The following is a 131,757-nucleotide window of genomic DNA, read 5'->3' as shown; positions in this document are numbered from 1 at the left end:
AGCTAAATAAATAAATACAGTAATAAAGGCAACGTTGTACATGTTACCGATAAATGGCTCATACTCACTTCCATAATACTGCTCCATCTGAGAATTGTGTACTTAATGCAACAAATGGGAACTGATTCAGGGTAATGCTGAGAAAACTTTGGGAAATGTTTCCCTGAAGTCCCCTGATGGGATCCAATTCTATTTCGGGCGCTAAGTATACATTATCTCACACAAATCCGTGAGTAAAGTCAAAGGCATAATACACTGGATAGACACTAATGCAGATTAGAAATGGAGTGTTAAGATAATTTGTCGTGTGTGAAATAACATGCCCTGTAAAGGTGAACAAATATTTGTAAAAAAAATATTGTCCAGACATTTTACTAACTGCTGTATCATCCTGGATTGCAAAACTGTGCAAGCTGTATATGAGATCACAGGGGCTTCACTGTTCCTTAAAGTTTTTATTACCATTTATATACTCCTACAATATGGGCACCAAGAGTGGAATACATCAGCATTAATATACATGAAGATAGTAAGTGAAATAGCAGGACATTTCTATTATCCATCACTCTCCCGCATATACTCTACATATATGTCTACTGTCTGTAGTGAGGTAATGGATGACTCTGGACTGTATAAAACTACACAGAGCTTGTTTGTTGTCTATTGCTGTAGAAGAACATAAGTCTGCATAGAAGTTGTAGACAAAATAAATGTTTACATTTTTTTCACATCAGGAATATTTTCTTGATTTTTTTTTATTTGAAGAAATAAAAAAAAATGTTTGTAAAAATTAACATAGCCTTCCAGCTCCACACACAGTGCAGGACACAGCTAATTGTGAGGGTGCTGGATGTAAGACCCCCAGCAATCCCATATTGATGACCATATGAAGTCTTGGAGAAGTCTGGTAAAGAGGAACTGTCACCAAGCACAACATACTAAATGCCATACATCATTTGATTCTTGTTGATTTATTTGGCATTTTTATTTATAAAATCCATACACTCAATCAAAAGATGTGGCCCATGGAAGGTTAGATTTAAATGAGTGCTTATTAACCAAGTGGGCGGAACCCCTTTATGATCTATGAGAAACACAAAAGGTTCCTGTCCATTTGGTGAATAAGAGCTAGTTTACATATGACCTTCCAGGGAACATATCTTTTGCATAGGTGGACACGTAAAAATGCCAAACCAATCCGGAGGACAGACAACATGAAAGGGGTTTTCTGAGCAGGAAATGCTTGTCATATGAATGAATAAGCATAATGGAGTACCTTTATGTGTGTCTGGGACATTTTTACCATTCCACATATTTTCAGGCTATATATATAGTGGGGAAGGTAGCTCGGTAGCGGCAATAGTGGACCCAACCAGTCAGAAGATAAAGTTCTTGTAGCCCCCCAAAGATTTGGAATATGAACTGGGACATGCTCTGTGAGCAAACAGAGGGCGTCAACATAGTCATGGAGGTAGTCTCCAACTACATAAACTTATGTAGCAACAACATAGTCCCAAACAAGAAGATAAAATTCTTGGAGCCCCCCAAGGAACTGTGCTGTCCCCATTCTTGTTCACAATCTACACGTACAACTCAAAGCTCTGCTACCTTGAAGAATTCTCAGATTACTTGGTAATGTTTGGATGCATAAGAAATAACACCAATGAGGAAAACAGGGGAGTCTTATCAAAATTTGCTAACTTGAGCAAGAAAAATGGCCTCCTACTGAACAAAACAAAGGAGATGATTATAATGTTCAGCAGGAATCCCCTAACGGCAATACCAATGACAACTGATGGTCATGAGATTAAAGAGGACCTTTCATCAGATTGGGCACAGGCAGTTCTATATATGAATTCAGCGCACTATCGGCTTTCCCAATCTGTGCCCCGGGTAAAGCGCTATCGGTCCTGGTACCGTAGCGCTTTACAGTCAGAAGGGCGTTTCTGACAGTCAGTCAGGAACGTCCTTCTCCACAGCAGCGCCTATCGCGTTGTACAGTGTGAGCGGGGAGGAACACCCCCTCCCTCTGCTCACAGTGTTCGTGAGCCGGCACACATTGAAATGAATGGCATCTGTTTTGAGCACTCACACTCTAATACGTGTATACGTGTCTGAATGCACAGCGCGTTACTCCGTGGGAATGGAGCCTTTTCAGACTCCTGTTAAATTTTCTTTATAGACTTCTGATTAACACATAATCAAGGAGCAGAATATTCACCTGAATGAACTTGTCAGTGTCTGATAAGACCTTTTATAAGCTGCAATGGTCCTACTACCCCCTGGAGCTGTATCAGGTCCAGGAATTGGAAATATGTTCTGGAAAAGAGGCCAGACTAGAGGACATCACTGGCACCCATTCGTACAAGTTCAATTCACCTGGTTTTGATGGACTAGCTGTCTGTTGGGAAATCACTGCAACGCAGAAAGTATGTTCTGTCAATTAACGATCACTTTGCCAAATTGAGAGCGGGTGTCCCACACCTTGTGGAAACATTAGATACTTCTCTATGGTTGAACCAAACAGTTCCATTCAGCTTAGAGAGCCTGCTTCAATGGACAGGTGATAGATTGAACCAGATATAGAAGACATATACCACCCTGTATCATCACCAGTGGATCAGTTCCTTCAAGAGGATCAAACAAACTCTATTGTAGCTTCTGTATACACTAGAAGAACAAATGATAGAAGGTTGTGCCAATTACACCACTTAGCTTGTATGAGTGTACAACAACACTATTTATGTGACTATTAAGTAGTCCCTATTATGCTGATGTTTGGGTTCAATAGAAGACACCCATTGGACAATTAGAATGTCAATGTCTAGGCAACCAGAGACCTGGCCTCCGCATACCTGGATGGGACAGTGCAAGACCCTTCTCTGTTACCGACACCACTGCTAGTGGCCCAGATGCACAAGGACAGAGTTGTTGAGTTATGCTAATCATGCCTTAATTACTGGAGGAAGCTAATGCCAAAAGGATCCTGGAGAAAATGCTATAAGGAGCAATAGAGGGAAAAGAACCAGGTAATGAGATACCACCATTGGGATGAGATTAACAAGGAATAAAGATTTCATCAAAATGCTGGCCACTAGGATGGTAACCTAAATCTGGAGGAGATTGAGCTGACTGTTAGTCTGTTAGATGGCATTGGCTATATCAATACTAGAGGAGGAGAGGACTTGCAAAGTCACGACATGCATGTTTCCCCTCCAGTTTGCCTATCGCCCCTGGCATTTGGGTGCATGATGCCATCACCCACCTTCTTCACAGAGCTCTCTCTCACCTGTAGAAATCAGGGAAAACTGTGAGAATAATGCTCTTTGATTTCTCCAGTGCTTTTAACACCATTCAGCCAGGGCTACTGAGGGAGAAGCTGGACCTTGTTGGAGTGGACCATCACCTGTAAAACTGGATCCTAGACTACCTCACAAACCAACCTCAGTATGTGAGAGCCCGGGACCGTGTGTCTGACACTGTGATCTGTAGCACAGGAGCACCACAATGGTACAGTTTTTCCCCCTTTCCTCTTCATATCGTACACTGCTGTTTTTAGGTGCAGCTCATCTAGCTGCTACTTACAGAAGTACTCCGATGACTCTGCAATAGTAGTCCTTATCACTGATGGTGACGACAGGGAATACAGAGACTTAAACTGTAATTATGTGGACTGGTGCCAGCAGAACTACCTCAAGATTAATGCTGAGAAGACCAAGGAGATGGTAGTAAACTTCAGCAAGCAGAGAAGTATTCTGATTCCAGTGGACATCCAAGGAATGGGCACTGAGCTAGTTAAGATGTATAAGCACCTGGGTGTGCTCCTCAATAATAATCTGAACTGGGCTTATCACCCGGATGTGCTGCACAGATAGGGTCACAGCAGACTGTACCTGCTCAGGAGCAGTGGCGTAACTAGGAATGGTGGGGTCCTGTAGCGAACTTTTGACATGCCCCCCCCCCCCCGACTGACACCGACACCGAAGACCTTGTCTGACCCCCTCCTCCGCATTTCTGCGTGCTCTATTGTGCCCCTAGTGGCCCCTGCACACAGTATTATGTCTGCAAAGACCCCCAAGTATAATGATAGTCTTTGTGGGGCCTGCGGTGTCACTTACAGATCTAGGCCCAGCCAGGATCAGTAAATAAATAGGGCCCGTTACTGGCTGGAGAAAAAAGAAAAAAACTGCAGTGGTAGCGGCTGACACTGGGCCCCCTAATGTCCCGGGCACTGCTACCACAGTAGTTACGCCCCTGCTCAGGAGACTGAGGGCCTTTGGAGTCCAGGGGGAACTTCTCAAGGCCTTTTTCAACTCTGTGGTAGCATCAGCCAAGTTCTTTGGTGCTGAGGGAGTAGCATAAAAGCCAGGGACAAAAATAGACTTGACAGGTTGATTAGAAGGGCCAGCTCTGTCCTGTGGAGCCCCCTGGACCCAGTACAGGTGGTGGGTGACAGAAGGATACTGTCTGTGGTGAGCTCCATGCTGGAGAATAAATCCCACCCCATGTATGAGACTGTGACAGCACTGGGCAATGCTGTCAGTGACCGACTGCTTCACCCCAAGTGTGAAAAGGAGCGCTATCGGAGATCCTTCCTCCCAACCATGGTTAGGCTGTATAATCTACATCAGGCTAGAGAACTAAAGAGAACTAAATGATCCTGAAGTCTCCTTTTTCTTGAGACCTGTTCGAGATACACTTACATATTACTTTGTGTATTGTGGGAAGGTCTGCTGTGTGAGTCGAGCGCTGTATTGCTACAGTCCACAGCTAGTGGCGGCCTGCCAGTGCCTATTATAGTCCCATTTATCCTTTGATTATTTCTGACTGAAGGCTTACATGAAATCACTATTTACTCACAGTAAAAATCTACAAAACACCTGATAAATGCTGGCTTCTCTACAATGTCCAGACACACAGCATCCGGGTACTGGATTGAAATATAGATACTGTAATTAATAATACTCAGTATTTCCTATCAGATCAAACTCTTTCCAAACACTTCTGGTGTATCTTGAAAAGCAAGTGTAATCATCACCCGTGAATGATGGTCTAATGAAATCATCAAGGGTCTAAATCTGAGCCAAAGACTGGCCGCAAAGTCACCCACCCATTTTTTACACTCATTGGGATTTTCTCTTCATATATCTTCCTTTCATCTCCATAAATAAATAATTTTCTGCTGACATTGAACAGATTTTAAAGGAGATCTCCCTTCCAAATGCTCTTTTAGAGCGCAACGGCTTAGCAGGTTATGGTCCAGAGAAGTGTGGAAGAAGTCCTGGTTAAGTAATAAGAAAATCTGAAATAGATATGAATCTCTAACTAAAACCATAAGAGATAATAGCTGACCTCCTAGAAGACATGGATGAAAGGAAAAATTATGCTAAAGGAGTATGCTGAGATTATCTATCCACAGAATTGAACTGCTGATAAGATAATCCTTTAATAGTCCCACATTGGGGAAATTTCAGCGTGTTACAGCAGCATAGTAATACAGGATAATACAGAGTAATATATTACAGACGTAGACACAGATAAGCTGAGAAGAGAAGATATACTAGGAGTCCATGGCAGCTAAGGAAAAAAACAGAAGAGAAAGAGGAAGACCTCATGGTCATCCTCATAATCATTAGTTCTCTGTGCGGAGTGCTCTTCGTTTGGTCTGATGTAGATTATACAGCCTGGTCGCGGTTGGAAGGAAGGACCTGCGATAGCGCTCCTTCTCACACTTGGGGTGAAGCAGACGGTCGCTTACAGTGCTGCCAAGTCCCATCAGGGTCCCATACATGGGGTGGGATTTGTTCTCCCGCATGGAGGTCACCACAGACAGTATCCTTCTGTCACCCACCACCTGTACTGGGTCCAAGGGGCTCCCCAGGACAGAGCTGGCCCTCCTGATCAGCCTGTCAAGTCTATTTCTGTCCCTGGTTGATATACTGCTTCCCCAGCAGGCCACACCGAAAAAGATGGCTGAGGCAACCACAGAGTTGAAGAAGGCCCTAAGAAGTGTCCCCCGGACTCCGAAGGCCCTCAGCCTCCTGAGCAGGTAGAGTCTGCTGTGGCCCTTTTTGTGCAGTGCCTCCAGGTGATCAGCCCAGTCTAGTTTATTATTGAGGAGCACGCCCAGGTACTTATAGGTCCTGACTATCTCAATACATGTTCCTTGGATCTCCACCGGGGTCGGAGCACCTCTCCGTTTACTAAAGTCCACCACCATCTCCTTGGTCTTCCCAGCATTAATCCTGAGCTGGTTCTGCTGGCACCATTCAACAAAATCCCATTTTAAGTCTCTGTACTCCCTATCGTCGCCATCAGTGATAAGGCCGACTATAGCAGAGTCATCGGAGTACTTCTGTAAGTAACAGCTGGATGAGTTGTGCCTGAAGTCAGCAGTGTACAGTGTGAAGAGGAATGGGGCAAGAACTGTACCTTGTGGTGCCCCCGTACTACAGATCACAGTGTCATACACACAGTCCTGGGCTCTCACATACTGAGGGCGGTTTGTCAGGTAGTCTAGGATCCAGTTGGACAGGTGATGGTCCACACCACCAAGGTTCAGCTTCTCCCTCAGTAGCCCTGGCTGAATGGTGTTGAACGCACTGGAGAAATCAAAGAACATTATTCTCACAGTGTTCCCGGGTTTCTCCAGGTGAGAGAGAGCTCTATGAAGAAGGTGGATGATGGCATCATCTACCCCAATGCCTGGCCGGTAGGCAAACTGGAGGGGGTCCAGAGCGGAGCTCACTAGGGGGCGTAGGTGTGTCAGGACCAGTCTCTCTAGGACCTTCATCAGGTGTGATGTCAGTGCTACAGGTCGGTAGTCATTGTAGCCCATCGGGTTGGGTTTCTTTGGGACTGGTACCACGCAAGATGTTTTCCACAGTTGAGGTACTACTCCCAGCTTCAGGCTCATATTGTACATGTGCGTTATAATACCACACAGCTGGTCACTGCACATTTTAAGAACTCTTGCGCTTATACCAACAGGTCCCCCCGCTTTGTTCGCTCTAATATTCTTCATTTCCTTACACACCTGAGACTCCTGCAGGATCAGATAGTCAGATTGCAGTTGACCGCAGTTCGGTGGGGGTTGGGTCTTGGTGTGTGAGGGGAGGGCGGTTAGCTGACATGCTGGTGGAGGGAGCATTTGCTTGGAGTCGAATCTATTGAAGAATAGATTAAGCTCGTTAAGCCACTTCCTGTCCCCTACTGTTCGGTGCCCCGTCTTTTCCTTGTGTCCTGAAATTGCCTTAAGGCTGTCCCACACCTCAGAGATTCTACCCTCCCCCATCTGTAGTTCCATCTTCCGCCTGTAGTTGGCTTTCCCTTCTCTGATCAATTGTCTTAGCTGTTTCTGAACCGCCCCCAGGCCATTTTTGTCCCCAGACCTAAAAATTCTCTTTTTTTCCTTGAGGAGAGTTTTAATCTCAGAGTTAATCCATGGTTTGTTATTGGAGAAACACTTCACCTTCCTAGTTGGTACCGTGCTGTCCACACAGAAATTAATGTAGTCCGTTATGCAATGTGTGAGTCCCTCAATGTCCTCTGGAAATGAGTCTTGAAACACTTCCCATAAAGTTATATCAAAGCAGTCCCTTAGAGACTCGACACTTCCCTCTGACCAAATCTTCACGGTACGGGTAACCGCCGGTTCTCTGCGCACCAGTGGAATGTATGTGGGTCGCAGATGTACCAGGTTGTGATCTGATCTGCCTAGGGGTGGTAGGGCAGATGAGTTATATGCATCCCTTACATTGGCAAAGAGCAAGTCCAGCGTCTTGTTGTCTCTTGTATGGCAGGTTACATACTGTGTGAAGCCTGGTAGAGTGGATGCTGAGACATGGTTGAAGTCTCCAGACACTAGGAGCAGGGCATGGGGGTGAGATGATTGCAGCTCACTCACAACAGCATGGAGGACTTCACAGGCAGCGTCAGCTTTAGCAGAGGGGGGGACATATGCAGCTAGTACGATAACATGTGATAGTTCCCTTGGCAGGTAAAAAGGTCTCATGCTCACGGCTAGCAGTTCAATATCCTTTCCACACAATTGTTTCTTAACCACAATATGTCCTGGATTACACCATCTCTCATTGACAAATATTGCAATCCCTCCGCCTATTCGCTTACCGCTCTCCAGTGTTCTGTCCGCCCGAAGAAGTTTGAAGCCCTCCACGGAGGCAAGTATGTCCGGAGTGATTTCAGTAAGCCAAGTCTCTGTAAACAGCATCATACTGCACTCACAAAACTCCTGTTGATGTCTGGTCAGTGCTGTCAGTTCATCCATCTTATTCACAATTGATCTCACATTCCCCATAATGATGGACGGGATCACATGCTTTTTGCGTTTTTTTCCTTCGCGTCTCAGTATGCCGGTTCGTTTTCCGCGTTTTCTAAGTTTCCTTATTAGTTCGTGGGGGATGGTAAGAGCATGCTTGTCCTGTAGTTTGTCCTGCAGCTTGCTTCTGAGGTGTAATAGTGTCTCCTTAGTGTAAACCAGTCTTCCTTGTTTGTGTGGAGGCATGCTTCAGACAAAAAGGCTCAAAAAGGATTTCTTTATAAGAGTTTCTGCATCAAATTCCAGCCCATGGTAAGTTCTTATACTAATACTCCTTATAGTAATAGAAAAAGTGAAGAAAAAAGGACGGGATAGAGAAAGATCAGTTTAGTTTTCAGCAGCTGTAAACACATGCAGCCACACACTAGGCAGGCACAGGAGGATAGAAAGAGGTGGCAAGACTCACCAGTCATTAAGGTTATTAATGGGTTAGTCCTGGCAAAAAATGGACAACTCCTTTAACTTTAAAATTAGCCATACTCGCCTATCTCCAATGCTCCAGTGCCCTCCCAGCGTTTCAGGCCTTCTGCTCAATGGGTCTCTTCCGGAGTTCCGCTGAAGCCGTTGATTGGCCTCAGCTTTCACGTGACCCCTGAAGCCAATCAGGAAAGGGCATGCAATGTCACTACTTGTAACATCACAGGTCTCTGTGAGGCCTTCTGAACGGAACGCAGGAAAAGACCTAGGAGAAACCACTGAAGCAGAAGAACCAGGGCGTGCCAGGAGCAGTGGCGGATCCAGGGTTTGCGGGGCCCTGGGCAACGGTCTCGAACTTCTAACCTGTACTTCCCAACTGTTGAAGACTAGAAAGAGAGAATAAAACGTGCGGCGCGCGCCCCGCCCACTTTTATGTGGACTCCGCCCATTCTCATTCATTTTTCATGTGATTCCACACAGTATAATCCTCCTACAGTCACCCGTAAATTATATGTCCCCCCTCCGTCTCTCCCACATTTTAATATACACCCTTCATCTACCCCTAGTTTCATGTCCCCCCCTCTATCTCTGTCCCCAGTTTCATGCCGTTCTCCCCCTTTATCTGCCCACAGTTTCATGTCCCCCCGTCTCTGCCCCAGTGTCATGCCGTTCTCCCCCCTTCATCTGCCCCAGTGTCATGCTGTTCTCCCCCCTTCATCTGCCCCAATGTCATGCCATTCTCCCCCCTTCATCTGCCCCAGTGTCATGCCATTCCCCCCCTTCATCTGCCCCAGTATCATGCCATTCTCCCCCCTTCAGCTGCCTCAGTGTCATGCCGTTCTCCCCCCCCTTCATTTGCCCCAGTGTATTGCCGTTCTCTCCCCCTTCATTTGCCCCAGTGTCATGCCGTTCTCTCCCCCTTCATTTGCCCCAGTGTCATGCCGTTCTCCCCCCCTTCATCTGCCCCAGTGTCATGCCGTTCTCCCCCCTACATCTGCCCCAGTGTCATGCCGTTCTCCCCCCCTCCATCTTCCCCAGTGTCATGCCGTTCTCCCCCCTCCATCTGCCCCAGTGTCATGCCGTTCTCCCCCCTCCATCTGCCCCAGTGTTATGCCGTTCTCCCCCCTCCATCTGCCCCAGTGTCATGCCGTTCTCCCCCCTCCATCTGCCCCAGTGTCATGCCTTTCTCCCCCCTTCATCTGTCCAAGTGTCATGCTGTTCTCCCCCCCTTCATCTGCCCCAGTGTCATGCCGTTCTCCCCCCTCCATCTGCCCCGGTGTTATGCCGTTCTCCCCCCTCCATCTGCCCCAGTGTCATGCCTTTCTCCCCCATTCATCTGTCCCGGTGTCATGCTGTTCTCCCCCCCTTCATCTGTCCCGGTGTCATGCTGTTCTCCCCCCCTTCATCTGCCCCAATGTCATGCCATTCTCCCCCCTTCATCTGCCCCAGTGCCATGCCGTTCTCCCCCCTTCATCTTCCCCAGTGTCATGCTGTTCTCCCCCCCTCCATCTGCCCCAGTGTCATGCTGTCTCTCCCCCTCTATCTGCCCCAGTGTCATGCCGTTCTCCCCCCTCCATCTGCCCTAGTGTCATGCTGTCTCTCCCCCTCTATCTGCCCCAGTGTCATGCCGTTCTCCCCCCCTTCATCTGCCCCAGTGTCATGCTGTTCTCCCCCCCTATCTGCCCCAGTGTCATGCTGTTCTCCCCCCCTCTATCTGCCCCAGTGTCATGCCGTTCTCCCCCCTTCATCTTCCCCAGTGTCATGCTGTTCTCCCCCCCTCCATCTGCCCCAGTGTCATGCTGTCTCTCCCCCTCTATCTGCCCCAGTGTCATGCCGTTCTCCCCCCTCCATCTGCCCTAGTGTCATGCTGTCTCTCCCCCTCTATCTGCCCCAGTGTCATGCTGTCTCTCCCCCTCTATCTGCCCCAGTGTCATGCCGTTCTCCCCCCCTTCATCTGCCCCAGTGTCATGCTGTTCTCCCCCCCTATCTGCCCCAGTGTCATGCTGTTCTCCCCCCTTCATCTGCCCCAGTGTCATGCCGTTCTCACACATACTGTTCTCACACACACACTCACCTTTCCTCGTTCCCTCGCAGCTCTCTCCCTCATACACATATTGTAGGCGCGATGTGATGTCATCACATCGCGGCTACAAATGCCGGAGCAGTGTTGAAATCGGGACATGCCGACCGGGACCATTTTGTTAGGTCCTGGCCGCGCTGCGGGGCCCCGCTAAGCGCGGGGCCCCGGGCGGTTGCCCGGCCCTGGATCCGCCCCTGGCCAGGAGGACACTGGAGCATATTTTTTTTCACTGCCCTCAGACAGTTGCGGGACAACCCCTTTAAATGTCTTTAAATATTTTCTTTTTTTTTTTTTTTTTTTTTTTTTTTTATGTAGATTGTGAGCCCCACATAGAGCTCACGATGTACATTTTTCTCTATCAGTATGTCTTTTTTGGAATATGGGATGGAAATCCATGCAAACACGGGGAGAACATACAAACTCCTTGCAGATGGTTTATTGCCCATGGTGGGATTTGAACACCAGGGCCCAACGCTGCAAGGCTGCAGTGCTAACCACTGAGCCACCGTGTGGCCCCTAAATGTCTTTAAATATTTTCTATGTGTTTATTTGATTGCTTGAGGTTATATGCCCAAGGCTTATATAGGAGTTGTCCCCTCACTTGATATGTCTGCTTTAGAAAAAAAAAAAAAAAAAAATTAGGAGAGTGTAGGTGGAAGCCCCACATTGCAAAAATGCAGTGTTTTTGCTGTAAAAGTACCAGCAAAGTGAATGAGATTTTGGCTACTTTCACATTTTGCAGAAAAAATGTGGCGCTTGTCAATCATATCTGTGGCAATGCTGGCATTTTCTGTATAGGTATAATAAGGGCAGAAAGTCTGCAGAAGAAAATGCTGCGATGAAAACTGCTGGGAAAAAAAGTGCAATGCGTTTCCGCCATGTTTTGCTACGTGGGGCATTAGCCTTAAAAACAATTTTTTAAAATATCCATATAAGTGTAAATAAAAAGGGCAGAAAAAACACGTCTTTCATATTTTTTTCCGTTTTTTCTAAAAACAGAATAACAGAACATACGAAAGATGCTTCCACTAACGCTAATTATATGTATGTACAGATAAAACCAGAATTTTACATACATTATATAGAAATACACATATTCATGTTTTTCTCACTATTTGACATGAAATCAGAATACACCTTTCCCCTTTAGGTCAATTAGGATTACCAAAATTATTTATATTTGTCAAATACCAGAATAATGAGAGAAAGATAATTTTTTTTAAGGCACTTTTATTGCTTTTTGCAAAGTCAAAAGTTTGTATAGTATACACTTCATTGGTACCATTGCCCTTATACTGTATGACTTGGGTCAAATGTTTGGGATATCTTTACACAAGCTTCTCCCAATGGTTGGTAGGAATTTGGGCCCCTTCCTCCTGATAGAACTGCTGTAACTGAGCCATGTTTGTAGGCCATCTTGCTTGGAGCTGCTTTTTCCGTTTTGCCCATAAATTTCCAATAGGATTGAGATCAGGGCTTTTGTAATGGCCACCCAAAACATTGACTTTGTTATCCTATAAGCCACTTTGTAATCAGTTTAGCAGTATGCTTCGGGTCATTGTCTATTTGGAAGATCCATTTGCGCCCAATTTTTTTTTACTTTCTGGCTGATGTCTTGAGATGTTGCTTCTGTATTACCAAATAATAGAGATGAGCGAACACTAAAATGTTCGAGGTTCGAAATTTGAATCGAACAGCCGCTCACTGTTCGTGTGTTCGAACGGGTTTCGAACCCCATTATAGTCTATGGGGAACATATACTCGTTAAGGGGGAAACCCAAATCCGTGTCTGGAGGGTCACCAAGTCCACTATGACACCCCAGGAAATGATGCCAACACCTCTGGAATGACACTGAGACAGCAGGGGAAGCATGTCTGGGGGCATCTAACACACCAAAGACCCTCTATTACCCCAACATCACAGCCTAACAACTACACACTTTACACATTCAAAAAAACCTCTATCAAAGTGGGAAAATACCTGGAAACCTTCTTTACTCCCCAAATGGATGGACACAAACCCCAATTTAAGCTCAACAAACAGTAACAACCACCCCTTTAAATCACGTTCCCCATGACAACCACGGATGGAATAGACAATGGGAAATCCAAAAGCCCTCACCCTTAACTGTCATTTTGAGTGTGTGTGTGTGATGTGGTAAGACCTTCCAAAATTCACTTTTATAGCCCTTAACATGAGCCCTTCCAAACAAAGTTACAGGACGTTAAGCTGAGCTACCAGCAGAGATTGAGGCCCTTGGCATGAGTAGAGCCTTGCACCAGCAGTGTTTTTGGCACTTAGGGTGAGTTGAGCCTTGTATCAGCGTGTGTCCCTTATCAGGCGAGCCCTAAGTTCTGCACTTTGCACAAAAGTTCAACATTAACCTTAGTAGCCTTAGTAGGCCCGAGAACCAGGAACAGGTCTTGCAATGGCTGTCGGATAACGCTTAAAGCACATTGTCCACCAGCCAGTCAGCCTCTACCTCCTCTTACCCAACAGTCTTGTCCTCCTTCCACCCAAAATTCCCAATCTTCCCAGAACAATAACCCCAACTGTCCCTGCTCCCCAGAGCTGTTCTCCCTTCCTTTGACTGTACCGCAACCTGCCCCTCCATTTCGCGATTCCACGGACCTAACAGACGAGTATCTGTGTCCAGATGCTCAAACACTAGAGTCTCCTCCATTCCATCTCCGGTCGATTTGGTGGCGGATGACCAGCAACCCACCCTCATCGACGACGATGAGACGCAGTTGCTGTCAGGGCAGCCAGTTGACATGCGCATTGTGCAGGAGGAGGAGGCGAGACAGGAGTTGGAAGAGGAGGTGGTGGATGACGAGGACACCGACCCCACCTGGACAAGGCGATGTCAAGCTGGGAAAGTAGTGTGGATGTTGAGACAGGTGCAGCACCAAAAAGTGTAGCTAGAGGCAGAGACATGTCCAGAGGCAGAGGTCAGCTGCTTTGCCGAAGCCAGGCCAGACCCGGAATGTCCGAAGATGTTCCCTTTTGTACCCAGCCCAGAAAAACTCCCCCATCGAGGGCACGTTTCTCGAAGGTGTAGAGTTTTTTCAAGGAATGCGCCGAGGACAGATATAGTGTCGTCTACACAATTTGCCTCTCGAAATCGAGTAGGGGCCCTGAGAAGAGCAACCTGTCCACCACTTCAATGCACCGTCATTTGGAATCCAAGCACTGGAATCAGTGGCAGGCAGCAACGGCAGGACAAACGTCGCCCGCCGTTCATGCCACTGCCTCTGCTCACAGTGCTGGCGATGCACTCCAGAGGACGAGCCAGGACATCACTTCATTTGCCTCCGCCACTTTGTTGACTTCTCCTTCATCCTCTCCTGTTTCTGTCTTATCTCCTTCTCCTGCACCATCAAAGGCACCATCAGGCGCTTCTTTACAACAACCCACCATCTCTCAGACATTGGAGCGCCGGCAGAAATACACCGCTAACCACCCACCCACGCAAGCCTAGAACGCCAACATCGCTAAACTGCTGGCCCAGGAGATGTTGGCGTTCCGGCTTGTTGAAACTCCCGCCTTCCCGGAACTGATGGCAACTGTGGCACCTCACTATGCCGTCCCTAGCCGTCACAACTTCTCCCGGTGTGGCGTCCCCGCCTTGCACCAGCACGTGTCACTCAACATCAGGTAGGCCCTTAGTTCTGCGCTTTGCTGCAAGGTCCACTTGACCACCGACACTTGGACAAGCGCCTGTGGTCAGGGATGCTGCAGTGCTTATCTTTAATGACAGGCAGGGTGAATGTGGTGGAGTCTGTTCCCCGGGTGCAAACTGGGGTGGCCTATCTCCTCTCCCAGGCCAAAATTCATGGCAGGAGTAGACTGAAACCCTACGACGCTGCAACCTCCACCCCAGCTACTAGCGGCAAACGCTAAAACACTGGTGTGGGGAGACGTCAGCAGGCAGTGCTGAAGCTCATCAGCTTGGGGGACAGACAGCACAGTGCCTCCGAGGTCAGGGTTGCCATCCTGGCTGAGATGGCATTTTTTTTCCCCTGCTACACCTGGGGCCTGGCATTTTTACGCCTGTGATAATGGCTGGAACCTGGTAGCGGCTCTGGAGCTTGCCAGCCTCCAACACGTTCCATGTTTGGCCCACGTCTAACCTAGTGGTGCAACGTTTTTTGAAAACATACCCATATGTACCGAAGCTACTGTTGAAAATGTGGCGCTTGTGCGCCCACTTTTGCAAGTGTACAGGAGTCGCTGCTAGCCTAAAAACTAGCAAGGCCTACATCTGTCCAAACACAGGCTGTTGTCCATCATTCACACACGCTGAAACCCTACAATACCATATCTTGAGCAGGGTGTGTGAGCTGCACAGACCTTTGATGGAGTTCCATCTACAAAACCCAAGGGTTCCTCAAAGTCAGCTCCCAAAGTTTCTGCACCATGAGTTTCCAGGGGTGGCAGAGTTATGGCTAGGGGAAGAGGCATGGATAGGGATGATGTCTAGGGGCAAAAGCAGTGTGGATGTAGAGGCAAGCTAAGCAGCAAAAACTGGGGGTACAAGCTAAGGCATGGACTGGGGTGATGTCTAGGGGCAAAAGCAGTGTGGATGTGGAGGCAAGCTAAGCAGCAAAAACTGGGGGTACAAGCTAAGGCATGGACTGGGGTGATGTCTAGGGGCAAAAGCAGTGTGGATGTGGAGGCAAGCTAAGCAGGGAAAAAGGTGGCTAGAGGCAAAGGGATGTCCAGAGGCAGAAGACAGCTGCATGACAGAAGCTAGACCTGAGCCAGCAAGGCCCAAGATGCCCTCTTTTCTAGCTTCCTTAGAAAAATTCCCCCATCGAGGCCACGTTCCTCGCTGGGGGAGATAATTTCTAAATGTATAGGTCGAGGACAAACTGAGTGTGGTTTACACACTTTGCAATGCGACTCCCCATCTCCCAGGCCTTTCATTCCAGGCTAAAGTACAGTACAACCCACCCACATGCCCAAGGCTTCAACGGCCTCATCTCAAAAATTCTGGCCCAGGAGATGTTGGGGTCCCAGCTTGTGGACACTCTGCCCTTTTTGGGCCTGCTGGCTACTGCACCACCTCACTGTGCCGTCCACACCAGCACTTTTCCCCAAACATGAGGCGGTCCCTAAGTTTAGCGCTTTGCCCAAAAGTTCCACGTGACCAGCTATGAATGGACAAGTGCATGCGGACAGGGACGCTAACTTTTAATCTTGGCACAGTGGTTGAATGTACTTGAGGCATGGACCGGGTCGCAAAATGTGGTAGACTGACTTGTCTCCCCACACAACATTCCTGGGAGGAGGGCTGAAACACCACCCTCCTCCTCCGCTGTTAGATTGACCCCAGCTACGAGCTGGAAACGCAGCAACACTGGTGTGGGGAGACGTCAGCAGGCCGGGCTGAAGCTCATCAGCTTGGGGGACGGACAGCACACTGCCTCTGAGGTCAGGGATGCCATCCTGGATGAGATGGCAATTTGTTTATCCCCGCTGCCCCTGGGGCCAGGCTTTTTTGTCTTGTTGGAGGGCTCTGGAGCTTGCCAGCCTCCAACACGTTCCATGCCTGGCCCACGTGTTCAATCTAGTGGTGCAACGATTTTTAAAAACATACCCCAAATTAGCAGAGATAAGGGTGAAAGTAGGGCACTTGGACACCCACTTTCCCAAGTCTACAGTACCTGGAGCTAGCCGCAATACACTCCAGCAAGGCCTACATCTGCCTGAAGCACCTACTGTTGTGCGAGGTCACCACACGCTCAAACCCTAGATACCGTATGTTGAGCAGGGTGTGTGAGCAGCAGAGACCTTTGATGGAGTACCAGCTACAAAACCCAAGGGTTCCTCAGAGTCAGCTCCCTCACTTTCTGCACCATGAGTTTCCATGGGTGGCAGAGTTATGGCTAGAGGCACAGGCATGGATAGGGGTAATGTGTAGGGGCAAAAGCAGTGTGGATGTGGAGGCAAGCTAAGCATAAAAAACTGGGGGTAAAAGCAGAGGCATGGACTGGGGTGATGTCTAGGGGCAAAAGCAGTGTGGATGTGGAGGCAAGCAAAGCAGGGAAAATGGTGGCTAGAGGCAAAGGGATGTCCATAGGCAGCAAGGGCAAAGATGCAAAACTCTCCCCTGTTTCAAGAATTTTCCTGACTTGTCTCCACACAAAACATTCCTGGGAGGAGGGCTGAAACACCACCCTCCTCCTCCTCCGCTGTTAGATTGACCCCAGCTACGAGCTGGAAACGCTGCAACACTGGTGTGGGGAGACGTCAGCGGGCCGTGCTGAAGCTCATCAGCTTGGGGGCCAGACAGCACACTGCCTACAAAGTGAGTCATGCCATCCTCGATGAGACGGCAATGTGGTTTTTGCCACTGCACCTGGGCCCAGGCATGTTGTCATGTGTGATAATGGCCGTAACCTGGGATCGGCTCTGTAGCTTGGCAGCCTGCAACATATTCCATGCCTGGGCCACGTTTTTAACTCATTGCTGCTAATCTTTTTAAAAAGGTACCCCAATGTTCCTGAGCTACTGGTGAAAGTGTGGCGCTTGTGCGGATAGTTTTTAAAGTCTATAGTTGCCCCTGCTAGCCTCTATGCACTCCTACAACGCCTGTACCTGCTGGAACAACGGCTGTTGTGCGACGTCTCCACACTGCTGGCACTAAACATATCATGTGTTGAGCAGAGTGTGTGAGCAGCACAGACCTTTGATGTAGTTCCAACTCCAAAACCCTCGGGTTCGTCAAAGTCAACTCCCTCAGTTGCTCAACCATGAGTGGCCATGGGTGGCAGACTTATGTGAAATCCCATCCCATCCATTGCACTGGACACGAAACATTAGCATGCGCTCAGCACAACTCCGGATATGGCAGCTGCGTTAAGCAGGGTGCAGGGTACAACACAGACCAGGCCCGAGCACCAGGAACAGGTGTTAGAAATACTGCAGCATCCGCCATTTCCTTCCAATTTTGGGGTTTTGGACCCGCCACCGACTTGTCTGGACCTCAGTGGGGATCATGAGACACAGTTGCCATCAGGGCAAGCTGTGGTCATGTGCGGTTTGCAGTAAGGGGGCAGTGCGCAATTGGAAGAGGAGTTGGTGGATGACGAGGCCACCGACCCCACATGGACAGGGGTGATGTCTAGGGGCTAAAGCAGTGTAGATGTGGAGGGAAGCTAATTCAACAAAAAAACAGGGTAGAAGCAAAGGCATAAACTGGGGTGATGTTTAGGGGCTAAAGCAGTGTAGATGTGGAGGGAAGCTAATTCAACAAAAAAACAGGGTAGAAGCAAAGGCATAAACTGGGGTGATGTTTAGGGGCTAAAGCAGTGTAGATGTGGAGGGAAGCTAAGCAGCAAAAACAGTGGGTAGAAGCAAAGGCATGCAAAACTCTACCCTGTTGGAAGACTTATTCCTAGGTCTGGAACACGTTAATGGCCCGCCCCTGGACAAATTACTGCCACTCAGGGGCCTAGTGTCACCAGGAGGGACAAGTATAGGCGCATGTTGTGGGAATACCTGGCCGACACCAGCTCTGTCCTCTCCGATCCCTCTGTGCTCTACTGCCTACACTTATTTTTTCATCTTTTTTTCTGCACTGCACATCTCTTGCCTACTTCCTTTGGGATCTTAGAAGTGGTGGTCCACTTCCAAAGGTGGTAATTTCAGGGCTGGATTTGTCAATAGACAGTGTAACGGGAGTAGCTGAGGTATCGCTGTCTTAACCACTTTTTGGCACAAAATTAACTTCCAAAGCCAAGTATGGTGCAAGTATATGATGCAAGGACACCTACACACCTATCTCTGACACATTGGGGAGTTCACCCTCATGCGACCTTTTGGCCTGCACCATCATGCGCCTCTTCCCAGCCACTCCACATCTCCCAAGCTTTTCATTGCAGGCAGAAGTACAACACAACCCACCCCCATGCCCAAGCCTTTAACAGCCTCATCGATAAACTGCTGGCCCTGGAGATGTTGGTGTTTGTTTATGCTTCTGGATACCCAGGCCTTCCGTCAGCAGATGGCAGCTGGGGCACCTCCCTATGCTGGGCCTAGCCGTTACTACTTCACTTGATGTGCTGTCCCTGCCTTGCGCCTGCATGTGTCCCATAACATCAGTCGGGCCCAGAGCTCTGCGCTTTGCTGCAAGGTCCACTTGACCACCGACACATGGACAAGCGCCTGTGGTCAGGGATGCTGCAGTGCTTATCTTTAATGACAGGCAGGGTGAATGTGGTGGAGTCTGGTCCCCGGGTGCAAACTGGGGTGGCCTATCTCCTCTCCCAGGCCAAAATTCATAGCAGGAGTAGACTGAAACCCTACGATGCTGCAACCTCCACCCCAGCTACTAGCGGCAAACACTGTAACACTGGCGTGGGGAGATGTCAGCAGGCCGTGCTGAAACTGATCAGCTTGGGGGACAGACAGCACAGTGCCTCCGAGGTCAGGGATGCCATCCTGGCTGACATGGCATTTTTTTTTCCCTGCTACACCTGGGGCCTGGCATTTTTGCGCCTGTGATAATGGCTGGAACCTGGTAGCAGATCTGGAGCTTGCCAGACTCAAACACGGTCCACGCATGGCCCACGTTTTTCAACTTGTTGGTGCCATGTTTCTTTGAAACCTACACCATTGTGCCTGATATACAGGTCAAAGTGGGGCCATTTTCGTAAGTGAGAACTAGCTTCTGCTAGGCAGAAAACATTCAGAGCACACTCCTCTCATCTTCGCACCGTTGGCTGGCGGAGGAAGATGAGGGGGTTGGAGTGGCATCTGATGTCCCTGTCCCACACGAGGCTAGAGGGTGCACTTCAGTGCATCCCATTGCTTCACCACAAATGGTGTGAAGGGGAGTGGAAAATGGAGGAAATGGAGAGTGACCCTTACAGTTGGGGCCAGCAAAGGCATGCCAAGTAACACACTGGCACACATGACTGACTTCATCTTGGGTTGCTTTTCAACACATATTTCACATCATGAAGAACAAATAATACTGGATTTTTACAAGCCTCGAACCCCGGTCTAGGTCTAATGTCTGTTCCTTTCTTATATTAGGGGAGAGGGAAAAAAAATTACTTCAGTGATACGTTTAGCGTACATAGACTGACTATTAATGTGTATCCCACTTAGTGTTGTTAGGGTTACACACCGTCACAACCTGGCTAAAGCTTCTATAGCTGTTAATAAAATCAACATAACTTTACGGTATCCAAAAAGACAGCTGGTACCGACAGAGAGCAAGACAAACGTCAACCTAAGCTATGAGCTCTGAACACCCACAGTGACTTTGGCGTCATCATCATTATAAGGGAGCGGGTGGTAATAAATAACTTGGCAGTGCCTAAAACCCAAAAAGCTTATACAACTATATTTACATTAAGATACACAAATGACACTTTTTAGTAGCATGTCATGAGACAAGCTGATAAGATCTTCCTTTGTGCAGTGCTATTTCAAAGTTAAATGCTGCCTTTATTTTAATTCTGGAGAAGGTGCAGACATTGGATTTAGAACATGTTGTCTTCATTGTCCAAATCTTCTATATAGGTAATGTGTTTTTCGGGCTGAGCTGTCTGGGAACGAGCTGGTGCAGCACTGACAACCTGGGTGAATATGGCAAGAGCCTGAGGTGTAGGGTGAATGAATCCCCAAATTATTTGGGGAATTTCCACTCAGAAACTGGCACTATATACCAGTAGCAAAAATTGTGGGTGCACATAACCCCAATATATTCTTTGAATTTCCAGTCAGACAATGGCACTATATACCAGTAGCAAAAAATGTGGGTGCACGTAACCCCAATATATTCTTTGAATTCCCAGTCAGACAATGGCACTATATACCAGTAGCAAAAATTGTGGGTGCGCGTAACCCCAATATATTCTTTGAATTCCCAGTCAGACAATGGCACTATACACCAGTAGCAAAAATTGTGGGTGCACGTAACCCCAATATATTCTTTGAATTCCCAGTCAGACAATGGCACTATATACCAGTAGCAAAAATTGTGGGTGCACATAACCCCAATATATTCTTTGAATTCCCAGTCAGACAATAGCACTATATAGCAGTAGCAAAAATTGTGGGTGCACGTAACCCCAATATATTCTTTGAATTCCCAGTCAGAAACTGGCACTATATACCAGTAGCAAAAATTGTGGGTGCACGTAACCCCAATATATTCTTTGAATTCCCAGTCAGACAATGGCACTATATACCAGTAGCAAAAATTGTGGGTGCACATAACCCCAATATATTCTTTGAATTCCCAGTCAGACAATGGCACTATATACCAGTAGCAAAAATTGTGGGTGCACGTAACCCTAATATATTCTTTGAATTCCCAGTCAGACAATGGCACTATATACCAGTAGCAAAAATTGTGGATGCACGTAACCCCAATATATTCTTTGAATTCCCAGTCAGACAATGGCACTATATACCAGTAGCAAAAATTGTGGGTGCACGTAACCCCAATATATTCTTTGAATTCCCAGTCAGACAATGGCACTATATACCAGTAGCAAAAATTGTGGGTGCACGTAACCCCAATATATTCTTTGAATTCCCAGTCAGACAATGGCACTATATAGCAGTAGCAAAAATTGTGGGTGCACGTAACCCCAATATATTCTTTGAATTCCCAGTCAGACAATGGCACTATATAGCAGTAGCAAAAGTTGTGGGTGCTTGTAACCCCAATATATTCTTTGAATTCCCAGTCAGACAATGGCACTATATACCAGTAGCAAAAATTGTGGGTGCACGTAACCCCAATATATTCTTTGAATTCCCAGTCAGACAATGGCACTATATACCAGTAGCAAAAATTGTGGGTGCACGTAACCCCAATATATTCTTTGAATTCCCAGTCAGACAATGGCACTATATACCAGTAGCAAAAATTGTGGGTGCATGTAACCCCAATATATTCTTTGAATTCCCAGTCAGACAATGGCACTATATACCAGTAGCAAAAATTGTGGGTGTATATAGCCCCAATTCTATTGCTAGGGGACTTGCAGGGTATTTCTGAGGTGAAGGTGGGGGGGGCGGTAGACAGAGATGAGGGAGGAACTGTAGGGAGGTGCGGCATTATGGAGAGCCTTGTGGATGAGTGTGATAACTTTATATTTTATTCTATAATGAATAGGCAGCCAATGTAGCAACTGGCACAGACCAGAGGCATCGCTGTAGCGTCTAGACTGATAGATGAACCTGGCCGCTGCATTCTGAATAAGTGTTTTTAGTGTATCTCTGGTAAGGAAAGGGAGTATTCTGGAGATGTTTTTGAGGTGGAGGTGACATGAACGTGCGAGTGATTCGATATGAGGGGTGAAGGAAAGGTCTGCGTCAAACATGACCCCGAGGCAGCGGGCATACTGCCTAGGAGTTATAGTAAGGCCTGAGACTGCAATGGATATATCAGGGACAGATCTATTAGTTGGTGGAAACAGTAGTAGTTCAGTCTTAGGCTTTATTCACACAGAGTAACGCCAGGCATTTTTTGTGTGTTTTTTGCACATAGCGCCGCGTTAACGCCGCGTATGACGCGGCGCTATGTGCAAAAAACACACAAAAAACGCCTGGCGTTACTCTGTGTGAATACAGCCTTAGAGAGATTTAATTTCAGATAGAGCGAGGACATGATATTAGAGACAGCAGAGAGACAGTCACTGGTGTTCTGTATGAGTGCAGGAGTGATGTCACGGGAAGATGTGTATAATTAGGTGTCATCAGCATAGAGATGGTACCTGAAGCCAAATCTTGCAATGGTTTGTCCAATGGGGGCATTTGCAAACATGAATCTGGCCTTTTTATGTTTCGTTTGGCGTAATGGCTGGCAGAGCGGCCTTTCAGCCCATGTTGATACAGTACTTGTTTCACTGTGAATAGTGACATACTCCTCCCAGCTTCAGAAGGTCTTTTTGCTTTTGTTCTTGGATTACCAAAGCATATTCATCTCTGGAACACAGAACCCGTTTCGTTCCTGAGGGGTATGATGGCTGGACATTCCCATCTTGTTTGTACTTGCGTATAATTATATTAATAGTTGAACGAGGCACCTTCAGGTATCTGGAAAGGGCACCCAAGGATGAACCAGACTTGTGCAAGTCCACAATTCTCTTCCTGAAATCTTGGCTGATTTCTTTAGATATTTAACATATTTCCCATTCCTTTTGTATCCATTCTTGGTTTTGGCTCAAAAAACTGCAGCAACGAAATCTGCAACGAAAAAAGTTGCTTTTCCGCAACGTGGGGCCTCAGCCTCAAGCTTTTATAATGTGACTTTTGCTAGCAGTGAGAATGTGGTATTTCACATATACTTTATCTCTCCGGGGTGTCTGATGAAATGAGCCATTGCCTGGGTTGGCAAAAATAACTTGACATTTAACCCTCCACCCCCACCACTTTCCATTTTTACACTTACTTTTAAAGGGATTCTACCATTAAAACCATTTTACTGCGCATGCCTGAAGCCATAGTTCCGACGCCGCAATTGCGCACATGCGCATTCGGCTCTACTAATGTCTCACTGGCAGAGCGAAGTGTGCAGGCGTCGGAGGTGACGCCGAAGAAAGACAAAGAAAGAAGGGTAGGATCCAGCAGAAGATAGAGGCGTCGCTGGAACCTGTTCTCGAGCAGCAGTGGGGACGCCCCCCATCGCATTTCGAGTGCTGGGGCCCGCCCCCATCGCGAGAGAACTAATTTGCATACCGGTAAAAAACGGTATTTCTAAGGAACGGCGCGGCGGAGATCACATCTAAAGGTAAGAGATGAATAGCCTTTCTAAAGGCTATTCCGATGTCTTATCTACAAAAAAAAAGGGTTTTAATGGTAGAATCCTTTTAAGTTCACATAGCCATTTTAGGGATTATTTCTTGTTGCACAAGATGTACGGGGAAGCTGAAAAAATATTAATGGAGTGAAATTAGAAAAAAAACACAGGTGCTTCAATGTTTCACAGGTTTTGTAGTTTTTACAGTGGATTCAGCAGGAAGGCGACGTATAAGTCATTCCTTTATATTTCCCATTCCATTGGAATCCACTCCCGGCTTTGGCTCAAAGTAAAAGCAGCAAAATCTGGAAAAAAAAAAAAAAAACTCACTGTGTGTTTTAAGCCCAAGGGCTCTTTTTGTTTAAAGAGCAAATTGTTTTTATTTGTACAAATATATGACGTTTTCATCACTTTTTATTAAACTTTTTTATTTTATTAGTAGAGCGTTTCATCTATGTATGTATGTACGTTATGGAAGTATTTGACAAATGCCTCTATTAAGCCTTGGAACTTTATAATGTCAGGCCTATGATACCCTGTGAAAAGCAATATAGTATAGTATAGTATAGTATAGTATAGTATAGTATAGTATAGTATAGTGGCCTGGAATTACTGTCACTTTAAAATAAATAGTAATTTCATGGTCCCCTAGGTAATAAATTAAATAAATTATCCCTTTAAGAATATTAATGATTTCACTGTCAGGTGATCTTATCATATAGCCTGCACCAGGAAGATGAGCAAATATTTTCATATGTGGACTCCAGACTTTACTCATTCCCATGTTATGCAGGAGTGAAGAAATACCAAGCTTCGTAAGAAACCATTTTGGCTAGACAAAGAGACATTGACTAGACCGAAGGAACATGATCTTCCCTAATAGGATTTTTATTAAAAACATTAGTAAGTGAGTATTGCACATCAGTAATGCACTTACTTCATGCTGCCAAAAAATGACACTATAAAAAAAACATTAGTACTATGAAAAATGATAGATGTAAATATGTATATACAGTAGTATACAGTATGTACAGTAGGTATAGCTACACAATATATATGAAAAGGAATGCTTGGTATAATTTGGCCTTTTAATTCTCACCTTAATTATTGCAATATTTTCTCATTCTGAAACAAATCAACGACTGTATATGAAATATAAAAAAAAAAAAAAAAAAAAAAAAAAAAGCTCAGGGAGAAATAAAAGTATTTCTGTGTATTTATGCTCCCTCTAAAGCTGAATTCACACAAATGACATTTATGTCATATCGCTGCATGAAAAACAATTTAGGTGAATGAGATATTGACATGAGCGATATTTTCATAGTTTGTTTTAGGCCAGGGCCCCACGTGGCGTAAACACTGTGGTGCGGCTGCCGGAAACAAAGCAGTGCTTTACAGTCCCTACAAAGTGGACTAGCAAATTTTAGTGAATCCCATCTACACATTGTGAAAAAATATGTGCAGTGGAAATGCTACGATATCCAAAACCGTTGCAATTTTGGAAATCGCTGTATGTCAATTATACCTACAGAAATTACAGGCTCCCTAGTGAACTAGGGCAGAGAAGGGGTTAATGGCAGGATCCTTGGTGTTCTACAGCAGTCAGAATCTGTGGAGGTCTAAGGCAGTGAAGTGGTTAATTTTAGGGTCCCTGATGTCTATGGCTTTGAAAGGGCTAACTTTAGTCTACCTGCAGGACTTCAGTGAAGAGGTGATTATTTTATACCTGTATCCAGTGGTTATTCTAGGTGCCTGTATTTCCCAGGATGTAGAATGACTGAGAGAAACATCAGCACAAGAAAATAGCAAAGGGGGATGCTCACTAAAACAAGCTCTAAGATAATTCTAAGCTTTCAGATACTGCCCTAGCTATAATACAGATGGAAATGGAAATAAAAATCATTTGGTAAAAACACAGTCGGGAATGTGATTTTTACATGCAGTATGAACTGCTGAATATATTGGTCCAATTCCCAACTGTGTTTATAACTAGTGATATCTCAGGATATTTTATAGCTAATATTACAGCATCAGAATCTCAGCTTCCATGTGATACCAGAACTATTGTTCTAGCTGATACAAAACCAGAAATACAGTGATATGAAGTCACCATTCCCCTTTTGGCTACAGCTCTACATACTGGCAATACAAATGTGTACAGATTTCTCTGAGTTTTCTTTTACTACATCTACTGTGTGTTAGAAATGATAGGTTACCTTTATTCTGAGGATCACTATACCAAGTTTAGGTAGGCTAGGTTCACATCTGCTATGAGCTCACCATTATTTGGGTCCGCCAAGGATATAATAACCAAAAAACAGAAAAAGACAGGGGTACTGTATTCATGAAAAGCCCATCAAATCCGGCAGGGAACCTGAATGATCGAGAGCCTATTGATTATAATGGGGTTCACCAGGTATCTGCCAGTTTTGACTAAAAAAAAAAAACACTTCCACATTGTTTTTTTTGCTGCTATTGTATGTACTACCGTATATGGGATATACACTTTTATATATTTGTAAGGAACCCATGTACACACATATATATATATATATATATATATATATATATATATATATATACTGTATATATATATTAGAGATGAGCGAACAGTGTTCTATCGAACACATGTTCGATCGGATATCAGGGTGTTCGCCATGTTCGAATCGAATCGAACACCGCGTGGTAAAGTGCGCCAAAATTCGATTCCCCTCCCACCTTCCCTGGCGCCTTTTTTGCACCAATAACAGCGCAGGGGAGGTGGGACAGGAACTACGACACCGGGGGCATTGAAAAAAATTGGAAAAAGTCATTGGCTGCCGAAATCAGGTGACCTCCATTTTAGACGAATAGTGGATTTCAAATCCGGGTCATATGAGAATGTGAACTTTGTGACTATGAGACAGGGATAGCTGTACAGGCAGGGATAGCTAGGGATAACCTTTATTTAGGGGGGAATGTTATTAAAAATAACTTTTTGGGGCTCTATCGGGTGTGTAATTATGATTTTTGTGAGATAAACTTTTTCCCATAGGGATGCATTGGCCAGCGCTGATTGGCCGAATTCCGTACTCTGGCCAATCAGCGCTGGCCAATGCACTCTATTAGCTTGATGAAGCAGAGTGTGCACAAGGGTTCAAGCGCACCCTCGGCTCTGATGTAGCAGAGCCGAGGGTGCACAAGGGTTCAAGCGCACCCTCGGCTCTGATGTAGGAGAGCCGAGGGTGCACTTGAACCCTTGTGCACCCTCGGCTCTGCTACATCAGAGCCGAGGGTGCGCTTGAACCCTTGTGCACACTCTGCTTCATCAAGCTAATAGAATGCATTGGCCAGCGCTGATTGGCCAATGCATTCTATTAGCCTGATGAAGTAGAGCTGAATGTGTGTGCTAAGCACACACATTCAGCTCTACTTCATCGGGCTAATAGAATGCATTGGCCAGCGCTGATTGGCCAGAGTACGGAATTCGGCCAATCAGCGCTGGCTCTGCTGGAGGAGGCGGAGTCTAAGATCGCTCCACACCAGTCTCCATTCAGGTCCGACCTTAGACTCCGCCTCCTCCAGCAGAACCAGCGCTGATTGGCTGAATTCCGTACTCTGGCCAATCAGCACTGGCTAATGCATTGTATTGGCATGATGAAGCAGTGCTGAATGTGTGTGCTTAGCACACACATTCAGCTCTACTTCATCGGGCTAATAGAATGCATTGGCCAATCAGCGCTGGCCAATGCATTCTATTAGCGTGAACTGAGATTGCACAGGGGTTCTAGTGCACCCTCGGCTCTGCTACATCAGATTGCTACATCTGATGTAGCAGTGCCGAGTGTGCATCAGATGTGTAGTTGAGCAAAACTGACTCAGCACTGCTAAGTCTCTGCATTCGCATAGGAATGCATAGGCCAGCCTTCGGCCAATCAGCGCTGGCTCTGCGGGAGGAGGCGGAGTCTAAGGTCGGACCTGAATGGAGACTGGTGTGGAGCGATCTTAGACTCCGCCTCCTCCAGCAGAGCCAGCGCTGATTGGTCGAGTTCCGTACTCTGGCCAATCAGCACTGGCCAATGCATTTCTATGGGGAAAAGTTAGCTTGCGAAAATCGCAAACTGACAGGGATTTCCATGAAATAAAGTGACTTTTATGCCCCCAGACATGCTTCCCCTGCTGTCCCAGTGTCATTCCAGGGTGTTGGTATCATTTCCTGGGGTGTCATAGTGGACTTGGTGACCCTCCAGACACGAATTTGGGTTTCCCCCTTAACGAGTTTATGTTCCCCATAGACTATAATGGGGTTCGAAACCCATTCGAACACTCGAACAGTGAGCGGCTGTTCGAATCGAATTTCGAACCTCGAACATTTTAGTGTTCGCTCATCTCTAATATATATATATTATTACAGCAGATATCCGGTATTTAAATGTGTGCTATGCAGTGGAGATCCGGAGCTAATGCCTACAATCAGTGCCTGCAGTGATCATGGGTATTATGGCCCCGGCACCTCATTCAAAGCTGATGAGGTATCATTTTCATTATGGCAAAAGGAGGTCACCATTTTGGGTAGGCTCGTCATCCCCTGAAACAAGATCCAAGACCAGAGATCCGTTGCCATGACAGCTGGGAGACAATCGAAAGCTCCAAGGCTTGTCTGGCACTAACTTCTATTACAGGCTGCACCATGTGGCTTCTAATAGATGTGATGGCAGTTTGCAATGCATTGCATTAATGATCAGACCTCAAGGGGTTCAAGACCCTTGTGGGGGATCTAATAATTAAGGTAAAAAAAAATATTTTAAAAAAGTATTAAAAATTGTATTGAAGACCGCCTCCTTAAAACATATATAAAAGTAAGAAAATAAAGTGAAACATGTACTCCTGTGTCCAAAAACACCTGTCCTACAAAAACAATAGGCCTACATTACACTAAAGATGTGCCTGTGTCTAGTTAGAACCATAATAGTAAATGTGGGCCATTGCTCCAGAAATATTGTAATTAGTTCACATGTAGCTTTACAAACCTAAGCTGTTCTGTTATGTTGTTTTTTTGGAAAGAATAGACTTTCTTCTATTAACTATTTCATATACTTGCAGTTAAGGAATTGCCAGTTGAACAATTCCCCAGTAGCTGCTGCTGAAACCTGGGAGGAAGTGAAAGATGGAGTCAGTGACTCCCAAATTCGACCCAGCCCCTCTCCGTGCCTACTTGCCTCACTGTCCTAATGACAGGGACAGTCCTTTCTCTAGATAAGTGTACACAGAACAGGACAAGACAAAACAACATAGAAGAGAAGTCAGCAAGCCGAGGTCAAACCAGAGAGACAAGCAGTACCAACTCGCAATCCAAAAGAAAAGTCACAAGAAAGGCCAAAGGTCAGAAGTCAGTAAATACAAAACAATAGCAAGAGAATCGCTTAGTTAAGGACAGAGACACAATAGCTAGCAAACATCTCTGGGCTGGTGACCTGTTTATAGGAAGTCCAGAACCCTCTGCAGGCTTGATTGTTAGATCGGCTGTCAATCACAAAGCACACAACAATAGGTAATCATGAGCGGACACATCTTCTGCGCCTTCTAAAGGGTGCAGATATAACACTCGCTCAGTCTTTTAATAACTGTACTGCCAGGGGGCAACAAGGTGGCTCAGTGGTTAGCACTGCAGCCTTGCAGCGCTGGAGTCCGGGCTCAAATCCCGCCAGGAACAACATCAAGGAGTTTGTATGTTCTCCCCGTGTTTGCATGGATTTCCTCCCATTTTACAAAGACATACTTAAATGAAAAAAAATGTACATTTTGATCCCTATATGGAGCTCACAATCTACATAAAAAAATAAAAAATCTAACTGTACTGCCATGAAATTAAACATTTAACATGAGGCCTATGTAGAGTCTGAGATGTAGCTCTTGGATTTCTGCAATTTCTCTGAGTTTTGCATGGTCTGACCTTGGGGTGAATTTGCTGGGATGTTCACTGCTGGGAAGATTGTCAACTTTCTTGAATAATTTCTACTTGCCAATAATCTCTTCCAATGATAGACCTTATAACCATTCCTATGTTGATGGCGATCAACAATTCCTTCTTTGAGATCTTTGCTAATGTCTTTATTCCTTGACATTGTGTTTTCATAGAGGTGATAAGTGACATTGGCTGATTATCAAAGGTTTGCTATTTATGTCTTTTTATTAGGATACATGAAACTATAGGATTCAAAGACAATGTATGTTTATTTTCTTGTGATTCAGTGTTCTGAATTATAGTGTAGGGAAAATGATGATGACCAATATAAGGAAGTTATATTGAATAGTAATAAATAAGACGTTTCTTGGTGATAGCTGCCTGCCATAAGTAACCTACACTTTAAAATAGAAAAGAATAGATGTATGGAGAACAAATAAACAGTGTGAATGTTTTCATGTAATAAACTTAATCAGTCAATGAATCTATTGATAGATAAGCAAATTACTTACCTGGGCATTATAAGAATGACCACTTACAAAATCATCTCCATAATTTCAAGAAATGTGTTGTTAGAAAATGACTAATTTTCTCAACTTTTTATGCTAAACATATGTTTTGAAGAGTTTTTGATGATTTTATTTTAAATTGTCCAAATCAATATTTTTTATGTGCTAAAACCTTCAATTATCACTCTGGTCACCAAACCTAAAAATAGGCTGACACTTAAGAAATCTTTAGAAGTTTCCATTGCAACTGTGAGCTCATTTACATCACAGACAAGAAGATCAGGATCAGAAGATGACACCTCTATAGATAACACCACTGGCTTATCTTTGCATATACTACTGAGATATATACTAGCACTAGAGATGAGCGAACAGCGTTCGATTGAGTACATGTTCGATCGGAGATCACGCTGTTCGCAATGTTCGATTTGATACGAACATCGTGTTGAAAATGCACTTAAAATTAGATTCCCCTCCCACCTTCCCTGGGGCTTTTTCTGCACCAATAACAGCGCAGGGGAGGTGAGACAGGAACTATGACAACGGAGGCCATGAAAAAACTAGGAAAAGCCATTGGCTGCCGAGGACATGTGACCTCTGATTCATAAGAATAGGCGGTATCATCATTCATTTGTGCTTGCACTTAGTTTGAGAGGTAGACATCTGCTGAGGGCTAGTTAGGTTTTAGATTCTGCTAGGCAGGAATAGCAAAGAAGAAGAACCACAACAGCTCTTTTAAGAGCTACACTAAAGGGAGAAGCTCAAACAAGCGTGGCACAGTGTCTACCCACAAACGCTAAAGTGGGATTCACAGCAATTAAGCCAGGCTGTATCTGCATAACCCAGCTTTCTGCGGTGGGGATTAAGCTAAGTGGGATACACCGAAATTGTATGCTCATAAACCCTATATACGCTTAATCCAGGGTTCAACAGTGCCCCCCCCCTGAAACTAAGGGGTATACACTGAAATTCTCAGCCCATATACACTATATACGCTTCATCTAGGTTGTTACGATGTGTACCCCCCAAAAAGCGGTGGGATATACATTCTAATTCTCAGGTTATAGACGCTTCATCCAGGTTGTCACGGTGTGTACCCACAAAAAAGCAGTGGGATATACATTCTAATTATCAGGCTATAGACGCTTCATCCAGGTTGTCACAGTGTGTACCCACAAAAAAGCAGTGGGATATACATTCTAATTATCAGGGTATATACGCTTCATCCAGGTTGTAACGGTGTGTACCCACAAAAAAGCAGTGGGATATACATTCTCATTATCAGGCTATAGACGCTTCATCCAGGTTGTCACAGTGTGTACCCACAAAAAAGCAGTGGGATATACATTCTATCAGGCTATAGACACTTCATCCAGGTTGTCACGGTGTGTACCCACAAAAAAGCAGTGGGATATACATTCTAATTATCAGGCTATAGACACTTCATCCAGGTTGTCACGGTGTGTACCCACAAAAAAGCAGTGGGATATACATTCTATCAGGCTATAGACGCTTCATCCAGGTTGTCACGGTGTGTAACCACCAAACCATCAAAACCATCTAAAATTGAGCAAGGCTACCGGTAAGGGACGTGGATGAGGCCGTGGGCGAGGTCAGGGGTGTGGGAATGCTGCTGGGAAGCAAGGTCGCGGTGAAGCCACAGCGCATTCCGTGCCTACTCCTCAGGGGTAGCAAGCATTGCGCTTCTCCACAGTCCCCGGCTTGCTGGCCACATTAAGTAGGGTGCAGGGCACAAACCTAAGTAGACCCGAGCACCAGGAACATGTGTTACAATGGCTGGGGGATAATGCTTCCACCACATTATCCACCAGCCAGTCAGCCTCTACCTCAACTCCTCCTCCTACACAACATTCTGGTCAGCCTTCCTCCCAAAATGCCCAATCTTCTCAGCAGAGTAATCCCAACCTTCCCTGCTCCCAGGAGCTGTTCTCTGGTCCTTTAACTGTCCTTCTCCCTGTCCCTCCATTTCCCGATTTCACGGAGCTACCAGACAACTTTCTGTGTCCAGATGCCCAAGCACTGGAGTCCCCTCCATCTCTTGTTGAATTTGTGGTGGTTGACCAGCAACCCACCCTCAATGACGATGGCGAGACATAGTTGCCATCAGGGCAGCCTGTTGCCATGTGCAATGTGCAGGAGGAGGAGGCGAGAGAGGAATTGGCAGAGGAGGTGGTGGACGACGAGGACACTGACCCGACCTGGACAGGGGGATGTCAAGTGGAGAAAGCAGTGTCGATGTTGAGGGAGGTGCAGCACCAAAGAGGGTAGCTAGAGGCGGAGGCATGTCCAGAGGCAGAGGTCAGCTGCTTCACCGAAGCCAGGCCACACCCAGAATGGCCCAAGATGTTCCCTATCATAGTCAGCCCAGAAAAACTCCCCCATTGAAGGCACGTTCCTCGATGGTGTGGAGATTTTTCAAGGAATGCACGGAGGACAAATATAGTGCGGTTTGCACAATTTGCCACTCGAAACTGAGTAGGGGCTCTGAAAAGAGCAACGTTTCGACCACTTCCATGCACCGTCATTTGGAATCCAAGCACTGGGCTCAGTGGGAGAGAACAAACACAGGACAATCGTCATCCGGCGTTGCTGCCACTGCCTCTCCCACTGTTGCCTGTGCTGGCGCTGCAGTCCAGAGCACCAGCCAGGACACCGCAACGTCTGGCTCCGCCACTTTGGGGACTTCTCCCTCATCCTCCCCTGTTCCTGTCTCAGCTCCTTCTCCTGCACCATCATGCGCCTCCTCCCAGCAACCCACCATCTCTCAGACATTTCAGCACAGGCAAAAATACAGCACTAACCACCCACATGCACAAGCCTTGAACGTGCACATCTCCAAACTCCTGGCCCAGGAGATGTTGGCGTTCCGGCTTGTGTAAACTCCGGTCTTCCAGGACCTGATGGCAAGTGCAGCACCTCGCTATGCCGTCCCTAGCCATCACTACTTCTCCCAGTGTGCCGTCCCCGCCTTGCACCAGCACTCACTCACTCAACATCAGGCAGGCCCTAAGTTTTGCGCTTTGCACAAAGGTCCACTTGACCACCGACACGTGGACAAGTGTATGCGGACAGGGATGCTACATTTCACTCATGGCACACTGAGTGAATATAGTTGAGGCTGGGACTGGGTCACAAACTGGGCCGGTGTACCTCGTCTCCCCGCCTATCATTCCTGGCAGGGGCTCAGGAACAACACTCTCATCCTCCTCCTCCTCCCCCGCCATTAAATTGACTCCAGCTACGAGCTGGAAACGTTGCAGCACTGGCGTGGGTAGACGTCAGCAGGCCATGCTGAAACTCATCAGCTTGGAGGACAGACAGCACACTGCCTCCGAGGTGAGGGATGCCCTTCTCGATGAGACAGCAATATGGTTTGAGCCACTGCACCTGGGCCCATGCATGGTTGTGTGTGATAACGGCAGGAACCTGGTAGCAGCTCTGGAGCTTGCCAGCCTCCAACATGTTCCATGTCTTGCCCACATCTTTAACCTAGTGGTGCAACATTTTTTAAAGACATATCCAATTGTGCACGAGTTACTGGTGAAAGTGCGGCGCTTGTGCGCCCACTTTTGCAAGTCTGCAGTAGCCGTTGCTAGCCTCAAAAAACTCCAGCAATGCCTACATCTGCCCAAACACCGGCTGTTGTGTGACGTCCCCACACGCTGGAACTCAACATATCATATATTGAACAGAGTGGTTGAGCAGCAGAGACCTTTGATGGAGTAACATTTCCAAAACCCTAGGGTGCCACAAAGCCAGCTCCCTCAGTTTCTCAACCATGAGTGGCCATGGATGGGAGACCTATGTAAAATCCTACGGGTGTTTGAGGAGTCCACCAAGAGGGTCAGCTGTGACAACGCACTAGTGAGCATAACAATCCTGCTCTTGTGTGTGATGCAAGAATCCCTCATTGCCATCAGGGATAAAACAGATCACACTAGGGAGTCAGGGATAACAGCAGAAACGTCACAGCAGAATAGTTCCACACACCTGTCCACTTCACAGCATTTAATGACGGAGGAGGAGGAGGATGAAGACGTGGCAGATGATATATTGTGGCACAGGAGGCTACCGGGGAACTTCAATGCGTCCCATTCTTGCAGCGCAGATGGAGCAAACGGGAGGAGGAGGAGGAGGAAGAGGAGGAAATAAAGAGTGACCTTTCCGGTGGGGGCAGCGAAGTCATGTCAAGTAACACTCTGGCACACATGGCTGACTTCATGTTCGGGTGCTTTTCAAGTGACAAGTGCGTAGACAAAATAATGCTGGATATTTGCAATCCTTGACCCCCGGTATAAAAATAACATCTTGTCTTTTATTCCGGTAGAGGGGAGGGCCAATTGCATTAATGACTGCCACAAGCAATTGGTGCAGAACATGATGGAGATGTTTCGATCAAGTGTCGTTGGCAGCAGAGAGGACAGTTCCTCCATGAGTCGAACAAGTGCCGTCCGGTCCACATTCACAAGGGGTACACTGTCTAAGCTCTGGGACACGTTAGTGGCACCCCCTCGCCAAACTACCTGTCAGGATACGGAGTCGCCGCGGTCTCCTTGCTGCGCGGCGTCTCCCTGGGAGACGTGTTAGGAGTTCTATATATATAGAATATAGAAAATAATAATAAAAATAATTTAAAAAAATAGAGCAGATAGGATTGTTCATGGTGGAATAAAAGTAGGTAGTTTTATTTTATGTTATAAATAAATGCCAGTGATTTTAAATTAGAAAACATGTTATAAGCGCAACTTCACATATACGGATTTTTAGTTTTTTTTTTAAAAGAACTTGTCTTAAATGACTTCATTGTACAGGTATTAGTGTCATAGTCACACTGTATGGCATGTTACAATTTGTAAAGAACATAATTAGAAAGATAAATATGAATCAAAATTACTAAAGGAACTTAAAAGTTCGGTTTCCATGCATATGAAAGCCCACATTATACTGTGACATTGAGTATTTGTACCTAAACAGTAATGACAACCAGTCAGTATGTTAAATGAAAACGGTTTTACTTATAGAAATATCGCCATTTCTTCCAAACTTACATTTAAATGGAATCTGAAACTTCCTCCAAGAATATTCAACTGCCACTACCATGTCCATAGCACATTACAGTGATATATATTGTAGCTCTGTTATGTAGGTCACTTTTGTAGATTGGGAGAAAAACAAGATTTTAGTCTGAAATTAATAAGATGTTCATCTGTACATGTGCAGACATACAGTCCTATGAAAAAGTTTGGGCACCCCTATTAATCTTAATCATTTTTAGTTCTAAATATTTTGGTGTTTGCAACAGCCATTTCAGTTTGATATATCTAATAACTGATGGACACAGTAATATTTCAGGATTGAAATGAGGTTTATTGTACTAACAGAAGATGTGTAATATGCATTAAACCAAAATTTGACCGGTGCAAAAATATGGGCACCTCAACAGAAAAGTGACATTAATATTTAGTACATCCTCCTTTTGCAAAGATAACAGCCTCTAGTCGCTTCCTGTAGCTTTTAATCAGTTCCTGGATCCTGGATGAAGGGATTTTGGACCATTTCTTTCTACAAAACAATTCAAGTTCAGTTAAGTTAGATGGTCGCCAAACATGGACAGCCCGCTCTCAAATGATCTGAAAACAAAGATTGTTCAACATAGTTGTTCAGGGGAAGGATACAAAACGTTGTCTCAGAGATTTAACCTGTCAGTTTCCACTGTGAGGAACATAGTAAGGAAATGGAAGACCACAGGGACAGTTCTTGTTAAGCCCAGAAGTGGCAGGCCAAGAAAAATATCAGAAAGGCAGAGAAGAAGAATGGTGAGAACAGTCAAGGACAATCCACAGACCACCTCCAAAGAGCTGCAGCATCATCTTGCTGCAGATGGTGTCACTGTGCATCGGTCAACTATACAGCGCACTTTGCACAAATAGAAGCTGTATGGGAGAGTGATGAGAAAGAAGCCGTTTCTGCACGTACGCCACAAATAGAGTTGCCTGAGGTATGCAAAAGCACATTTGGAGAAGCCAACTTCATTTTGGAAACAAAGATTGAGTTGTCTGGTTATAAAAAAAGGTGTTATGCATGGCGTCCAAAAAGAAACAGCATTCCAAGAAAAACACTTGCTACCCACTGAAAAATTTGGTGGAGGTTCCATCATGCTTTGGGGCTGTGTGGCCAATGCCGGCACCGGGAATCTTGTTAAAGTTGAGGGTCGCATGGATTCCACTCAGTATCAGCAGATTCTTGAGAATAATGTTCAAGAATCAGTGACGAAGTTGAAGTTACGCCGGGGATGGATATTTCAGCAAGACAATGATCCAAAACACCGCTCCAAATCCTCAGGCATTCATGCAGAGGAACAATTACAATGTTCTGGAATGGCCATCCCAGTCCCCAGACCTGAATATCATTGAACATCTGTGGGATGATTTGAAGCGGGCTGTCCATGCTCGGCGACCATCTAACTTAACTGAACTTGAATTGTTTGTCCAAAATACCTTTATCCAGGATCCAGGAACTGATTAAAAGCTACAGGAAGCGACTAGAGGCTGTTATCTTTGCAAAAGGAGGATCTACTAAATATTAATGTCACTTTTCTGTTGAGGTGCCCATACTTTTGCAGCGGTCAAATTTTGGTTTAATGCATATTGCACATTTTCTGTTAGTACAATAAACCTCATTTCAATCCTGAAATATTACTGTGTCCATCAGTTATTAGATATATCAAACTGAAATGGCTGTTGCAAATACCAAAATATTTAGAACTAAAAATGATTAAGATTAATAGGGGTGCCCAGACTTTTTCATAGGACTGTATAGTTGCTCACATTTCATTTACTTCTTAGGGAGCATTCACACTACCGTCATTGTCCGACAGGTAGTGTCCGCTGCTAGTGTCCGTTCAAAATCTCGCACAGACATTAGCAGCGGACACTAGTTGTGTCCGTGACATTTTTCATTCATTTAAATGGAGATTGGGGCGTTGTTTTACACTCTGTGCCTGTCCTTAAGTGTCCGTTCCTAAAGATGTCCGACTTTTCAAGCGGATAGAAAAAACCTACATGTCGGGTTTTTCTGTCCGCTTGAAAAGTCGGACATCTTTGGGAACGGACACTTAAGGACAGGCATGGAGTGTAAAACAACGCACCCGATCGCCATTTAAATCAATGAAAATGTCACGGACACAGCTAGTGTCCGCTGCTAATGTCCGCGCAAGATTTTGAACGCACACTAGCAGCGGACACTACCAGTCGGACAATGACGGTAATGTCAACGCTCCCTTAGTATGGAGTCACTTTATTATATTTTGAAAATAAAGACAAGGGAAAATTTATTAAAATATCTAAAAACAAAACTATCTTAGTTGTCAATAGCAACCAATAACAACACAGCTTTAATTTTGTATTCTGCTCCTGAAAAATGAAAACTGCATGCTGGTTGGTTGCTAGGAGCAATGAAGACAGGTTTCCTTTTAGACAGTTTAATCAGGGCCGGTTTTAGAGAAAGTGGGGCCCTGGGCAAAACTAAAAGCGGGGCCCCCATATCCTAACATACCAACACCATCATATTCAGTCATTTCAGAAATCAGCGTTGCACTTCCAGCACCAGTGATATAGTCTCAAAAGATCAGGAATACAAAAAAAAAATTGTAAAGAAGATATATATAGTTGTGAAACTGCTGTGTGTGTGTGTACTGCTATACTGGGGAGAATTATTACCGCTATACAGACAATTACCAGACAAAATACATCATGTATAGACCAACACCACCTCTATACAGGGACCAGATAGTACACGACCTCCACACTATGACTATCTATATCACATTGCATAGTGAATTAAAGACAATAGCCGCGCACTACACAGACCTCTAACCTAATAAACCACATCAATTAAAGGGTTTTCTGGCCCCAAATTGATTTTTTTTTATACTCATATCATTTCCACAGGACAGGTCATCAGTATATCAGTATATAATCTATCAGGGGTCAACACCTGAACCCCATATAGATCAGATCACAGGATGCCGCAGCACTACTATTCAAGTAATAAGAGCATTGCTTCAATTACACAGAACCACCACTTTACAGTGGATGGCGCTGCTGTGCCAGTCCTATTATTTGAATAGCAGTGGTGTTGCATTTTGTCCACTAGCAGCTTTCACGTTAGACCCCGACAGATCACATACTGATGTCCTATCATGTGGACAGGTCATCAGTATCAAAAATCAGTTTGTAGCTACAAAACTACTTTTAAAATAGTGAATGAATAATACTCTTTTCTGCCCGCAGTAATAACAATCACCTTTTGTATCGTCTTATGAGTTATTATACTGCCTCCTTATAAATAATAGTCCTTGCTTATGAATAATAGTTCTACCTTAATAATAATAGTTTGTTTTGAAACTGGAAAGGGGATGGCTTGCCAGCCGTCAGCTTTAAAACCCGTTCATTTGAATGAGTTGTTAAAGGTGACCGCCACTGTCTGTGTACAGCCTGTCCGCCTGGAAACCATTTTTTTGCACGACCTTCAAGGCAGAGAAAATATAACAAAAAAAACGCTCAAACCCCTTTAAATAAAGAGGAATGGAAACATACTTGATTGAAGGCTGCTGCGGATAAATCCCCGACTGGAGAGGATGCAAGTGCACGATGATGGAACCGAAGAAAATAAGATATCCAGCGCCAGAAAGATTTTTTAAAAATTAAAACTTCACTTTTACTTCATGAAAAATAAAATGATTACAAAAATGGATCCACTGAGTAATACAAAGATAGTAGCTTACGCGTTTCGGGGCTTCATAGTATGCCCCTTACTCATAGCCTGAAACGCGTAAGCTACTATCTTTGTATTACTCAGTGGATCCATTTTTGTAATCATTTTATTTTTCATGAAGTAAAAGTGAAGTTTTAATTTTTAAAAAATCTTTCTGGTGCTGGATATCTTATTTTCTTCGGTTCCATCTTCAAGGCAGAGAGGCCGCATATGGACACAGGCAGTCACCTTTAAAAAGATTTTAAAGCTGACTGCTGCCAAGTGGTCCCCTGTCCAGTTTCCCCAGGGTTTAAGACAGGAACCCCGGGGCGGACAGCGGCGGTAGTGTGAACCCAGCCTTAACTGTAAATCCCCAACTGGTCTTATTATTAATAGTTCCTCCTTATAAATAGCCCCTCCCTATATATTCAATAGTTCCCTTATCCTTATTAATAATAGTCTCTCCTTAGGAAAATATATATATATACATATACACTCACCGGCCACTTTATTAGGTACACCACGCTAGTAACGGGTTGGACCCCCTTTTGCCTTCAGAACTGCCTCAATTCTTTGTGGCATAGATACAACAAGGTGCTGGAAGCATTCCTCAGAGATTTTGCTCCATATTGACATGATGGCATCACACAGTTGCCGCAGATTTGTCGGCTGCACATCCATGATGCGAATCTCCCGTTCCACCACATCCCAAAGATGCTCTATTGGATTGAGATCTGGTGACTGTGGAGGCCATTGGAGTACAGTGAACTCATTGTCATGTTCAAGAAACCAGTCTGAGATGATTCCAGCTTTATGACATGGCGCATTATCCTGCTGAAAGTAGCCATCAGATGTTGGGTACATTGTGGTCATAAAGGGATGGACATGGTCAGCAACAATACTAAGGTAGGCTTTGGCGTTGCAACGATGCTCAATTGGTACCAAGGGGCCCAAAGAGTGCCAAGAAAATATTCCCCACACCATGACACCACCACCACCAGCCTGAACTGTTGATACGAGGCAGGATGGATCCATGCTTTCATGTTGTTGACGCCAAATTCTGACCCTACCATCCGAATGTCGCAGCAGAAATCGAGACTCATCAGACCAGGCAACGTTTTTCCAATCTTCAATTGTCCAATTTCGATGAGCTTGTGCAAATTGTAGCCTCAGTTTCCTGTTCTTAGCTGAAAGGAGTGGCACCCGGTGTGGTCTTCTGCTGCTGTAGCCCATCTGCCTCAAAGTTCGACGTACTGTGCGTTCAGAGATGCTCTTCTGGCTACCTTGGTTGTAACGGGTGGCTATTTGAGTCACTGTTGCCTTTCTATCAGCTCGAACGAGTCTGGCCATTCTCCTCAGACCTCTGGCATCAGCAACGCATTTCCGCCCAGAGAACTGCCGCTCACTGGATGTTTTTTCTTTTTCGGACCATTCTCTGTAAACCCTAGAGATGGTTGTGCGTGAAAATCCCAGTAGATCAGCAGTTTCTGAAATACTCAGACCAGCCCTTCTGGCACCAACAACCATGCCACGTTCAAAGGCACTCAAATCACCTTTCTTCCCCATACTGATGCTCGGTTTGAACTGCAGGAGATTGTCTTGACCATGTCTACATGCCTAAATGCACTGAGTTGCCGCCATGTGATTGGCTGATTAGAAATTAAGTGTTAACGAGCAGTTGGACAGGTGTACCTAATAAAGTGGCCGGTGAGTGTATATATATATATATATATATATATATATATATATATATATATATATATATATACCCTGTTTCCCAGAAAATAAGTCATCCCCCAAAAGTAAGACATAGCAGAGGTTTTGTTGATTTGCCTAATATAAGGCCCCCCCGAAAGTAAGACATCCCCCAATAATAATAATCTTTCCGCACAAAGATTGTATGAAGAAAAACATTGCAGCCTGTGCACAGGTATGTTCCGTGTGCACAGGTATTCCGGCTGCTGACACCTCTGTGATACGTTGTATCCATTGTTCCTGCTGCTGTAGGATCAGCTGGGAGATGCCCTCTGTGCATACACTAAGCATCGTATGCGGCGGGGTTTCCACTCTCCCAGCTCATCTTACAGCAGCAAGAACAGTGGATACAACGTACGGTATCACAGCAGCAGCAGCAGCCGGATTTCCTGATCACATGGAGCATCGCACACAGCGTTCAGCCGGCTGCAATGTTTTTCTTCATACAGTCTTTGCGCAGTAAGCACATCTCAGTGTAGCGCAGCAGTGGCAGCAGCACACAAAAATAAAATAAGACATCTCCTGAAAATAAGGCATAGCAACATAACAATTAATAATAAGGCTAGAAGAGCTGTTATATAAAGGGGTATGTATAAAATGAACTAGTCATAATAAATCGGGAAGGGGGTTATAAGGAGGATCTATTGTTAATAAGGGTAGGGGAACTATTCCCCCCCCATCCTTATATAATAGTTCCCTTAGGATTATTAACAATAATAGCCCCCTCCCCTTATAAATAGCCCCCTCCCCTTATAAATTACCCTAGACTTATTAAAATTAATCCCTGTTAGTAAATATGTGCCCCCCTTATTAGTAATAAAAAAAATTATAACCCTTTTACTTACCTTGCCATGCTCCCCCTGCTGTCTAATGTTGTTGAAGCCTCTCCGTTCTTGTGGACTCCGCAGCAGGACCTGCGCACTGAGCACGATGACGTCACTACATTGCATCCAATGTGCAGGTCCTGCTGCAGAGGCTTCTGTGCAGTGGTCTATGTAGGAGCAGGGACTAAATCTCCCTGCTCGATCACAGATATTCACAGTACTGGCATGCACTGCTTGCCAATACACTTGTAACTAAGGATTCCCTGATCTGGCTCATCAGAACAATGGTCTGGTGGTGCGGATCCTGTGGATCCCTGAACATTTGCCCAGTTTGCCCCCCTAATGCCAGCCCTGAGTTTAATAAATATGCTGTAATATCAGTTGGTGGTCTGTTTATGAGAAGAAAATCTTGCAGTTAATTATATACTTGCTACATTTGCTTCTATTTACTAATATATGGGCATTTTTATATAAATGATTGGCTTGGGAATAAGCAATTATCTTCAATTATTTTAGAATGACTCCACATTGTTTGCTGCCAAATTGCAAAGAGAAAAATCAAGCAAACATGTTGTAATTCGGTCAGGACTAACAGTGTCCTAGTGCTACAGATGAGATACATATCCATCATACAAGACCATTAGGAAGCTCTCATTAGCTCCAAATTTATTCTGCAGCCAAAAAACAACTCCAAACATGCAGCCAATGTCATTAAACAGGACTCTTCACCACCTCCAACAAGTCCACTTCTATACAGTTGAAAATTTTTCTCTGAGTAGTCAATGTTGTTAGTTTTGGTGCCTGATATGATATTTAGGTTCTGTCAGGAGGGCAGTGTAAGACAGGTGATGGTACCTGTGATCCCGGAAATGAGAACAGTTATAACTCCATCCAGGTACGTAATGTGTCACCACCATCACCACCAAATTGCCTAAAATTAATCAGTGTGTCAATTACTTATTAGTGATGGCTCCTGTGACCCCAGAACTGAGTGCAGTTATAACTATATGCAGGTACATAGTATTTTACCCCATCAGTAATTAGAAATAGTGTGTTACTTACTTATTAATACTCTTTCAAGATGGCGCCGCATTGAGTGGCTACCTCGATACAGAGCTCCAAGCTGAGAGCAACCTTTATCTTTCCTTTTCACTCGTTTTGTCTGTATCTTCAAGAATCCTCTAACCAAGCAAACTAGCACTATGAATTAGCAACTATAAATCGAATGGAAGACCCTGTGGAGTATTTTTTTTTTCCTTTTGTTTCTATTGTTAAAGCATGGACAAGACTCAAGACCTGATTCAGCTGATTGCTGAATTGTGCATATGGGCCTGTTACCATCCCCCCACGAGCTAAGGACAACATGGTCACCATGAGGCAGACAAAGCTGGAGGAGAAACCTGCAGGAAAGTGCAGACTTCTTCTTTTGAGGAGATGATTTTTGGCGTCTATTGCTGATGTGTGAAGATGCCTACTGATGACTGCTATTTCTTTCTTTTATTGTGGACACGTGGGACTCTGTTACAACCTGGGAACCTACCATCACCCACCTACCCCATGTGTTTATGGAAGCTTGGCAAGAGAGCAGCACCCTGACTACCTGGATGGCTTCAGACTTCTTTGGGCAGTAGAACACAGTGGTAAGAAGAAAGGAGGAGGAGGGCTTGTGATGAAGGACATTTGGGGCATTTTTTTGTGGTTAATGGACAATAGTGCTGATGAAAGATACCGAACTATCAGCTGTGAGCATAAGATCTCACTACCTACCAAAGGAACTGCCACATGTTATCGTGATCGCTGCATATGTCCCCCACCTCTGCAAAAAACGTTTTTGCCTGTTATATCTATGTGCTGTGACCCCCCTCCTCATGTCCTACAACCGCAGTAGGCTGTAATATTAACATCACTTCACACAGAGAACTAAATGATCCTGCAGTGTGTCTGTGTTTCTTTTTAGTTGCTATGATTCCTAGGATTTCTCTATCTGCCATGAGCTTGTATGTGTTTCTCTCTTGTTATATACTACTGTACCATCTATGAAACTATATCACTGAAATTTCCCCATTGTGGGACTATTAAAGAATTATCTTATCTTATCTTATTAGTGACATCCCCTGTGACCCTAGAACTAAGTACAAGTATAATTATATCCAGGTACATAGTATGTCACCCACCACAGTAATGAGAAATAGTCTGTAATTAATCAGTGAGTCACTTACTTATTAATGATGGATCATGTGACGCTAGAACTGAGTATAGTTATACCTACATCCAGGTACATAGTATGTCATCCACCACAGTAATGAGAAATAGTCTGGGATTAATCATTGGGTCACTTACTTATTACTGATAGTCCTGAAGCCCCAAAGCTGAGTGCAGTTATAACTACATCCAGGTGCATAGCTGACTTTACTCTTAGTATGATACCATACAATGCCACATCCAATGTCCAGGTCGCCAATGCTTTCACTTTTCAGTAAAGACACTGATCAATTTCAGATGAATATCATTACTGGTCATGGGCTAATGGCAAAACCACATGTCCAGTAAAAAGTGAGAGCACCATTGGTCTGGACGTAGCTTCTTCAGTACATTGATTTTAGTTTCTTTTCCACATTGTAGTTGGTGTGGGATATTATTTTCTATTCTTTTAATATATCAAAATTTGTCTATGGACAAATTGATAGTGAAAAAAAAGAAATTGAAATGTTCTGTAGCTTATCAGCACTTTATAGCTCAGGAAATCTTCATTTTCAGATCAATAAACTACAGAAACACTTAAGAATGTGACCTGTGAGAAGTGATTCACCATATTGCTCAATTCTAGTAACTTTGCTACATTTTCCAGCACTTGTGGAAAGTTCACTTTCATTAAGTGAGTAGTCAACACCCACTTTCCCCTTCTTTTTTTTTTTTTACTGGTCTGACAAAGATGCAATATTTCCAGGACTATATAAGCTTAGAAATATTCTCCTCTGCCAAATTTCCTGTACATCTCCCAAAGAAGGTGAGTGGGACAACATGTACTTATCAGATTAGATTCAATCACTGATGTAATCTTATCTGTATCTTAACTATTGTATTTTCTCACTTTAGGATTTATTTTAATGATGATGATGATGATGATGATGATGATTATTATTATTATTATTATTATTATTATTATTATTATTATTATTAGGCCATGTCCACATTCTTGATATTTGCTCAGTATTCCACATCAGTATATACAGAATGCAGAGTACATACAGTACAGAACATACACGGAGATAAAATGCAAGGAAAGACTGTACCTTCTCCATGTTCTGAAACTGTTACTGGTCTTGGCTTGCAAATACTGATGCAGAATACTGACCAAATACTGAATGTGTGAAAGTTGCTTTATTACTATTTGACATGTAGTCTGTTGTCTTTTAAAATGCAGGTATTACGCCCAAGTGTTTATTACCATTGAAATGAAGATCTACAGAATCCCCCTAATCTTCTGCTTTATAGTCTCCATTCCATCAGTGTCTTCTCAAAGTAAGAAACCAACTAATTATTGTGACATGATTTAGTACATGACAATACATAATGAGAACGAAAAGTGCATATTTGTTGTGCTCTTGCAATGTGCTATCAATGATACATGATATAATCTCTGAATTATGCCCCTGTGGGGCTGGAGCCAACTTATTTGTGATAAGAACAGGTTAGCATGCTTCGGGGTTCAATAACCGGGATCAGGATTTCTTCTGATCCAAGTTGTTAGTGCAGGACTAAGGCTCCCACTTCCAGGTAATTTTTCTATACTGTTTGTTCAACATTAAAGATACCTTAAGATACTAACACTAAAGATACTATGAGAGTACATTGAATTATTGTTACCTGGCTCGGCACCTGGATGTTTTGTGGTTGTGAGATTGTTCTAATGCCCTTTTTAGCCAGATCAGTTTGCATTTCATTCTTAATAGTATTTACAAACTGTTTTAGACGTTATACCTATAGATGAAGCAGATTTTAGTGAACTACTGTCATTTTCAGCCATGTGAAATGAATGACTGGTTTATAAAATCCCATTAGATTTCAGATCTCTCAGATACAATTTGATCCCTGGTGGTTTCTAGGAATCCATGTGGTCACTGGTTAAGCTATGTAGAATTGATACTTTCCCCTATAATGCCATTTAATAGAAACTGACATTTTTCATGTTGTTTGTTAATTTTTGGCAATATCTTATAAAAGATATCCTTTTGTGGAATTACACATACAACTAAGAATGCACACATGGAAATTCTGCAGATGTTCTCTTGCAAGCTACCACGACATAAAACAACCAAATTATTCTTTGCAGTCTTTGCATTGCAAAGCCTTTTCAAAGACTGTAATGATCGACTTGTTTAGGGTTTCAAAACTGAAGTATAAGATTAACAGATTAAGAAAAACCAAAAAAACAAAACTGAATCAAAAACAAAACTGGAATCAGTTTGTATTCCAGGTTATAGTCACAGCATGTGGAAGAGATTTGCTTAAATGACATCCGCAATTCGGCTATTGCAGATCACTGCATGAAAGCCAACAGTGAGTCTATGAAGGATAACCTGCTGTGATCATTCATAGTATGGCCCGACCTAAATCAACTCATCTAACCATAATAGTCATCACACCATACATCGTCCACAGGAGAGGTTCCCTACCTCTTCTAGTTGGCAAGCCACTTTCAGATAAGACAAATGGCATTATTCTATTTGGAGTGTTAAAAGTAAAAAAAAAAAAAAAAAAAACCTGTTAAAATTTCACCAAAACACCAAGGGTGGATTTTTTTTTTTCAATGGGAGCAAAAATTGCTGCAGGACATGGAAAAAATCAGAGTCCTACTCAATCTTGCCATGGATTCCATGGCTCGGGAGTCCTTGCCGATAGGCCCATTCACTCAGGCATAACCAGCAGAAGAAAGTTGCAATGGAAAATGAAGAAGAATTTATCTTCATTTTCCTCCATTTGAACATACCCTAAAGGGTAAAAACCTTCTTAGAGGTACCATCGGGGGGTACAGGTCCTGACCCTGCAGCAACATTTTGGCAATTTACTTTCCTCTCAGAGACAGCTGTATCTGTAGGTTTAATAAGGGAAGAGCATCCGCTGAGAAAAATTCTGCAAAAACACAATGAAAACCGATGTGGAAAAACACGCAATTCATTTCTGCTGAGTTTCACTACGTAAAAAGTTTTAATAAAAAGGATTTTAATCGACAACTGTAGAGGTTGTTAGAAAATGACGCAAAAATGACTTTGGTAACTAAACAGTTAAGATAGTTAGGACTGTCAAAATGACTCGTGCGCGAAAACACTATAATATGTCTGATCCTATAGGCTATTTCCCGGACATTAAGGGGTTAAGGGGCTTTTAATGGCCCGTGATCTTGTTTCACCCTGATGTCATGTTAGAATTTAGAGCTATCAACAGTTGAAGAGTGGCATACAGTGGGATGAGGGACACTGGGCAGGAATCAATGGTTTACCCTAAATTCTTACATACAGCATACATGCGGTAGCCTACATGTCTCCTCTTATTCTATTGTGTATGTAATACATTGACTTATTTATGGTGACGTTGGCTTTAATGACAATGACATTGCACAATATTTACAGTTCATTGTGTTTTTGTGTAATGTGGTAAAAATAAACAGGTGAATAAAAAACCTTTGAAGGTTTCCCTTCTGGAACAGCTCCTCCTTTTCTTTCACTGTCTTGGTTGTGCGTAGGCTGGAGACACCTGCACAGTAGAGATGGCACCTCAGACGTCTGGGCAGTAGAGATGGCGTGTCATCTTTATTGTGCATGTGTTGGAGACACCTCCAGACTGCACAAGTATTAGCAGAGAGGAAGAGAGGAGGAGTTGTTCCCAGAGAGGAAAACATGTAAGTGTGGAGGGGACATAATGGTGATGTTGGTGATTATCAGAATGTGTGCCTGGAACGGTCACGTAACCGCCCCAGGAATATGGGTGATTATAGATTTTTTTTTAATGCAAGTAAATTAGAAGTTAGGTGGGGAGTTTAGAGGTTAATTTTTTATTTCATCCTGGACAATGCCTTCAAGCTTACTCACAATCGGCACATAGCACAATATGAAGCTGTGGATTAATGAAGCTACATTCTGACACAGCGGCTATTAAATGATGTCCTCAGATCACCAACATTGTACTGCTGAAGGGTTCCCTGTAAATAGGATACAAGCTATGTAACCAATATTCTACTAATTACTATTACTATTACTATTACTGTTATATTATTTTATAACGCCCTTTCCTCTTTTCCGACAAGGCATGGTCAGAAGTAAAAAGTTATAAAGAGCTCTGGAGTATGGAGGAAGTAATTTTACACCTAAGACAAGTGCTAAATTTCTAGAACTCAGTCCTGGCCACCTTTATTCTTTTGCCACTGTGATTGACAGCTATTAGCTCTGGAAAAGACTGAGCCCTGATAAAGGCTAAAACAGTGGTGATCAGTGCTTCTCTTATCTCTGAATGTAAATCTCAAGCACATTAATGGGGGAATTCACACAGAGTAAACTGGAGCGCAATCTGGCACGTATACATGTGTCAGAGTTTGCACGCTTAAAAAAGATCCCATTGATTTCAATGGGGATTACGATCGTATAACGCGTGTTATTTTGTGCCCATAATTTTGCGCCCGTAATAACGCACGTTATACGATCGTAATCCCTATTGAAATCAATCTTTTTTGAGCGTGCAAACTCTGACATGTGTATACTTGCCAGATTACGTGCCAGTTAACTCCGTGTGAATTCCCCCTAACAGTAAGGAACTAAGCCCACCCCCCAACTTGTCAGGAAATAAAGAGGAGAGAAATCAGTAAAGAAGATGAAACCCTGAAATGGGACAACCCCTATATACATGATAATTACACCAAAAGTTTGGGATACAATACTGACACAAACTAAGCAAATAGGTGGCGTATACTTAGATTAGGAAGCCTAAATTTGTCAGCCAGCATCAACCATTGTAATAAATCTGGCACATTTTCAATTCTATTTTAACAGATTTCAGGGTTTTTTTTAAAATGAGAAAAGATATTTCCTTATGGTTTTATGTTTCAGTAAAAATATATAGTATATTTATTGGGATAAATTGACATAAAATTGCTGTGATCCTTATCATTGAGCAAAATAAATTGGTGCTGGTATTCTATAAAAACATAAGTATTGTTTAAAGAGTTTGACATAGTATCAAAGTGCCAAGACTTACCTACTTCAGGAGAACCAGACAAAATTGGCAGTGGATAAAAAAGTGACACTGACCACATTTTTTCAAGTTTCATCCGTTGACATGCACAATTTTACTGAAAAGGGAAACATACACTCACCGGCCACTTTATTAGGTACACCATGCTAATAACGGGTTGGACCCCCTTTTGCCTTCAGAACTGCCTCAATTCTTCGTGGTATAGATTCAACAAGGTGCTGGAAGCATTCCTCAGAGATTTTGGTCCATATTGACATGATGGCATCACACAGTTGCCGCAGATTTGTCTGCTGCACATCCATGATGCGAATTTCCCGTTCCACCACATCCCAAAGATGCTCTATTGGATTGAGATCTGGTGACTGTGGAGGCCATTGGAGTACAGTGAACTCATTGTCATGTTCAAGAAACCAGTCTGAGATGATTCCAGCTTTATGACATGGCGCATTATCCTGCTGAAAGTAGCCATCAGATGTTGGGTACATTGTGGTCATAAAGGGATGGACATGGTCAACAACAATACTCAGGTAGGCTTTGGCATTGCAACGATGCTCAATTGGTACCAAGGGGCCCAAAGAGTGCCAAGAAAATATTCCCCACACCATGACACCACCACCACCAGCCTGAACCGTTGATACAAGGCAGGATGGATCCAGGCTTTCATTTGTTGACACCAAATTCTGACCCTACCATCCGAATGTCGCAGCAGAAATCGAGACTCATCAGACCAGGCAACGTTTTTCCAATCTTCAATTGTCCAATTTCGATGAGCTTGTGCAAATTGTAGCCTCAGTTTCCTGTTCTTAGCTGAAAGGAGTGGCACCCGGTGTGGTCTTCTGCTGCTGTAGCCCATCTGCCTCAAAGTTCGACGTACTGTGCGTTCAGAGATGCTCTTCTGGCTACCTTGGTTGTAACGGGTGGCTATTTGAGTCACTGTTGCCTTTCTATCAGCTCGAACCAGTCTGGCCATTCTCCTCTGACCTCTGGCATCAACAACGCATTTCCGCCCACAGAACTGCCGCTCACTGGATGTTTTTTCTTTTTCGGACCATTCTCTGTAAACCCTAGAGATGGTTGTGCGTGAAAATCCCAGTAGATCAGCAGTTTCTGAAATACTCAGACCAGCCCTTCTGGCACCAACAACCATGCCACGTTCAAAGGCACTCAAATCACCTTTCTTCCCCATACTGATGCTCGGTTTGAACTGCAGGAGATTGTCTTGACCATGTCTACATGCCTAAATGCACTGAGTTGCCGCCATGTGATTGGCTGATTAGAAATTAAGTGTTAACGAGCAGTTGGACAGGTGTACCTAATAAAGTGGCCGGTGAGTGTATGTGTATAGAAGGGGCCGACTCCTCAGTGACTAGGAATGTGTTGACTGACTTAGGCTGTATACAGCTACAGAGCATTCACATGTCTAGAAGTCTCTGAAAGCTGGCATTGCTCCTAAACTCACAAACATCTGAAGTTTTCCAGACAGTTTATATATTTATGGTAAATTCACTGAAGATGCCTCGGCTTGTAATTGGATTAAGAGGTTTATTTTGATTTACTAAAATTCATGTATCACCAGTATGTTCCCAAAACTTGCTACCCTAAGAGACAAGAAAGAAAAAAACATGGTACATAAACCTGGTGAATAATGCACAGATAACTGGGCAATATCTTTTTTTTTTTTTTGGAAAGATTCCATAACAACAAGCAGCTCGTAGGTTTGTGAGGTGGGGGACACAATCCCCTTCCACAAGATGGCTTTAAATGGATGACCTCACTAGGTTCTTACTTAAGACTGACCTGTAGAGCTGTTGTATGTATTTGCCTGTGCTTTGTAGCTTATTGTACACTGTACGACTTGTGATAGGTAGGGATTAACAAACTAATTTGGATCAAAGTGAATTTGACCTGAAGTTTCCTAAAGTTTCAGGCTTGGATTGAACCTCTAACTTTTGTGGTTCATCACCCAAAAAAACATTAATGTACTCTGGGTTCATGTGCATGTGATGTCAGACAGAGAATGATAATGGATGCTGTTATTTTTATTCACCTCCCCTAAGCCTCTGCTGATTATACTCAGGGTAACTCCAAAGCAGGGGTCTCAAACTCAGCCGGACAAATGGGGTGTACATAGAAAAAGAAATTAAAGTTGATTGGGTGCCATCCAAACCCCAGGAGGGACCCCATATAGTTTAATGTTCCCCAATCCCCAGAAGTGGCCTCCATATAGTTTATTGTGTCGCAGTAGTGGCCCTGTCAAATTTATTGTCCCCCAGCAGTGTTCTTGTACAGCTTAATGTCTCTAGTAGTGTCCACACATAATTTAATGTCCACCAACAATAGTGCCACATAATGTAATGTCCCCTAGCAGTGGCCTCCCAGCCAGTATTTACCTCACTACATCCTGGCGTGCTCTCTTCCCCTACACCAGGCGCACATGCATCATAGCAGTGTGATCAGAGGAGAGGAAGAGAGTGCAAGGTTTTGGGGACTGACAACACTCAAGATCCTTTAAACTTGTAGGCCTAAGGAATGTGGACAACAAAGATAGGGAACCTCTAGAATTGGGTCAAGGGTTCTTTTTTTTTTTTTTCTTCATTGAAATGAATAATATGAGATTTTCCCATCTCTAGTGATATGTTGTTTATTGCTATGTATATGCTGATGACTTATTCTATTGTATGATGTATAGGAAAAACTGTGTAGTACAGAGTTAGCCAGAAAAAAAAATGCAATATTTGATATTTATGGTAAAAAAAAATACAAAAGTGTTACAGATATGATAACTTTATTGGCTCTCAAAATTCAGATAATTGACATAAAGACTCAGTCTAAGACTGAGCCCTTACATAGGCACCATTTCTCCCCCCCACCCTCCACACCTCCATCAGACTAACTCCAGATGACTTCAAACCGATCCACATCTAAGACCCTACCCCCATAACCTCAGGTTTATTACTCCACCATATCTTGCTAACATATCATCTCCATTACTTATTACCTTTGTAACATCTTACTAATGTTGTGCTGTGTTCTTAGTCATTTCTTTGGCCATACCTGAAGAAGGAGTCTCTGTGCTTTGAAAGCTTCCAAATGTAATTTTCTGATTAACTAATAAAGGTATTATATCTACAACACTTCTGTTGTAGAATCCAATATTGCATGATCTATCCTATGATATAACAATATCACTTTAATTGTGTTTGTTGTAAGTCCTGGTGGCTACTTTAGTCTAGTACTTTCTCGAAGGAGTGATTGATTCTAACTAAATGGATGGAACCAGTTGTGCCTATTGGCTGTGCCATGGGCGATGCCCTTTTTGTACTATCTGTAGTACAGAGTATGAGTATCATAGAGTATATAACTGCTGTAGTGGGTCCTTACTGAGTAACGTGTGTTGACAACTTCTAACTCAGTAAAGCACTAGTGACAATGATACTAAGTCGATGAGTGTGCTTTCATCTGCTAATGGGATATAATCTACATACATACTGGATCCTCCAGAGTCAAAGACATTTTTTAAAGTCACTCTCTTCTATGGCAAATAGATGGATGTCTTCAGGGTGATCCATGAATAAAATCAGAATTTCCAAAATTGTATCTTGAATGGGGTTTCTAACTCAGACATCCATTTTAGGGCAACCTTTCACCTCTCTGACAATCCATAATCGTTAACGATTAAGTTCATTAGCTTAGACATTTACTCGTCAATGGTGTATTTACCATGAAATGGGGGCCTACGGAGTGAGGGGGACCTCTGGTTCTCTTTGATTTCATGAGTTGTCTGGCAGTCAAATATAGTAGATTCACACCCCCTGCTCTGTTTGAGATTTATCATACAGCTTGTCAGATATGGCCCCTAGCCTTTCAGAAGATTATTAACCCTTTAATTAAAAATTAAAAAGCAGTAGATCAGTTTATAGTCAAATAAGAGAGGATGTGTAGAAAAATGTTACAGTCTTTTAGCTGGACTTGTGGACTCTAGATAGAGGTAAGTGCATTATGGTTGCAATTGTTAGTATTTTTTTAAATAGTTCTTTTCTATTCATCAAACATACTTACTTAAAATAACAAGAAAAAGACATTATTTCTACAACCACTGTCCTTCTTTATCTACCTTTTTTGGAAGCGGGGGCCCAATTCTGACTTTTGCTATGGCTTCTTAGGCCTTATTCGCACATCTACATTTCATGTACGTATTTCATATGCATTGTTTGCAGACACAATAAGTATCCCTTCCTTTTAATGACTTTATTCAACCGTCTGCACAAGACCTGCAATTGAGTAGGGTGATATCTGTGAAGCGTGGACATGTGAATGAGGCCTTACACTTCATATTTGTTCCTCAAACATTGTGAAGCAATGGGCAGATGTAGGGTATGAATGCTGATCTGTATGATAGATCTGTGGACGTTCTGTAGTACAGGTCTGTACATATGCTTGCAGCTACAGAGTTGTCAGGTATGTAATTCTATGAACTTATGCAGTTTTCTTCCAGTATTCACTTGTTATAAAGTCTGTTATATACTGTTACATTTTATTTTACAATTATCGATGCATTAAGGCAACATCCAAACAGATAAAACTGTCAGTTTCTAATGTCTGCTTTCCGTCATTATTTTGCATCAATATTTCCATCTTTTTTTTAACTGTCAGTGCAAAAAAATGGATGAACCTCATTGATCTTTATTTTGACCCAACCCAGTTATCTGTTTTTAATGTCAGTGAAATCGATAAATCACCAAAAAAACGGATATTAAAAACTGTCTGGAAATAGGACATGTCCTATTTTTTAATTGACAGTATACCTGTGTTTTGCCCTGTATGTGCCCATTGACTTCCATTGTTTTTGTATATTGGGGCTTAACTACCTTTATAAGAATAGAGAATAATACACTAGTTAATCCAGGTAAATTGTTTGCCTCTTTATAACTGCTCACACAGATATGTGATCCTTTCATTAACCTTATATTCCTTCCTATAAATGTGTGGCCATGCATCGCAAAAAACGTAATGGATTAAAGTAAAATACATGCGGCAACATTATCTACCAAATATCTTCAAAGGCCTCGTGCATGCATTAGTTTTTATCTGCAATTGTGGATAAAAGTACAGACCCTTTCACCTCTGAGTCCATACACATGGCTGCATTTTTTATACAAGGCTGGCAAGTTATGAAGCGAGTCCTATTGTTGGCCACTTTCACGTAATGCACAAGCACATTAAAGTCTATGGGCAGGCTGAAATTGCGGATCAGTTGCTTAGCAAAGCAAGGGAAATAGAGGGACCTGTTTCAGAGAGATGGGACTAGTAAGTAATATCAGCACTAGTCTTCTGAATCTGCAAAGAAAATTCAGCTTTTCCACAACATGAGAATCTTAGACTAAAGCTATATTCAGTGAACAGTGAACGATGGCCAAGTGACATTTTTTTTTAACAGACGTCACACAGCAGCTATAAATTTTATGTATGTGAATGGGGCTATTCATATGACTGTTATTTTGACAGTCCATTGTAAAGCAGGGTTCAAACTAGCGTCAGTATAAAGGCGGAGTGTAATCCCAGTCTAAGGCTAAGGCCTGATTCACATCTGCGTCGGTAATCCGTTTGGGGGAGTCCGCATGGGGACTAGAGATGAGCGAACAGTGTTCTATCGAACTCATGTTCGATCGGATATTAGGCTGTTCGGCATGTTCGAATCGAATCGAACACCGCGTGGTAAAGTGCGCCATTACTCGATTCCCCTCCCACCTTCCCTGGCGCCTTTTTTGCTCCAATAACAGCGCTGGGTAGGTGGGACAGGAACTACGACACCGGTGACGTTGAAAAAAGTAGGCAAAACCCATTGGCTGCCGAAAACATGTGACCTCTAATTTAAAAGAACAGCGACGCCCAGCTTCGCGTCATTCTGAGCTTGCAATTCACCGAGGACGGAGGTTTCCGTCCAGCTAGCTAGGGCTTAGATTCTGGGTAGGCAGGGACAGGCTAGGATAGGAAGGAGAAGACAACCAACAGCTCTTGTAAGAGCTAAATTCCAGGGAGAAGCTTGTCAGTGTAACGTGGCACTGACGGGCTCAATCGCCGCAACCCAGCTTTCCCAGGATCCTGAATGGAATACACTGTCAGTGTATTCCCGTATACCCGATATATACCCCGATACCCGTTCCAACGGTGTGCCCCCCCACCTTCACCCCAGAAATACCCTGCAAGTCCCCTAGCAATAGAATTGGGGCTATATACACCCACAATTTTTACTACTGGTATACAGTGCCATTGTCTGACTGGGAATTCAAAGAATATATTGGGAATACAAATACCCTCATTTCTTGCTACTGCCATATAGTGCCAGTTTCTGACTGGTAATTCAAAGAATATATTGGGGTTACGTGCACCCACAATTTTTACTACTGGTATACAGTGCCATTGTCTGACTGGGAATTCAAAGAATATATTGGGAATACAAATACCCTCATTTCTTGCTACTGCCATATAGTGCCAGTGTCTGACTGGGAATTCAAAGAATATATTGGGGTTACGTGCACCCACAATTTTTACTACTGGTATACAGTGCCATTGTCTGACTGGGAATTCAAAGAGTATATTGGGAATACAAATACCCTCATTTCTTGCTACTGCCATATAGTGCCAGTTTCTGACTGGGAATTCAAAGAATATATTGGGGTTACGTGCACCCACAATTTTTACTACTGGTATACAGTGCCATTGTCTGACTGGGAATTCAAAGAGTATATTGGGAATACAAATACCCTCATTTCTTGCTACTGCCATATAGTGCCAGTGTCTGACTGGGAATTCAAAGAATATATTGGGGTTACGTGCACCCACAATTTTTACTACTGGTATACAGTGCCATTGTCTGACTGGGAATTCAAAGAGTATATTGGGAATACAAATACCCTCATTTCTTGCTACTGCCATATAGTGCCAGTTTCTGACTGGGAATTCAAAGAATATATTGGGGTTACGTGCACCCACAATTTTTACTACTGGTATACAGTGCCATTGTCTGACTGGGAATTCAAAGAATATATTGGGGTTATAAATACCCTCATTTCTTGCTACTGCCATATAGTGCCAGTTTCTGACTGGGAATTCAAAGAATATATTGGGGTTACGTGCACCCACAATTTTTACTACTGGTATACAGTGCCATTGTCTGACTGGGAATTCAAAGAATATATTGGGGTTATAAATACCCTCATTTCTTGCTACTGCCATATAGTGCCAGTTTCTGACTGGTAATTCAAAGAATATATTGGGGTTACGTGCACCCACAATTTTTACTACTGGTATACAGTGCCATTGTCTGACTGGGAATTCAAAGAGTATATTGGGAATACAAATACCCTCATTTCTTGCTACTGCCATATAGTGCCAGTGTCTGACTGGGAATTCAAAGAATATATTGGGGTTACGTGCACCCACAATTTTTACTACTGGTATACAGTGCCATTGTCTGACTGGGAATTCAAAGAGTATATTGGGAATACAAATACCCTCATTTCTTGCTACTGCCATATAGTGCCAGTTTCTGACTGGGAATTCAAAGAATATATTGGGGTTACGTGCACCCACAATTTTTACTACTGGTATACAGTGCCATTGTCTGACTGGGAATTCAAAGAATATATTGGGGTTATAAATACCCTCATTTCTTGCTACTGCCATATAGTGCCAGTTTCTGACTGGGAATTCAAAGAATATATTGGGGTTACGTGCACCCACAATTTTTACTACTGGTATACAGTGCCATTGTCTGACTGGGAATTCAAAGAATATATTGGGGTTATAAATACCCTCATTTCTTGCTACTGCCATATAGTGCCAGTTTCTGACTGGTAATTCAAAGAATATATTGGGGTTACGTGCACCCACAATTTTTACTACTGGTATACAGTGCCATTGTCTGACTGGGAATTCAAAGAGTATATTGGGAATACAAATACCCTCATTTCTTGCTACTGCCATATAGTGCCAGTGTCTGACTGGGAATTCAAAGAATATATTGGGGTTACGTGCACCCACAATTTTTACTACTGGTATACAGTGCCATTGTCTGACTGGGAATTCAAAGAGTATATTGGGAATACAAATACCCTCATTTCTTGCTACTGCCATATAGTGCCAGTTTCTGACTGGGAATTCAAAGAATATATTGGGGTTACGTGCACCCACAATTTTTACTACTGGTATACAGTGCCATTGTCTGACTGGGAATTCAAAGAGTATATTGGGAATACAAATACCCTCATTTCTTGCTACTGCCATATAGTGCCAGTGTCTGACTGGGAATTCAAAGAATATATTGGGGTTACGTGCACCCACAATTTTTACTACTGGTATACAGTGCCATTGTCTGACTGGGAATTCAAAGAGTATATTGGGAATACAAATACCCTCATTTCTTGCTACTGCCATATAGTGCCAGTTTCTGACTGGGAATTCAAAGAATATATTGGGGTTACGTGCACCCACAATTTTTACTACTGGTATACAGTGCCATTGTCTGACTGGGAATTCAAAGAATATATTGGGGTTATAAATACCCTCATTTCTTGCTACTGCCATATAGTGCCAGTTTCTGACTGGGAATTCAAAGAATATATTGGGGTTACGTGCACCCACAATTTTTACTACTGGTATACAGTGCCATTGTCTGACTGGGAATTCAAAGAATATATTGGGGTTATAAATACCCTCATTTCTTGCTACTGCCATATAGTGCCAGTTTCTGACTGGTAATTCAAAGAATATATTGGGGTTACGTGCACCCACAATTTTTACTACTGGTATACAGTGCCATTGTCTGACTGGGAATTCAAAGAGTATATTGGGAATACAAATACCCTCATTTCTTGCTACTGCCATATAGTGCCAGTGTCTGACTGGGAATTCAAAGAATATATTGGGGTTACGTGCACCCACAATTTTTACTACTGGTATACAGTGCCATTGTCTGACTGGGAATTCAAAGAGTATATTGGGAATACAAATACCCTCATTTCTTGCTACTGCCATATAGTGCCAGTTTCTGACTGGGAATTCAAAGAATATATTGGGGTTACGTGCACCCACAATTTTTACTACTGGTATACAGTGCCATTGTCTGACTGGGAATTCAAAGAGTATATTGGGAATACAAATACCCTCATTTCTTGCTACTGCCATATAGTGCCAGTTTCTGACTGGGAATTCAAAGAATATATTGGGGTTACGTGCACCCACAATTTTTACTACTGGTATACAGTGCCATTGTCTGACTGGGAATTCAAAGAGTATATTGGGAATACAAATACCCTCATTTCTTGCTACTGCCATATAGTGCCAGTTTCTGACTGGGAATTCAAAGAATATATTGGGGTTACGTGCACCCACAATTTTTACTACTGGTATACAGTGCCATTGTCTGACTGGGAATTCAAAGAGTATATTGGGAATACAAATACCCTCATTTCTTGCTACTGCCATATAGTGCCAGTGTCTGACTGGGAATTCAAAGAATATATTGGGGTTACGTGCACCCACAATTTTTACTACTGGTATACAGTGCCAATTTCTAACTAGGAATTCAAAATGCGCAAGGCTCCCGGAAAGGGACGTGGACGAGGCCGTGGGCGAGGTCGGGGGAATGGTTCTGGGGAGCAAGGTAGCAGTGAAGCCACAGGGCGTCCCGTGCCTACTCCTGTGGGGCAGCAAGCATTGCGCCACTCCACAGTGCCAGGGTTGCTTGCCACATTAACTAAACTGCAGGGTACAAACCTTAGTAGGCCCGAGAACCAGGAACAGGTCTTGCAATGGCTGTCAGAGAACGCTTACAGCACATTGTCCAGCAGCCAGTCAGACTCTGCCTCCTCTCCTCCTATTACCCAACAGTCTTGTCTTCCTTCCTCCCAAAATTCCGAAGCTTTACAGAACAATAACCCAAACTGTCCCTGCTCCCCAGAGCTGTTCTCCGCTCCTTTCATTGTCCCTCAACCTGCCTCTCCACGTCACGATTCCACGAACCTAACAGAGGAGCATCTGTATCCAGATGCTCAAACACTAGAGTCTCCTCCATCTCCGTTCGATTTGGTGGTGGATGACCAGCAACCCACCCTCATCGACGATGATGTGACGCAGTTGCCGTCAGGGCATCCAGTTGACCGGCGCATTGTGCGGGAGGAGGAGATGAGACAGGAGTTGGAAGAGGAAGTGGTGGATGATGAGGACACTGACCCGACCTGGACAGGGGGGATGTCAAGCGGGGAAAGTAGTGTGGATGTTGAGGCAGGTGCAGCACCAAAAAGGGTAGCTAGAGGCAGAGGCAGAGGTCAGCAGCTTAGGCGAAGCCAGGCCACACCCGGAATCTCCCAAGATGTTCCAGTTCATACCCAGCCCCGAAAAACTCCCACCTCGAGGGCACGTTTCTCGAAGGTGTGGAGTTTTTTCAAGGAATGCGCCGAGGACAGATATAGTGTTGTCTGCACAATTTGCCTCTCGAAATTGATTAGGGGCTCTGAGAAGAGCAACCTGTCCACCACTTCAATGCGCCGTCATTTGGAATCCAAGCACTGGAATCAGTGGCAGGCAGCAACGGCAGGACAAAGGCCGACTGCCGTTCACGCCACTGCCACTGCCTCTGCCTCTGCCTCTGCCACTGCCACTGCTGACTGTGCTGGCGATGCACTCCAGAGGACGAGCCAGGACACCACTTCATCTGCCTCCGCCACTTTGTTGACTTCTACCTCATCCTCCCCTGGTCCTGTCTTATCTCCTTCTCCTGCACCATCAAAGGCACCATCAGGCGTTTCTTTACAACAACCCACCATCTCTCAGACATTGGAGCGGCGGCAGAAATACACTGCTAACCACCCACACGCGCAAGCCTTGAACGCCAACATCGCTAAACTGCTGGCCCAGGAGATGTTGGCGTTCCGGCTTGTTGAAACTCCCGCCTTCCTGGACCTGATGGCAACTGCGGCACCTCGCTATGCCGTCCCTAGCCGTCACTACTTCTCCCGGTGTGCCGTCCCCGCCTTGCACCAGCACGTGTCACTCAACATCAGGCGGGCCCTTAGTTCCGCGCTTTGCACAAAGGTCCACTTGACCACCGACGCGTGGACAAGTGCATGCGGACAGGGACGCTACATTTCACTGACGGCACACTGGGTGAATGTAGTTGAGGCTGGGACTGCTTCCCAAACTGGCCCGGTGTACCTCGTCTCCCCGCCTAACATTCCTGGCAGGGACACGAGAAGAACACCCCCCTCCTCCTCCTCCTCCTCTACCGCCTCCTCCTCCGCCACCGCCTCCTCCTCCGCCACCGCCTCCTCCTCCGCTGTTAGATTGACCCCAGCTACGAGTTGGAAACGTTGCAGCACTGGCGTTGGTAGACGTCAGCAGGCTGTGCTGAAGCTGATCAGCTTGGGGGACAGACAGCACACTGCCTCCGAGGTGAGGGATGCCCTCCTCGATGAGACGGCAATATGGTTTGAGCCGCTGCACCTGGGCCCAGGCATGGTCGTTTGTGATAACGGCCGGAACCTGGTAGCAGCTCTGGAGCTTGCCGGACTCCAACATGTTCCATGCCTGGCCCACGTCTTCAACCTAGTGGTGCAACGTTTCCTAAAGAGCTACCCCAATGTTCCAGAGCTACTGGTGAAAGTGCGGCGCATGTGCGCCCACTTTCGCAAGTCGACAGTAGCCGCTGCTAGCTTAAAATCTCTCCAGCAACGCCTGCATGTGCCACAACACCGGCTTTTGTGCGACGTCCCCACACGCTGGAACTCAACGTTTCAGATGTTGAATAGAGTGGTTGAGCAGCAGAGACCTTTGATGGAATACCAGCTACAAAACCCTAGGGTGCCACAAAGTCAGCTGCCTCAGTTTCACATCCATGAGTGGCCATGGATGAGAGACCTTTGTGACATCCTACGGGTCTTTGAGGAGTCCACAAGGAGGGTGAGCTCTGAGGATGCGATGGTGAGCCTTACAATCCCGCTCTTGTGTGTTCTGAGAGAATCCCTGATTGACATCAGGGATAACTCAGATCACACAGAGGAGTTAGGGATAGCATCCGATCCGTCACAGCTGGAGAGTAGGTCCACACATCTGTCCGCTTCACTGCGTTTAATGGAGGAGGAGGAGGAGGAGGAGGAGGAAGAAGAGTTGTCCGATGATGTGATGGTGATACAGGAGGCTTCCGGGCAACTTCGAATCGTCCCATTGTTGCAGCGCGGATGGGTAGACATGGAGGATGAGGAGGAAATGGAGATTGAACTTTCCGGTGGGGCCAGAGGAGTCATGCCAACTAACACTGTGGCAGACATGGCTGAGTTCATGTTGGGGTGCTTTACAACCGACAAGCGTATTGTCAAAATCATGGAGGACAACCAGTACTGGATCTTTGCTATCCTTGACCCCCGGTATAAAAACAACATCTCGTCTTTTATTCCGGTAGAGGGGAGGGCCAATCGCATCAATGCTTGCCACAGGCAATTGGTGCAGAATATGATGGAGATGTTTCCAGCATGTGACGTTGGCGGCAGGGAGGGCAGTTCCTCCAGTAGGCAACCAAGTTCTCACCGGTCCACACAAACGAGGGGCACACTGTCTAAGGTCTGGGACACCTTGATGGCACCCCCTCGCCAAAGTGCCGCCACGGAGGGTCCTAGTGTCACCAGGCGTGAGAAGTATAGGCGCATGTTGCGGGAATACCTTTCCGACCACAGCCCTGTCCTCTCCGACCCCTCTGCGCCCTACACGTATTGGGTGTCGAAGTTGGACCTGTGGCTTGAACTTGCCCTATATGCCTTGGAGGTGCTGTCCTGTCCTGCCGCCAGCGTCCTATCTGAGAGGGTGTTCAGTGCAGCCGGTGGCATCATCACTGACAAGCGCACCCGTCTGTCAGCTGAGAGTGCCGACCGGCTCACTTTGATAAAAATGAACCACCACTGGGTAGAGCCGTCATTTTTGTGCCCACCTGTGTAAAGCACCCCAACATGAAACTCCATGTCTGTACTCAACCTCTCCAATTCCTCCGCATCCTCATACTCATCCACCATAAGCGTTGCACAATTCTGCTAATACTAGGCTCCCTCCACCCTGATTTCCCCCAACTCTGCTGGTTAGAGGCTCCCTCCACCATGAATTTGCCCAAACTGGGCTGTTTAGAGGCTCCCTCCACCATGAATTGGTCCAAACTGGGTTTTTTAGAGGCTCCCTCCACCATGAATTTGCCCAAACTGGGCTGTTTAGAGGCTCCCTCCACCATGAATTGGTCCAAACTGGGCTGGTTAGAGGCTCCCTCCACCATGAATTTCCCAAAACTTGGCTGTTTAGAGGCTCCCTCCACCATGAATTTGCCCAAACTGGGCTGTTTAGAGGCTCCCTCCACCATTAATTGGTCCAAACTGGGCTGGTTAGAGGCTCCCTCCACCATGAATTTGCCCAAACTGGGGTGGTTAGAGGCTCCCTCCACCATTAATTGGTCCAAACTGGGCTGGTTAGAGGCTCCCTCCACCATGAATTTCCCAAAACTTGGCTGTTTAGAGGCTCCCTCCACCATTAATTGGTCCAAACTGGGCTGGTTAGAGGCTCCCTCCACCATGAATTTGCCCAAACTGGGCTGTTTAGAGGCTCCCTCCACCATTAATTGGTCCAAACTGGGCTGGTTAGAGGCTCCCTCCACCATGAATTTGCCCAAACTGGGCTGTTTAGAGGCTCCCTCCACCATGAATTGGTCCAAACTGGGGTGGTTAGAGGCTCCCTCCACCATGAATTGGTCCAAACTGGGGTGGTTAGAGGCTCCCTCCACCATTAATTGGTCCAAACTGGGCTGGTTAGAGGCTCCCTCCACAATTAATTGGTCCAAACTGGGCTAATTAGAGGCTCCCTCCACCATGAATTGGTCCAAACTGGGTTTTTTAGAGGCTCCCTCCACCATGAATTTGCCCAAACTGGGCTGTTTAGAGGCTCCCTCCACCATGAATTGGTCCAAACTGGGCTGGTTAGAGGCTCCCTCCACCATGAATTGGTCCAAACTGGGGTGGTTAGAGGCTCCCTCCACCATTAATTGGTCCAAACTGGGCTGGTTAGAGGCTCCCTCCACCATTAATTGGTCCAAACTGGGCTGGTTAGAGGCTCCCTCCACCATGAATTTGCCCAAACTGGGGTGGTTAGAGGCTCCCTCCACCATTAATTGGTCCAAACTGGGCTGGTTAGAGGCTCCCTCCACAATTAATTGGTCCAAACTGGGCTAATTAGAGGCTCCCTCCACCATGAATTGGTCCAAACTGGGTTTTTTAGAGGCTCCCTCCACCATGAATTTGCCCAAACTGGGCTGTTTAGAGGCTCCCTCCACCATGAATTGGTCCAAACTGGGCTGGTTAGAGGCTCCCTCCACCATGAATTTCCCAAAACTTGGCTGTTTAGAGGCTCCCTCCACCATTAATTGGTCCAAACTGGGCTGGTTAGAGGCTCCCTCCACCATTAATTGGTCCAAACTGGGCTGGTTAGAGGCTCCCTCCACCATTAATTGGTCCAAACTGGGCTGGTTAGAGGCTCCCTCCACCATGAATTTCCCAAAACTTGGCTGTTTAGAGGCTCCCTCCACCATTAATTGGTCCAAACTGGGCTGGTTAGAGGCTCCCTCCACCATGAATTTGCCCAAACTGGGCTGTTTAGAGGCTCCCTCCACCATGAATTGGTCCAAACTGGGTTTTTTAGAGGCTCCCTCCACCATTAATTGGTCCAAACTGGGCTGGTTAGAGGCTCCCTCCACAATTAATTGGTCCAAACTGGGCTAATTAGAGGCTCCCTCCACCATGAATTGGTCCAAACTGGGTTTTTTAGAGGCTCCCTCCACCATGAATTTGCCCAAACTGGGCTGTTTAGAGGCTCCCTCCACCATGAATTGGTCCAAACTGGGCTGGTTAGAGGCTCCCTCCACCATGAATTGGTCCAAACTGGGGTGGTTAGAGGCTCCCTCCACCATTAATTGGTCCAAACTGGGCTGGTTAGAGGCTCCCTCCACCATTAATTGGTCCAAACTGGGCTGGTTAGAGGCTCCCTCCACCATGAATTTGCCCAAACTGGGGTGGTTAGAGGCTCCCTCCACCATTAATTGGTCCAAACTGGGCTGGTTAGAGGCTCCCTCCACAATTAATTGGTCCAAACTGGGCTAATTAGAGGCTCCCTCCACCATGAATTGGTCCAAACTGGGTTTTTTAGAGGCTCCCTCCACCATGAATTTGCCCAAACTGGGCTGTTTAGAGGCTCCCTCCACCATGAATTGGTCCAAACTGGGCTGGTTAGAGGCTCCCTCCACCATGAATTTCCCAAAACTTGGCTGTTTAGAGGCTCCCTCCACCATGAATTTGCCCAAACTGGGCTGTTTAGAGGCTCCCTCCACCATTAATTGGTCCAAACTGGGCTGGTTAGAGGCTCCCTCCACCATGAATTTGCCCAAACTGGGGTGGTTAGAGGCTCCCTCCACCATTAATTGGTCCAAACTGGGCTGGTTAGAGGCTCCCTCCACCATGAATTTCCCAAAACTTGGCTGTTTAGAGGCTCCCTCCACCATTAATTGGTCCAAACTGGGCTGGTTAGAGGCTCCCTCCACCATGAATTTGCCCAAACTGGGCTGTTTAGAGGCTCCCTCCACCATTAATTGGTCCAAACTGGGCTGGTTAGAGGCTCCCTCCACCATGAATTTGCCCAAACTGGGCTGTTTAGAGGCTCCCTCCACCATGAATTGGTCCAAACTGGGGTGGTTAGAGGCTCCCTCCACCATGAATTGGTCCAAACTGGGGTGGTTAGAGGCTCCCTCCACCATTAATTGGTCCAAACTGGGCTGGTTAGAGGCTCCCTCCACAATTAATTGGTCCAAACTGGGCTAATTAGAGGCTCCCTCCACCATGAATTGGTCCAAACTGGGTTTTTTAGAGGCTCCCTCCACCATTAATTGGTCCAAACTGGGCTGGTTAGAGGCTCCCTCCACAATTAATTGGTCCAAACTGGGCTAATTAGAGGCTCCCTCCACCATGAATTGGTCCAAACTGGGTTTTTTAGAGGCTCCCTCCACCATGAATTTGCCCAAACTGGGCTGTTTAGAGGCTCCCTCCACCATTAATTGGTCCAAACTTGGCTGTTTAGAGGCTCCCTCCACCATGAATTTGCCCAAACTGGGCTGTTTAGAGGCTCCCTCCACCATTAATTGGTCCAAACTGGGCTGGTTAGAGGCTCCCTCCACCATGAATTTGCCCAAACTGGGGTGGTTAGAGGCTCCCTCCACCATTAATTGGTCCAAACTGGGCTGGTTAGAGGCTCCCTCCACCATTAATTGGTCCAAACTGGGCTGGTTAGAGGCTCCCTCCACCATGAATTTGCCCAAACTGGGCTGTTTAGAGGCTCCCTCCACCATGAATTGGTCCAAACTGGGCTGGTTAGAGGCTCCCTCCACCATGAATTTCCCAAAACTTGGCTGTTTAGAGGCTCCCTCCACCATTAATTGGTCCAAACTGGGCTGGTTAGAGGCTCCCTCCACCATGAATTGGTCCAAACTGGGGTTTTTAGAGGCTCCCTCCACCATGAATTGGTCCAAACTGGGGTTTTTAGAGTCTCCCTCCACCATGAATTGGTCCAAACTGGGGTTTTTAGAGTCTCCCTCCACCATGAATTGGTCCAAACTGGGGTTTTTAGAGGCTCCCTCCACCATGAATTTGCCCAAACTCTGCTGGTTAGAGGCTCAATCCACCCTGATTTTCAAAACAAATGTTGGTGCCAACCTCAACTTACTACAAGGGCCAAATTCACTGCTGGTGACAAGCTCTCCTCACTGCAAGTGCCAAATACACATGTTTCAAGGTGTTTTCCTACTGTCAGAGAGGTGGTATTGAGTGTGTAAAGTGTGTAGTTGTTAGGCTGTGATGTTGGGGTAATAGAGGGTCTTTGGTGTGTTAGATGCCCCCAGACATGCTTCCCCTGCTGTCCCAGTGTCATTCCAGAGGTGTTGGCATCATTTCCTGGGGTGTCATAGTGGACTTGGTGACCCTCCAGACACGGATTTGGGTTTCCCCCTTAACGAGTATCTGTTCCCCATAGACTATAATGGGGTTCGAAACCCGTTCGAACACACGAACATTGAGCGGCTGTTCGAATCGAATTTCGAACCTCGAACATTTTAGTGTTCGCTCATCTCTAATGGGGACCCCCTGAACGGACTATCGAACACATTGGCAAGCGGTGTGCAGTGAGAGAACACGACCCCATAGATTATAATGGGGTCTGTGTGCTTTCCGCACAGTCTCCACATGGAACATGTGGACAGAAAAGTAGTTCATGATCTACTTTCCTGTCCGCATGACTTGTGACTTGTGAGGCGACCGTGCGGAAAGTACACGGACCCCATTATAATTATGGGGTCCATGTGCTTTCACTGCACACTGCTTGGCAATGTGTTCACTAGTCCGTTTGGGAGGGTCCCCATGCAGAGTCCCCTGAACCGAGGACCAACACAGATGTGAACTAAGCCTCAGGCCCCCCATAATGGGCTGCAGCAAAAAAGCGCTGCGGGAAAACTATGGTGGCAATGCATCACGGTTTTTCCCATAGAGATTATCACAGTAAGTCCGCAGAAGTTTCTATAGGTATAATTGACAAGCTGCGATATCCAAAACTATAACTGTTTTGAAAATCGAAGCGTGTCTGCTACATGTATGTTTTTCACATTGTGTGAATTGAATTCCCTAGAATCCCACCAACTTTGTGGTGACTATAAAACGCTGCAGTGTTTACCTCACGTGGGGCCCCAGCCTAATACTCAGCTAGGGGGGCACGTGGCCACAAAACTGAACTTTTGAACACCTTTTTGGTTAGCAGGCCCCAGGTTTACCCCATTAGACTCAAAGTGATTGCAGTGGGGGTGAAGGTGCAACAAAAACACCCCATTTCAGGCATTTTGGGTTTTTTTTGAGGGCTGCTTTATTTCTGTGACCTCAGTCTTAAAATACACATTAAAAACAAAATGAAGTGAAGATAGATGCTTACAGTATACAAGATGATATTTTATTCTTTTTTTTGTGATTCTTTAATATGATGATGTTGCTGTATAACGTGTTTTTATAATCCATTACTGCATATGTTCTGGGTGTCTTATCATCATCATCAATGCAAATAGTAAAATAATAAAAGAAGGGCAAAAATTTTAACATTCCACATTTCCTTGATTTCAGTCCTATAAAAAATGTCACTGTGGTCTAATCTTGTTTTTTTATGTCTTGTATGATTTTCTGGATGAATTTATAAAATCCAAAGATGCATAAAAATAATGTTTTTTTTTTCTGGATTTTCTTTTTATAAAATGTTGCAAAACATGTAAAGAGAAATGCTCCATTTGCCGAGATCAATAATTATTTAATTTTTTTCTTTCTGAGGTCTTGATTTTTTTTCAGGACCAGATATATATATATATACATATATATATGGGGGTATATAATTTATCAGTAAGAAAATAGTGGCTGTTAGCTCTTGGAGCAATCCAGCAGGTAGTGGCTTAAAGTCACTGTATGGGGGGACTTACGGTATGGGGGCCACTAAAGGGGGCGCTGACTGCATGAGGGGTCAATAAAGGGGCAGTATAATGTATGAGAAGCCAGTAAACGAGTAAATTACTGTGTGGAGGCCAATAAAGGAGGCAACATACGGTATGGCGACCAATAACGGGCCAATAAGCCATGTGTGTGGTTAGTATGAATGGTGTTATACTATGTGAGGGCCAAGAAAGGGGGTGTTATATCATGTGAGTACCATGAAAGGGAGTATTATACCATATGGCGGCAGGTAAAGGGTATGATATACCATGTGGGCACCAGTAAAAGGGGCTTTACACTGTGTGAAGGCTACGAAAGGGATCTTTATACCATGTGGGGGACAGCAAGTTCACACTGAGTTTTTTGGTCAGGATTTTGGTCAGGAATATCCACTCAGTAAAATTCCTGTGGCATTTTTTGAGGCATTTTTGGACACGTTTTTTGAGGTATTTTCCACCTGAATAAATCAATGCAAGTTAATGGGAGGTGGAAAATCCCCCTCACAATTTTTGAGGCGCTTTTTGACCATTCCACGTCAAAAAACGCATCCAAAAACCGTGATTTTCTGCCTCCCATTGACGTGCATTGATTTTTTTCAGGCAGAAAATGCCTGAAGAATCGACATATCGCTTCTTTTTTCTGCTAGCGTAAATAAATTAGGAGCGGATTACATAGGACTGTATGGTGAGGCGTTTTTTGGAGGAGGATTTTGAGGTGGATTCCGCCTCAAAATCCTGACCAAAAAACTCTGTGTGAACTCAGACTTAAGGGAGCTTTATACTGTGTGGGAGCCCGCCTGCCGCTAGCGGAAAAAAGAAGCCTGGCGGTCTGCATAGACCACCATTGTAAGGGGTGGATTTTGAAGCAAAACCCGTTGTCAAAATCCGCCCCTTTGCCCACGTGTGAACTAGCCCTTATACCATTTGGGTCCCAGTAAAGGGGGGCATTATACCTTGTGGGGGCAGCTCAAAATTTGCTATGAGGCCAGGTCTTCCTTAGCTATGCCCTGGTGGTTAAACACCATGAAAGTAATGATCAAAATTTAGAGGTGCCATTTTTGGTTTTCAGTCACTGGTAGTGAGAATAGTGCACTTTAAACTAATAGTGGCAAATGCATAGTGGCCCAAAAATATTATTGGTTAACAGAAGGTGCCCTAACATGGTAAAAGTGATGCAGTACAAAATGTAGCGCTCCACATGGTAAATGTGCGACCATTTTAGCTCCACACTTCTTTGACGCCCTAGATTGTAGTTTTCTGTTTCCCTATGAGAAAACTGTAGTAAATGTAGAAGAAGGTAGTCCAATCCAGAGATGGTCACTTCAGAAGAAAATGCTATTAATCTCCAAAGAGTTCACCTCCTTAGGGTTGTGGATTTGTAAATGTTTGCCATCATGTACCAGGTAGTCTATAGCCCAGTTTGCCAAATGTTTTAGGTTATTTAGATGTCATTTTGAATATGAAATATAGGTTGAAATATCATTTTGTTTAGCAGTAATAGACAATGTTTGTGTTTAATTATAGGTGAAGGAAGCTGTGTTGGGAGATGTGGTCAAGGGTATGTCCGAGCGGATCCGTGCCATTGTGATTATAACTGTATGTCTTATATGGAATGTTGTCCGGACTACAAGAAAGTTTGCACAACAGGTAACCTCTAAAGGTTAACAAGCAGTTTGATTTCCAATGTAGCTCACTAGAAACATATCAGTGAATATATTGTGTAGAGTATATAGAAACTATTTGCTAGTAGTGGTGCTGCACACTAGCATGTCGGTGGTCTTCCAGAGTCTTCTTGTTACAGGGCAGGGACTACATCTCTGAACAACATGTTCTACACTTAGCCCCCTTGCAGATAGCAAACTGGATAGCACCCTGATTATTTATTCTATGGGCCCGTATTCATGACCATGTATTACACAGTCCCATGTGCAGACTGAGAACCCGGGCTGCAAAATATGGAAATGGTCCTATTCCTATCTGATTTTGCAGATTCAACATCAAGTGGAAAATTGATTAATGAAATAACAACATTTGGGACCAGCTAAAAAACTGTAAACTGTGTGTAATTCAGGAAAAACTGCCTTTTTATAATGGCATATCTGTGAAACATGTTATTCGTAATAAATATGACAACAGTTAATACCCAGAAATATGCGCATGGCCTCTACAGTGACTGTGTAACATAATATGGAGGCCCCCTGCGACATTACATTCAGTGATCATTGCACTGTCCAATTGTGGTACTGTAGGTTGCTGGACGGTCAGTGTAACACATACACTCCACATAGACTAATATGACCATCGATAATATGCAATAATCACTCTTGGTAATATCACTATGGGGATTGGCTCTAACGCTTCACATATTTTCCATTCTAATATTCTGGAACGTGGCTGAAACGTTTTCATCTGAATAACAGGTAGGTCTTTTTATATTAAGAAATTTATCAAATACCTTTTTATTGGGTTGCCATGTAAATTGGAAATATTAAAGAATATTTTACCTATTGCTCAGAGATGACATTGTATAGTAAGTAGGCAGTGAGGCAAGAAACAGCATCCAACATCTCTCTTTAGGTATAAGATATGAAAATATGTAAAACTTGCTTATTGACTGACTGTATTATATGTAGAGGCCTCATGCAAAGGAAGATGCCATGAGGGCTTCATAAGAGGACAGACATGCGACTGCGATCCTGGCTGTTCAAAATTTGGCAAATGCTGCCCCGACTATGAAGACAACTGTGCCCGTAAGTATCATATATACTGTGTATAGATATCAATAATGTATCATATTATTATCAAATTTCACTTTTGAATTGCATAAATTTAGCTATAGCTACCACTATACACTTATAAAAATATTCTTACAGGACATGTTGAGAATTTTTGTTAAAAATGATAGCCTTACAGGAACATAGGACATATAACCCCATAAATCCCCTAGTCTGGTCAAGTACCAGTCTGAACATGGAAACATGATATCCAAACAGCTATATATAATATATGGAAAAGGAGCTATTCTGTATAAAAAGGGAGCTAATAAAATTGACAGAATCTCTCATCATTGACTTTAAAATGACAGAATTTCTTAATTTGTAGACCCAATAGGTTGCACTTCATTACCTTTATTGCTAGTATTTACAGTAATGTTGAATACTTACTTACCTATCTATTAATATTTCTACCAAAGAACCAACACCGCCAGTGCGACCTGCTCCTTCATCCCAAGATCAACCTGTTCGTGGTGGAAGAGATGAACCTCCAGAACCCACTAAGAAGCCAGAAGACAAAGTGCCAGAAGACAAACCAGAAGGTAGAAGCAAACATATTGGTCTGATCAGAGATGCTTCAGATATACATTTGTGTATTTTTGTGTATTATTTTTATTAGTATCAAGTAGGATGTAGTAGGATAAGCAAGAAGCTTGCAGCAAGGGAATTCAGTAGAGTGGAATTCCGTAGATTTTGCAAAAATGTCTCTCCTTACACAACAGTGGATGCTACGATAGCGATTCCTGTAATTGACATCCAAGTTCCATGAGATATGGTCTAAAGCAAATAAGTTTGTTTCTGATATGAAACCAGGAAACATACAATGGCAGTACCTGAAATTAGCGGTTAGTACTTGAAAACCAGTTTGGGTAAAGAATGGATAAAATGTGCTTAGGGCTCCACGTTGCGGAATTGCAGATTTTGTTGCGGTTTTTTGAACCAAAGCCAAGAATGGCTACAAAAGAAATGGGAAATATATAGTAAGTTCTTATTCTTCTACCTTTTGCTCAATCCACTCCTGGCTTTGGGAAAAAAAAAAAAAAACGCAACAAAATCTGCAATGAAAAGCTGCGTTTCCTCAACGTGGGGCTTTAGCCTATATGTTTGGCTATGTTCATGTTAAATCTGAATGTGATACATGGATTTTTGCTGTGGATTTGCTGTAGTTATACATCAGTCCTACAGCAGATTTGAGTAAGGATTAACCACATTGCTATTTAGTGGGGCTAGTTCTTTCTAAAATATATAACATGCCAAATCTCCATGATAGACATTTATCTGCAGTACAGCCTGAAATCTGTCCAGAAATTTATTGTTCTGGTTCAGAAGCCAGATTTACAATGATGTGATACAGACTGTTGTTGTTTTATTCAATAACCCACAAAATTTGTGCCAAATTTAACACATAGGAATAGAACCTTAGGTTATAAATTTTGTGGCTTCAGATTGTGCAACTAGTTATTACTTTTAAGAGAATCTAGATGAAAGAAAAATAGATGACAGGGAGTGAGTAAGGGCTGCTCCTTATGGCAGCAATTACTTGCCTTGGCTTCATTTCTGGGCTGTGCAATGTACCGTACGTTACTGCTTGGGGTGAACTATGATGAAATACTTGACCTGTAGAATGTCAGTCAAGTGAAGAGGAGAACCAGGAAGGTTAGTATGATGCTAAATCTGCAAGAAAGTGAAAGGACATCTTTGGGAAATTGTCACTATCCTAAATAACAAGTTGGTGGCACTTTGGAGATCTCCTTTCTTATGGCAGATTCCTTTTTGATCCCAGTCGGTGATCTTTTTGGAGGGCAAAAGTAGATTATGGGATAAGTGTGATGCGTTATATATCTAGTGGCTGTAGACTAAAAAGGCTTAGAGCTTAATTGAATAGCATGGCTTCATGGATATACATATAAACCTCCAGGAGACCTAGTTAACTTTTTTAGTTTTTCTTCAAGATTATGTTTAAAGGGGCTCTATCATTGGGAAAAGTAATTTTTAACTAAGCACATACATGCATAGCCTTTAGAATGGCTATTCCACACGTAACTTTTGTATGCAAATTGCCTCAGTGGTTTTTGAATGAGCCCATTTTTATTCATATGCTAATTAGCTTCCAGCCAGCACAGGAAGTTCCCAGCAGCCTCCTCTCTGCTATCCTCTCCTATCTGTGTGTGCAAGCAGGAAGTCAGCAGCAGCAGCAGCCTGTACTGTACACATACATAGGAAAGAATAGCACAGAGGATTGCATGATGAGACTTCCGGGGTGCACCGAGAGGCTAATTAGCATATGAATAAAAATGGGCTCATTCAAAAACCACTGAGGCAATTTACATACAAAAAGTATGCAAGGATGTGCTTAGTTAAAAATGACTTTTCCCAGTGATAGAGCCCCTTTAAGGCCGGGGCCCCACGTTGCAAAAAAGCAGCATTCTTGCTGTTGGAGAAACACCACAGCAAAAAAAGCTGTATTTTACATTACCTGTAAAGTGGATTAGATTATGGTTAATCGCATCCACAAATTAAACGAAAAAATATGTCTTGAAAATCGCAGCATTTTAATTATACGTGTGGGGACGCTGGCATTTTCCATATAGGTATAATGGAGAAGAAAGTGTTTTCTGTGAAAAACGCTACATGAAAAAAATGCAAAGCGTTCCGTTTTTTCCGCAGTGTTTTTTGCTGCCGCTCGCTATGTGGGGCTTTAGCCTTAGGGCAGTTTCACTTTATCTTTGTTTCTTAAATAAAGGATAGTGATAGTGATAGTAATATGACTTGTTTCATTTGTCTAATATTATATCTTGTCCAGAAAACATTCAAATTGAGAAATTTTTTGTCTTATCAGTTTATCAGTCTGATCATCCGATAGATGTATAATGTGTAGAGATCCACGCTTTGTGTTATGCCTTTCACTACTGACTTCTCATACAAATTAGTGTCTGTGACAAAACCTGAAAAATATGTCATTCATATAATAATCGTTTGATATGTATAAGACGATGAGGAGCTGTACGATCCACTGTATCAAGCTTAAGAACCACTCGTGTAGAGAACAGAGGGTTTCTATGAATTCAGTGTTCCCTCTTATGATGCACTCGAGGTGCTTACCCCGGGAATAATGGGAATGGCTTGGAAGAAAATCGTTGTTAATATTTGCTCATCCTAAATAATTGCTCTTCGGCTGCTGGAACATTTTGTGTACTCAATATGCAATTATGATGACTTGCATGCAACTTAGGCGTATACAAGGGCTATAAATCAGACTCCCCATGTACTGTGTAAATACTGTAATGCTACATTGAATCTGTGGATAGCTTTATAAATAGACAGTTTCTACACAGACATAATAACAGTCATTTGGACCGTTCTCTTGATAAGGGGGTTTCCAAAATTTAGAGAAACGCCCATAATAAATATGAGAAAATGAAATGACAAATTAGCCTTAATGTTTTCCTAACTGTTACATGTCTTCCTCTCCTCCTTAAACTGTTAGGAGTGCCTATGATGCAATGTCAGATGCTTTTAGTTTTTCTGGGAGGCAAAATGTAAAACTGGAAAGTTTTGGAATATCTGTATAATTTTATAGGTGTAAATGTTTTTTTAATTCTATTTTCCACACAGATTAAGATGGAGGACTTTATTTTTCGTGTATAACACTTGTTATTAATGTACAAATCTAATATAGGGGACGGAGGGAGTTTCACTCGACACTTAGTGAACTTATGTACATACTTAATACTATGTTTATCATGGCTCATCCATTACCTTGTTCATGTTAATGCAGATCGCATTCAGAAAGATGAAGCAGAGCCAAAGAAAGTTAAAAAAGGGCCCCTAGATAAAAAAGGTAACTTGTAAGGGCTTTATTTTAGGAAGAATTTTCTTGTGAGATGTATCTAAGACATCTGCAAAATAAAGCCAGTACCATAGCATCAGGCATCTCTAGCAATGGTTCTGTAAGGTTTTAGATCTATGTTTGTTCTGCCTTTTCCTTAAAATAAATGCCTGTCAGTACTTCAGATCTACAGTAGCGTGCAAATGTCTTAGGCTAAGTTACCAAAAAACTGCATTTTAACAGTGTCAGCAAAGTGAATGAGATTCTGTTTTCTGAAGCGCAATAATAAGTATAAAGCTAAAGAACACAAAAGCATGTAGGCCAGTGTCGGATGTACCAAAACTATCACACAGTATACACCACAGTAATAATGGGCACATCATGAATGGCTGGTCTATGTTTCGGCTGTCTACCTATTACACAACATTAGCAAAAGTGGACCATTGCATGTGGGGCAACCATCACTTACACTAACACAAAGAACATAATCTACTTGTATTGGTAAAAGAAGACATGATCTATTGGTTGCAAAGAGTGGAGAAAAGTTACCCATCCCAAGTGCTGCAGTGTTGAAATCATAAAAATGAAGTTGGGACATCGGACTGCCCTGTTTAACTCTATACAAGCAGATGTTTGTATCAATACGTATGATATATCTATCAGTAATGAACCGTGAAGCTAGGTTATTGCATTTACATTTACTTTATAGACCCTTCAAAAGTTTCTCATCCTACTAAAAAAACAACTAAGCGGAGTCCAAGAAGGCCAAGAAAGAGATATACATTAAGTTCAGACGAGGATACAGAAGGTACTCTTCAGTGATGACATTTAATGGTGTTTACAAAGGAGAATCATTAAAATGTCATCGGCATCTGAGACTAAATATCATAAACTGAAAAACGGACTTTCTTTACTATACATCGTGTCACATATGATTCTTAGCCACCAAGGCTACCAGGGATGGAAGGCTATCCATTTGTAGGTGCAGAGAGAGGATGGGTTTGTACATGTGAAATTGCTCTGAACAGAAATATTACAGCGCTACCATGGTATATTGGCTAGATTTATCAAACCTACACTACCTGACAGTTTATAGAATTGTGCACATGTAACAAAAAAAAAAGGGGGGGATTGGCTTGGATTGGTTTATAAAAAATTCTGCCTTCTTAAATACTGAAAAGTGGCAATGAAGGCGCATGCTACACTACTTTACAAAGGGGCATACATTACATTTTTAATGCTGCATTTGATACCCAAAATAAAACATTGCAAAGAAGTAAGTTAATAATTGAACAATTTATACTTGCTTATAGACCCTTCACAGAACGGTCCAATATCATCATTGTCTTCACCAAAAAAACCTAGAAAACGATTTCCTCGAAGGCCAGCAAAGAAGAAGTATAGAAAAGTATATCATATCGAAGATGATGATTATGATGATGATTATAATTATGATGATGATGATGAAGGTACTTTTCTCTGTGATGATATTCAATAGTTGCATACTCGTGCGCTATTGTAATATCCCCAGAACCAGGGAGCTTGTCTATATAGATGATATTACTATCGCAACCTACAGACTTGGAACACAACAAGTGATAATGTGTTGATAAACTGGCCAGGTCTTTCTGTTTGCAGTTTATCATATTTTTTAAATTTTTTTATTCTTCAGCAAAATTAATTTTTCGAATCAACATTTAGAATTCTCTCTTGTTTTGGGTTTGATGGCAATAAGAAATATAACACTGCCTTAGATCTTCTGCTAAATATTTACTTGTTAGCCGATTTCTTATTAATTGATACTTTTATTTATTGACATTTCTTGTGTAATAAAAAACAAGAGTAACGATGTGATCTCATCTAGTTTCAGCATGGTGGACTGCTTTTGTTCAGTCGTGTTGATTCTAACAATAAGATCATGTATTCACTTTATCTAGAGGGAAAATCACCATCTCAGCGTAGGAAAATTAACCGCAAAAAGGGCAAAAAGAATCCAAAATATTATACATCTATAAACCCAAGAAAGAAGAAAAGGAAGTTTTTTGTAGAATATGACGACGAACTGGAAGGTATTTTGTAAAATGGGCATGTTTGGGTGCTCAATATCAGCCCCAAAGAACATAGATTTGAGTCATGTCATGGGTGACTTAAATCTCTGTGCCTAAATATCGTTTTGAGATGAACTTGTAGGCCTCTAGCAGGTTTAACGTAAAAGCTCATAGGCCCCTAGCAGGTATAACTTAGAAGCTTGTAGGTCTCTAGCAGGTTTAACTTAGAAGCTTGTAGGTCTCTAGCAGGTATAACTTAGAAGCTTGTAGGTCTCTAGCAGGTTTAACGTAAAAGCTTGTAGGTCTCTAGCAGGTATAACTTAGAAGCTTGTAGGTCTCTAGCAGGTATAACTTAGAAGCTTGTAGGTCTCTAGCAGGTATAACTTAGAAGCTTGTAGGTCTCTAGCAGGTATAACTTAGAAGCTTGTAGGTCTCTAGCAGGTATAACTTAGAAGCTTGTAGGTCTCTAGCAGGTTTAACGTAAAAGCTTGTAGGTCTCTAGCAGGTATAACTTAGAAGCTTGTAGGTCTCTAGCAGGTATAACTTAGAAGCTTGTAGGCCTCTAGAAGGTTTAACTTAGAAATTTGTAGGTCTCGAGCAGGTATAACTTAGAAATTTGTAGGTCTCGAGCAGGTATAACTTAGAAGCTTGTAGGCCTCTAGAAGGTTTAACTTAGAAGCTTGTAGGCCTCTAGCAGGTATAACTTAGAAGTTTATAGGTCTCGAGCAGGTATAACTTAGAAGCTTGTAGGTCTCGAGCAGGTTTAACTTAGAAGCTTGTAGGTCTCGAGCAGGTTTAACTTAGAAGCTTGTAGGCCTCTAGCAGGTATAACTTAGAAGTTTATAGGTCTCGAGCAGGTATAACTTAGAAGCTTGTAGGTCTCTAGAAGCTTTAACTTAGAAGCTTGTAGGTCTCGAGCAGGTATAACTTAGAAGCTTGTAGGTCTCAAGAGGTTTTAACTTAGAAGCTTGTAGGTCTCTAGCAGGTTTAAGGTAAGTAGGTAAATAGGCTAGCGCAAATGGTAAAGAAAATAAAGGATTTTTGTATTTTACCAGAAGAACATAGTGTATATTCTATTCTAATAAGCATTAATGTTTCCGCACTAAAATAGTGGAGTAGAAGATATCAAGACTTGGTAAATCTCCCCCAATCTGACTTCAGTTGGAATATGTGGTTAGTTGCCCTTCAATTTGGGATCAATTTGGACATACACTGTTAGTGGCCACACATCACTATGTATCCCCTGCCTGGATCCTCTGATACATGGGCAGAGGAGTGATTCTTGTTATCATGCAGGCTAGCCAATTACTCAACTATAAGTTTCTTTTTTTTCATGAGCAATATATACATTAGGTGAATGTTCTGATAGGGAAAAGAACACAAGGGATCCCCATAGTACATACAAGTATATACAAGTATGTAACAGTAATATCTAGACACACAAAGTTTTTTTTCCTCCACTGCAAACAGTTTTCCATGATCTAACAGTGTAAATACTTTATAATTATTTAATTGTGAAAAAACAGCTTTAAAGGTCTTATCAAATGAAAAAACTAGAGTCAGTTCTGTTTTATGAATAAAGCCATGCACCATGCCATGCAAAACTACATCGCAGAAGCGACTACAGGGGAAATGCCAGGCCCCTGGAAAATTCAGGTGTTTGCAGAAGGTGTCTTAGTAAGTTATGAAGGACAAATGTGTAAGAAGAAATGGGTAGCTGTTCTAGCCAATAAGGAACGATTTGTGCTCAAAGGATGATGTAATATTGCTGCAGCCTCGATGTAATCTTGTTTCATGTATAATATATATATATATATATATATATATATATATATATATATATATATATATAATTTATTTATTTATTTTTCTCAGACAACTGTCTAACCTTGATGCATTTTAGATCCCAATCAGAAGCGGCCATCACCAAAAGATAAAAAACGACCTCCAAAAAAGTCCCCAAAAAAACCTAAAAAGAAAAAGCCAATTGTTGAGTCAGAGGAAGAAATTCAAGGTAGTGTATTTACAAAAATGACTTGATGTAATAGGTGATAGGTGATCCTGCCCTCACTCACAGAAAAGTCAGTCCTTGATATTATTAAATAATAGAATACATTTCTAGGTTTAGTCTTCCTTTAAAGGGGTATTCCCATGTACATAATCATATCTATATTTGTAGATAATTATAAGTTAAACATTTTTGCAAATATAAGTCGTTAAAAATTCTGCTGAGTTTTAAAGATAACCATCTTAGTGCTGACAATCTATTATCTTGATCGGTTGCCAATGGATATGACCACAAATGCAGAAACTTTCTACGGTCTGGGACTTGTCAGGAACTCAGCTATGATTTTCTTATTGTAGCTGGGTTATCAGGTATGGACACTACATGTATCAGAAGATATCCCGGCCACAATAAGGAAATCATGGCTGGTTTTCTGACTTTAGAAAGGTCTTGCATTCATGGTCGTATCCACTGACAAATGATCAAGACAAAAATTTGTGACCACAAGATATTTAGAGTAAATATTTAAAACTCTGAGAAATGTTTAATTATTTATATTTGCAAAAATATTTAAATTTCCATTATCTACAAACTTAAAAAATGGTTATGTTGGTGGAAATATCCCTTTAAGTGTTGTGAATATAACTTCACTGTAATACAGCCCCTTTGTAGAAAGAACTAAGAATATTGTGAGACTGAGGGCTTGTTCACATCTGCACCCGGGACTCCATTCTGCAGGTTTCTGTTTCCTGCACAAAACAGGGCAGGAGACGGAAACCTGCCGGCATCTTCCAAACCCATTCATTTGAATGGGTTTGAAAAGTGTCTGGCCATGAGCGCTGGTGAGCGTTTTATGCTCTCCGCGGCAAAACCGTTTTTTAAACCGGACACAGAGTCGGACATGCAATACTCTGGGGTCTGGTTTAAAAAAAAACGGTTTAGCCGTGGAGAGCATAAAATGCTCACCGGCGCTCACGGCTGGACTCGGCATGACAGGTTTCCATCTTCTGCATGCAGAAGACGGAAACTTGATAACGGAGTCCAGACGCTGGTGTGAACCCAGCGTTAGTTGAGGCTTATTGGGAAAGGTTTTCTGCTTGAAACAACTGTGTTAGACGTAGTGCAAGTACCCATTAAAATGCTAACTGATAAAGATGATATAATATTCTGTGAAAATGTAAATATGACAGAACATTCAATTATATCATAACTTTATCCAATAAACTGGTGGAAGAGTGTTCAGCAACATTGATTTTGGAGTTGTAGCAGTGACTTTCTGCATCCCTAATTTATGTTATATATTACCAAATTTAAAAGACATCTCTTTAAGTAATTCTTTATAATACACAGAACCATTGTACAATGTAGTTATAGATAGTAGAGATGAGCGAATAGTATTTGATTGAATAGTAGTATTCCATCGAATACCTCCCTTTGCATAGTTATGGTGTACTTGGTCAGATACCACGTGGGAAACATTCGATTCCCCTCCCACCTTCCCTGGCGCTTTTTTCACACCAAAAACTATGCAGGGGAGGTATTCGATTGAATATACTGTCTCATCTCTAATAGATAGTTAATTTTTATACTCCTAGCTTGTGCCTTCAATATTCTACCATTAAAGGGGTTTTCCAGGATAGTATGAAATCCCTACACTAATCTAAACACCCTCCTACTTTCTAAATAACATTAATCCATATCCCTGGGGTGATCATGTGACTGCCCCAGGGACATTCTCTGATTATCCTGTGACAATCTGTTTCCCTATTTCTGGAAACGGATAATCACTAAAGCTGAGTTCACACTGAGTTTTTTGGCAGCGGATTTTGACGCGGAGGCCACCTCAGAATTCGGTCCAAAAATGCCTCCGCGTCAAAATCCGCTGACAAAAAACTCAGTGTGAACTCAGCTTAATACTCCCCCCCATTCACAACATCATGCTTACCATCCATGGCTTCTTCCAACGAGATGGCTCCTCCATCTGTACTGACAGGAAGCGCGCTCTTCTCCAAGCAGTGTGGGTGCACTGCTGGCGGTAAATCACCTCTACTGCGCGCCCATGCATGAGCAGTAGAGGTGACTCATTGCTGAAGAAGAAGCGCGCACAGATACAGAACAGGAAGAGGAGCCGTCTCACAAGAAGAAGCTAGCAGCATTGTGGACTCACAGAGCTCATGTCAAGAATATATTACTGAATGCGACAAATATGCAAAGTTGTAACTTAGGAGCAGATTGAAAACTTCATATCGGGGAGTTTACAATGAATAAGGTAACTGAAAGCACAACTTTACCTCTTGTAAAGAGAGGAATAATGAAACTCACTTCCCAAAATCATTTTACTCTTTGACCCATTGCAATCTAATGTAACACTCTTCTGGCCAAATTTGATACTAATATGAAATGAATGAAAAACAAAATCTATGAAATGAATGTGCATTGTATGTATTTCGAGCAAAAAAAAGTATGTTTAGGATTCATAGATTCTTGCTAAATGTTGCTTACAGAAGCTGAAGAAAATCTGTCTTCCTCCTCATTCTCCTCATCTACATCAAGTTTAAGGGGGAGCAAAAAAACCAAAAAACTTTCAAGGAAAAATCAAAAGAAAAATACGGATGATATTCCTGATCCAGACAATCCAGATAAAGACCCTAGAGGTATATTTTTTTCTTTTTTTTTTTCTTTTTTTTTTACAATTCATTGTAAAAAAAAAAAACAAAAAGAAAAAAAAGAAAAAAACTAAATACAACTTGATACAGTTGCATTTAGTCTTTGTAACTGTGACCTGTAATCGATTTTATGTGTCTACTGAAATGCTTCAATAAAATACCTGTCTTAGGGTAAGCATTCATGTACAGATTTTGCAATTATGACCATAACTAGACATGGGTTAAAAAGAGAGGTGAAATACCAACTGTACATCCTTGCTTTTTATTATCCACATCTGGTATTGGCTTCAAGAACTGTTTTAGAAAACCTGACCATTTGTCCTCTCAAAAGAGAGACAATGCATCAGTCTGAGAAGGTCAAACACTGCCAAGCAATATACTGATATAAGCTCATGAATGTGGCGCAGCATGCTTCTGATTTACTTCATAGTTGAATCCATTTTGCAAAATAGATGCTTTAAGTGATATTCCTGTCTGAGACATTTAAGACTTAACCATAGGATATGTCATAGATAGATGCAGGTCCCACCTATTTCAAGAATGGTGATACCTTCACACCTTCCTACCCATTTATATGTTACTAGCTTCTGCCTGAGACTTCGTCCGCGATTTGTTGTCGGCACTCTGCTACATCTGTGTATATGGGCAGTATACCTAGGTGTGCCTCCTAAAGGAGTGCAGGCAGCCCTTAAGGAGTGTAGGTTAATATGTCCTATGGAACCTTCATTAGGGGATTTTAAACGGTTGCAGTAAAGGTTAATATTCTTCTTTTTATTGAGTTCCAAAAGAAGCCAAGCAGACAGGGTTATCCTCTGAACTCCTATAAAAGGGAATGGAGAGAGCCATAGATGTGCAGCTACCTCTACCCTCACAGTGGGCACAAGACTGGAGTCTGTTGGATCCCAGTTCTTGAAATAGGTAAAGGTCCCAAAGGTAGGACCTGCAGTGATTGAACATTTAAGTATATCCTGTTTCAGAATAAATCTACCTAAAAATGAAATGCATTTCAGCCCAGGTATGCCTGCTCCTTGCTCTCTAACCTGTAATGTACATTATAATACACTGTAGAGCTCAGATGTTTCCAGATCTAGGATCTGAAAATAGATGGGGTTTACACTATTTACTATAGACTTAAAGAATATATTGGTTTACTATCAAGTCTATTATTTTCATATACTATATAAAATGAAATGTATCACCAATCTATCTACACTACATGTAAAATGTGCAAATTAAATCCAATAAAAAAAATTATGAATTGCTATAAATAAGTAAAAACAGGCTTTATATGGGACTATATACTGCATACCTACACATCTTCCACTGACTGATAGAAATAGAACAAATGCTTTCCTTTACTAGAACCAATTAGACAATAAGATCTTTCAAGGAATTCCCACTTTATCCAAAAGAAGTTTTTGTATAGCAGGCATAAAAGTTAAAGTAAAATAGAAGGTTTCTCAGCACATGTAAGCAAAAGAAAGTCAATGTGTAAGTGTTCTCTGCTGAGGCTGCAAAGTAAAAGCAAGCAAACTACAAAGATACAGCAGCATGCGATAAGCACTGCCACAGGTATCAGTATTGAATATGTGGATTTTATTGAATTTCTTTACTGTACATAAAATGTCAGGTTAATCAAACTGTGTGTTCCTATTTGCCCTCAAACACAACCCCATATAACCTCCGGCTTTGGACGTACATATCAGATACTAGATATATAAAGTGACTCAAACTGTACAATTGCAGACCCCAACCAGACACCTAAAGGCAAGGACAATAGACCCAAGAAGCCAAAGACATTGGATGATGATGATCCTGAATCTCGTCCAGGAGGTAAAGAAATCTAAGGGGGTTCCAGCGATGAAACCTATAATGATTCTGTGAATAGGGCATCATTTTTAAACATGGCACATCCCCTTTATAGGGGTTATGGAGAGAAAAATAAAGCTTAGCAGTGCATTGTAAGTTTTCTTTCTAATATATATCCACGTCCCATGCTGTATCTACTTATAGGTTAGTAATAAAACTTATCCAGTACAAAATATGTGCTGGCAAGCTTTATTTTTCATGAAGAACCCTTATAAATATTTGTCTAATGAAGTAACGGAGCATTTCTTACTATCTGTGCGGTCTATCTTCCATCCTTTTTATTTCCTTAAAGTGTTTGTCTATATAATAGCTGTTTATGTAAGACACTTACATATTGTATTTGAACCTTTCCCCCCTGTTCTCCTGTTGTGCAGCACCAGTAAAGCTCCTTTACATTGTGACATGACTGCTATGGCTTTGGTACAGTTCACATAGAGCACTAGAACTGCTGGATGATACACCCACCAACCCACTGAATTTTTATTTTATCATTTCTACTTACTTCAACTCTTGTTAGTGGCATTTCTAGTGATTCTCCACTGACATATACTCAAATGCATTTGGATTTTTTTTTATTTTTTGTGAGTTTTGAACTGATATAATCCACAGTAAAGCACAGATGTTACAAGAATATACAGATCCAAGACATCCTCATACAGTGATGAAAAAGATGGAAAACCCAATGAACTCAGCTAATGTAGACTTTAACCCATTAACTGCTATGATCCTCAATTGGGGATGGGGTACTTTAACCCGCCTATGAACACCATCTGTCATTGAGGAATAGAAACGGGACATTCACATGCTCCAGCAGGATGTCGCCCGTGATAGGAAACCTAAACTCATCACGTGCATGCATTGCCTCGTGCACACGTGGTCATTTTCACAGTGCAATTCCTGTATTATTGAAAAAATAATAATTGGCAGTTAATGTGTTAAGGGCCCTTAAAAAGAGTCTATGCCTCTGCTCACTTGCTATGGACTATGTAAACTTCATCTTTCATAACAACACATACAAACATATACAGAAAAGGACATTAAAGGGATTTACTGCCTTCAAATTGAGTTTTCATACTGTGATTCATGGGGGTCGATACCCAGACCTTGCACAGCTCTGTTGTTCTGCCGGTAGCTGATGCAGTGGATGGGGAGTGCGTGTTGGCTGCTCCTATTCCAGTAACTGGATACATTAATAACTAGTTAGCGGTTACTTAAATAACCAATTATCTACATAGGGTCCAAGCAATCCTGTGGATAGATCATCTGTACGAAAAATACATTTAGAGGTCAGAAAATCCCTCTAATTTACAAGCAGTGCGTACACATTTCTGTTGTAATACTACCCATATATCTGGAGATGGATTCTTTATTTACTACTGTGAGCTTCTGAATACAGATTTTTATTTTGTCAAAGTAATGCAAGAACATTTGTGAGCCCTCACTTTTGGTGCAGTGACACCTTTGCTTCTCTGATGCCTCTGTAGGACACCTTTTGTGGCTGAGGCCACTGGCTCATTGGAAAAAAAGGATATGGAAATCAGTAATTGTTTTATTTTGTTACCATTTTCCTATTGTTAGACCCAACTTCTGATGGTCCAGATAAAAACCCCAAAAAGCCTAAAGGACCTGGAGATGATACTAAAGACCCAGCTGTACCTCCTAAAGGTACTTTTCATTTTTACATCATTGCAAAAGCTGTAATTGAACAGAAATGTAATGTTATGTAAGGAAAAACAGGTCAAAGTGTTATTGCATTAATGCTTGCTGTATTTTGCCATGTCGTGCATGTTACGTCATGCAAATTCTTTGCAAGCCATGATTTTGCTGTACAAAAGAGCCATATGGGTACATTTATGGGAAAATGCAAAGAGTGATGAGTGAAAGAAGCAGCAAGAAAGATCTTGGAAGAAGTACAATGGGCTGTAGTGTGTGACAATTTGCTTGGTCTTACTGTGTGTTCCCCTTTACATAATGTACTATCATGGTTAACTAACAGTAACATACAAAGTAGGATACCAGACAATATCTATCAGCACCGTATGGTATGGCACCACATTATTGTGTCATGTGTTTATTTCCCAAATAACTTCATACAACTGCCCAGCTAACAGGACTGTAACGCGTCACTGCCATTATATATTACCAAATTAATATACTGTACAATTCCACAATAGAACATACAGTATTCAAATAACAGCAACCTTTGCCAACATCATTAGTATTCTTGTGAATGTTTTGTCCACAGCTAAACCTAGTCTGTCTGGCCACTAACTAAAAATGATAGATTCCTATCAGGGTGAAAGGCCTATTGCCCAGTGCCTGAATACAAACACACTTGTCCATACCAGTATTATTACTGCCCTGTTCACCCCAGGCTGGGAGCCACTGAAGAAATGTAATCTATTCTTAAAAATATTGCCCAGGAATTGGAGGTTGGAGGAGGTGCAAAATATAAAAAGTCATATTCATCTGTCCATGGCGCTCCATTGTCCATTGCCAGTGTATGCTCACTCTTGCGACCTTGAGTCTTGCGGCCCCCATGACTCATTACATGTGCAACTCAGGGCTTCCAGTATCCAGACCAAGTGTACACCAATGGAAGCCAATGGAGTGTCAGGGAAAGGTGAGTATGCTTTTTTTTTCATTATTTCCACCTCCCCCTGCCTCCATAGGTTTTGGTCCAATTCCTTGACAATTCCCTTTAAGGAAAATCTGGAAGCCAATTAAGCTCATTAAACTGCCCTAAACCTGGACTGTCCTTAACATGGAATGAAGTCTTTTCTTTCCAGCCCTGTAACATGGACAACTTATAGGTTTATTTGTATAACACATACAAGAAAGGATACTCATGGCATGGCAAAAAGCTGCTGAATTTCATACAGTGTAAGGCTGGGTTCACACCACTGCTTAAACTCCAAAGTTTTCGTCAAACCTGTTTAAAAAATGCGGAGAGAAAAGTGCGGAAACCTAGTGGACCCTATTATAATCTAGGAGTCCATTGGTTTCATACTTGCACATTAGCATATAGACAAAGCCAGCGATAACTTGGCAATGGAGGAACCAATTTACAAATGAAAACAATATTTGAGTCAGGTTATCTTGTATCATATAGGGGGTTCTGGTGACTCCATTTAACCCCTTCTCCCCCAGTCAAATTCTCAAATTTTCATTTTTCCTCTTCTCTGCGTTCTTAACTTTTCAGCTCATACAGCTCTGTGAGGTCTTGTTTTCTATAAGATAAATTGAGATTTGTCATTTGTGATTCCATACAATGTAATGGGAAACCAAAAAAAAATCCCAGTAGAATCAGGAAAAAAACATTAGCTCCAACAAGTTTTATTTTAGCAACATTTTGATTGTTTTCCTATCACTGTACAGGATAAATACTTTGAGGCGAAGTGTAATATGTTTCTTTTTTTGTATTTTTTAAATGTGATTTGGGGAAAGTAGGTAATTTGATTTTTTTATATTTTTTTCTGCATTTAAAAAACTTATTAAATCTGTTTTCCATTTTTATGGTGCCTAGAGGTTCTAATCATCCATACAATGTAATGCAACGTTTCTGTATTGAAGTATATTGTCTATTTCCAGCACTTACATTGTAATATAAGCCATGTAATGTCAAGCTTTGAAGCCTTTGATAGGATCAATCTGATATTACTGATATAACTATTCTTAGTCTAGGACATCAAAAATTTTAAAACACAAATACACCATTGCACTCCTAAATATCTTTTGCTTTATAACTCCATATTCCTATTCACTGGAAACCACCACAGGGCTAGTAAGACCAAAAGCCACCTGCTTGAGAAAAACACCAATAGATTACTATAGCAATACAATATAGATTTTGTATTGGATCCCAAGAGCTTCAGGGTAACAGAGACATAAACAGAGATTTTTGGTCAGGATTTTGAGGCCGTATCCGCCTCAAAATCCTGAGCAAAAAGACGGCTCCCATTGAAATCAATGGGAGCCGCTTAGGTCTTTTTTCCGGGAGCCGTTTCTTCCAGCTCCCAGAAAAAAAGCGAGATGTTCATTCTTCAGGCGGAGTTGCCTCGCAATTTGGCCTGAAGACACTCCCTCCTCCGGACTAGCCCCATTCATCGGGCCTAATCCAGAGCGGAGTGCGTGGCTGAATACTGGTGCAGTGCACTGACTTTCAGTCACGGTTACCTGACTTTTGGTCTGGAACCTTAGGCGGTCTCATGAATATCATCATCCAGCCATAAATGTAACATATGAACGCCTACAAACACATGAGCTCTTTGTCAGTTCAGTTACTTTCCTCAATAAAAGGACATCAGTAATTGTTTCATCTTGTTACCATTTTCCTATCATTAGACCCAACTTCTGATGGCCCAGATAAAAACCCCAAAAAGCCTAAAGGACCTGGAGATGACAATAAAGACCCAGCTGTACCTCCTAAAGGTACTTTCCATCTTTACATTCTTGCAAAAGAATGTGAAAAAGATGTAATTGAAAATAAGTGTAATCTTATGTAAGGAAAGTTATGTCAAAGTGTTATAGTGTTAATTCTTGCTGTTTATCGCCATGTCGTGCCATGCCAATGCTCTGCCAACAAAGTTACTGCTAAAGATGAAAGTACAGGGAATCACAAAAATGGCTTGCATCAGGGAACATCACAGTGGCTCAGTGTTTAGCACTTCAGCTTTGCAGCACTGGAGTCTTGGGTTTGAATCCCGACAAGGAAAACATCGGCAAGGATTTTGTATGGTCTCCCCATGTTTGTGTGGATTTCCTCCCATACTCCAAAGACATACTGATAGGGAAAAAAATGTACATTATAGTCTATGGGATCTGTGTGGTTTCACTGCACGCCGCTTGCCAATGTGTTTGGTAGTCCCTTTGGGGGGGTCCCCATGTGGACTCCCCTGAACAGATTACTGACGCAGATATGAACCAAGCCTCACCTGGCTGGTAGGAAATATTTTTTCCTAGCACCCCAGGAATGCTAATAGGCTAACTCCACAAGTATAACAGATGAAACACTGGTCATACCCAGTTCTATCTGTCGGTGGATTATCATGTGAGTACTTTGAGTGGTCGTTGGCATAAACAATAGTGGATATGATGGTAAATAACACAAATAATTTCAGAAAAGCAGCACAGAGTTATCTCCTCCCATTACCTTTGTGTGTTTTGGAGTACTATTTCATTGTGTCTAGATATTCCTTTCCAAAACCAGACCTTTTGTGTGTTTGCATCCTCTCACCTGAAATAAAACTATCATTGCGTACAAAAAGATCATCCAAATCATGAATCTCATCATCCAGCCATAAATGTAGTGTATGAACATCCTACAAACACATGAGCTGTTTGTCAGTTCAGTCTGCGTTGGTATTCTGTCCGGGGGAGTCCGCATGAGGACAACCCCGAACGGAATTAAGAACGCAGCTGCAAGCAGTGTGCCAGTGAAAGCAGACGGACCCCATAGACTATAATGGGGTCCGTGTGCTGGCCACAAGATCTCCGCAGGGATCATGCGGACAGGAAACTAGTTCACAATCTACTTTCCTGTGCCCATGATTCGTGCAGGCAGTGCGCGGCAAGCACACGAACCCCATTATAGTCTATGGGGTCCGTGTGCTTTCAACTGCACACCACTTGCAACTGCATTCAGTATTTAGTTCGGGGGTCCTCATGAGGACTCCCCCAGACCAGCGCAGATGTGTACGAATCCTTACTTTGTTCAATAAAAGGAAATCAGTAATTTTTTCATCTTGTTACCATTTTCTTATCATTAGACCCAACTTCTGATGGTACAGATAAAAACCCCAAAAAGCCTAAAGGACCTGGAGACAATCCTAAAGACCCAGCTGTACCTCCTAAAGGTACTTTCCATCTTTACATTCTTGCAAAAGAATGTAGAAAAGATGTCATTGAAAATAAGTGTAATCTTATGTTAGGAAAGTTATGTCAAAGTATTACAGTGTCAATTTCACTGTGTGTCGCCATGTCATGCCTTGGCAATGCTCTGCCAAGCACCTTTTGTTGTAAAAATTTGATATATTGGTATATTTATGGGAGAGTGCATGGAACAATGAGTGAACAAAGCAGCATGAAAACCTATGAAGAAGCACAATTGGCTGCTCTATGTGACAATACTCTGTCCTTAGTTCCCTGTGAATACCTCCTGGTTGTCCTTGATGTGACATAACATGTACTGAATAAGGCATTGTGTCACACATTATACAAATAACTAGCCCAGCCATCAGTGTCAGACTGAGACTCCTTGTCCCAGACAACCAAAGACAGAAATAACAAGTGGTTGAGAAGTATAATTGAAAAATAATATACAAGCAAAATAACATAAAACTGGTAAAGGACAAGATGGAAAAAGTAGAAAAAAAATACAAAAAGGAAATAAATGTAAAGATAGACTGAAAGTTAATTGTAATGGGAGACCGATATGACTGCATCAGGGAGAAGGTGACCAGAAGGTTTATGGTACAATCTGCAAGAAATCAGCAGTAGATCGAAATAGGTTAGTACCTCCAGAAAGAGATTAATATTGGATATAATGTTATAGGGGAAAAAATTCCCTTTTGAGGCCATGTGCATGGAGGGTATTCAGTTTGAAAATCCATTGTACTACACATTTTGTCAGGAGGGCTTTACGGTCACCGCCATGTCTGGGATATGTTTCATGGTCTATGACTTAAAATCGCAGTTGTTGGGGTATATGATTGTGGGTGATAAAATGGTCCCGGATGGGGAGATCAGTCATCTTATTACATATTGTGGATTTGTGCTTGGAAATTCTTTTATCCATTAGGTGGTTTCTCCAACATAACCAAATCCACATGGACATTTGATAAGATATACAACATATTCCGAATTGCACGTGAGATAGTTTGGTATTGGAAAGCTCTTAGTAACACGTCTGCATTGGGAGCAGCTGAGGCAGGGACTAGTCCCTATTCTAGAGATACCTGTACTCATTGGCTCTCATGAGTTTACCTCTAATGTTGGGGGACCTCCAATAGGACATTATGAGAGGTTTGTTAAAGATATGTGAGGTTTTTTTGTAGTATAGATCAATGTTTATTGGTTATCCTTTTTATGGCATGACTTTCAGTTGAGTATATGGTTACACTGGGCACTTGTTATGGAGTTTAGGAAAGGGCTTAGGTTTAAGTAGTGATTCACGTGTAAGACGGTTCACCTTCACAAGATGTTAATGAAGCAAGGACTTGACCTAGCTTTGAATTTATTTCTCATCTGGGTAAGTCTTACTTGTGCACGAGCCTCAGATGACACAATGCATTTTACCCTCAATAGTTGTGATTTGGGTAGAGATTGAATAAGGTCTGGATTATAAAAGTTGTCGTACTCTAATAAGCTATTCCTGTCACTTGGTTTAGATAAGAGGTCAAACAATAACCGTCCATTATTTACTTCTACCCCCTACATCCATAAAGGAGACACTTGTCGCGCTGTGTTCAATGAAGAAGTTGATGGAGGGAAGACAAGAGTTTAAGTAGTGATCGAATTCAGTCAATTTCATAGATTCCCCGTGCCACATAATTTGTATATTTGCATTCCCCTCACCTGAAATAAAATTATCATTGCCTGCAAAATCATGAATCTCATGATCCAGCCATAAATGTAACATATGAACAACCTACAAACACACGAGCTCTTTGTCAGTTCAGTTACTTTGCTCAATAAAAGGAAATCAGTAATTGTTTCATCTTGTTACCATTTTCCTATCATTAGACCCAACTTCCGATGGCACAGATAAAAACCCCAAAAAGCCTAAAGGACCTGGAGATGACAATAAAGACCCAGCTGTACCTCCTAAAGGTACCTTCCATCTTTACATTCTTGTAAAAGAATGTGGAAAAGATGTCATTGAAAATAAGTGTAATCGTATGTAAGGAAAGTTATGTCAAAGTGTTATAGTATTGATTCTCGCTGTTTATCGCCATGTTGTGCCATGCCAATGCTCTGCCAAGCACCTTTTGTTACACAAATCAGCCATATTGCTAAATAGACTCTAGATCAGTGGTCAGCAACCTTTGGCATACCATCTGCTGTGAAACTACAACTCCCAATATGGTCTATTCACTTTCATAGGTGTTCTAAGAAAAGCAGAGTAAGTATGCATGCTGGGAGTTGTAGTTTAACAATTAACAATGCCATACAACTGCCCAACCAAGACTATGTTTACAACTATGTTGGACTCCGCTCAAAGCAGTTTCTGAGAAAATAACAGATAACTCACAAACCCAATGTAGTTAATGGGGACTTCTCAGAATCTGTCCATTATAATCTGTCAGACGGAATGGCTTTGCTGCTTAATCCATTTTTCTGGTTCTATGATGGACAGGAAGAATTAATTAAGTAATGCTGATGTGAACACTGTCTAACAGTGCTGTAAAGTGTCACTGCCAATATACATTACTAAAATTATGTAATGTAAATATTTTTTTTTGCTCATACCAATAATTGGAAATTTTAAAAAAATGCTATTTACTGTTGCCGTTTTCCTATAAATAGCACCAACTCCTGATGACAAGAATAGACAACCCAAAAAGCCTAAAGGAACTGGAGATGATACTAGTGACCCAGATGTACCTCCTAAAGGTACTTTTTTCTTTACATTCTTATGTATTAGCAAAGTAGTCATTAAAAAGAGAATGTATTTTATGTTTTACCTTCACTAAATCAGATCTGCCAAATCAGGTCAGCAAAGTCAGCGTCACAGGTGCTTCCATTCATTTCTATGGAAGCGTGCTGTTCGGATCGGCTGATCCGAAAAGTGTTCTCCCATCTCTAGAACCAACCTACCAACACACAAGCATCTTGTATAAATCAAACCTTTTCTCATGATGCCATTTTCCCACCACCAGAACCAACTCCTAAAGACAAAGATGGAAAACCCAAAAAACCTAAAGGAACTGGAGATGACGATGAAAACCCAGATACACCTGAAGGTACTATTTATCTTCCTTATACGATTTAGAAGGGGTGTACATTTCTGTTCAATCCTCCTTTCCTCTTATTATTCCATTTCTTTAATATTTTATTTTATATATGTTTAATAAGCTACATAAATATTAAGATCCATTTGGTCTAGAAGATAGCAAAACAAGAGCCTAAAGACAAGTATGGCTACTATTACTAGTTGCAATTTTCTTTATCTTACTATTAACTGAGATGGCCCAGTTGATGTCTCCTAAAATTCAACGTTCATTATATAGTATTAAAACCTCAGCATATAACTGTTTACTGTTGAACTAAACACTTGTATAGCTATCACATCAGCATTGCAAGCCTCAATATCTATAGAGCGCTCTGCAAATATACAAGATTGTTCAGTATTGCTATGGCCAATGTGAGACAAAACTTCTCTATCAGAAAAAAGCAGTAAGAGAAGATAATGGGGATATTGTCACTCCTTAGGGAGAGACCACCATGTAGGTGTGTGGAGTCTTATAAAGCCATTTACATCCTGGGAAACATATTTGCATATTCTTCCCATAAGAGAAGATTTGAAGAGAAGATAAGCCTGCCTTAGCTTTTGGAATAGAAATACTAATTTGGCAATTAAATCCGCATCATGATTAGGGTGCATTCACACGGAGTAAACGCGCCACGCATTGTGGCACGTTTACGCCGCGTTTTTTTACGGTGCGCGATTACGCCGCGTTAACGCCGCGTTTACGCGGCATTAACGCGGCGTAATCGCGCACCGTAAAAAAACGCGGCGTAAACGTGCCACAATGCGCGGCGCTTTTACTCCGTGTGAATGCACCCTTAATTAGACTTTGCATGATGTTAAGGATGCTGCCCTCTAGAAGGTGGCATACAGAGTGCACTGTTGTCCTAATTACATCCTGGAGAATAGATTTGCATATTTTTTACCCTGAATGGGAATGTGTAACTCACCGGGCAAAGTCACAATGAACTTTTCACCTCTAACACTACCCATACATTAATCTCCCTATGGGTTTCCCCTGGCTAACAGCTGTGTAAGGCTTACCATAATAAGTATAGGTGCCCACCATCAGGGCACCTAGAACTGCAGTTTTTACTGCAATATTTTTTGGTTAGGTTCTCCTCTGTTGGTCTAAATACTCCCCTGATAAACCTGGCAACTTAGTTGCAACTTAGAATCTGATTCTTCACTGTAGCTCTCAGAAGGGGGATGAGGGCTAACTCCTGCAGGGTTGTTCCTATGAGACATCTCCTTTAAGATATTTACAGTATTTTGACAAACGCCAGTTTCCCACAAGTGTTCAGGAACTCCATCCCAGATTCCGCTTAAACTTGGTGGAGAGAAAAGTCCTGCAAACAAGCACTTCTTTCCAATAATTTCAGTTTAAAATCAGCGGAAACCCAGCGGATCCCGATAAGTGGATAAGGTGTCCGCTTGGGGACCCGAAGGACATAAACCTGAACACTAGTTTGGAACTAGCATTAGCAAGAGTACTATTTTATATTACAAAACAGCTGGATCTATTCTGCATATATCAACAAAAATATGTTTTCAGAACCAAATCAAAGAAAACCTGGTGATGGTGATAAACCAAGAAAACCAAAGAATCCAAATGAAAAGGAACCTGAGGACACAGGAAAATCTCCTAAAGGTTAGCTTACTGAATAGTAATTGGAAACCACAGCAGTAGAGTCAAGATTATTCATTGTTCACGAGCCTTCAGAAATACACATAGCGCCATGCCAAATATATATGAATATAATGTCGATAAGTTGGGCTCTTCTACATCTGTATAATATTATTAAAATTATTATGACATTTCACTCAGTGACTTGAATTTGTAATCTATCTAATTCTGTATTAGGCTAGGTTCACACTTGCAGCGGGCTCTCTGTCCAGGTGTCCGTTGGGTTTCTGTCGTTTTTATACTGAAACTGCCGGAGAGATAAGTCTTCCGTGCAGGACTTTTCTGTCTGAAATTTTTCAGTGGTATCTGTAGCAGAACACGGATGTGAACCTAGCCTTACACAATGCCAACAGATATACTGTGCTAGGTTTACACTATCATTCAGCTCTCCATCGTTTGGGTCTGCATGGGGACCTGGAAAGACAGAATACACAATGTACTTAAAGGGGTATTCCCACGTCGCATACTCACCAGTCTTCGTTGTTGTAAAATCTTCTGTCTTCCTGCTCCGTTGCGTCATTGGTGGGCGGGGTTACATATGCAAAGCCAGCGGCGAGATGCCACTGGCCCTGCGTGCACGCTCATAGATGGTGAGACCAGTCCAGCCTTCACAATGTGAATACAGACCCGGCATCTGCCTCTCTATTACAGCGGATGCTGGGTCTGTATTTGCATTGTGAAGGCTAGACTGGTCTCACCATCTATGAGCGTGCACGCAGGGCCAGCGTCATCTCGTCGCTGGCTTTGCATATGTGAATACAGACCCGGCATCCGCTGTAATAGAGAGGCGGATGCCGGGGACGGTTAGACGCTGGCACAGATGCCTGTGACATCGCTATGCTCCTGCCCTGCATGAAGCCAGCAGCGATGTTGCAGGCATCTGTGCCGGCGTCTAACCGTCCCCGGCATCTGCCTCTCTATTACAGCGGATGCCAGGTCTGTATTGGCGGCCCCTTCCCCCAAAGGGTAAACTACCCCCCCCCCCCTCCAGGCTCGCTCCTGTGCACATAGCCCCTCCTCCCTCCCCCCTGAGAGCAGGCTGATACATCACTTGACTTCTGACCAGATAAGTCAAGGGGTGTGTCAAAAAAAATGAATAAAGTAAGATAGTGGACAAACAAAGCAGTTTTGCTGAAGCAGTGTATTTAGGAAAAGTCTTACATTCACATTAACAAGCATTATAGATAGGATCCTTGTGATGGGACAACCCCTTTAAAAAGGATACCTGCGGACCCCATAGACTATAATTGCAAGACTTGTCTTTCTGTTGATTTTAGGTGGAATGTGCAGATGTGCACCTATCCATACTAACACCTTGTAGTATATATGGTTTGTAATTTAACCCCTGAGAATACTGTAAAGGCTAATAATTGTGTCACTGGGTGGCGTTTAACTGGGACCTGGGATGTGTTTAATACCTACCTTCTGTAATGTATCTGCAGTAATGTCTTCTATATCCATCATGTGACCACTGAGGTCAATGACTGGCCGCAGCACTCACCTGAGCCTCTGAATTTCCGGTCTTGGAAATCCATGAACAGCAGGAAATGGGAATGTACTTTTTTTATTTTACACAACCCCTGCCCACCAGTGATACTTGCATTTATCCCAGACAAGAACCTATATGACATATGTCATAACAAAAATAAAGATAATCTAAAATTGTAAACTAATTGCTAAGCAGATTGTAATGTTTTCATCACCAGAACCTAACCCTAAAGAGAAAAAGAAACCCGACGAAACAAGCTCTGTTGAAATTGAAGAAACTACAGAAGAGCACACAGAAGATGTTAGCAATGGTAGGCTTGTAAACTTGCTCCTTTGATTTCTTTTCCCTTTTGGTTGCCCATCCTATAATGGTTTTAAGAGGATATCCCCAATTATAAACAACTTTGCATAAATGAATAGTACATGTTAATATATGAAACTTTGAAATATATCTTATTAAAAATATATGTTTTCCTCTCCACTTTTTTAAATACTAGTGTATAAAGAAGGGAGATGGGATAGAAAAGACTCCAATAATTGTTACTGTTACACTCTGCTATTCTGTGCACTTATAACACTGTTAGGGCCCCTTCACACGGCGTAAGCACTCGGGTCATTCCGAGCCGTACATGCGAGCGCTTTTAAACACTTCCCATTCACTTCAATGGGAGCGCTCGTAAAGCTAGCTTTACGCACGCTCCCATTGAAGTGAATGGGAAGTGTTTAGAAGCGCTTGCGTGTACGGCTCGGAATGAGCCGAGCGCTTACACTGTGTGAAGGGGCCCTTATGTTTGTAGATTTGTAGAGGCTACCAGTATATGGAATGAGGCAATAAATCAATTAATCAGTTGGCAGCAAAATCCTACTCCACCCCTCCCTTCTCCATAGAGATCTGTGTGTGAGGCTGAATATGGAGACGGATATTATTAAGATATATTAAGTTTCTTATATTCAAATGCACTATTAATTTTCTCATCTTCCTGGGTCCCCCTTGTTAACTTGGTCCAACTACTTGGACCAACCATCCAACACTCCCTCCTCCTTCAACAAGAATCCATAATGTTAGTGTGTTGTAACTAACATAGCTGATGTTGATAACTAATATAGTATATAGTGACTTGTAGAAAGTCTGCCTTCTCAAATAGAGACAAAAATAGTCTGAGAAGAGATGGAAGGAGTCCAGCTGTTGTAAAAAGTGCCATTTGCTTTGATGTTTATATAGCCAATAATGAGGAGGATTCGCTTCTGTCCAGCCAAAGGATCACAAAGAAACGTTCACCTGCCAAGAAGAAACCAAAGAAACCAGGAGATGATACGGATGGTAAATTAAGTGCAGCTACCATAGGAAAACAAGCACTATATATGTCTTTACTTACTATATACAGTGGGGCAAAAAAGTATTTAGTCAGTCACCAATAGTGCAAGTTCCACCACTTAAAAAGATGAGAGGCGTCTGTAATTTACATCATAGGTAGTCCTCAACTATGAGAGACAAAATGAGAAAACAAATCCAGAAAATCACATTGTCAGATTTTGTAAGAATTTATTTGCAAATTATGGTGGAAAATAAGTATTTGGTCAGTAACAAAATTTCATCTCAATACTTTGTTATATATCCTTTGTTGGTCAAACGTTTTCTGTAAGTCTTCACAAGGTTGGCACACACTGTTGTTGGTATGTTGGCCCATTCCTCCATGCAGATCTCCTCTAGAGCAGTGATGTTTTGGGGCTGTCGCTTGGCAACACGGACTTTCAACTCCCTCCAAAGGTTTTCTATAGGGTTGAGATCTGGAGACTGGCTAGGCCACTCCAGGACCTTGAAATGCTTCTTACAAAGCCACTCCTTCGTTGCCCTGGCGGTGTGCTTTGGATCATTGTCATGTTGAAAGACCCAGCCACGTTTCATCTTCAATGCCCTTGCTGATGGAAGGAGGTTTGCACTCAAAATCTCACGATACATGGCCCCATTCATTCTTTCATGTACCCGGATCAGTCGTCCTGGCCCCTTTGCAGAGAAACAGCCCCAAAGCATGATGTTTCCACCCCCATGCTTTACAGTAGGTATGGTGTTTGATGGATGCAACTCAGTATTCTTTTTCTTCCAAACACGAAAAGTTGTGTTTCTACCAAACTGTTCCAGTTTGGTTTCATCAGACCATAGGACATTCTCCCAATACTCTTCTGGATCATCCAAATGCTCTCTAGCAAACTTCAGACAGGCCCGGACATGTACTGGCTTAAGCAGTGGGACACGTCTGGCACTACAGGATCTGAGTCCCTGGCGGCGTAGTGTGTTACTGATGGTAGGCTTTGTAACATTGGTCCCAGCTCTCTGCAGTTCATTCACTAGGTCCCCCCGCGTGGTTCTGGGATTTTTGCTCACCGTTCTTGTGATCATTTTGACCCCACGGGGTGAGATTTTGCGTGGAGCCCCAGATCGAGGGAGATTATCAGTGGTCTTATATGTCTTCCATTTTCTAATTATTGCTCCCACAGTTGATTTCTTCAATCCAAGCTGGTTGCCTATTGCAGATTCAGTCTTCCCAGCCTGGTGCAGGGCTACAATTTTGTTTCTGGTGTCCTTTGACAGCTCTTTGGTCTTCACCATAGTGGAGTTTGGAGTCTGTCTGTTTGAGGGTGTGCACAGGTGTCTTTTTATACTGATAACAAGTTTAAACAGGTGCCATTACTACAGGTAATGAGTGGAGGAAAGAGGAGACTTTTAAAGAAGAAGTTACAGGTCTGTGAGAGCCAGAAATCTTGATTGCTTGTAGGTGACCAAATACTTATTTTCCACCATAATTTGCAAAAAAAGTCTTACAAAATCAGACAATGTGATTTTCTGGATTTGTTTTCTCATTTTGTCTCTCATAGTTGAGGACTACCTATGATGTAAATTACAGACGCCTCTCATCTTTTTAAGTGGTGGAACTTGCACTATTGGTGACTGACTAAATACTTTTTTGCCCCACTGTATGTCTAAAGAAAGATGCATTATCTTGCATGTTTGGTAGTAAGCTTTGGCCATATATTTCACAATGTACAGTATACTATTCTTTTCTGCAATGGAACACAGCACATTGGAACCAATTGACTTGTCTTTATAATCGTATATGAGATACAAGAGTGAAAATATCAACTAGATCAATCTGATGTAAATGTGTAAGGTGGTGGAAGCAAACCCTTTCCACAGTTGTGCCTTATATATGGAGGACTTGCAGTTAGTGACCAGGGATCCCCGCTCAGGATAGGTCTTGTACCATATCTGAGTGTTTGCGCTCTAGGCATTATACAGTCATGGCCAAATGTTTTGAGAATGACACAAATATGATATTGTCACATGATCTGCTGCCCTCTGGTTTTTATGTGTGTTTGTCAGATGTTTTTATCACATACAGAAATATAATTGCGGTGGTCTGACCTAGCTGTCCCACTGCTCTCCCAGGTGCCTGCAGCCTTTTTACATGCCTGTGAGGACTCACCGCTTCCGGCGACTTTGTGGTTCCCGAAACTGACATCCAAATCTCCCAGGAACACCTGCCCTCTTCTTCCGGTCTCCTCAGCTGCCTGGTTGGACTTATTGGAGACGCTGATGCCGAAGCCCTCACCCCTTCTACCACTCAATCTTCTCCCTTACCTGTGTGGCCGGGGCACTACGGTCAACAAAGACATGTGGGATAAATTCAAATCCCTTTCCCTCCTTGACATCACCACTCCCACAGGCTTGCTACCAGCGACCGATGTGTGCCAACTTCTTTCGGAGGTCAAACTGACGTTCTTACATAGACAACATCTGTCATCTGTCCTTGCGGATCTCCAGGGGAAAATTCTCTTTCCGCACCCACCTAACGGAGTTTGAAAAATTATTGGCCTCCAAAACATTGCTACTTCGCGGTGTATCTACCTTCCTGCATCGCTTCGTGGCCCCTCCGGACCACTTCAAACCTAAGTTTGTCTCGGCGTGGGAGAAGGAACTCGGCCTGTCCCTGTCGCCCGACGACATAGATGCCATCCTTTCCGCCTCTCATGGCTTTTCCCCATGCATCAGGCTTCAAGAAAACAGCTACAAGCTACTTGCCCGGTGGTACCGTACTCCGGAATGGCTATTTGACAAGAAACTCCACTCTTCGGACAGATGCTGGAGGTGCTTGACAGGACCCGGCTCCTACTTACATATTTGGTGGAACTGTCCGGTCATAGTCCCCTATTGGGCTGAGATCCAATCTTACATAAGGCTAGTGAGCTACCCCTACTTTCAAATCACCCCTGAGATGATTTTTCTTTCTTTACCCTCCAAGGAGTACAGTCCTTCCAAAGACAAACTTGTAACACATCTACTGTCTGCGGCAAAATCATTGATCCCGCTTTTCTGGATGCAGAGAGAATCCCCCCCAATTTCAGTTTTCAAAGACAAGGTCAATCAGATCGCCAGATTTGAAGAGCTGCTTTGCTGGTCCTCTCGCACACACGATAAGTACCTTAGGATCTGGACACCCTGGCTGATACAAAAGCGCTGACTTAGCGACTGGCCTACTCCCCCTCCCTCTCCCCCCCCCCCCCCTCGGTCTTTGTCTCTTGTCTTACGTCTCCTCAATGTTCCTTCTTTGTCTGTGTCCTCTTTCACCTTTCTCTTTACTGTCTGTGGTTTTGAAATGCTGCCTATTTGACGACTTTGTAATGTTTTCTATTTTACGCCCTTGTGAATATTGAACTTCTGCTGATTGTGTGTTGTTTTAATTCCATACACTCTGTAAGCGACAGTTCTTACGATTTCTGTATTGTTATCACTTTTTGAAAATAAATAAAACTTTTGAATTAAAAAAAGAAATATAATTGCAATCATATTATGAGTAACAAAAGCTTATATTGACAGTGAGAATGAGTTAATGCAGCAAGTCAATATTTGCAGTGTTGACCCTTCTTCTTCAGGACCTCTGCAACTCTCCCTGGCATGCTCTCAATCAACTTCTGGACCAAATCCTGACTGATAGCAGTCCATTCTTGCACAATCAATGCTTGCATTTTGTCAGAATTTGTAGGTTTTTGTTTGTCCACCCGTCTCTTGATGATTGACCACAAGTTCTCAATGGGATTAAGATCTGGGGAGTTTCCAGGCCATGGACCCAAAATCTCTATGTTTTGTTCCCTGAGCCATTTAGTTATCACCTTTGCTTTATGGCAAGGTGCTCCATCATGCTGGAAAAGGCATTGTTGATCGCCAAACTGCTCTTGGACGGTTGGGAGAAGTTGATCTTGGAGGACATTCTGGTACCATTCTTTATTCATGGCTGTGTTTTTAGGCAAGACTGTGAGAGAGTCGATTCCCTTGGCTGAGAAGCAACCCCACACATGAATGGTTTCAGGATGCTTTACAGTTGGCATGAGACAAGACTGGTGGTAGCCCTCACCTCGTCTTCTCCGAATAAGCTGTTTTCCAGATGTCCCAAACAATCAAAAAGGGGATTCATCAGAGAAAATGACTTTACCCCAGTCCTCAGCAGTCCACTCCCTGTACCTTTTGCAGAATATCAGTCTGTCCCTGATGTTTTTTCTGGAGAGAAGTGGCTTCTTTGCTGCCCTCCTTGAGACCAGGCCTTGCTCCAAGAGTCTCCGCCTCACAGTGCATGCAGATGCACTCACACCTGCCTGCTGCCATTCCTGAGCAAGCTCTGCACTGCTGGTAGCCCGATCCTGCAGATGAAACACTTTTAAGAGACGGTCCTGGCGCTTGCTGGTCTTTCTTGGGCGCCCTGGAGCCTTTTTGCCAACAATGGAACCTCTCTCCTTGAAGTTCTTGATGATGCGATAGATTGTTGCAATCTTTCTACCTGCGATACTCTTCCCTGTTAGGCCATTTTTGTGCAGTGCAATGATGACTGCACGTGTTTCTTTAAAGATAATCATGGTTAACAGAAGAGAAACAATGATGCCAAGCACCAGCCTCCTTTTAAAGTGTCCAGTGGTGTCATTGTTACTTAATCATGACAGATTGATCTCCAGCTCTGTCCTCATCAACACCCACACTTGTGTTAATGGAGCAATCACTGAAACGATGTTAGCTGGTCCTTTTAAGGCAGGGCTGCAATGATGTTGAAATGTGTTTTGGGGGATAAAGTTCATTTTCTAGGCAAATATTGACTTTGCAAGTAATTGCTGTTAAGCTGATCACTCTTTATAACATTCTGGAGTATATGCAAATTGCCATTAGAGAAACTGAAGCAGTAGACTTTGTAAAAATTAATATTTGTATCATTCTCAAAACTTTTGGCCATGACTGTACTTCTATGTATTTGCTGTCCATACTGTATGGTTCACTAATACTGATGACTCATATCTGCATTATAATAGTCATTGCTCCACAGCCTGTTGTAGAGAAGAGGCAGTGTGATGATTCCCTCCTAGGCAGAACTTTGTTGCACCTAATGTTTGTGCTGCGGGATGGAAAAACTCCCTATATTAAACTCACTGGTGTCATTGCTAGTCTGGGAGGCAGGGCAGCGGCAGGTCCAAACCCATCCTGCAAGTCAGTGGAGCAAACTGATGCAACAGTCTTGAGCAGTGTTGCTGTGCGAGCTTGCTGAGCATACTGTGTGTGAACAGGAACATTGCTATGTTTCTGTAAGCTTTGCAAATCTAATTCTGTCAGTGAAGGCTATTACTAGCATTTGATGAAGCTGCTGTGAAGTTTCAGTACCCCATAAAAACCTCATGTAAAGTGCTCGGCGATACCATGTCCTGTAACTCTCTGCTCAGACTTGCAACTAAGCTTTCCTTCTCTAAGGGCAAAGGTTCAATTCAATGCCCTTACTGTGTATAAAAAGTGGCTTGTTGGCTCCCCTCATTGACAACCAGCACCCAGCTTTGCATGTTTATATTGCCACAACACCATAGGCAGTGTGGGACGATACATACCTGGATATGTGGAGATTTGGTGCAACAGGGACTCAATGGCTGTAAAAGCGGGGTGCTTGCCCATTACAACTCAATGTAAATCAAGTGATACATAATTATAGAACAGATTATCAATTACTGGAAATCAAACATACAGAAAAGGTCACTTAGTTGTTGCGGGATGAGTGCTGGTTTTATCAGTTATATTCTGTTTTTTTTCCAAAAAAGATTCTCCTGAAAACCCATCACCACCAAAAAAAAGAAAGAAGAGGCCTAACAACGTAGAACCAAACAGGAGAAGGGGAAAACCTACAGATGAAGATTATGATGGTAAGAAATAACATTTATGGTCCTGATATTGCTTGAATAATGATGTGTCTACTTTGTCATTTTAGTGTTAAAAAGAATCAAGCGTTCAGAGCCAAAGACTGTTTCCATGAAAATATAACTGATGGCGTAAATGAGTGAATGAGTTTTAACACTTGTTTGTTTTTTTCTCAAAAAGATCCTTCCGACTACCCATCACCAAGGGACGGAGTGAGAAAAAGACCTAATTCAAGAAGACCAAACAAGAAAAAAGTCAAACCTACAGATGAAGATGACAATGGTAAGAAAGATAGAAAGAAAGAAAGAAAGAAAGAAAGAAAGAAAGAAAGAAAGAAAGAAAGAAAGAAAGAAAGTTTAACCAATTGCAGAAATTCTCATAAACTCTACTACATCAATTAAAGAGAATCATTTTGACTTGATATTTAGCATGGTTGTATAAATTCCGGGACCCCTACCAATCCTAAGAATGAAGGGATACAGTGCTTGTTTAGTGCTCCACTGCCGTCCATGTTTTTTGTGTATGGTGGATTCCCCATTCACTTGGGCAGCACTGCAGTTTCATGCTCATCTGGTGACTGGGGCACCTCTGTGCACCTCTCTGCATCATCTTCATTCTCAGGATGTTTGGGGGTCCCAGAGATGGGACTTCCAATGATCATCAAGAGTGAGCATATCCTTCGCAATATAGGATGCCATCACTTTGTAAGATAGTAAAACCTCTTTAATGGAATTCATGCCCAGTGTTATTGGCATTAAGTGTGTTTTAATTTGAGACCATGAGAGCAATATTGTAATGACACTTACATTTTCTTCCAGAACCTTCAAAACCTGGAAAAGGAAAGAACCCTAAAAAGAAGCCAAATCCAAAAGAAATTACAAAAGTGAAAAAGAAGATTGACTCAGAAGAAGAAAGACAAGGTAGGTAATAAGAGGCCTCATTGAAAACAAAATGGAAAAATATCTGTATAAAGGAAGAGTTTGCATTAGGTTACACCTTTGGGAAATAGTCTATTATCGTGGTGGCCAACTTTCTAGATTATTGGAGCCTATGGTGTGGTCCTTGAGTTTAGTATTGGGCCATACATTACATTTACTATCTCACATCCCACAAGAGGTGGCCAGGCAGGCACGGCTACCTTCCATTAATGTGTTTTTGACATAAAGAAATAGCCATGCCCAGTCATATAGATCATATTGATGACCAACCCTTAAGATAGACTGTCAAGTTTAGATCAACAATGTCTGACATCTGGGACCCCTGCCGATCAGCTGTTTGAAGTTTGGGTGAGCTCCACTTCCTCTTTTTAGGCCAGTGGCATCACGTCCATTGGTTCAGCTCAATCTCATTAAATGAATAGGGCCGAACTGCAATACCAAGCTCAACCACCATACAATCAATGAAACTGCTTGGTAAGGAGTCAAAAAGCCACTGTTGTTGTCTAAATGTTACAGCCCCATTAAGCAGCTGATCTGTGGGTGTCCAGGTGTTGGACCCCAAATGATTTTATATTGATGACCTATCCTAAGGACAGGTGATCAGTATCCAAATCCAGAGAACCCCTTACCAATAATCATGGATGACAGCAGACATATACTGTAAGTGGGAAGGCAAGTACCACCGAGTAAGCACCACTGCTCTGTTATATTCAAATAATGATGAATCAAGTGGTCTAAAATTGCAGTAATACAAGATATACAAAATTATATTTTCACTTTTTATTAATTTCTTTTATTTATTTACTCATTTTAGAAACTGTAGAAAGTGAATACTCAAGTTCCTCCCAGTCATCATCCTCACATACTAGAAGTAAATCAACCAGAAGGTTAACAGGCAAAAACAAGAAAAAACTTACAGATAAAAAAAAGAAGAAAATACCTGGTAAGAAAAAAAAGATAAAAAATTTACTGTTTCTGTTATTTTAATATATATACAGTTAGCCATGCAGATACATATATTCTAAATAGGAAAGGGTAAATGCATACTATAATAACATGTTTACTTTCTTTTTAAGAAGAAACACCAGAAGATCCATTAATGCCTCCAAAGCCAAAAAAAGATAACGATTTATTGTCAACCCCTGAACCTACAACTAAAGATGAGGGCTCTGGAGATGATGGCAGTGGAATGGACTTTTTGCCAACAACCACACCTAAAACAACTTTAAAGGATTACTCCACAACCTCTACAGCATTACAGACTACGATGGAAAAGAATCAGACAGAAGGAACAGTAAATCCATCAAAGTCACCAACACAAAATCCTGATGACACGTCAGACAAAGGAAGATCTAGTACACCCAGTATTCTACCAACTGCAGACAGAACAGGAAAAACTACAAATTTGATGAACCCGACCACTCAAAGTCCAACAACAGAGGCTAAAACCACAGGAAAAAGCACACCAACAGATGCTCCACTTCAGCAAAGTAAGAATATTAAGCACACAACTACAATGAATGATTTGGAAACATCAGTCATTGTAACATTGTATAGTACTGTAGCGGCAAACATAAATGATGTAACCACAGTGCCATCACAAGACGATGGATCCACTGTAAAACAGCAGGAGATTGATACTGTAGGCAAAGATATAACTAGTTCTGTAAATGTTCCGAGTGTGATGGCCACAACAGAAACAATAGATGGTAAAAACAGTATAGAAAGCACATTAAATCCAGGAATTACCCAACTTAAAACAGGCAGTTCTTCACCTTATAGCATACCAGAAGTAAACATGGAAACATCACCATATCCTAAAAGCATATATAAAACGACAGAATCTGCACCAAGAACATCCACAGTTGTTGAAAGAACAGACAATATAGTGTCTGAAAAAGCCAGTACAGAAAATGTAAAAACAACAATGGAAGTTGGCAGAACATTAGCACAAACAAGTCCACAAGGAGTGAATCAGCTACTGAACAGTCCTGAGGCCACAACCTCACCCACAGAAAGTTTAGAAACATTGCCAAAAACCCAGTCCACTGAAGATAAGAAATCCCCATTTATAGGACCAAGCTCCATGACCATATTTACTATGACTACAAAACCTGCTGACTCTGAACATATCCGAAGCTCAACAGTGTTAGATGAAATGCATAGAACGGAACATTTTAATACTATAGCTACAACGCAAAATATACCACAAGGTTTGACAGAAGGTTCACAAGACTCACCACCTGCTACCACTGATGCAGCAAAGTCAGATGGCTATGAACTAACTCCAGAACATGTGACTACTGGGCTGCCGGAGTCTGCTAAGGCATCTCATACTACTCTTTCCAATGAGGAGTCTTCACTAGCTCATTCTACAGTTACAACAGATATCAGTTCCTTGGGATCAAAGAACAGCATTGCTTCTACCACCATGAATGCAAATAACATTTTAAGCACATTAGTAACAACAGTTCCAAGTCAAGACCCAAAAACTGAAACAGACGCTGTAGACATATATACAACTGAGCCATCAACTTTTACTGAAGCTCAAAATTTTAATGAAAAGCAAACTACATCCGAGTCAACAGGAGATGTATTACCCAACACTATTAAATCAATGAGCACTGCTGACACCAATAGTAATGCAGGTCCAACAACAACTAATGCAATAACCACAGAGACTGAAAACCTCAGCAAGACCACAGTAGAAAATAACGCATTTACTGCAGCAAGCTCAGAGCAAGCTAGATCAGCAACTGAGGCCACTCACTTACCAACAGAAAGGGAACTGCAGTCAACGTCTGAGACACTCGGGGAAAAATATAAGTCATTTGAGACAACTATGCAAACCACATCAATACAAAGTACAGCTCAAACTGTAGGAACTGATACTACTAAGGGAACGGTCACTGATAGCATTGCTATAGGTCCAACAGGGATTAAAACCAGCCGTGAAATAGTTACAACTGAAATCACAGCACAAAGCAGATCTGCAAGTGAAGCAACCGATTCAAGGCAGAGTAGAAGTGTGACAACTGAAAATAATCCTTTATCAGAAGCTATCACAAACCACGTGGGAACACTTCCCGTGGCCACTGACATAAATGTCCTGTCAACTGTGACTAGTGAAGTTCAAGTGACAACAACATATTCAACTAAAATAACTACTGAACCACAAACTAGTGAGAATGCCAACAAGACTCCCAGTCCAACAAGTATAAATAATGCAGATTCCACCAGTGAAAAGACAATGACCAACAGTTATACTAACGCTGAAAAAACTGCATCTCAAATACACAGCACACCACTTCCAATGGAGATAAGTACACATGAGAAACCAATGGAAGAAACTGCTGAAAACATAAAAGGAAGTAGTACACATTCCCCAACTGTGACCATGCCTAAAGATGTCACAATTTCACCTGATGTGAGACCTAAAGGGACCACACTGGATACTATAGAAACAGTTCCATCTGAGCAACCGACTTTTACTGAAGCTCAAAATGTTAATGAAAAACAAAATTCATCACAGTTAACAGATCATATATCACCTAACACTATGAAGTCAATAACCACCACTGTTAGTATCACCAAAAATACAGCCCCATCATCTGCTGATATAGTTAGCACAGAGTCTGGTGGACTCAGCAAGACAACAGTCGAAAACATTAGAAACAATGATTTTACTACAGAAACCTCAGAGCAGTCCAGGACAACAACTGAGACCACCCACTTACCTACAGAAAGGGGACTATATTCAACAACTGAGACCACCCACTTACCTACAGAGAGGGGACTACATTCAACAACTGAGACCACCCACTTACCTACAGAAAAGGAACTAGATTCAACAACTGAGACCACCCACTTACCTACAGAGAGGGAACTAGATTCAACAACTGAGACCACCCACCTACCTACAGAGAGGGAACTAGATTCAACAACTGAGACCACCCACTTACCTACAGAGAGGGAACTATATTCAACAACTGAGACCACCCACTTACCTACAGAGAGGGGACTACATTCAACAACTGAGACCACCCTCTTACCTACAGAAAGGGGACTATATTCAACAACTGAGACCACCCACTTACCTACAGAAAAGGGACTATATACAACAACTGAAACTACCCACTTACCTACAGAAAGGGAACTATATTCAACAACTGAGACCACCCACTTACCTACAGAAAAGGGACTATATACAACAACTGAAACTACCCACTTACCTACAGAAAAGGAACTAGATTCAACAACTGAGACCACTCACTTACCTACAGAAAAGGGACTATATACAACAACTAAGACTACCCATTTACCTACAGAAAGGGGACTATATTCAACAACTGAAACTACCCACTTACCTACAGAAAGGGAACAACATTCAACAACTGAGACTTTCAGGGAAAAACAAACATTACTTGATACAACCACGCAAACCACATCAGAAGAAAGTACAGTGCAAACTGAAATAACAGATATTACCAAAGGAAAATTCACTGATAGCATTAAAACTATAGGTCCAACAGAGGTTAAAACCAGCTTTGGCAAGGCTATAACTGAAAATCCAGAAGAGAGCAGGTCTGTAAGTGAAACAGCTGATATGACGCACACTAGAAGTGTGACAACCAAAAGTAATCCTTTAACAGAAGCTATTGTAGGAACACTTCCCACAGCCACCGAAATGATGAAAGTGTTAGAGTCTACAGAGAGAACAGGTACCGAAACCTTACTAAAGTCAGACACTGCTCTGTCAACTGTGGCTAGTGAAATTCCTGATAGAGATGACGTTAAGATGACAACATATTCAGCTAAAATAACTACTGTACCACATACTGGAGAAAATACCAACACAATTCCCAGTCTAACAAGTAGAAATAATGCAGATTCTACCACTGAAAAGACAGTGACCAATAGTTACACAGAAACTCTCACCACAGCAGCTGAAAAACATACAGATCAAATATATAGCACTCTACTTCCAATGGAGTTAAGTACACATGGAAAACCAATGGAAGAAACTAGTACACAATCCCCCACTGTGGTCATGTCTACAGATGTCCCACTGTCACCAGATGTGAGACCTACTGAGACAATAACTACGACCACAGACATACTAGAAGGGACTCAATTTACAAGCACAGAAAAGTCCCCTGCACAAAGTAATTCACCTATAACTGTACAAGTAGGGCAAGAGACAAAGACAACAGAAGCTTTATCTAAAGCCACAGAAGTAGATCATATAACAAATTCACAATTTACTATAGAGGGGACTGACGAAAATCCAACCACTTCCTTACTCTCAACCATAGAAGAAGGTCAGTTGTCAACAGTTGAGACCAAGGAATCTTCCACAACCGAGAGAAGTGATCTTACACATATCTCTAAAATAACATCTAACACAGAACAAACAGTTACACTTCAGACCACAGACATCACTACGCAACAAAACACAGATGAAGGACAGTCCACTGTACCCCCAAGTAAAGTAAGTGCTATAGAATTATCCACAGCTGCTGACAATATAGAAACAGGCACCATGACATCTAGTGACCATAGACTATCCTCTAGCGAGGCAGCTCTTCTTTTTACTACAACAAACACTAATAATATGTATAGCACAACTGTTACATCTGATGCAGAGGTTTCAATAGCAGGAATTATAACAAATGAAAGACAGACCGAAACAATGTATGAAACCCCCCAAACACCAAATGTTCAGACACTGCAAGGTACAACGGAGAAGGAAAGTTTAGCTAGTACCAGCATAAAATCTCAATTGTTGTCAGACACCACAGAGCATCATCATGGCATCACTACACAACCTACTTCGTTACCCATTGATATCAAGACAGATCCAATATCAACAAGATCTACAGTAGAAAGAGAAACTGATAATCCTACAGAATCACTTACCAGTCATATTGATCAAAATACTTCTACCAATCCCAATGAAGTAGGGAGTGAGAAACAAACAACAAGTATACAAAATGGAAAAGACGCAACAACTGTCACATTAATGGGAATCACAGATAGTCAATTTGATGTAGCTACGTCAGACAAACCAACACAATCAGATGAACACCAAGTGACACATGTGTCATCTACATATTCAGAAAAAGTTAAAGAAATGATCACTGAATCTTTAAAGGAGACACTTTCTAGTGTAACACCAGGTGATGCCGTGACATCTAGTGTAACAGTACTTAGTCACACAAATGTAAAAGCGCACTCGACGGTAACCCAAGTAGATCAATTTAATGGAGCAACTAGCACAAAGTTACCAACAACCTCTGATGAAATGATCCACAGTGAATCTGTTACCAATAGGAATGACAACATTTTTACTGAAAATGTAGATTTAAGTGAGATGCCAACAGTTCCGGAAGCATCCATAGATAATACACTACATCAAACAACACATCAAGCCACAGTCAAAAACACACAAGACACACCAGACATCTCTTCTACTGAAGACCAGTCAACAACTACTACTGATAATATGAAACTTATAGCAGTAACCACTCTAGGCCCTAAAGCAACAAACACAAATGACATGCCCAGCTCTTCTCCTCTACTCGATACAACACACAAAGATAATTCATCACTTGTAGTGACAACTTTGTCTACACATGTAAGTGACCAGCCATCATCCACCATCACCAGGGTTAGCGAAACAACCAGAGAGGTAGCAAGCCCTATTAGTCCTACTCTGCTCATTGTGACAAATGAGGAACCAATGGTAACCCCTGATGGAACTAACACAGTGTCTGTAGACAATGAGGAATTACCATTAGGTACAGATCAGATGTTGGTAACTACTGAGGCTCCAGGCAGTCAGGAAACTCTAGCCCCTAAAGAAACAAGCACAAGTATCATCTCCAGCTCTTCTCCACTTCTCACAACAACACAAAATGATAAATCAACACTTGTAGTGACTGAAACAGGAGGCACAACACAAAGTCCACACACTCAGGGTCAGAAAAGCACAGAACAGACCGAGGCAACAACTTTGTCCACACATGTAAGTGACCAGCCATTATCCACCATCACCAGGGGTAGTGAAACAACCAGAGAGGCAGTAGGAACCAGTAATCCTACCATGTCTGATGTGACAAATGAGGACCCTATGCTAACCCCTGTTGGTACTAACACAATGTCTGTAGACAATGAGGAATTACCATTAGGTACAGATCAGATGTTGGTAACTACTAAAATTCCAGACAGCCAGGAAACTCTAGCCCCTAAGGAAACAAGCACAATTATCATCTCCGGCTCTTCTCCACTTCTCATAACAACACAAAATGATGATTCAACACTTGTAGTGACTGAAACAGGAGACACAACACAAAGTCCACACACTCAGGGTCAGGCAAGCACAGAACAGGCCGAGACAACAACTTTGTCCACACATGTGAGTGACCAGCCATTATCCACTATCACCAGGGTTAGTGAAACAACCAGAGAGGCAGCAAGCCCTATTAGTCCTACTCTGCTCATTGTGACAAATGAGGAACCTATGCTAACTCCTGTTGCAACTAACACAGTGTCTGTAAACACTGAGGGTTCAGATCAGATGTTGGTAACTACTAAAACTCCAGGCAGTCAGGAAACTCTAGCCCCTAAAGAAACAAGCACAAGTATCATCTCCAGCTCTTCTCCACTTCTCACAACAACACAAAATGATGATTCAACACATGTAGTGACTGAAACAGGAGGCACAACACAAAGTCCACACACTCAGGGTCAAGGAAGCACAGAACAGGCCGAGGCAACAACTTTGTCCACACATGTAAGTGACCAGCCATTATCTACCATCACCAGGGGTAGTGAAACTACCAGAGAGGCAGTAGGAACTAGTAATCCTACCACGCCCGATGTGACAAATGAGGAACCTATGCTAACCCCTGTTGTAACTAACACAGTGTCTGTAGATACTGAGGAATTACCATTAGGTACAGATCAGATGTTGGTAACTACTAAAACTCCAGGCAGTCAGGAAACTCTAGCCCCTAAAGAAACAAGCACAAGTATCATCTCCAGCTCTTCTCCACTTCTCATAACAACACAAAATGATGATTCAACACTTGTAGTGACTGAAACAGGAGACACAACACAAAGTCCAAACACTCAGGGTCAGGGAAGTACAGAACAGGCCGAGGCAACAACTTTGTCCACACATGTGAGTGACCAGCCATTATCCACCTTCACCAGGGTTAGTGAAACAACAAGAGACACAGTAGGAACTAGTAATCCTACCATGTCCGATGTGACAAATGAGGAACCTATGGTGACCCCTGATGGAACTAACACAGTGTCTATAGACAATGAGGAATTATCATTAGGTACAGATCAGATGTTGGTAACCACTGAAGCTCCAGGCAGTCAGGAAACTCTAGCCCCTAAAGAAACAAGCACAAGTATCATCTCCAGCTCTTCTCCACTTCTCACAACAACACAAAATGATGATTCAACACTTGTAGTGACTGAAACAGGAGGCACAACACAAAGTCCACACACTCAGGGTCAGGGAAGCACAGAACAGGCTGAGGCAACAACTTTGTCCACACATGTAAGTGACCAGCCATTATCCACCATCACCAGGGTTAGTGAAACAACAAGAGACACAGTAGGAACTAGTAATCCTACCATGTCCGATGTGACAAATGAGGAACCTATGGTGACCCCTGATGGAACTAACACAGTGTCTGTAGATACTGAGGAATTACCATTAGGTACAGATCAGATGTTGGTAACTACTAAAACTCCAGGCAGTCAGGAAACTCTAGCCCCTAAAGAAACAAGCACAAGTATCATCTCCAGCTCTTCTCCACTTCTCATAACAACACAAAATGATGATTCAACACTTGTAGTGACTGAAACAGGAGACACAACACAAAGTCCACACACTCAGGGTCAGGGAAGTACAGAACAGGCCGAGGCAACAACTTTGTCCACACATGTGAATAACCAGCCATTATCCACCTTCACCAGGGTTAGTGAAACAACCAGAGAGGCAGTAGGAACTAGAAATCCTACCATGTCCGATGTGACAGATGAGGAACCTATGGTAACCCCTGATGGAACTAACACAGTGTCTATAGACAATGAGGAATTATCATTAGGTACAGATCAGATGTTGGTAACCACTGAAGCTCCAGGCAGTCAGGAAACTCTAGCCCCTAAAGAAACAAGCACAAGTATCATCTCCAGCTCTTCTCCACTTCTCACAACAACAAAAAATGATGATTCAACACTTGTAGTGACTGAAACAGGAGGCACAACACAAAGTCCACACACTCAGGGTCAGGGAAGCACAGAACAGGCTGAGGCAACAACTTTGTCCACACATGTAAGTGACCAGCCATTATCCACCATCACCAGGGTTAGTGAAACAACAAGAGACACAGTAGGAACTAGTAATCCTACCATGTCTGATGTGACAAATGAGGAACCTATGGTAACTCCTGTTGGAACTAACACAGTGTCTGTAGATACTGAGGAATTACCATTAGGTACAGATCAGATGTTGGTAACAACTGAAGCTCCAGGCAGTCAGGAAACTCTAGCCCCTAAAGAAACAAGCACAAGTATCATCTCCAGCTCTTCTCCACTTCTCATAACAACACAAAATGATGATTCAACACATGTAGTGACTGAAACAGGAGACACAACACAAAGTCCACACACTCAGGGTCAGGGAAGCACAGAACAGGCTGAGGCAACAACTTTGTCCACACATGTGAGTGACCAGCCATTATCCACCATCACCAGGGTTAGCGAAAAAACAAGAGACACAGTAGGAACTAGTAATCCTACCACGCCCGATGTGACAAATGAGGAACCTATGGTGACCCCTGATGGAACTAACACAGTGTCTGTAGATACTGAGGAATTACCATTAGGTACAGATCAGATGTTGGTAACTACTGAAGCTCCAGGCAGTCAGGAAACTCTAGCCCCTACAGAAAAAAGCACAAGTATCATCTCCAGCTCTTCTCCACTTCTCACAACAACACAAAATGATGATTCAACACATGTAGTGACTGAAACAGGAGACACAACACAAAGTCCACATACTAAGGGTCAGGGAAGCACAGAACAGGCCGAGGCAACAACATTGTCTACAAATATAAGTGACCAGTCATTATCCACTGTCACCGTGGGTAGTATAATGACCAGGGAGATAGCAATCACTATTAATCCTACCCTGCTCATTGTCACAAATGAGGACCCTATGCTAACCCCTGTTGGAACTAACCCAGTAGCTGTAGACACTGAGGAATTACCATTAAGTAAAGATGAGTTGTCAACGGTTGCTGAAGTTCCTACATTGTTTAGCACCCAAGACAGTGAGGAAACAAGCCATGTTTTACCAATTTCTTTGTCAAGAACAAGCAATCACCCATTTGGGTTAAAAGATAATACTATAAACCCTGAGTTGGTTACAGATAGAACCACCAATGCAGAGCAACTGAGAACTGGCATCTCCGCAAAAGAACCCACTAAAACCACTGAGGGCGATGACAGTTTTACTACCCTTTTGGATAAAGATATTAGTATTGGTCAGTCACACTCTTCACCAGAGAGCACACAAGGAACTTCAATAATGACAACTGGTGAAAGCAAACCTATGACAACTGCGCCCAGCAGCCAGGGAGATCCAGTTACTTACGCTACAACAAACAAAGATAGACCAACTTCTACATCTTTTAGATTGTTAGAAAGACATTACACAACTGGAGGAACTGCAGATTCTTCTAGAACCAAGACTTTGTCTATTATAGCTACCACTAGAGCTCAAGATTTACACACAATTGAAGCAAATTCTGAAAATGAACAAGCAACCACTGAATCTACGGAAGTATTTTCAGTTACTATAAAGGACCACTTACTGAGTACTCTGCTTAATATAGATAGTGGCAGAATTAAGACTGCCCATAGTACTATCACCCCAAAGTATTCTCCGCGTCCTCATAACACAAGCAAAATATATGTATTAGAAGGAAGTAGCACTCAAAGGCAAGGATTAGACAGTACTGACCAAAACGTCCCTACAAATGCAGTTTCAGCTTCAATAATTGAGGCCAACATCACAAATACTAAGCACACAAGCTCGATATTTACAAGCACATCATACATGAATTTACATGACCCTTCTTTTAATTTTTCAGCGAGCACAATGAAAACTCCCCAGGATCAAAGCACAGCAGGTTCTAGTGGTATAATCGACACAACAGTATCTGGAAAATTACAGGAAACCACAAATACACTGTCCTCTAGTAGCAAACCAGTGGATCCAACAACACAAACACTGCCCATCACTGATAATGGTAAATATATAACCCCTAAACAAGCGACTGGTACATGGCACAAAACCAGTGTTTCATCTAAATTTACCGATAACCCACTTGACCAGAGCACTGGCTATTTTGTGGCAAACACTAATGTAATGCCTTTCTCTACCACAGCTACTACACAGAAAAGTGAACAGGCACAAACCAAGGAAACAGTAACGCAAAGTGATATCACAGTGATTAGTACGTCAACCACAAAGCATTCAGATCACACTATGTCATCAAAAGCCACCACGAAAGGGCCAAGTGCTGCACCCCAGCAAACTGAGCAACCTGTTAAACTGACGGAAGAACCTGAAGACAAGTCTGAGGTTTCTACAATAATGAGCACTGATAAACAAACACCAACTCCAGCAAAAAGCGTCATTTTTGAGACCACAACTGAATATACAGATAAAGACGACAACGAGATGTCCACAAAATCTGTCCAGCCAACAGAAACGCCAAATCCTAAAGACTATCTTACAAACAAGCCATTGCAACCTGAAGAGATGGAGCATGCTAAAACCCCCAAGCCCTCTACAACTAACCCATATCATATTTGTGACTTGATTAAAGATGAAGCGATTAAATTGAGAATATCAGATGATGACCTTCAACATGTAATAGAAATATGTAATGGCATGCAACAACAATATCAGCTTGTAAGTACACCATCTCCAGACGTAAAGCAGCCTAATACAGATGATAGAAATACTCCCTCGACTGACCCAGATCTGGTAACACCTAACGGGAACCAACCAGGAGTAAGAATCGTTCAGATTGTGGAGGAAATATATCGGAGGATGAATAGCTATCCAATGATAAATATAACAGTAATACGTGGTTACAATACACATAAGCCAACAAAATGGTTATTGCTACTTAATAAAATCAAAAGTGCCAATGGTAAGTACAATCTCAACTTACTTATTTTAGTTTTACGTCCATCTTGCTTAAAGGAGTTGTTCAGCTTTAGCAAATAAATGTTATTGCTTGTATGATTTGTAAGTTATACGATTTTCCCATATACTTTCTATATCAATTCGTAACGTTTTTCTAGATCTGCTTGCAGAGATTCATTGTTTACTTTTAGTAGATAAAAATCAGTCCACAGTCACGTGACATAAAGTCTATGATTAGAGAAGAGCGAACACTGTTCGGAACAGCCGTTCCGAACAGCACGCTCACAGCACGCTCCCATAGAAATGAATGGAGGCGGCTGGCACGCAGGGGGTTAAGCGGCCGGCCGCCGGCAAAGTCTGTGTGCCAGGTGCTTCCATTCATTTCTATGGGAGCGTGCTGTTCGGATCGGCTGATCCGAACAGTGTTTGCTCATCTCTATCTATGATCACATGATCTGCGCACATGACCATACACTGTTTTATCCACAAAGATCTAGAAAATCAGAAGGAATTGATACAGAAACTAACTTTTCATTATACAAACAGTAACGTTTATTTGCTGAACCTGGACAACGCCTTTAGCATGCAAGAATCTGTTCACACAGTCATCATGGATTCTGTTTATAGCCTAGTAATTAGAGATGAGCGAACACTAAAATGTTCGAGGTTCGAAATTCGATTCGAACAGCCGCTCACTGTTCGAGTGTTCGAATGGGTTTCGAACCCCATTATAGTCTATGGGGAACATAAACTCGTTAAGGGGGAAACCCAAATTCGTGTCTGGAGGGTCACCAAGTCCACTATGACACCCCAGGAAATGATACCAACACCCTGGAATGACACTGGGACAGCAGGGGAAGCATGTCTGGGGGCATAAAAGTCACTTTATTTCATGGAAATCCCTGTCAGTTTGCGATTTTCGCAAGCTAACTTTTCCCCATAGAAATGCATTGGCCAGTGCTGATTGGCCAGAGTACGGAACTCGACCAATCAGCGCTGGCTCTGCTGGAGGAGGCGGAGTCTAAGATCGCTCCACACCAGTCTCCATTCAGGTCCGACCTTAGACTCCGCCTCCTCCAGCAGAGCCAGCGCTGATTGGCCGAATTCCGTACTCTGGCAAATCAGCGCTGGCCAATGCATTCTATTAGCCCGATGAAGTAGAGCTGAATGTGTGTGCTAAGCACACACATTCAGCACTGCTTCATCACGCCAATACAATGCATTAGCCAGTGCTGATTGGCCAGAGTACGGAATTCGGCCAATCAGCGCTGGCTCTGCTGGAGGAGGCGGAGTCTAAGGTTGGACCTGAATGGAGACTGGTGTGGAGCGATCTTAGACTCCGCCTCCTCCAGCAGAGCCAGCGCTGATTGGCCGAATTCCGTACTCTGGCCAATCAGCGCTGGCCAATGCATTCTATTAGCCCGATGAAGTAGAGCTGAATGTGTGTGCTTAGCACACACATTCAGCTCTACTTCATTGGGCTAATAGAATGCATTGGCCAATCAGCGCTGGCCAATGCATTCTATTAGCTTGATGAAGCAGAGTGTGCACAAGGGTTCAAGCGCACCCTCGGCTCTGATGTAGCAGAGCCGAGGGTGCACAAGGGTTCAAGTGCACCCTCGGCTCTCCTACATCAGAGCCGAGGGTGCGCTTGAACCCTTGTGCAGCCTCAGCTCTGCTACATCAGAGCCGAGGGTGCGCTTGAACCCTTGTGCACACTCTGCTTCATCAAGCTAATAGAATGCATTGGCCAGCACTGATTGGCCAGAGTACGGAATTCGGCCAATCAGCGCTGGCCAATGCATCCCTATGGGAAAAAGTTTATCTCACAAAAATCACAATTACACACCCGATAGAGCCCCAAAAAGTTATTTTTAATAACATTCCCCCCTAAATAAAGGTTATCCCTAGCTATCCCTGCCTGTACAGCTATCCCTGTCTCATAGTCACAAAGTTCACATTCTCATATGACCCGGATTTGAAATCCACTATTCGTCTAAAATGGAGGTCACCTGATTTCGGCAGCCAATGACTTTTTCCAATTTTTTTCAATGCCCCCAGTGTCGTAGTTCCTGTCCCACCTCCCCTGCGCTGTTATTGGTGCAAAAAAGGCGCCAGGGAAGGTGGGAGGGGAATCGAATTTTGGCGCACTTTACCACGCGGTGTTCGATTCGATTCGAACATGGCGAACACCCTGATATCCGATCGAACATGTGTTCGATAGAACACTGTTCGCTCATCTCTACTAGTAATGACAGATGTGTTGGACTTTTTTATTTTTTAATATATTTTGGCGAGCTTCAGTAATCCCATTGACTTTAATGAAGTCTCCCTGTTTACCATTATATTTGGAAGACTCCAAACATAGTGGAAAGGCCGAGTCCCTTATAGAAGATGTCAACATAAATGAGAACAGGGTCCAATCCTATTTCCACAACCTTCTACATCATTTGTGATTTTATAAATCTTCTTACTATTTACCGTATTTTTCGGACTATAAGACGCACCGGACCATAAGACGCACTAAGGTTTTAGAGGAGGAAAATAGGGGAAAAAAAAATTTTAAGGAAAAAAAATTGGTGAAATATTTAATAACCTAATAATATAATATTTCACCAATGTAAATAGAACCGGGGGCTTTCGGACACAGGGATACCAAATGTGTATGTGTTTCACAGTAATGTTTTTGTTTTATATGTATTGTAGGGCTATGGGGGTGATTTGAACATATCTATCTAATCTATCCTATCTATCTATCTATCTATCTATCTATCTATCTATCTATCTATCTGTCTGTCTGTCTGTCTGTCTGTCTGTCTGTCTGTCTGTCTGTCTATCTATCTGTCTATCTATCTATCTATTCTATCTAATCTCATCCATGGATGGAAAGAGACACCCTGCAGTGAAGCTATGTAAGAAGAGAAAAAGGGGCGGGCCAGACTGGTGAAGGAGGTGTGGTTTTCTAAGCAAACTTGAAAACACACCTCTTTCACCCGTCTGGCTCGTCCCTCCTTCACTGCCTCTCAGATCTTGCTCCGGCAATGAAGCCACACAGGCAGGGAAGTAGGGGCGGGCCAGACGGGTGAAGGAGGCGTGGTTTCAAGCTTGCCGAGAAAACCACGCCTCCTCCTCCCTTTTGGCTCACCCCTCCTTCCCTGTCTGTGTGGCATTATTGCAGGAGCCAGATCTGAGAGGCAGTGAAGGAGGGACGAGCCAGACGGGTGAAAGAGGCGTGGTTTTTTCTGCAAGCTTGAAACCACGCTTCCTTCACCTGTCTGGCTCGCCCCTACTTCCCTGCCTCTCAGATCTCGCTCCTGCAAACATGCGACACAGACAGGGAAGGAGGGGCAGAGCAGGCAGGCACCGTGCTGCTCTTCTTTTCATTCGCACAGACGGGACACAGACGCTGCGCACTCTGCATTCGGACTATAAGACGCACACACATTTTCCTCCCATATTGGGAGGAAAAAAAGTGCGTCTTATAGTCCGAAAAATACGGTAGTATATGTATAGAGGATATTGCATTGTGAAAGTACTATACTATTTATTTGTAATATATCCTTAGCTGGAGCACATCCCTATAGTGTAGACATTATTGCCGCACTTACTTTGTCTGTACTGTACATCTTTACTTACTTTCATATAGTTGAGATTAGGTAGGTGGGATATTTTAATATAGTGAGAGTCAACATAGTAAGCATGTTACACCCAAATGGTTATAATCACTGTACATATAATATAGTACAATATGATAAAGCAAGGACCGCTGAGAGATAAAATGTCTGCCAAACTAATGAAACTTTAAGAAGCCAAGATGTCTCAGGGGTCGGGGAATGTATCAATAGTTCCGATTTAGAATGGAACAGTTACAAGTGGATGAGGCAATGGGTAACATGACTCATAATGCATAAACAACAATCTGGCACAGACTGTTAACTTGACTCTTTCAATGGGTTTTCAATGACTTTTATTGCTGTCTGTTATAGAATGTCAGAGGACAGAAAGTTATCACACTACAGAACGTCGAGTTAAACAGTGCTACATCCTTAAGGTGTTGTGTAAGTCAGAGAAGGCTAGACTCCAAAGATATAAAGAAAGAAGAAGATCTACTATAGATATCCTTATCTTTCAACAAAGAGAAAGAATGTGCTTTCCTATATGTTCAGAAAAGTCATGAAAAAGAGGCGATCAAAAAAGTCCTCCAAAAGCAAATAATGGATAAGCAGCTCCATATTCAGACCAATAGGAAAGGAGTCAAAAGGGAAATGTATATCTAATAAAGGTGTAAATGTTAAATCCTAGACCCACAGAAGAATTTGTGCATTGGAAAGCCAGTAGATGGGATGACTACTCTGCAGAATGGATCCATGGTGGTGTTTCGAGGTAAGTCAGTAGATTTTACTGAAACTACCTTCGTCTGTAATAGTATGATCTCTGTGCTGGTCTGGGTCTTTTACATTCCTCCAGAAAACATCTATGATTATATATTGTCAGTTTGACCTGTCGCTAAACATTGAGAGAAGGATCAGGGAATTGGGAGAAGGATCAGGGAATAAAACGTAACTTTTAATTCACATGGTTTACAATAATTATGCCAGCATAGCGTCCTCCTTCTTAGGACTAATTCTTAGGGCTTAGACTCACTCCTGATTAGGCCTGAATGAATGGACCTAATTGGGAGTGAGTCTTGCGCCGCGGACGCCGCTGCTGAGTCAGCCGAGGAATCCGTGTGAAGATAGGGTGTGTCTCTTCTTTTTCCCGCTAGCTGAAAAAAATCACTAGCGGGATAAAAAACCGAACTGCTCCCACTGAAATGAATGGAAACGTTTTTTGCAGGCGGATTTTGAGGTGGATTCCGCCTCAAAATCCACTTGCAAAAAATGCAGTAGATGAGTGGATAAGGTTGGATGAATGCACAGGTTCATCAAGTCCAACCTATAACGCTATAGTGTTGATACAGAGGAAGGCAAAAAAAAAAAACATACCATGAGGCTTATGCCAATTGTCCCATGTCAGGTGAAAAAATTCCCTTCTTGACTCCAATCTGGCAATCAATATAAAACCCGGAATCAACTTGTCCTTACCAAAATCTAAAACCCATAAGCCATCATATTTTTCTGTTAGAGAAAGGCATCCAGATCCTCTTTGTACTCACCACTGCACATTCCCATATACAAAGTCTTCCATCTAGGCTCCCTGATATGTTCCCATGCTATCTAGTTCTTTATCATAAAATGTTGGGTAATTTCAGGTCCCTACTTTTGGATGCTGAATCAAGAAGGCGTGATGGGAAGTCCCCGTAAAATTAGTGAAGTTTGGGGAATTCCATCACCAATTGACACAGTATTTACTAGATGTAATTGTGGCGGCAAAACCTTCTTTTTCAAGGTAAGAAATGATGAAGTTTTCAGTGTAACCAATGTGAATGTCCTGATGCCTTTGGCTTCAGGGTCAGAATGTGTAAGATTTAACAACCCTGTGATATAATTCTTATTACCTATTTTATACTCTTTTATCATTTTGTTATACATGGAAAATTTTTTTAAAAAAGTCTTGCTACAAAAAATATATCCAGGCCTGACAGATCTGTACAGTGGCTTTCAAAAGTATTCATACACATTGAACTTTTTCACATTTTGTCACCTTACAACAACAAACTTAAATATATTTTAATGAGATTCTAAGTGATAGATCAACCCAAAGTAGCAGATAATTGTGACGTGGAACAAAAGTGATAAAATAAAAATCTGAAAAGTGTGACATAAAAAAGTGTTCAGCCCCCTATACACTGACACCCCTAAATAAAATCCAGTGCGTACAATTGTCTTCAGAAGTCAATGAGTTAATAGAATCTACTGGTGTGTAATTGAGTCTCAATATAAGGGTCCATTTACACAGAGTTTTTGGGCACTGATTTTGATGCTGAATCTGCATCAGAATCCACGTGGAAAAATGCCTCCCCATAGAGTTCTATGTGTTCCACTCGCTTTATTTTTCCACTCGCAGAATTTTTCCACTAGCGGAAAAAAAGCTTCCTTCAGGCGGATTCTGCCTGCAAAAACCAACACTGTTAATGGGAGGCGGAAAATCGAAGGCGCGGAATTGGCAAAAACCATACGGAAAAACTGCTAGCAGTTTTTTCAAGGTCCATACACTGTGCTGGAGGGAAAAAAAACCAAAAACTTAAAAAAGCCTAAAAAACTGCTCCAAAAACCTCTTCAAAAACTGATTACCTAATTCCTGAAGCAGATTTTTTCCTCGCCAAAATCCTTGATCAAAAAAACCCTAAATAGAGATGAGCGAAAAGTGAAATATTCGATATTCGTTTCGAATAGCCCCTCAATATTCGACTATTCGAACGAATATCGAACCCGATTATAATCTATGGGGAAAAATGCTTTGTTTCAGGGGAAGCCACACTTCGACTCAGGAGAGTCACCAAGTTCACTATGACACCCCAGGAAATGATGCCAACACCCTGGAATGCAACTGGGACAGCAGGGGAAGCATGTCTGGGGGCATCTAACATGCCCAAATACCTGTATTACGCCACTATCTCGTCAGGATCCCTGTCAGCTTGTGATTTGTGGGAGCTGACTTTTTCCCATAAGAATGAATTGACCAGTGTTGACTGGTTGAATGCCATACAGAGTACAGCATTTGGCCAATCAACGCTGGTTCTGTTGGAGGAGGCGGAGTCTAAGATCGGTCCACAGCAGTCTCCATTGTGGTCTGATCTCCATTGTGGATTTTTGAGCTCAGCGCACACTCAGCTCTGCTACATATCTGGTGTAGCAGAGCTCAGCGCACGGCCAGCTCTGCTACATCTCGGGTGTAGCAGAGCTCAGCGCACACTCAGTTCTGCTACATCTCGGGTGTAGCAGAGCTCAGCGCACACTCAGCTCTGCTATGTCTGGGGTGTAGCAGAGCTCAGCGCACGGCCAGCTCTGCTACACCTGTGCACTCAACACTGCTACATCTGAGATCGGACCACAATGGAGACTTCTGTGGACCGATCTTAGACTCCGCCTCCCCTGGCAGTACCAGCGTTGATTGGCCGAATGCTGTACTCTGTATGGCATTCAGCCAATCAACGCTGGTCAATGCATTCCTATAGGAAAAAGTCAGCTCCCACATATCGCAAGCTGACAGGGATCCTGATGAGATGGAGCCCCAAAGAGCTGTTTGAGTAACATTCCCACGTAAATAAAGGTAATCCCTAGCTAACCCTGCCAATACATCCATCCCTGTCTCACAGTCTCATATGACTGGAATCTGAAATCAACCATTCGTATAAATTGGAGGTCACCTGATTTAGCCAGCCAATTACTTTTTCCGATTTTTTTCGATGTCCCACCTCCCCTGCACAGTTATTGGTGCAAAAAAAGTGCCAGGGAAGGAGGGAGCGGATACAAATTTTTAGTGCGTTGCCTCGTGGTATTTGATTGTAATTGAATACCTCGAACGGCCTGATATTCGATCGAATATCAATTCGATCGAACGCCGTTTGCTCATCTCTAACCCTAAATACTCCGGTACTGTGAAGGCTTCAGTGGCTTGTTAGAGAACACTAGTGAACAAGCAGCATCATGAAGACATTCACCACATTGCTGTTCATTTTTTCCCTCTCATAACATAAAACATATAATTCTTCTATAAAATAAACCACTTCCAGTGCAATTCTATGCATATCTCTACCCGTAGGCTTGGATTTTTGATTGTTGACATACATTCACTATAAAGAAGTATACAGTTCTAAAGGCGTAAGTTCTTTTGTTTATCTTGTTTCCTCCATTATAATAGGGTTCTCGCTATTGGCGTTTCACAAATGATGTTATGGACCAAGGTTATCCAAAAGAAATTATTAGAGGGTTTGGTGGTCTCAGAGGTAAAGTAACCGCTGTACTGCCCGTCGCTGGATTTAGAACAAGGCCAGAGTCTGTCTATTTTTTCAAACCAGGTAAAAGGCAATTGTTCTTATATATGTGATCTACCATCTTGTCAGTCATAGACAACACTGTAAAGAGCATCGAAATAGAAAGTAATTATTATGCCACAACAAAAGGGAGCTTTATTCATTTTTAGTGACACCTGGAAGCTGTCATTGTTGTGTTTTATATTTCAAATAAGATTTAGACCCCTGTGCACATAATTGAGTTTGCATCCAATGTGGGGGCCACGTTTGCAGCAGAATGCAGTTGGGCGATAGTCGGAGGAGCACCCTAGTGTTATCCAAGTGCATTCTATGAAGCATTCACATCTCTGGGGGCTTCCAATCCATTCTGTTCCTATGACATGGAGCAGGATATATCATTTCAGGAACATTGATTTAAAGATACAGATCAACTATATATTCAGGTCAGACGCTCTTTAAAGTAGTTATCTGGATTAAGATATTGAAGGTTTATCAGATTATCAATATCATATGGATAGGGGTCTGACACCTTGCTGTGTGAAGAGGTTACAGTGCTCAGATGAGCCCTGCACTTTTTCACTGCTTACCAAGTTCAATGTCGTACATTGTATAGTAACGGTTTTTGATACTCCTGCTCAGACTCCTTCACTTGAATGGGACTGAGGTGCAAATAGGTTATTTTGCCAATGAACATGATATGAAAGGCCTGTAAATTGAATGCATCTGCAGCTTCGAACAGTTAATTGGTGGGTTTACCAGGTATTGACCAGATATTGATGACCTATCCTAAAGAAAACCCCCAAGTAAAGCTTGAATACTATTCTCTTGTCTACACGTCATGGCAGTGTATGAGACAAGAAAGAGATCTGATACCTGTTAGATATGAATATATAATGTCATATATGTAAAATTCTTCTGATGCTTATTGCTATTTTACAGGTGGTTTTGTTCAAAAATACACATTCCGACAGGAACAAGCCAAAAAGTGTACAAAGAAGAAGCGTCCTAGCGTACAATACCCTATTTACTCACAAAAAATTCAGACTGTAAAGTATCGTTTTCCACGGAATGTAGTGAGACATCGGATCCAGATCCATCGGACTTACACTGCTGTACAACAGCCACTAGGTGATTTGCTTGGTTTGCCATAATCAATATAAGACATATTGGATGAATGAGCAATAGATACTATACGGCTTATTTGGAATCTTTATGCACTTCCTGCATTTAGAAAAGTCACAACTAAGTTTACATTGGACGAGAATAGTCATTGCACTTTGGTATATGAAACTGAATAATGCATGTTTTATGCAACCAGCCACCTCAATGTTAAAGTTTCCATATGGTTTCTGGTTGGTTAAATATATACAGTGTGAAACTGCAACGTTTTAAATGTATTGGTACCATTTTAGAAAACCATGGTAATAAGGTGTGCCTTTTATAGAATTCAGCCTATTCCATCCCTAACATCCATTGGTCATTGCACCATTAGCTATATGTATTCAGGGTCAGTAATTATTGTTGTTTAATGTCTCTATATAGGAGTTCTTCATCAGCAGGCTTTAGTAAGATCAACCTGGAGAGGAATTCCAAATAACATCATCTCTGCTGTATCACTACCAAACTATGGAAAGCAGGATGGCTTTGACTATTATGTCTTCGCTAAAGGTAATTATCAAATATTTCCAGTATGATTGTTGATAATTATAAAATATCATTTTAGAAATCAGATCATTTTGCTCACAATTGTCTTCTATTAGAGATGAGCGAGTAGTATTCGATTGAGTAGGTATTACTACGGTACTACGGTACTACGGTATTTGAAATACTCGTACTCGATCGAGTACCACTCGCTATTCGAATGGAAAAGTTCAATGCAGAACCAGCATTGATTGGCCGAATGCTATACAGTCGGCCAATCAATGCTGGTTCTTCCTACCTTTAGAAGTTTTGTGCGTGCAGCTTCCCCGCGGCGTCTTCCAGCTCTGAATTCACTCTGCCAGGCATCGGGCCTGGGCAGAACCGACTGCGCATGCCCGCTTGTAGTACGGACATGTGCAGTCAGCTCTGCCCAGGCCCGATGCCTGACAGAGTGAATTCAGAGCCGGAAGACGCCGCAGGGACGCTGCAAGGAGAAGACTTCTTGGAGAATCCAGCCCAACCCTCACTCGTGGACTTGGTAAGTATAATTTGATCGAACATTGCCTACCCCTGAAACGAGCATTTTCCCCCCATAGAGTATAATAGGGTTCGATATTCGATTCGAGTAGTCGAATATTGAGGGGCTACTCAAAACGAATATCGAATCTCAAACATTTTACTGTTCGCTCATCTCTATTTTCTATATGAAAAAGGGGGTTTCTAAAAATTTTTTAAATGATCCCTATTTCATGAAGAATACCCTTATAGCATTGCAATATATCAAGGAGGGGGGTTGTTTCAGTTTTTCTTTCATTGGAAATACACATATAATGGACTGTCATTTTTGTTTTCAGATAAATATTACAACATTAACATGTCAAGTAAAATAGCAGCGAAACCTCTAGCTGGTTCTGAGCAGAAAACTACGAAGGACTGGTACAATTGCAAAGAATGAGAGGACACAAGGAGGCTACTACTATAACAGTCAACTCCATTATCAATAAACTACTCTGCTTTACTCTGAAAACAATGCAACATTGTAATCTCTGCTGAAAACAAGTAAACTACTAAGATGCAACCTCCTACAATATTTCTGTACAACCTGAACCATTTGTCTTAATATTTATTTTTAATCACGCAATTTACAATTACCGGGATACATTTGTAAGGAATATGTGAAAATGAAACTTTTTTTCAAATTAAAAATCATATATTATTGTAATTTTATGGTCCCATTATTTTGCAGTATTTCCAGATTTTGTATCATCTGTAAAACAAACATTATTATTGGAGACTCTTCTGCGCTCATACTTTTGCAGTAAATAACTCTTATTAAACCTGTGTTTTTTATTTCTATTAGTCTGATGGCAAACCCATCCCAGGAACTGCTCCTTAGTAAATCTTTGTTTGGGTTGCCAAACCTAGACGTCATGACTCCGGGTCAGTTAGAAGGCTTGAGTAGCCAGGGCTCTGTAAATTGAACAAAGAAAATTGTGGCATCACAGGCTAGAGGTTCCAGGAAATAGCTTGGGGTCATGCGTCCATAAATGTGAGGGGATACATGTCCTCTTGGTCAGATTCATGAAGTCACAAAATAACGTTGATTGTGTACCCTCCTTCTGAGGCACTCCACTGCCAGACTTAAACAGGTCTGTTATTTTACTTTATCTTATCTTACTTTATTTTTTGTTAGCCTGTTACCCATTTGTATGCCAGTTGTGCCTGCTGTGGGTATATTGGTGTCTTATCTTAAGTGGCAAGTGGAAGCAGCTGTGTGTTTAGCTATGCAATTGTATGGGTCGCTTCACCCTTACATAGCCTAGTGTCACAGGTATGACCACGGAGGGAATGTAGAAGTGGAGTTCCCCTTTTTATGATCACATGTGTATGTGTGGTGAATAAGGTGTACAGATACTCCACCAAATTGGTATACAGTCAGCAGACATATCTGTTGTGAGCCCCATAAACAGAAAAATAGTAAGTGGCTGAAAATCTTAAACGTTTGATATAAAAGAAAAGAAAGAAAGAAAGCAAAAAAACAAAACCCCCCACAAGGCCGATGCCAATTGTCCCATCAGAAGAAAAAATTCCTTCCTAATCTAAAATTTGGCAGTTAAACTAAGTCCATGGATCAATATCTTATCCCAAAATTTTCTAGCTACCATAATCTGTGATATTCCTACTTTCAAGAGATGCATCCAGGACCCTCTTGAACTTGTATAAATTGTCAGCCATCACCACATCCTGTGGCAGTGAGTTTAATATGGAGAGTTTTGTAGATGAGAAAGGAGTCCCTTCCCTCAATCCTTCAGAAGGAGAAGATCTAGAAGAGGTGGATTATCTAGAGCAGGGATACTTAATTGGCAGAACCGGGTCTGCAGCTGCCACCTGGCCAGACCCCTTCACCTTTCATTAAGACAGAAGCTGAAAGAAACTTTCATCTCCCGCCCGCTGTCCCCAAACCTGATCCCTTGTGCTAGCGGCAGTGGGGATTGATAATCATTAGAGATGAGCGAACACCGTTCGATGGAACAGGTATTTGTTTGCCATTCGAGGTATTCGTTTGCAATTGTACCCACCGAAGCTAAGTGGGAGACACAGCAATTCAATCAGGCTACATCAGGTCAATCCAATTTTTAAGGGTCTAACGCACAAAGCTAAGTGGGAGACACAGCCGTTCAGTCAGGCCATGTATGGTCAAACATGTTTTTAATGCTTTTCTGTTATGGTCTCGGGATCCTTGACCACGGACTGGCCCCTGACTGATAACTTCTCAGTACAGTACAGGAAAAACACACCAAAAGAAAACAAAATCGGAAGTATGAGCAGTTTGGACTTCTAGTGTGGATCTCCTACACCCTGCCTCGCACAACTAGAAGTAGCCGTGGGCCCGAATAACTTGCCTGAATGGGCACGAGCACAGCCGGAGAAGTGGCTAACCTGCCAAGGGAAATAGAGCCCCTGTCTAGCTTCACGTTTACGAAGGAGAGGCAGATACAGAACAAGCCCCCCACGGATGTCCAGACGCGGACTAACGGTGAACATGAGAACACAAAGCATAGGAAGAGAATAAACGTGAAACACAGAATAACTGAACTAAGCAAGGGATAGGAAAAAACAGAACTTAGGATCACACACAAAAACCCCTACCAAAATTCCAAACTTCCAAACAGAAAAATACCTAGGGCTCGCTGCGCCCGGAACACTATGTCTGGATACAAGCTCAATACTTAGCGAACCAGTCCTGTGTGAACAGGAGCAAGAAACTGGATGGGCCAGGATGCAGATGGTAGCAGCTTCAGACAACAGACATTCACTGAGAACAGGAACAGACGTTTAAGACCGGCATCAGATAGCATGTGCAACAACCTTATATAGTAAGGAGAAGGCCTCGCCCATGGCCTGTAAAGTATTCAGCACTGCAGAGAACTTAACCCCTTCAGAGGCCAAGACACACCAGGCACTGATCCATCAGGCCACTCACCACGTGATCCACGCCCGAGTGCCAGAGCAGAAACTGCATGTCTAGTGTGAACATTCCCCTGCTGTGCATCAGGTGGTTCACGCACTGAATGCCGTCCGGACACTCTGCGCCTGAACCTAACAGGCCGAGACTGCTTAGACCGGGTCATAACATGACCCCACCCTTGATGAGGGGTCACCGAACCCTTAAAGGCCGCACCTGGTTTCTCTGGGAATCTCCGGAAAAATTCCTGCACCAGTCTAGCCGCATGCACTTCAGACGCCGAAATCCAAGAATTATCTTCTGGTCCATAGCCTTTCCATTTAACGAGAAACTGTAACCTGCGTCTACGCCATCTAGAGTCCAGGATATTCTCCACTTCATATTCCAGATTACCATCCACCAGAACTGGCTCGGACAGAGAGACAGAAGAAATGAGAGGTGGAAGAAACTTCTTCAACAAAGCCTTGTTGAATGGCGCAATTGTACTCCCTATGAGGAGGCAATTTTTCAGATTGGGATTTGGAGAAAACAGAAGAAACATCAGACAAGTATTCCGGAACTTGATCATCTTCAGTCAGTACCGAAGACAGAGTAATAGTTGAATCCCTACATTTACACCTCCAACTGGTTAATTTCTGGGATTGCCAGTCAATTACTGGGTTGTGGGCTTTCAGCCACGGGTACCCCAAAATAACTTCACTTTGGAGACCCTGTAAAACCAAGAAAGTACAAAGCTCCTCATGTTCCCCTTCAGTCACCATTCTCAATTTGACTAGAAACTGGGGCTTGGATTCTGCAATAGAAGAGGAATCAATAGCCTGAAGATTGATCTTCTTAGTTACTGGAGCAAGAGAAAAATGACACTGGCGTGCAAAATCATAATTCATAACATTAACCATCGCCCCGGAATCATCAAAGGCCTTAGCAGTACATGAGGAGGACAAACTACAATCAGGAAACGTCACAGACAAGGAAAAGCGAAAACCTGGTCCAAGACGAACCTCTGGGTTGGACTTCACTGGAGGGCGTTTCAAACATTGCGAGATTACATGACCTGGATCTCCGCAGTAAAAGCACCTTTTATTTTTGCGCCGATAATCCCTCCGCTGTTCAGGAGTTTTGAAATGATCAATTTGCATTGGCTCAGAGAACTCCTTATTTACGGAAGGGAGCGGCAAATTGTTTTTCCTTTGGCGTAGTCGTCGGTGTACCTGTATGGCTAAAGACATAGATTCATTAAGCGATTTAGGCTTTGAGAACCCCAACATTACGTCCTTTACCGAGTCAGATAAACCCTTGCGGAAGATGGCTGCCAGCGAGGAGTCATTCCACGTAGTCTGTACAGCCCATTTTCTAAATTTCTGACAATACACTTCTGCCTTATCAGAACCCTGCTGCAAATTAATGAGAGCATGTTCAGCAACACCTTCAGCATCAGGTTCGGAATAAATCAACCCAAGGCTCTCAAAAAATGAATCCGGATTTAGCAAAGCTGGGTCATTAGGGAGCAAAGAATACACCCATTGCTGGGCATCACCTCGCAGTAAGGAGATGATGACCTGAACCTGTTGCTGAGGTGTTCCAGCAGAAAGAAAGATTATGAATGATAATCTGTTTTCCCTTAGCCCAAACAGCAGCACAACTGGGGTATTCCTGACCCTATGAGCTGTTAGGACAGGTGGAATTTTTAATTACCTAACAGCTTTGACCCCTATAAGAGGCCGGAAGACCTGCTCCTCCCTTGTGTTAGTAACAAGTATGATATACAGAGCAATCTATGCCAAGAGCTACACACATACACAAAATCTGTACAATAGCACCTCTTAGGGAGGGAGCCTTGTGCTGCTGTTTGGGCTAAGGGAAAACAGATTATCATTCATAATCTTTCTTTCCCCCTACGCCCAACAGCAGCACAACTGGGGATTTAGCAAGTATTATCTCCCCTAGGGTGGGACCTCCTGGCAGGCTGATGCCAAGACGGAGTACCCAAATGCTGTAGCATCGGCCGTACGCCAGTCCAATCTGTAGTGTTTGGCAAAAGTCAGCTGTGAGCTCCAAGAGGCTGCAGCACATATCTGCTCTAGAGAGAGGAACCGTGTCTCTGCCCATGATGTCGCCACTGATCGGGTGGCATGGGCTCGTAGGAAATCTGGAACAGGAAGATTCTGAGCCCGTAGGGAACAGCTGATAGCTTCTCTGATCCATCTAGACAGGGTTACCTTTGATGCTTTAGCGCCTCTATTGTGTCCAAACACATTAACCAGAAGATTCTCTGATCTTCGGAACGGTGCTGTACGATCCAGGTAGATACGTAGTGCTCTTACCAGATCCAGGGTGTGTAGCTTCTCCTCCTGCTCAGTGGCAGGGGAGGGAAAGAACCCCGGTAGGGTGATCACTTGATTGGTGTTCTGAAGTGTGGGTACCTTCGGCAAGAATCCTGGAACGAACCTTAGCTGTACTCTGTCAGGAAAGAAAGTTATGAAAGGTTCGGAGGCTGCTAGAGCCTGCAATTCGCCAACCCTCTTGGCGGAGGTTATTGCCAACAGAAAGGTCACTTTAAATGACAGGTACTTCCAGTCCACTTCAGATAATGCTTCGAAGGGGGGCGCACATAGCCCTTGTAGAACCGCGGCCAGGTCCCACCTGGGGACAGGGGGCCGTACCTGGGGGCGGAGCCTGGCAGCCCCCCTAAGGAACTGTTTGACAAGAGGATCTTGTGATAACCGTGTCTCCAGGAGAGCAGATAGAGCTGACACTTGAACCTTGAGGGTGGCAGGTGCTAGTCCTCTCTCCAAGCCGTTCTGTAAGAACTCTAGGACTGCATCTCTGTCTGGATCGCGGTGGCTGCCTGTACACCAATCTCGGAATATCCGGGCGATCCTTTGGTAGCTCTGATTGGTTGCCTCTGCTCTTGAATGGGCTAAGGTACTTAGCACTCCCTGGGACAATCCTCTGTCTGCGCGTATGGTGCGGTTAGCCTCCAGGCAGTGAGGTTGAATTTGTCTAGGCCCAGGCACGGCCGACAGTTCAGTGACACCAGGTTCCTGACTGGTGGAAGCCTCCAGTAGTTCCCCCGACTCATAAGGATAAGGTCGGTGAACCATGCCCTTTTTGGCCAGAACGGCATGATCACTATTGCCGAAGTCTGGTCCTGCCTGAGTTTCGCCAATACCTTCAGTATCATCGGGATGGGAGGGAACACGTATGCCAGTTCGAACCTCCATGGTATTGACAGGGCATCCACAGCCAAAGGGTTGTCTTCCCGGTACAGGGAGCAAAACCTTTCTACTTTGGCATTGTGTTGGGTGGCCATCAGATCCACCTCGGGGAGACCCCACCTCCTGGTCAGGTAGTGGAAGATGTCCTGGTTCAGGGACCATTCGCCTGCGGTCGGCCGGCCTCTGCTGAGTTGATCCGCTAGGATGTTCAGGCGGCCCTGGATATGTACCGCGGCCAGCTGGGAGAGGTTTCGTTCTGCCCAGGAGAAGATCAGGTTGGTGACTTGCATGAGCGAGGGGGACCTGGTTCCTCCCTGCTTGTTGATGTAGTGGACTGTCGTCAGATTGTCTGATCTTACTTTGACCGCTTTCCCTCGTAGAAGTGGTGCAAATGACAGAAGGGCTCGATGAACTGCGGTAAGCTCGCGCCAGTTGGATGAGTGCGTCCTCTCCCGCTGATTCCATGTACCTTGAACCGGGGTCTCCCCCAGATGAGCTCCCCAGCCTGTGAGGGAGGCATCTGTAGTCAACAGGGTCCAGGC

The 131,757-nt window shown here is 42.9% G+C and overlaps 1 protein-coding gene across 9 annotated transcripts; it reads left to right on the top strand.

The window, feature by feature from the left end:
• Positions 1-44,350: 44,350 nt before the first annotated feature.
• PRG4 (proteoglycan 4) lies at positions 44,351-125,801 on the top strand. 9 transcript variants are annotated; one of them, XM_075286677.1, is made up of 27 exons: positions 44,351-44,419; positions 44,837-44,934; positions 68,768-68,890; positions 69,877-69,993; positions 70,437-70,559; positions 77,798-77,908; positions 80,404-80,553; positions 82,312-82,398; positions 84,013-84,099; positions 90,961-91,047; positions 91,314-91,397; positions 92,958-93,053; positions 94,796-94,888; positions 95,800-95,898; positions 101,697-101,798; positions 101,974-102,075; positions 102,612-102,713; positions 103,546-103,674; positions 103,811-104,221; positions 113,909-114,067; positions 114,206-114,979; positions 119,278-119,358; positions 120,227-120,363; positions 122,779-122,935; positions 123,830-124,018; positions 124,433-124,558; positions 125,386-125,801. In XM_075286677.1, exons 2-27 carry the CDS (start codon positions 44,868-44,870, stop codon positions 125,484-125,486), a joined length of 3,894 nt encoding a protein of 1,297 aa, XP_075142778.1. In that variant the 5' UTR covers positions 44,351-44,419; positions 44,837-44,867; the 3' UTR covers positions 125,487-125,801. The 9 variants fall into 9 exon arrangements, with proteins under 9 accessions (XP_075142778.1, XP_075142777.1, XP_075142779.1 ...); XM_075286676.1 differs by having other exon boundaries at positions 103,808-104,221; positions 125,386-125,800; XM_075286678.1 differs by lacking the exon at positions 95,800-95,898 and having other exon boundaries at positions 103,808-104,221.
• The last annotated feature ends 5,956 nt before the right edge of the window (positions 125,802-131,757 follow it).

Source organism: Leptodactylus fuscus, chromosome 9 (assembly GCF_031893055.1).
Source record: "Leptodactylus fuscus isolate aLepFus1 chromosome 9, aLepFus1.hap2, whole genome shotgun sequence".
Taxonomy (NCBI): Eukaryota; Metazoa; Chordata; class Amphibia; order Anura; family Leptodactylidae; genus Leptodactylus; species Leptodactylus fuscus.
Note: the sequence above shows the minus strand (reverse complement) of the source record. Positions and strands in the feature narration are given on the sequence as shown.

Bases quoted from the DNA above. Each gene is read 5' to 3' on its own strand.
- PRG4 (XM_075286676.1), top strand. From the start codon at position 44,868: ATGAAGATCTACAGAATCCCCCTAATCTTCTGCTTTATAGTCTCCATT. The intron at 94,889-95,799 runs GTAGGCTTGTAA...ATGTTTATATAG, and splicing joins CACAGAAGATGTTAGCAATG to CCAATAATGAGGAGGATTCG. The intron at 102,076-102,611 runs GTAAGAAAGATA...ATTTTCTTCCAG, and splicing joins TACAGATGAAGATGACAATG to AACCTTCAAAACCTGGAAAA.